Raw genomic sequence first — 136,175 nt, forward strand, 5'->3', positions numbered from 1 at the left:
CTGCAGAGCTGGTGATTTTGGCAGCCCTTGCTCCATACTGCCTTTTCCTGTGCCAGGGATCATGCTAGGAAGTGAGACGTGGCTGTACCTTCCATGTCCTCTGCATTCCTATGTCCAGGGTGTGTAATTATACACAATCCCATAGCACTGATTCCCCAGCTTGTGCCTTTGAGCTGCTGGTCGGGATGTGGGTCTGAGCTTATCTCAGACAAGGCAAGAATCTGCATGCAGGCTGTGTGGTAACAGCCTGGCATCCCTTGTTAGCTCTGATTTGCTCCTGATCATGGAGCAATGGCTCTACCTGGAGACAGGAGCAGAGGAGTCCATGTAAGACTGACAATGGAGGTGCCCAGTCCCAGCTGTTTCCTTCCTCATCCCTATTTCTCTGTGTAACCCCAAATCTGCATGCATGGAGCATGTTTTGTAATAAACCTGCTGAACTGAGGGCAGGCAGAGCAAAACCAGGTGACTATAAAGAGGTGTAAGCCCAAAACCTGCCCGTGTTGTTGCAGCAGTGTGAGGCACAGTCGTTTGTAATGATGATGAGCATGGCCAGAGACCATTCCTCCCACCCTGTTGTGTGTGTCTGATGCTTCCAAAGAGCCACCAGCAGATTTTCAGTACATCTCTTTTGTAGGTGGAGGGTAGGTTCAACTTCCCCTGGATGCTGCAATCCACCTTGCTTCTGTGAAACTCTCTTCATTTGAGGCAGTGCTCTAAGGGTTAAGCCATGGTTGTGGGATAGGGTTTGTAACAGGAACAAAGAGGGCTTTTAAGGTCTGTGCTGGCCTAGGAATAGAGGGAATTGATTGAGCCTTTCCCAGTGTGTTGAATTACAAAGGTCATGGAGACCCTTTTGCTGGGAGGCAGCAGCCTTTGAGGTCCCTGCTGGAAGTGGGGCAGAGAGAAAAGAAATTGTGAAAGTCAGTGAGAGCAACTGAGTGGAGAGCTTTAAGACCAGGTGAAAACTGGAACTGTATCCTGGGGTAAATAATGTCTGACCACAAGGCTGGGTACCTTCTCCCTGGGATTTTTGGGTGGTTTGGTTTTGCTCCACCTCCTTCCGCCCCCCTATTGCATTTACAGCTGCCCCACACATGACACCTGAATAAGCAGCCCCTCTGGTGTACCCAGAACTTGGGCAGGCCTCTCCAGCCTGCTCAGGGCTGGTGAAGGCAGCAGAGGATAAAAGGCAGTGCCTGTAAGGGAGGATCTTTCCAAAATGCAGAAGAGGAGTGTCTTTGGTGCCTACAGGGACATTCTGCGTCGACAGAAGAGAAAGCTTCATACCACCTGAACCTGACCTGGATTTTTCATGTGTAGCTGGGCAGGAAAGCCCAATTCTAGTTGGTTTCCAAGCCCCTCTTCTTAATGTTGTCTGCTCAGGATGTCCCATGGGGCGCAGCAGCAGAGGGTCCAGCAAAAGGAGCTAGGGAAAAGAAGGATGGCAGAAACTTCTGTTTCCCTTCCTGCAGCAAGATGAAGAGTGGACACAGGTAGTTTCCATCTTGAGCTTGCGATGGGATGAGCCATCCAGCCAGTCCATCCAAGACATACAGAAAAATGTGGTTTAGTCCTTAAAACTTGCAGGTTTCAAGTACCAGCTTATCAGGCATCTGGCCATTCAGCTCCATCCACTGGCACAGGTGTGCTCCCCCATCTGATCTTTTATTTAAAGTAATTCCACTTCTGATCTTTATGTTGGATCAGGTGACCTCAGATGTGATTTTTGGAGCAAAGGGCTGTTTGGGCTCTGCCTGGGAGATGAAAGCTGATTCCAGTTAATATCCCATGGGGGTCTCTGCAGCCACCACTTAAGTCAGCAGCCCAGAGGCTTCTCTACTTTTTCAAGACAGGACTGTGGGTGCACAGAGCTGCATGAGAAGGGGGGCTTGTTTTGGTGCTCTCAGAAACCCAAACATCTGCTCATCTTGGTAGCCAGCTTGGGGTCATTCTCTGTGTATCTATCTCATTAACCAGGAACTGTTTCAGCAGAAGCATCAACTTCATGGACTAGTTGCTGCTTATCACTGACTTTGAGAAGGCCTGAATTCCTTCATCTGTTGTTGCTCCAAATCCTCTCTTCTCACTCTGTCCTTTGGCATCACCTGGGCTGCAGAAACTCGCCAAAAACAAACATAAAGGTGGATAAATGGGCTTCTCTCTGCTGGTAGTTCCAGGCTGCTGACCTGGAATGCTCTGTTTGAAGACAGCAGAGTCTACTCACTGCATTTTGGGTGAACACTCTGCCACTCTTTTCAGCCACCTGGACTGCAGAAGGGGAATATGGGGCACTTGCAAGAGTCCCCCTTGGTGTGGGAAAAATGTCAGAATCGAGAACAGCTTGGCTGTCTCTGCTCTGCTCCTTCTCCCATCCCAGCTGGAGAGGGGTGTTGCAGATGGGATGTTACCCCTCTGTTAGTCACAAAGAAGGGTGTGGCAGGAAAGTCTGGCTCAAAAGTCAGTCAGTCTGGCTCAAATTGGATCAGTTCCCAGCTGTTTAACTGGATGTAGGGCAGTCCCTCAGCTTCCTCTGTGCTTGGGGACCATGTTAGGGAGCTGACCATGTCCAAGAGCTCATACAGCTTTGTTGCTGCTCTCTCAGGGGCTCCCAGAGTTTGTAGACAAGCCCATCTTTTCAGTGGTGGTAGGCTGATTTAAGCATGTGCACTTCAATTGCTGGGTCCATCCTGCTGGTGGCTGCTGAGTTTTGTTCAGGAGCTTGCCCAGCTGCTGTGACTTTAGTGACACTGTGGCCATGGTGTTGGCTCTGCTGACACATGCTGAGCACTATGGATCTCCCCCCTGCTTCCCTAGAAGGGACCTGAAGTACTGGAGCATCCTGATGAGAGGAGGGGTGCTGTGCTGTGCAGGGGAAGCTGCAGGAGCCCATAAGGATGCCATGGGACAGAAACTTGTATTTTCTTGTCCTGAGAAAAGAGGCTCTGTGTATACATAGTGAAGATCAAAAATTGAGAAGTCCAGGGAGAAGCAGCAGTTCTGGCATACAATCCTGAGCTTTGGCAGAAAATCATTCTTTGTGCCTATTAATATGTGACATTCCAGCCCAAAGTGTTGTCCCTCGCTCCCTGGCCAAAATACAATTTACTTTGGCCTTAACTCCTGGGTGTCAGGGCTTTCTGTCTAAGCTGGGGCTGCGTGACCCTGCTGAAGACATAATGCTTGATTGACTTGTTCTCTTGCAGTGTACTTGCCCCAAGTATCCTGTGTGTGGCTGCAGGCAAAATGCTGCAGATGGCCAAGTGCTCCTGGGTGGAAGGGACCAGAGTCCCTTGTCAGCATGACTGTGACCCATGTGATGTGGAGAGGAAAGAGTGAGAGAACAGCCTGTGTGATGCCAGTAATTTTCTGTTGTGGCCAATAGGAAATGGATCCTCGAGCTCTGACAGGCAGGGGCGCAGGTCAGTGTGCTGCATGGAGCAGCATCTTGTGCTCACACCACAGCTCTCCTGTGCTCAGACACAGATGGAGGTGCAGAGCCCCTGGGTGTGCCACAGCTCTCGCTGGGCTTGGCACAGCTGCACAGTGCCATCTTCCTCTTGTCACCTCTGTCTGCTGTGGTCCCTCTGAGGAGACTGAGGTTACCTGGACAGCTCTCGGAAGGTGGAGGACAGCCCTTAGCAGATGGAGGCAGTGTGTGTGGCTCGGGAACAGGCCAGGATGTGGAAAAGAAGGGAGGGAAAGGATATGGGGCAAAGCCTGTTTGAGCTTCAGCCCCAAGCATTAGGGAATTGCCAGTCAGAGCAGCAGCCTGCAGAGGATCTGTGTGTACCAGACCATGTGTGTAACTTGCACTGTCCACACTCAGGAACTGGCCAAGCCCATGGGCCTTGCACGCACAGCAGCATTAGCACAGCTGACTGTAGCCATGCTTAGAAGAAATAATTTTATGTCTCCCAGGAATCTGGCCACCTTGGAGAGTAAAACCAGGAAGAGGCACAGCCTGGAGGAGCATGTTTGGCTGTACCCAAAGGCTACTTAGCTGGCAGACATCTTGCCTGTGGATCTGAGCTGTGGCAGTGCTGGGTAACCCTCCCACAGCCAGCAGGGTTGGGCTGATAAAGGGAATGGGTCTGCCTGGAAGGCAGCCTCAGAGCCTGGAGGAAGCCCTCCCCTAGCATTGCTCCTTATCTTGGCAGCACTCCCAGCCTGCATCTGCCCCTTCTCCCCACAATGGGCTTGAGCCAGTGGTGTCACCCCTGCCCCTCTTGGGTGCTGTGGGGGCAAGGGTTCTGGCATGGCCAGGCTCCCTGACCAGTTTGCTGCCTTGCAGACTCTGTGTGTGTGTGTGTCCAAAATTGCCCATTTTGCATACACACACACACACACGCCTTTGTGCATGGGGCTGTGGCAGAAATGGGTTAGTCAGGAGGGGGTGAATCACAGGGGAATGAGTCAGTGGGAAGCAGAAGGCAGGTGCTTGTGCAGGACAGGGCTTTAAGGGAGCCCAAGGGTCTGGCAGCTCATGCTGAGTGCATGGGAGATGGGCTGAGCTTGCCAGAGGAGAGCTGGGAAAGCCAGAGGGCTTAGCAGGCGAAGGCAATGCCTGTGCCTTGGGAACAGGCCAGGATCCTAGCTGCATGCTGAACTCCAGCTGTGGTACGTTGCTCTCCTGGAAAGGCTTGGGGGATCTTTGGTGCTGAGGCTTTCCCAAAGAGGAGCAGTGCAAGGGAGTGCAGGGACCAGGTATGCCTGCCTCCAGTGAATCAGGTGGATCTTCAGCCCCACACAGGCAGTGGGGTGTCCAGCCAGCCCTAGGCAAGCTGCGCAAGTCTCTGTACTGGTCAGATCCTGCCCAATTGTCTGAGAGAGCAGATGCAGTATGGGAAAATGAATGATACTTGTTGGGGCAGAGAATGATAAACAAATAGCTCTGGATTGAGTGAAGACAGTGTGGAGGAAGAGCTGGGATGCAGATAATACACTAGAGATTTGTGGACATGGGTGGTTGTTGCCTCCAAAACCCATTGTGTGACCTGGGCTCTGCTGCAGACCCTTGAGGGTATTGCCAGGGCTGCAGATGGCTGCTTCTCTCATCAGGGGACCTGCTCTGGACTGCTGGGTTTCCATCTAGCACAGCTGGTCTCTGCTGAGTTGGACTCCTAATTGTCCTGCTCATCACTCCTGCACACAGGTCCCTCATGGGCATGGTGGAGGCAGCCTTGGTATCAGAGCTATAGCAGCACAACCAGAGCTCTCTGTGTCTAGGACCAAACTTCTTGGAGCAGGTACTTGGGAATTCTGTCTTAGAATAATGTAGGTGTGTTGCAGCAGGCACTGGTATTGCTACCAACCAGAGCAAGGATCAGGCACTTGAACACAAGCAGCTTCTGCTGATCTCAGGTTGAGATGAGTCTCTTTTTTCAACATCCCCAAGGAGGGCAAGTGCAGGTACCTCCCCCCCTCCCTGGTGGCACCCTTGGCTGGGCAGGATGGAGCCCAGCAGGCTCCTGCACTCTGCAGAAATGAGCTAGAGCTCTGGCTTCTTGTGTGCTGCAGTGGGCAGAGGCTGAGAGTGGTGGGCTTGTGCAGCCTGGGGGAGGGCAGGCAGTGAAGGGGGCTCTTCCTGCTGCTGCAAGCTGTGGGTTTGCAGCTTGGCTTTCTTGGGAAGTGCCCAGGGGCAGCATGAGAAGCAATTTCACACGAGGGAAATTCTAATTAGATATTAGGAAAAACATTTCCCTGCAAGGCAGATGACTCTGGAGTAAGGCCCAGAGAAGGGAGGCAGTTTCTACACTAGGTGACTTTCAGCCCCTAGCATGGGCAAACCCCAGGCAGTTTGCTTGAACTTGGCCCTGCTGTTAACACAATTGGACCCAAACTCTCTGAGGTCCCTCCCCACTGTTGTTTCTCAGTTCTGCAGTTTTCAGGTTGCTTGGCAATGTCATATCTCATGGACTATTGGATTGACCAGCTTGGAGGTACATGGAGGGCTCAGGGTCTTGTTCTGTCTGTCCTCTTGTCACTTGGACTCATCTGTGTGGTATTAGCAGTGGTGGGAGATGGAGGCACTGCCTTAGGAGCATTCCTCAGCTCATTCACTTGTCCCTGCTTCTCTTAGCTGGAGCACCCATCTCTCTGTAAGTCTGCATTATTTCCTTCCCACATGAGCACAAGAAACTAGTGGGCAGTGAAGCACAGGATGTAAAGCATCCTCCTTGCTCTGCTGGAAGCGCAGAGCTGTGATGTGTAGGGGGGTGCTGATGTTTTTGGAAGACTCATGAGGATTCTGGCCTCCAGCCCTCCAGATGGAAAGTTTATCTTCCCCATGGTGCCTGTCCCAGAGATAGTGGTGATTGGAAAGGAAGTCACTTGGTAGCTTTTTTAAAGGTTGCAGCTGCTTGACCATCCTCAGCGCATGGATGCTGAGATGAGCCCAAAGGACTGTCTGGAAAGAATTATTTGCTCCCAGTATTTTCTGTTTCTTTGCCAGCCTTTTATTCTCATGGCTGCTCTTTTCCTGATCCTGTCCTTTTGCAAGGCTGGCTGCTGGCAGTCTTATGAGCCTTGTCTTCAGGAACAACTTTGCTCTGTGATTTATTGTGTCTCTGAGCTTTGACCTGGTGTCTGATGCTGCAGAAGCCCATGTCTGGTGTGTAAGTGTTCAGAGGGTGTTTACAGTGTTTGGCCCATCCTGTCTGCAAGAGTAATGAACCAGAGCAAAGGGGTCTGCCTTAGCCTTGGTGCCTGGGTTAAGCTGACCTGCAGCAGTAGCTACATCTGCTTTCTCATCTGGCAGAGGCTGGGTGGAATTTCAGGCTCCCTTCATGTGAGTTTTCAAGGTCTAGAACATTTTCAAAAACCATGTTAGTCCCCAGATCCCTTCCGAAGTTGCTCCTTTCAGCCTTTCCCTTGGGCTTATTGACACTGGGCTGCCAAAACCTTGTGCACTCTGTTCTCCCTTCCTTGGCAGTCCACACGTAACTCAATACTGCTCTGGGCATGCTGGCTTTATTTGGATATCCCGGTTACAGTTCCCTCCTGCACATGAGGAGCAGCAGGATCTGGTGTTTTGGGCCAAGAGGTCCCTGAGGTCTGCTCCCAGCTGCAGGAGCAAGTGCTGTGTGGCAGGAGATGAGCTGGTCTCTGGTAGGCCATGGAGAGCTCTTAGGTCTCTCAAGGCTTTGTCTCCCTAGGAGGGTCAGGTTTGGAAGGACATCTGTGTCCTCAGGGCATGGATCAACCACCAGGGTGAAGATGTTTTTGACTTGGTTGTCTCTGCTGTGTGTGGGGCCCCAGGGGTGGTTCACTCTTGTGGACCTGGAGGTTTGCAGTTTCATGGGGTGTAATAGGAGCTGGACTGTGTCTCCTGCTGCCCTTCAAATGGATACACCTACAGTCCCTCTTACCCCCCTGTTTCCCTTCTTAGGGCCTTCTGCCCACACTGCCTTCATTATAGGCAACATTGTGAATGTTTAGATGACAGTTGTGTCACCCTTTTCTTAAGTCCAGCAGGGTGTTTCATCTTCAGTCCTACAGGAAAGAGAGGTTTTCCTTTTCTGTGACAAGGTGCAGGACATTCAATTAATGGTGAAAATACTCCTTCGCTGCAGTAACCCTGATTGTGTCAATCTTCTTAAAATCAAACATGGACAAAGCCTCACCCTTGTGGCCCAAATACCTGCCCAGCACATGTCATCACTCTGGCCTGTGCTAGACTTGAGCCTTTCTAAATTGCAGCTGGAAATGAGTGAGTTGGGTGTGTGTGCGCACAGCCGTGTGTGTGTGTGTGTGTGTGGTATCTCCTCCCCCTGTGCCACGTACATGTCTCATACATGGAGTGGAAAAGATGCTGAATGTCCCCACAGCTGCTGCAGCCTTATCTGCAGGCTGCAGCTTGGTAACCAAGCAGGAGGCCCGAGTGCCTGTGCTCAAGCACCTCCCTTGGAGGGCTCTTACAGTAAAGGGAAGTGTATTGCAAGAGGGCTGGGGAGGGGCAGTTCCCACGGGGCAAACGCTGCAGTGCACAATCCTTGCTGCCCTCCCCACTGCAAGCCATTTGCCTACTCCCTCTTCAAACATGTAGCTTTGACACCCGGAGCTGATCAGAGCAATTCAGCATCCCTGGGACTTCCTTCACTGCCCTGAGGTGCCTGGTGACTGTTTGGGGAGGTACAGAAAGGTGATGGTGCTGTGGGTCTGTCGGGTGTCAGGGACTCATCAGGGGAGTGTGTGCAAGGAGCCTTGGGCTGGTGGGGCTGTGGGTGTGTGACAGTCGGGAATGGGAGGGGCCTGGGGTAATCTAAGGTATGAACTGCAGCAATCAGGAGGCAACAAAGCACAGGTGAGAGCTGGGGGCTTGCCTTGGGGGTTCGTGGAAACAGGACGGGGTCTGATGGTGAGGTGGGAATGAGCAGGAGCACATTTTTGGGGGTACAGAGCCCAGCTGCTGTGGGGAAGGAAGGATGAAGGATGTGGGGAAGGGGCAGTGTTGTGCATCTGGGTTTAGGCAGTGTGAATGGCTACAGGGCATCAGGATACAGAAGGAGGTGGCTTGGTGAGGAGGCTTTGGATCCCTGTGTATCACCCTGTATGCAGTGGTGATAAAGGGAGAAGAGAGGAGATGGCAGAGGTCGGATCAACAGGGCTACCATAACCTGCTGATTCTGTGCTATCTTCTCCCAGCTTGCAAAACATTACCTCACCACCAGAGCTCCGTGTCAGAGGCTCCTGTTTCTGTACCCAGCTAATAGTGCTGGAAAAGGGGCTGAGCTGTTCAGGCTGCTCACCTAGGTCAAGCTTCCCATAGTGCACAGCCCAGGACAAGGAGCTGGCTGGAGGCGAGTAACTGTAAGTGATTGTCTTACCAGTGGAGTTGAGTTAAATAGGTTAGTATAAAGTTTGCAGGGCTTCTGATGCAGGCACCGACTTCAGGGTGTTATTCCTCCTCTTGGAAGATCAGATAAAAGGGACTCTTGGTGCTAAAATTTGTAGATCACTTAGAATGGTGAGGGCCTCATCCGGACTGGATCTGGGGAATGTGTCCCTTGGATGGACAATAAGGATGGACAAACATCCTTATTGAAGTTGAGCTGTGTCAGTGCACTGGTGCCTTGGTCATGGCCAGAGACCTCAGGTATCAAGCAGTGCAGACCAGAATTGGTCCCTGTCCTTGGCCAGATCCACTTGCCTTCTCAAAGCCGTTCTATGACTGGCTGCACAGGCATGTGACTTGGTAATCACACGGTGGAAAATTTTCCATTGGTTTCTGTTGGCACCAAGCTCTGGACTGGAACAGCCAGTCTGCAGGGTCATCAGTGGCTGAGGTCCCCTGGGCCTGTTTCTCAGGCTACCACTCCTGAAGAGGGACAGGAGGGCTGGAAGGGAGCTGGCTGACATGTCCCAGTGCCTGGGTGGCCAGGGGCTTGCTTTCACATTCTTTCTTACCACAAGGTGACTGCTGAGGCCACTGTGCTGCCCCAAGTCCAGTGCCATGAGTCTCCCCAGGGCTTGCAAGTGCAGTCCCGTCTGCACCCTCCCCTGTGCAGCTGCTACCCCGAGGTGAAAAGACACGGCTTTTTATGATGTGGAGCCAGCACAGAGAAATTTGCTGCTTGTGGGCAGCTGTTGTCCTGGGCCTGGCTCGTGTCCTCCAACACTTCTCACCCGGGTGCTGCCTCAGGGAGGGGAATAGGGACTTGCCCACCCTCGACTCCCTGTGTCGGGCAAGTAGGTGCCACCTCGGGCTGACGGGAGTGAATAGCTGCGGTGGAGCCTAGCAGCATCCTGCTGCCTCTGCAGGGATCCTCTTGGGCAGCGGAGAGTTTTCCCCACCCCCAGCTCTGCCGCTGCCTCTTTGTTTTCTGGCAGAAGCCTCTGTGCCTTTTCATTGCCGTTGAGGCGCCGAGCAGGAGCCTACATGTGCCGCGTGTGCGTCTCGCCGGGAATGTGATGCGGGCTGGGAATCCTGCCGGGCCAGGCAAATCCCCTGCAGGGCAGCGGAGGCCAAACAGCAGCTTCAGAGGTCTCCATCCCATGGACCGTTCCTCCGGTTGAACAAGGCTTCGAGGCTGCTGGTCTCCCTCACAAAACCCTCTTTTGCATTGACAGCGCTTCTGCACCTTGCCACAAGTCGAGTAAGTTATATGGGAAGGGGCCGGTCCTCAGCTGGGCACTCGGGCTCTCCGCTGTGGTCCTCCCTCGCTCCCGCTGGGAAGGCACCTGAGATTAAAGCAGCGCCAAAGGCTATGGAGCTGGATACAGCGGTGGCTGAGGATTGCCTTGTGCTGCTCCTGCCTCTCCATGTATTTGATCTCTCGACTTCCAGCGGGGACTGAATTCCTGTGCTGGATTCTGGGCTCAGCTCTTGTGAAAGGATCCAATTATTTTAGAGCTTTGAGCATCTCCATTTGCTGCCCATATTTGCGGCGCGCTGGCTGGAATTCCAAGTGATTAACGTGGCTGTGACATCCCTCCTAGGGGTGTTATCTTTGCTCGCTGTCCCCCACCGCCCCCCTCTTCCTCCTCCGGCAGCGAGCGAGCGAGACAGGCAGGCAGAGACAAAGGTCTGTCCTCAACCTGGGCTGTCCTCCCCGTAAGCGGCTGCTGCATGGGATTTCCCTGCCCTGCCTGCTGCAGGTTTCCTGGGCTCCCGGCCGAGCACTGGAGCTGGGCGGCCGTGGGCTGTATCGCAGAGGTTTTGAACCTGCTGGGCTGGGTGGGCAGGGGGTGCTGCCGGCCTTGGAGAGCTGCCCGATTGTCCTGCCGGATTTTAAGCTGCTTTTTATTCTTTGACTGCGCTTTCCTGGGAAGAGGGGCAGCCGTGCGTGGAGGGGAGGTTGGCGGGGAGGGGGTTGGACGTGGGGGAAAGCTTTACACAGGTGGCTGTCGCATAGTGGGATCTGCCTGCAGACCCTGTAAACCACCCTTCCCAGCCGCAGGCTATTGTCAGCATCGCCGTGTGCAAGCCAGGCACCTGGGAAAGGTGTGCGGAGGTGATCTCTGCCAGGACGAGGGCCATCAGAGGGAAGGGGTAAGTCCCTGGGCTGGGAGCTCTGCTCCGGCTCCCCCAGCTCCCTGGAGAGGTTTCATTGTGTTGTCCCGACTTGGCCAAGCGGAAGGGCTCAGTCCCTGCGGCACCTGAGTGTGAGGCTAGGGCTGGGGAGGCACTGCATGTTGCTGGGCAGACCTCAGCCCTTGGGGAGGTTGCTGCAGCTTGGAGCCCCAGCAAGATGCACTGCAGAGAGGGCTGCTCTGTTCCTGGGGGCTTCTGCACACTGTCAGTGCCACCTCCCGAGGGATGGGAGGGAGCAGCAGCACCTCAGGGACACGGTGCTGTGGGCACAGGGAGGTGTCAGGTCTCTGTCTCTGTGAAAGCCGTGCCTGGTGGTTTCTAGGAGCTTGCACTTGTGACATAGGCTATACCTCTTGCCCCATCCTTCCTCTCTGGGATCGGGCTTCCTCTCCATTCCTAGCAGGGGCTAGCACTGAACAAGGCTCTGCAGCTGCATAAATCTGGCACGGCAGGAGGCCTCCTGAGGACCCTCAAGAGCAGCACTTGCCCTTGCAGTGGGGCAAGGAAGCTCCCTCCCTCTGAATCCATTCCCCCTCCCTCTCTTCTTCCTCTCTCTTGTTTTCACCAAGTGTCAGATCCTTCCTCCCCAACCTGAATTCCAGGATAGTGCCAGAGCCATGGCCAGTGGTCATTTTTCCATTCAGGCAGTTTGCTCCTCTAGCATCTTGTTAGCTTCTCCCTGGGGTTGCCGCCTCTGCTACAGTGCTGGAGGTAGTCCCCAGCCTCACATGTCTGTCTCTCTCCTGATGGTGAGATGCCTGGTCTGTCAGACTGTGCAGGAACCCTTCTCTGGTGGCAGCATTGCTGTTAGTGCTGCCATCCTTCAGGGTTGTGATGGAAACTTTCTGCCTGCTGGCACTTCACAAGCTCTACTCTTAGCCTGTGCCAGGGAGTTCCTGGGTTTGTGCTCACACTGCTTAGATTTCCGTCCTTCTCCTTGGGTTCAGATAGGACCAATAGAGTTATGATTTATCCTCCAGACAGTCTGTTTCCAGCAGTTTCTGTTGCCTCTTCTCTTGCCTTGTACTCTGCTTGTTCTGAGGATGATTATTTGCCCTCTTCTAATGGTGGCCCTTCTCCTTCTTGGCTGTTTGGTTCCTGCTTCACCCGCAGTGAGGCCACCAGTGTCTCTCCATAGCACTTCCCACAAGAGGAAGCAGGAGAGAAGGCAGCAAAAGCCACTTAGGCATTGGTTTGGGGTTTTTTGTGGTCTAAATTCTGCAAAGACCCCTCTTGGCCCTGCCAGCCACCAGGCTGGTGCTCTCTCCCAGGCAGCAGTGCCCAGGTCAAAGCTTCTTGTCGACTGGCCATGTGTCCCTTTTGACTGGCTGGCAGTGCTGCTCTGGGAAGCCACTGGATTTCCCCTGGATGAGGGTGGCAACTTTGGGCACACGCCTTGCTCTCTTCCTTGCACTGGTGCTGTGCTACCAGCCCTGCCAGACTCCTGAGGGCTCTGCCTCATGACAGATACCCTCCCTGCCCCACACTCATCCTACTTCCTCTCTGGCTGGCACAGTACAGCTCGAACAGCATCAGATCCTTTTGCAGGCTGCAGCCCGGCATGTGGTATCGCTGCTGCACTGCCCAGCCAGGAACCCGTCCTCACTCACCATCCTGCTCTGTTGCCTCCAGACTGAGACCATGGTCTGTTAATCCTGGTTTCCCCCTGGATGTGCTAATAGGAATGGAACCAGCAGGTAAGCCAGGTCCCTGACCCAACCCACCAGGCCTGGCTGTGTTATTCCATGTCGGGCTCTGGTGGCGCGGTGTCCCCAAGGAACAGAGGGTTTCTGCCCCACTGCCTGGGACACGCTCCCTCTCTGCAGGTCATTTGGCACTGGGTTTTTCTTGGGTGTTGAAGCGTGGTGCCCTTCCCCAGGCAAAGAAATAGAGGAAAGCTGTGCCTGGCATAGCTCCAGATCCAGGTGCTGGGAGATCTTGGCAAAAGCACGGGGTCCAGCCTGTTCTCTGAGCAATGAGGGGGCCTTGGCAGGAGCAGGGCAGAGAGTGGAAGAGTTCTGAGTGGGCTTCCCTTAAGAGCCAAAGCTCTTGGAGTCCTATCATAGGGCACCAGTACAGACTGCAATACTATCAAAAAAAAAACAACCAAAAATCAACATCGTGGGCTTAGGAGGGGCCAGACCCCTGGTATGGGCACATGGAGCTCCATGTGCTGTGTCCACAGGGATGGTACCTGTGCTGCTCAGCTGAGCTGGTGAAGCCCTGGGCCTGGCTCTGTCCCATTCATGTGGCCAGAATGAGGGCTCTGGCAATGCCTGGCTCAAGGACAGGAGAAGACAGAGGTGACCAGGTGCTTTCTCCCTGTGCCTGCTTGGAGTGCAGGGGGCTGTGGTCCCAGGCTCTGTTCTGTGGGGAGGTGGTGGGCTCCCCTGGTGCTGTCAGAGGCTGAGCTCTACTGTGAGCTGGATGGGCACTCAGCAGGGAGGAACTGCCCTGGGAGGCACTTGGCACTGCCAAGAGAACTTCCCTGGGATACAGGCCCTTGCATCTTGAGGAGGGTGAGAAGCAGAGCTATGCCCCAGCTGATGCCCATCCAGGCTGTTGGGCACTCCTCACAGAGGATGTTCAAGAAGATCTTAGGGTGTACTTGGAGACACTTTGGGTGATACTTTCCTGTTTCTGGCGTGGGGCTGACATTTTCTAGCATGATGCTTCAAACAGCAGTATCTGGGCTTGGCAAAAGTTGGTGCAGTCCCTCATTTTAGTGGCTGGTGCTGGCAGCACCTGATGACTGGTGTTGAGAACTCAGCTGGGAGGGGTTTGTGGTGCTAGCAGGTCAGCCTGTCCTTATACATCCATTCTCCTGAAAGGCAGCGGTTGCCAGGGAGAAAATGGCTGTGACTTCAGTGGAACACGGGGAAGAGAATGAAAGGACACAGGTGAAATTGTGTTTGTTCTGGTATGGACACACTCTTTCTTCCCCTGCACCACGCTGATTCTTGCTGTTGGTTGCTGATTTTGCTTCCCATTGGTTGATAGTGCCACACAAGTCATGGTACAAGGCTCCCTCAGGGATGGAGGAGGGACACAGCAACCTTCCAGGCAGGCAGAGTACAGCATGTTACCACTTCAGCATCTGCCCACAACTGAGGGCATTCACTTGCTTTCCTACCTGCTTTGGTGCAGACCTCATGGGGTGCCAGGAGGAGCTGGTCTTTGCGAAAAGCTTTTGTTGAGGTTTTAGAACCGTGGTTTGTCATGCTGCAGCACTGATTTGCCCTGCTGCAAGTGCTCCTTGGGTGCAGTTGTATTGTATCTCAACAGGTCCTGTTCTGGCTGGTTGCTGGCAGTGCCCTTCCCCAGCAGTGGTGGTGGCTTTTGAGCTGTCCAGCTCTCAGAGACTGGTCATGACAGCCTGTAATTACAAATCTTATTTGAAATGTAGTGAAAGAACAGCCTGTTTTCTGGGACAGGTGAGGTCAGGCAGCAAGCACAGCTGATGCTGGCTTCCCATGTGCAAGTTGCAGGGATGCAGAATTTGCCAGACCAGGATGGCAGAAGGGGATTGCACTTGAGTGTCGCTGCTCTCAGCATCCATTTGGGGTTTTTGTTCATCTGCCTAGCCCCTGACCCTGTTGTTTCCAGCCTTCAGAGCAGTACTCACTGCTGGCTCGGGGTGCCCAGACAGTGACTTCCCACTGGATGGGTGCTGCAGTGAGTCCCCATTTGAGGGATGCATAGGAGGGAGGTGGGGAGGGCATGATCCCTAGGGATAGGCACGATTTCCTCCTTTACCTGGAGGTGCCTGGGCTGGTGAAGTCCATGAGCTGTCTGCCACAGAGGTGCTGAGGGTGGAGGTGCCCAAGGGCTCCTGCACACTCTGAAGGTGTTGCACCATGAGCTGCTGCTTCAGCTGACTCTTCTCCACACCCTCTTCCAGGCATCAAAGCCGCAGTTCCCGTGGATTATGACCACAGGGGAGCTGTGTTGCATCTGCAAATCTCCGTTGTGCATCAAGGGCACATCTGAACAGGTGAGTGCTGTGCACATGAAAGGATTGCTGTCTTTGTGCTGGGGAAAACTGGTGGGGAGCCATTATGATTCAGGGCTGTCAGGCTCCTCATTTCTGCCTTCCCTGACAGGCATCTCATATTGGAAGAAAACAATTCCAAGCTCTTCTCCTTATCTGTAGGGCCAGAAAGTGTCCTGTGCTGTGGGTGGAAGGGGGAGGAGGTGAACATGAGACCAGGAGCTAGCTGGAGGCCCAGAGGTTGCTGCAGTGCCTTGGAAAGCAAGGCATGAAATGGTCGCCAGAAAGAAAGAGGAATCTGTTCCTATGCACAGGGTTTCATACAGGAAGGCATGCAAAAGGGATGTAAAATCAAGCCAGGTATGAGAGTTCACAGTTTAGCTTAAAATATTTGTGGTTTAAATGGAAATCAATGTGTTAGCACTGCCTGAGATGTATGTGGCCTTTGATTTGGGAGGCTGGGAAAGGCTGAGCCTAAATGCTGCCTTCCCTGCCTGCGTGACCCTGCAGACAGGAAGCGCCCCCCTGCCCTTCTCCCGGGAAGCATCTGAATCACCCCAGCCCTGCATCTCCCCCTTTCCTTCCCCTCAGAGCCACTGTGGACCCTGAAGAGCTGGAGAGGACGTTGCAGAGGTTCAGAGGCACACCGTGATGGTGGGAGCCATTCCACGGCAGCCACGCCGCTTCTGGGGGGTGCCTGACTGGCAGGCGTCTGCAGCCAGCTGTGCCAAGGACCGCCTGCTGCGGGGCAGGGAGGCTGATCCAGAGACACGCAGGGGTGAGAACTGTGGGGGCAGCCAGGATGGGCGGCACTGTTGGGGGCTACACAGAGGGGTTGAGGTTGGCAGGGACATCTGGACCAGCCCCACCAAGAACCATTGCCCAGGACTTTGTCCTGATCACTTCTGTATATCTCCAAGGATGAAGATTTTGCAACATCCCTAGGTTTATAGTGCTTAGTCATGGTTAAACAAAATGGTGTTTTCTGATATTCAGAGGGAACCTCTTATTTAGATATCTGGATGAGATCTCACCAAGCCTTCTGTTCTCCAGGCTGAGCAGTCCCAGGTCTCATAGGACAGATGCTCCATTTCCTTAATTTTTTAGTGTCCCTGTTTTGCACTCTCTCAGATGTGGCCTCACCAGCACTGAGCAGAGAGGGAGGATCAGTTTGCTCAACCTGCTGTTAATCCTGTGCCTGGTGCACTATTGTTTTTCTTTGCTGCAAAGGAACATTGCTGGCTCATGGTCAATATGGCACCCACCAGGACCCCCAAGGCCTTTTTTATTGTGCTGCTTTCCAGCCAGTCAGTCCCCAGCATATCCTGGTGCATGGTTATACCTTTTATCACTCATTTTAAACAGAATCCCTGGTCTCAAGCACCTTGGCCTGCCATTTTCACATCCACATCCCAGCAGGGTCAAAATAGCATATGCAGGCTTATTCTCCACATAGCCTTGATCCACTTGGAGAACAAATTTCCCTATTGCTCACTTGCCCCTAAGCCCTTACGCCACAAGATCAGGCACAGCTGCAAAGAAAGGCAAAAGGTAGAGCTGCCAGGCATGGGCAGTTTGTCCTCAGTCTGCTGGTGACTTTTCCTGCATCTCCTCAGCTCTTGCAGCCATTTCAGTATTTTTCATGCCCGAAACAAGCCAACATGTGGACAAGATTCTCACAGCTCTCAAACTGGACTGAAAATCAAAAGTGAGGCACCATGCTGCACAGAGAAGGGCAGACCCTTGGAGCTGGCAGGAGTGGGTGGATGGTGACCCTGGTATCTCCCAGCTGCTGATTGAGGTGCTGGAGATGCCTGGTCTAAGCTGGCAGAGGTAACAGGGTTGTTGTACAGGTTCCTGTCCCTGCTGTAGGGCTGGCACCAGCCCTGCCTCATTCAGTGCACATGGCCAGGGCAGGATGTCTTGGCCAGCACTGGGAGATGTTGCTGCTGTTGCCCAAAGGGGTGATTACAGGCCTGAGCCCCTGGGACTGGTCTGACCTGCCTGACTCCTGTGCTCCACAACAGCACAAGCGTGTCCCTGGCAGAGGGCAGGCCTCTTCCTCCCCACCTGTCCAGACTTGTCCACAGGTGTCTCCTGCCTGTCTGGAGACTTCTCTCCTTGCCTGAGCCAGGAAGTGCGTGCTGAACCTGCAGCTGTGATGCCTCAGGGTTTCCCAGAAAGGCACATCAGCCTCGTTCCTCTTCCTGTCCCTGGAGAGGGAGATTCAAATGGGCTGTGTGAGGAGCCATATCCCAGTGGGTCCTTTGCAGCCAGAAACCTGGATGAGGATGGAGATCCGTGGCTGATCCTCGTCCCTCTGCTCTCTTTTTTTTCCAGATGCTGTGCTGCAGAGCACCTCATAGTTGAGGGCTCACACAGAGATCCTGGGTGAGAGGAGGCCCAGCTTCCACCCTCAGTCCTTGCACCCTGACCTGTGGCACTTTACAGTCCCCCTCCTGCTGCTGCATGGGCTCCACTTGGAGTCCCAGCAAGTGAGGCTCCATGCGGCACATCCACACAGAGACGTCTCTGTCCCCGGAGCGCAGCACGGAGCCCAGCCTGTCCCGGCCCAGGGGGGAGACACCCTTGGAGCCTTCCTCGCAGTGCTGCACCCACCGCAGCATCCTTATGGGCTACAATGAGACAGAGATCAAGCGCCAGAAGGTTTACCAGGTGTCCATCTTCTCCCATCTCTCCAGCTCCTCTGAGAGCACGGAGCAGCGGGCAGGCACCCGGCCAGCGGTCAAGAGGGGATACCCTGAGCAGCGAACTCTGGAGGGGGGACGAGATCCCAAACGAACTCATTGGGGTGACAGGGGGGTGGATGGGGGCCCTGGGCAGCCTTCCCTGGATGATGATGATACCTTTGAAGATGGTCTGCTGGTGGAGGAGCTCTCCCTTTGTGGCTCTGCCCAGCACTTCTCCCACAGTGGGCTGCGGGTGGTGGAGCACCGCTGTGAGGGCAGCCCTAGCCACAGCCCCAAGGCCAGCAGAGAGGACAAGTCGCAGGATGTCTCCTTCTCCTCCTCCTCCTCCTCCTCCTCCTGGCCCCGGCACATTGCTTGCAGTACTTTGCACATGAGAGACAGTTGCCCTGTCTCATCAGGGGATCAGCCCATAGACTATGGAGAGAATGGGGAGCCATCAAGTGGCCACAATGTACTTCACCTTGAATTGCACAGTATTGCACAAACAACCCAGTTGGACCCTGGTGGGAAGAGAGAGAAGCCAGGGAGCAGCCCAGCTCACACCAGCAGGGCTAGCGGAGAAGCAGAAGGGCCAGCAGTGGCCAATGGGTGCAGGGAGTCCCCAGTTCCGCAGAGAGCGCTCAGCCCCGAGCCCAGCAACCTGAGTTCCCAGGAGATGACACCCTGTGGGAGCAGCCAGCTCAGCAGCACCTGCCCAGCCAAAAGGAAGTTGCTGCCCGCTGGTGAGGTTATGGCTGACTCCTGCTCTGAGGATGAGAGCCTGTCCCCACCAGCAAGGAAGAAGAGGGTCCTGCCATGCCATCCTGTGCCCACAGCCTGCCGCAGCACTGATGCCAAGGGAGCTCCATTCTGGAATCACCTGCTTCCTGCAGCCAAGGTGAGTGTTGCTCCTGGGGGAAAGCAGGGAATGGCCTGGGGATGCTCAGAGCTCAGGACTGTGCTTGTGGGCAGTGTGGTCCACTGTGGCACCATGCCCTGTCCTGTCCCTGAGTTGCAGTACTGGTGTGAGCAAGGCAGTAGCTGACAGTCAGCCCTGACACACATGGTCTGTTTGAACCAGCTCTTGACATCTTGCAGTCACTGGATCCTCTGCATGCAACTGGCTTTTGCTCCTGGAGAGCCTTGATTGGACAGGAGACAACCTCCCCATGGCAGTGAGAGCTGCACATGTCATGAAGCCACTTTTGGAATCTGATGGCTTCATGTTAAGCCATGATATACCAGCAACCTTGGGAAGAGGGCTGGCCTCTGCCTGCGTGATGAGGAGGAAGGCAGATGTGTGGGATGGCTTGAACTCCTGGCCATGATGCCCATTAGAGCAAGTGACCAGTGGCAGGCAGTGGGACTGGACATGCTTTGACCAAGGAGCCCAGTGCTGTGTGCAGAGATGCCACTGGCTTCTCTGCCATTTTGGGGTCCCTGTGGCATGTCCTCAAGGTGCCACAAGCTCTCAGCAATGGGGCAGACGTGTGAGGTTTGCAACCTTCCCTAGCAGCTCAGGAGCTGCCTCCAATTCCCCCTTTGTTACCCTGCCTCTCTTATCAGCCCCCTGCCCTTGCCCTATCCTGCCAGCTGAGGCTGCAGCAGGCTCAGGCCAGACCTGGCACCTTCTTCTTTTTCTCTGGGGCATCCCATGGTGTGGGGACCCACAGGAACTGATGTCAGAGCTACCCTGGCTTCTTGCTGCCTGGAGCTGGGACACGCCATCCATGGCACACAGCTCCATTGCTGCCTGCCTTTTTCATGACTGTCCCCCAGCCCAGCTGCTCCCAGCACTGTCCTTGCAGAGTGAAGCCCTCCAGCAGCTTCCCTGGGTTTTCCCGCCTGGTCATGCCAGCCAGCTCCATCATCCCTTTGTGTTGTGCTACCCTTTGTGTGGCTTCCAGAAGGGAAAGCCCCTGAAAAAGGGTCATCTTTAAAAGGAGGCTGCAGTGTGACTGTGGCTTTAACCCCCCCACCCCACAGCTGTAGGATCCTAGCTGTGGGTGGGGGTGGCACTGCCTGGTGGCACTGCTGAGGACTTTGCATGAATCACCAGGGGACAGAACTTTTCAGAGGCTGGTCGGCAAGTGTCCTTGTAGGTGTCACCAGTCTCTGGGAGGTGCAAGGGGGTGTCATTGCATGGCTCTGTCTACAGGTGTCTTGTCACTGGGGCTGCTCCTGAGACCTGCTTTCTAAAGAGGGAACAATGTGTTGTACCCTTGGGTACCAACACCCTCATTCCCAGCTGAGCCACTAAAGGTTTTGGGCAGCCCTGTGTTCCCACCAGACACCCCAGTCCTTGTGCTGCCCTGCTGGCCAGTCCTCCAGAGGCGCTGATGGCTGCCTGAGGACAGGAGCCTGTTCCATCTGCTGGGACCCTCCTGGGAATATGGGGCAGGGCAAAGGACGATGGCACCTCCCAGGGGTGCATGGGCCCTGGTTGCTGCCCTAACATGGTTCTCCATTTCGTGTCCTCTCCAGAGCTCTTCAGATTGCACTGCGGTTGGGAGGAGGCTGAAGAGTGGGCTGCGTCTCAAATCGTGAGTGTCCTGGCAGCCCTGTGGGATGGACATGGGGGCTCAGGGTGGGCCTGCCCACCTCAGTGCCCTGCAGCCCCATGGGAGGTTCCCCTTGGGTTGAGTCCTCTGCCCTGCCCTGGCCCATGTATCTCCCCTCCATAAGACTGCAGGACTGGGGCAGGGGGTGGTGTTTCTTCTTTCCCTGGGATGTAGGAAAGGAGGTTCAACCTCTAGCAAAGGTATGGGGGACCTGGAGAGGGATCCACATTCCCAGGAAGATGAAAAACCCAGGGCTGTGTGCTCTTCAGTCCAACACCAGTCTTCTCTCCTCACTCCAAGGCGACATCTCCGGACCAGCCTCCGGAGGGGCACCAGGTCCCCCACAGTGCCCTGGGCCACCACCACTGTCAGCCATGCTCTGCTGGGCAACTTTGAGGTAACGGTGCCTTTCTGCTGGGGGGAGGTGGGTCCCAGGGACTCCACACAGGGCTAGCAATGAGTGTGAGAGGCTGAACCTGATGGGAGCCGTGGTGTGGGGCTGGGCTGATTGTCCCCAAAAGGCCTGGCGTGCAGTCATCACCACGCAGACCCACCAGCAGCCTGGCTCAGCCAGCAGATCCTTGGGTAGCACCTGCTGAGATAGGTGCTGTGAGGCTGAGCTGAGGCACTGTCACTGCTTCTCCCTGTTAGATGGTTGGTGTTACCCCAGCAGTTCAGGGTGGGTCTGTCTCAGAGTGAGGTCTCTGGGCACAGGAGGGCAAGCAGTCAGCTGGGTGCAGTGAAGATGGGGATGACTTCACCTGGAGCATTGAGGCAGGGGGTAGGGCTGGTGTTTGAGATTCCCTAACGTTTCCCTCCCTCTCAGGAGTCCATCCTGAAGGGGCGCTTTGCACCATCGGGGAGGATCGAGGGTTTCACGGCAGAGATCGGTGCCAGTGGCTCCTACTGTCCCCAGCATGTCACCCTGCCCGTCGACGTCACCTACTTCGACATCTCTGAACACAGCGTGCCCTCGCCTTTCCTGGTACATGGATGTGGGGAGCTGGGGGAGCTGTACCCTGACACCCTGGGGCAGCCCCTCTCTGTAAAGGGTGGTCTTTAACCCAAAAAAGGGAAAGAAGAGGGAACATACACAGGCTCTGCTGCTTCATGGTTGCCATTGTCATCACCTCTTTTGTCACCACCTCTCTGTTTCTTCTCCTCATTTGGAGAGGGGCTGAGCTGGGGGTTTTCTTCTTGTCTTGTGCCAAGTGTTCCCAGCAAGAGTCTCAGGCCCATGCTGGTTCCCAGCTGGACTTTCCCTTGGCTTTCTCCCTCTCTCACACACTGTTTTTTTTTCCCCAGGGAGTGATTGACTTGGAGGCCTTGGGAAAGAAGGGTTACAGTGTCCCCAAAGCTGGAACCATCCAAGTGGTGAGTCATTCCCTGGCCTGCACTGTGGGGATGGGGCTGGTTGAGCTCTGGTTGCCCTGTTTGTGGGGGGGGGGGTATGCTCCATGATGTTGTTAGGCAGGGTGACAGCTGGAAGGGATGTCTCCTGCAGAGAGGTTACATGGCCACCCAGGCAGCATAGCATAGGGGAGCACAGGGTACCTAGGGTGCTGTCAAGGAGACAAGGTGATGGGACAATCAGGGAAGGAAGAGGTGGGTGAGGGTTTTGGCAGGAAAGTGCGTATGTGCAGTGGGAATGGGATGTGATGGAAGAGGAGCACAGGTGTGAAGGTGAGTGGAAAGAACTGACCTGTGACACTCAGGTTAAGCACTCTAGGACTTGTGTGAGGCTTTCTGGATCCTTGGTCCATCACCTTCTGCTTCCAGATGCCCCATCTCTGCTCTGCATCCTTCTCAGTCTCACTCCCCACCCCTCTGCCCCCAGACCTTATTTAACCCCAACAAGACTGTTGTGAAGATGTTCTTGGTGACATACGACTTCCAGGACATGCCAGCCAACCACATGACCTTCCTACGCCATCGCATCTTCCTGGTGCCTGTGGGGGAGGAAGAGGGGTCCACAGTGGCCCCCAGTGACCCACTGGGCACCAGCCCACCCCGCAGGGTCCTCTGCTACCTGATGCATCTAAGGTAAAGCATGCCAGGGGGATGGGCACCTGCCCCAGGGTCCTCCCTGGGCTCCTCTCTTGTCTTGTCCCAAGCCTGCAAGACAGGAAGAGGGACTGGGGAGGAGCAGGGACCAGCTGCTCCTTTGGGGAGGTTAGAGCTGCCACCCTGCCCAAGGGCAGCAGTCTCTGTCCCTCTGAAGGCAACCAGAGGGTGCCCACATTGACCAGGGGCCAGAGAAGTCAAGGGGATTGTGCCCTCACTGAGGATGCCCTGCCCTTACCTGGGGAGCCTGAGGTCCCTCTGTCCTGCTCATCTCCACGCAGGTTTCACAGCTCCAAGTCAGGGAAGATCTACCTTCACGACGACATTCGGCTGCTTTTCTCCCGCAAGTCGATCGAGGTGGATTCGGGGATCCCCTATGAACTGAAATCCTTCACAGAGATGCCACGGAACCCCTGCTACTCACCCCGGGCCTGACCTCCTTCACTCCCGCCCCCAGGGCCACTGGGGAGCCTCCAGCCCAACACTTTGGGGAGAGAAGAGTACAGGGCCAGCAAGCACTGCTTTGAGATATCACCCACCCTCCTGACCAGCACGGACACCAGGCTCTGCAGCAGGGCTGGGATCACCCAGGGCGCTTCACCAAGAGGGAGAGGGGCTGAGGAGCAGCCCTGGCACTCCAGGGACATGCCCAAGCCTTCTGCTGGCACTGCTCCCAGCTTGGAGACTTGGCTGTTGGCTGAGGTGGGTGGGTGTGGAGTGAAGAGATGGACTGGAGCTGTGAGTGAGACCACCCACACTAGTCTCAGGTCTGGGAGCAGAAAGTGTGGAAGAGTTTGTATTTATTAGTATTTATTGTTGCTGGGAGCACAGAGGAAGCTCGTGCAGAGGATCAGAGGTGCTGTGCTTGTTCTTCCCCTCAGCCCTGCCTGCACCAGACTGCCTGTGTTCAGGCAGGGCTGTGGGGACTATGAGGGTGACTAGGGACAGGGAAGCTTCAGCCAATGGAAGGGAGAGTGACCCAGTGCTTACACAGGGTGCAGCTCCCAGATCAGAGGTGTATTAAAAGCCCGCTGACAGGCTGAGCCTCACTGGCACCAGCTTTGCAGGGCCAGCCCAACTCCAAGCAGTTTGGGGAGCCCTGTCTGCCTATCTTCTGAGTCTTTTAGGGTAAACCAGACCCAAGAGACCTATGGCTGTCAAGGGAGTGGCCACTGCCAGGTTCCTGAAGGTAAGAGACACAGCTGCCACGTGGATGGGGACCTGGAGGTCTTTGCAGGAATATGGGGATAGCCCTCTGGGCAAGAGCCTCCAGAGCACGTGAGCTGTGAATCTGAGAAGATTGCCAAAAAAAAAAAAAAAAAGGAACTTTGCACTGTCTGTGGGTGTGGGGTGAATCCCATGCAGGAGACAGCTTTGGGCAGGGTCCGCCGGCAGGGTGGTCAGGAGCTGGAGGACGGTCAGGAGCCCCAGCTTAGAAAAATGGGGAAACGGGGAAGCAACAGAGGAAATCAAACTCTGGGCTAGTTCCTCAGGAGCAGGACGGGGAGAATCCAGAGTGGAGCAGTCAGAGGGACAGGGCCAAGGGTAAAACAAGCTTGCACATTCCCTGTCTGTATCACCTCTCTGCCCTCTGAGGGTCTCAGCAAGGCTCCCTTGCCAGCCCAGACTGTGGGGATCTTCAGCCCCTCCGTCAGCGAGAACAAGACGGGGACAGGTCTGACCCCATCAGCTCCCAGCGCTGGTGCTGAGACCCGAGCGCGGGGGCTCAGTGTGGGGATAGGCCGGGACTGGGGCCGTGGGGGCGAGGCCCTGCCCTGCCCGGCTGCACTGCGGTCAGGAAGCCTGAACCTGCCCATATACTCACACTGGGGGCCTGAACCTCCCTCACACTGGAGCCCTGGATGCCCCAAGCTGTGGATCTGAGCCCTCCCTCACACCGGGGGCCTCTCCCCCACTGCCCTGGCCAGCGGCTCTCGGGGACCGCCATGACACCGGAGTCCCCCTCGCCCCCAAGTCACTGGGGCTGCCCCTCTCCACCGTGGCCCTGCGGGCTCGCGAAGGCCGTGCCGGTACTTTTCGTGTTCGTTTCTAATTTAATAAACATCCGTTTGGAGCTCCATAACGATACCGGGGCTGCCGCGGTGCAGGGGGGCGGTGCGGAGTCGCGGACAGCCGGGCGGGCGGAACCGGGGGCCGCGGCCGGAGGAGCCGGAGGGACCGATCCGGGCGGCGCAGCCGGAAGCGGCGCGGCGCAGGGGCCTTCCGGGAGGGCGGGAGCGGCGGCGCCGAGCGGGGCGGGCGGAGGGGGCGATGCTGTCGCGGGCGGGGATCCGGGCCCGGCCCGGCCTCGGGCTGCTGCAGGTGCGGGGAACGAGGGCGGGTGGGGAGGGAACGAAGAGAACTCCTTGTTCGGGGGGTGCCCACGTGGGGGAAGGTCCGGGTAGCGGATGCTGGAGGGGCCGGGAGAAGGGATCGGGACTGGGGGCACCGGGAGGAGGGGAATGGTGTTGGGGGGGAACTGGGCGGGGATGGGGTAAAGCGGTGAGGGGGGACGCAGAGGACGGACGGGCACGGGGGTTCGGAGGTGGGGTTTAGTGGCGTGCTGGTTACGCGGGTGCGAGAAAGAGGTGAGGGGGAGTTGTGCAGGGATTGGGGGTACGGGGTCACAGGGGGCTGTGGGCAAATGCGCATCGAGGGATTGAGGAGATAGCGGCGGTCTGTAGTGTTGGGGCTCCGGGAAGGTGCTGGGGTGGTGGTGAGGAACTGGGCAGGAATAGGGCTGTGTGGGCACGGAGGGGTGAAAAAAACAAACGGGTACGAGGGGCTGAGAGAGAGTCGAGGGGAGCTCTCGGTGTTTGGGGTGAAGGGCTGGCGGTGTGGGGGCTCGGTGGGGGAGAGCTGTGCAGGGGCGGGGGTAGGGGTGCGGTGCGGTGGACAGACGCGTTTGGGATTGAGCAGGGGCAGCGGGGGGACTGGGGAGAGCCGGGCAGGGATAGAGGTGAAAGGCGGGGAGGTGATGGAGAGAACAGTCGGGTACAGAGGGGCTGAAGAGGGTGGTCAGTGGGGGTGTGTTTGGGGCTAGGAAGAGCTGGGCTATGGGCAGGGGGATGCACAGGGATAGGGAGTAAGGAGGGAGAGGAGTGTGGTGCAGAGGACAAATGAGTGAGGAGGTGACTCAGGAGAGGGCGTTCAGTGGGGTGATGGTGTTGGGGGTTTGGGGGACATTGTGCATGATGAGGAGCTGGGCAGAGAAGGAAGTGTGAGGAAGAAGGGTTTAGAAGACAAGTCGGGGTACGAGGGGGACTGAGAGAGAAGGGTCTTTGGGGGGGTGTTGGGAGTCTGCAGAAGGGCTGGGATGGTGGGGGTGAACTGGGCAGGGATTGGGGTACTGTGAGGGCATTGCAGAGGAGGCTGTGGACAAATGGGTATGGGGAGGGCCAGTGAGGGATGGCTGAACATGGGGAGTGGTGAAGTGGGTCTGGGTTGTAGGAGAAGTGTATGTGTGAGGCTGTGGAGGCGTGAGCTGGTTTGGGATGGGGGGAAGTTGAGGGAAGCTGTGTGAGTGAGGGTCCATGGGGAGGAGGGTGAGGGAATGCTCAGACAAAACAGCTCTTTGTGGGAAGCCCTGGAGGCAGCCAGAACTTGGAAGGGACAGCTTGTTGGGAAGGGGTGGCCTGGGACTGAGGTGAGGGAGTGGGCCCGAATGGGTTTTAGGGGCTGAGTGGAGCAGAAGAGACCCACATTTACACACTTTCATTGGCCTTATGGTTGGAGGGAGGCTTTATTCCCCACTCCAGGGTGGATGAGAGAGGAGTGGAGACACGCAGAAAGCTCTGGCATGGGAGTGAGCCCTCCTGCACCAGTGGAGAAGACTGTCCCTGGCACCCAGGCCTCATCCCTGTGGGCTTGTTAGGGGCATTGTTTCCTGCCCTGGTCTCCTGGTCAGAGCCCAGAGGGGCTATCAGGTGTGGAGCTGCGCTCTGGGGTGCCAGCTGCTGGGCTCAGCCCTGCTCCATGTCCTTCCCCCAGCACTCCCAGCAGCTGAAGCGTGCGGCACGGCTGGCCCCAGCTCCGTGCCGCTGGAACTCCGGGCTGCCCATGAACATCGGGGTGCTCTTTGTGCCGCAGCAGGAGGCCTGGGTGGTGGAGAGGATGGGCAAGTTCCACCGAATCCTCGAGCCTGTAAGGAGCAGCTTTTCTCCCCTTCTGGATTCAGCAGGTTCCTAAAGCTGTAGCGAGGCGCGTCCTTTGCACAAGGATCCAAGAGGGGTGGTGGGCTCAGTTTCCCAGGCTGAAATCCTTTTGGCTGCCTGTGGACTAATTTTCCTTGGTGGGGTGTTAAAAGCACTGAGTAACTGAAATTCCTTATGTGTAAAATGTGTTTGCAGTGTGTGGCATGGGCTTTGTTTGCATGACTCTCTAGTGTATCAGCCATCTAATCCCACCCTTTTCCCAGGGCTTGAATTTCCTCATCCCCCTCCTGGATCGGATTCGCTATGTCCAGAGTCTCAAAGAAATCGTCATTAATGTCCCAGAGCAGTCAGCTGTCACACTGGGTGAGGAACAGCTTCTGTGTCCTGCCCCTTTCCTTCTGCTGCATCTGGAGTGAGCAAGGGACAATGTGAGCATGAGTGGAATTGTCCCAAGCTCCTCCGCTCAGCCTTGTCCCTTGGTATCCAGGCTTGGCCATAAAATCACAAGATCACTGAATGATTTGAGTTAGAAAGAGCCTTAAAGTTTGTCTTGTTCCAGCCCCCATACCATGGACAGGGGACGCATTCCACTCGGCTGCGCTGCTCAAAGCCCTGCCCAGCCTGGCCTTGAACACTTCCAGGGATGGGGCATCCACAGCTTCTGTGGGCAGCTTACTTCAGTGCATCACCACCCTCACAATAAAGAACTTTGTCCTAACATCTAATCTAAGCCTGTCCTTCATCGGCTTAAGACCATTCCCCCTTGTCCCATTCCTCCATATCCATTTGAAAAGGCCCTCTCCAGCTTTCTTTAGGTACTGGAAGCCTGTTGCTGTGAGTGGGGCATCCCAGGAGGTTCCATCTACTCTCTCTGGGCTGCAGCTGCCCCTTCTTGCTGAGTTGAATGCACCTCCCCAGAAATAAATTTTTCAGGTGTTTTCCTGTATTGAACCACAAAAGAAAGTTTTGTTTCTGTTAAACGCATTTTAGAACAGATTAATGGATGTGATGTTAATGGACAGCTCTGTTATATTTCCAGTTTTAAGTGGTTTGTTTTGGTTTTTCCTCCTTAAATCTTTATTTACAAGAGCTACAGCATGAAATGCTTCTGTTGGGGAAATCAAGACCTGTTGTGTATTAAAACATCGCAGTGTTGTCCAGGGAACCTAAGGTCCTTTTTACAAAGCCTTTAGATAAGAAGATCTATTTCAGCCACTCCTCTTCTGTGCCATGCAGCTATGTCAGGGTGAAGAAGGATGAGCCTGCCCAGCTGTGCTGTGGAAGAGGGGGTTTCTGTGTTTTGTTTGTGCTGCTTCAGTGAACAGGTTCTGTTGTTCTCTCCTGACAGATAACGTCACCCTGCAGATCGATGGTGTGCTCTACTTGCGGGTTATGGATCCCTACAAGGTACCATCCCTGCCCCTTGGGCACCTTTCTTTTGGCTCTGCCCACTCCCTGCTTCCCAATATGTGTGCTCCAGCCTCTGTGTCCTGCCTGGCAGGTGGGCTGGGCACTCTGACTCTTCCCAAGGCTCCAGACTCCATGTTTTCAGCAGGGGTGTCTGGCAGATTTCTCGATTTAGCGCTGTTTGTCTCTCCTGTCTTGTTCAGGGTCCCTCTTGGCATCCCTATCCACTCTGTTTTCTGCTTCTGCTCTTCAGGCCAGCTATGGGGTGGAAGATCCTGAGTACGCAGTGACCCAGCTGGCCCAGACTACCATGAGATCTGAACTTGGCAAGCTTTCCCTTGACAGAGTCTTCCGGGTGAGCTGGGGAGACAGTCTCCCAAAATCCCAGGACAGCCTGCATGGCCGGGCTGATGTGCTTAACAGCAAGATGCCCTTTGCTTAGAGAGCTTATGGCTTCTGTTTCAGTTGACCTATTGGTGAATCCTTGGAGATGGGTCTTCTTTCAGTTGTTTTTTTAACAGGAGCTATTTTTTGCCCTGCCCTGGGTTATTTGGGGGGGATGATGGGTGGTATGTGTCCAGACCCAGCTGGTCCAGCTGCCTTTCTTGAGTCAGTGCTTCTTTACTCAGCCCCAGTGATGAATATCGCTGACCTGTGTCATGAGGTACTGTAATCCTTGAACTGCATTTGCTGGGAAGAAACTGGAGTTGGTGGCATTCTCTTGTATCCAGATGTACACCAGATGTTGTATCCCAGCAGCTTCAGTGTGGGGCACTGCTTTCCCTAGGGATGTTGACCCCTTCCACAGCTGCAGGAAGCACCTAACCCTTCCCAAAACCTGTGGAGATGTTTTTTTCCTGGCAAACCTTGGTCTCTGAGAGAGGTGTCTGTTTCCCTCCTGACACCTCTCTCATGCTAAGCCCCTCTTCTCTGCTCTCTGCCATTTCTTTTGTGCCATCCAGGAGCGGGAGTCCCTCAATGCCAGCATTGTGGATGCCATCAACCAGGCTTCAGACTGCTGGGGCATCCGGTGTCTGCGCTACGAGATCAAGGACATCCACGTGCCCCCACGTGTGAAGGAATCCATGCAGATGCAGGTGAGGCTGTCTGGGAGGGAGGTCTGGAACAAGAGGGAAGCCTCCTCTTCCATGTTGCATTACAAAATCACAGAATCAGTAATCTTGGAAAAGACTTCAGATCATCAAGTCCAACCTATGACCAAACACTACCTTGTCAACCAGACCATGGCACTTCTCTGGTAGCCCATTCCAATGTCTAATCACCCTTTCTGTGAAGAAATTCTTCCTAATGTCCAACCTAAACCTCCCCTCATGTTGCTTGAGAGTGTGTCCTCTCATCCTGTTGCTGACTATGTGGAAGAAGAGGCCAACCCCTGTGTGACTGCAGCCTCCTTCCAGGTAGTTGTAGAGAGTGATAAGGTCTCCTCTCAGTACCTTGTCTCCTCTTGTCCAGACTCAACAACCCCAGCTCTCTCAATGGCTCCTCATCAGACTTTTGCTCCAAATCTTTCCCAGCTCCACTGCTCTTCTCTGGATGCTCCAGCACCTCAGTGTCCCTCTTGAGGTGCCCAGAACTGGACACAGGACTCAAAGTGTGGCCTCACCAGTGCTGAGCACAAGGGCATAATCACATCTCCAGTCCTGCTGGCCACACTATTGCTGATATGGGCCATGGTTCATTATTGCTACCTGTCCAGAGCTGGCAGCACCCAGCCCTTACGTCAGGAGGGCACTTTGGCTGCAGACATACAGCTACTGAATAACTCCTGTCATAATTTTTGTAGTGGTGGCCCCTGCCTGCAACACACAAGCCCTGCCAGGTTCTTTTAAAATCCCTGCTGGGCTCTGTGGGGAAGCAAATCTCCGAGCTGAAGTTCTCCCCTTGAGAAAAGCTGGACACCAGATATTTGGACTGGAAGAGGAGGAGAGGGAAGCAACTGTCCACTTAGGTGGGAATGGGGCTGGGAAGGGCTGTGTGGCGTGAGGAGCAGAACCAGCCCTCGCCGAGACCACACAGTGTTCTGTAGCTGTATTTTCATGCTTTGCTAAGCCATGCTTCCCCCAGCAGAGCAAAGGAGCATGTCCTTGCCCCAGAGAGGGCATTTCCCCAGCACAGCCATGACAGGCTGGTGTCTGACCTGTGTTCCCAGGTGGAGGCAGAACGACGGAAGCGAGCAACAGTGCTGGAGTCAGAGGGGACAAGGGAGTCAGCTATCAATGTGGCTGAAGGCCAGAAGCAGGCCCAGATCTTGGCATCAGAAGCTGAGAAGGCTGAACAAATCAACAAAGCTGCTGGTACTGCCTGGGGCTAAAACATGGGGTTCTGTAGCACTCTGGACTGAGGGGTGGTGCTACAGGGGAGAGACTGCGTTACTGTGAGCCAGGCTTCCTCAGCCACTCTGATCCTTCCCTGCTGGGGCCTCAAGCTGAGCTCCAGTTGATGTTGCTGCCCTGGCAGCAGGAGGTTTGTCATAGTGTTGCTGTTGAGGAAGACACAACCATGCATGCATTGAAATTGTCTTGATTAACTGCTTGGAATGGTCAGGATTCAGTCCTTGCAAGTGCTTTCTCGTGACTCTGATGTGCACCCTGCTGTGGTTCATTGCAGGAGAAGCCAACGCCATGCTGGTCAAGGCCAGAGCCAAGGCAGAGGCAATTCAGCTCCTAGCAGCTGCTCTGGCACAGCAGGTGAGTGATGGCTACCTGGAGTAGCCACTGCTTTGGTGCTGGCACTGGGGAGGTCAAACTGCGGGCAGGGTGGCACCTGGCTTTCTCCTGGACACTCCCTGGCACCTTCGGCAGCAGCAGGGAGTGAGGGGCTTTGCTGGACTGGGGTGGGCTGGGGACACAGGCAAGGATGAGCTGTTGGTGGCACGTGACTTCTCCCTGTGTCCCCAGCACGGCAATGCTGCTGCCTCCCTGTCTGTGGCGGAGCAGTACGTGAACGCTTTCTCCAAGATTGCCAAAGACTCCAATACTGTTCTGCTGCCTGCCAACACCGGCGATGTCACCAACATGGTCGCACAGGTCAGTGCAGCCCACGTGTCTTGGGCTGCGTCCAGATCCCGAGGGCAGCGGGGGGGGAGGGGATTCTGCCCCTCTGCTCTGCTCTGCTGAGACCCACCTGGAGCACTGCATGCAGCCCTGGGCTCCCAGCACAGGAGGGACAGGGACCTGCTGGGGTCAGCCCAGAGGAGGCACCAAGATGATCAGAGGGATGGAGCACCTCTGCTGTGAGGAAAGGCTGATGGAATTTGGATTGCTCAGCCTGGGGAAGAGAAGGCTCCAGAGAGACTTTGTAGCACTTTCCAGTACCTAGAAGGGGCTTACAAGGAAGATGGAGAGATGCTTTACAAGGGCATGTAATGATTGGATGAGGAGAAATGGCTTTAAGCTGAATTAGTAGGTTGGGCTTAGATTTTAGAAAGAAATTCTTCCCTGTGAGGGTGGTGAGGCCCTGGCGCAGGTTGCCCAGAGAAGCTGTGGATATCTTATTCTCGGAAGTGTTCAAGGTCGGGTAGAATGGGCTCTGAACAACCTGCTCCAGTGTGGGGTGTAGAGGGGTGTGAAAAAGGATCTTTAAGGCCCCTTCCAGCCCAAGCTGTTCTCACGCAAGTGAGTCTTGCTCCAGGGAGGTGAAGAGGGCACCATGCTGAGGCCTGGTCCTCTCTTTTCCTTCCCTCCCTATGACTGTGTCATTCCCTCCAGGCCCTGGGGATCTACACCACACTGACCAAGCCACAAGCTGTGAAGACCCAAGATGAGATGCCTCCAGCCCACGAGGACTCCCACTCTTCTGCCACGGAGGTGCTGAAGGCAGAACAGGGCAGCTCCAGCTAACAGGGCTGGAAGGATCTCATACCCTCTCCCGAGGCCTGCCAGCAGTCCTGTTCTGCTGCAGGCAGTCGCTCTTGTTCCCTTAGTCCCTATTTTGTATTGGATTTAAATCATGTAATAAATGGTAACAGTGCTGCAGCACGTTCCCTTTTGCTTGGGTGTCTGACCCCAGCATTTGATGCCAAAGGGGGATCATCCTTCCTCAGCAGGTTCCTGCTGGGATCTCCCATGGACATGCAGTGACATACAAGAGTGAAAAATTAGATATTACGAAAAGACTCTTCCTGTGAGGGTGCTGAGGCACTGGCACAGGTTGTTCTGGGGAGTTGTGGATGAGGCTCTGAGCAGCCTGGTCATGTTGAGGGTGTCCCTGCTCACAGCAAGGGGTTGGAACTAGATGATCTTCAAGGCACCTTTCCAACCCAAACCACTTCACGCTTCTGTGAATTTGAGGACCTCACTCTTACAAAGGATTCACCTCTCAGTGCATCACCTCTCTGGGAGAGTGAGCTGCTCTCATCATCCCCTCCTCTGTCAGCTCCCAGAAGCTGCCCTACAGTGCGTGACTGTGCGTTCTCCACAGCGAGCTCCTCACAGCGCTCAGCACAGGGCGGGGAGCTCCTCTGTCGATTAATTAATTACTTGATTAATTAAAACAGCACTTTGCCGTTATGAGTGCGCCTCGGGCTGCGGGGAGGCGCGCTGGGACCTCCTGTCCGCCAGGGGGCGCTGCCGCCCTGCGCCTCTCCCCGCCGTGCAGCTCTAGCGCGGTCGGCGCCACACGCGGCGCTTCCGGGAGCGACGGGCGCCGGGAGCCGCAGGTGGGACGGGACGGGAGCGGCGTCCGGGGGCTCGAAAAGGGGCTGTGAGGGGCTGGGGGCCGGGAGGGGAGCCTGGGGAGCGGGGGGACACAAGGATGGCGTGGGTGTGAGGTGGCGGACCGGGAATCAGGGGTGCAGGGGAGGGGCTGGGGGTGTGTGAAGGGGAATGGGGGTGTGTGAAGGGGAATGAGGGGTCGGGAAGGGGATGGGGATACCGGGGAAGGGCAGGGGGTGCCGAGAGGGCGCTGGGCAGTCGGGAGGGAGCAGGACTCGGCTCGCGTTCAGGAGGGGATACAAGGAAGCGCGTGGGGCAGTTCCCGGACACGGAGTGGGACCAAGTAAAGTCAAGGCAGGCTGATGGGAATTACTGCGGGACGGGCGGGTGTGGGAGGTGCTGGGCCAGGGATGGGTGCTGGTAGGGAGGGAGTGGTGGTGCTGGGCCAGGGATGGGTGCTGGTAGGGAGAGGGTGGTGCCTGCCCAGGTAGAGCCGCTGGGGACTGAGCCTGCCTGTCCTTCCCTCTAGGATGCAGCGGTGGCCAGTGGTGCTTTTCCTGGCCTGGGTTTGCTTTCTCTTTTTTGCTGGTATCGGGCTCTTCATGAGCGGCTTCCTGCTCACCCGGATCGAGCTTGCTAGCAGCAGTTCCTGCTCAGACCCACTGGTGCCTCCACTTTGGGAGAGGCAGAGCCTCCCGCCAGGCTCCTGCTGGGCTCCCCAACGCTTTTCCAAGGCCGTGCTCGTCATCATCGACGCCCTCCATTTTGAGTTTGCCCGCTTTGACCCCGCCAAGGCCAGCCCGCTGCCCTACGAGAACAAGCTGGGTGTGCTGCACCAGCTGGCCACCTCCCAGCCCCGCCATGCCCGGCTCTACCGCTTCCGAGCCGACCCCCCCACAGCCACCATGCAGCGCATCAAGGGCCTCACCACCGGCTCCCTGCCCACCTTCATCGACGTGGGCAGCAACTTTGCCTCCTATGCCATCCAGGAGGACAACCTGCTGGCACAGCTGGTGCAGAATGGTGAGTTCCTGGCCTTTAGCTCAGGCAGGGAAGTTTCAGGCTGGATATAAAAGCGTTTTTTTATCACAGGCATAGGAATAGGTTGCCCAGGGAGATTGTGGAGTCACCATCCCTGGAGGTGCTTAAGAGTCTTTCCTATCTTGTTCTGGATGGTGTAGTTTAGGGTTTATAGTGGTGGGTGGATGATTGGATTGGATGGTCTTGAAAGTCTCTTTCAACCTTGATGATACTGTGACTGGGGCTGTTCAGCCTGGAGAAGAGAAGGTTGTATTGCAGCCTCATAGCAGCCTTCCAGTACCTGAAGGGGGCTACAGAGAAGCTGGAAATGAATTCTTTGTCAGGAACTGTAGTGACAGAATGCAGAACAGTGGGTACAAATTGACAGAGAAGTTTAAGTTAGATATTAAGAAGAAATTCTTTACTGTGAGGGTGGTGAGGCACTGGAACAGGATTCCCAGGAAGGTTGTGGATGGCCCATCCCTGGCAGTGTTCAAGGCCACGCTGAATAAAGCCTTGAACAGCCTGATCTAGTGGGAAGTGTCCCTGCCCATGGGAGGGGGCTTGGAATTGGATGATCTTTAAGGCTCCTTCCAACCTCTTAACATTCTATGATTCTGTGACCCTGTGTGGGCAGGCTAGCAGCCCACTGGGACAGGGCACATGCAAACCTCTGCTCGGTTTAACCTGTATTCCAAACCTTGATTAGTTTCTCCCTGGGAAGGGCATTCCTTACAACAGATCCCCCCTGTGAGCTGATTCTTTCTCCCTGCTTCATGAGAGTTACCTAAGGCAGGGTTGTCACGCAGGCAGGGCATCACCAGCCTGCTTTGGGAGTGAGAAGGAGCTGTGACTGTGACTTCATCTTCATCATCTTCAAAGATGACGAGAAAGCAGGTGAAAGTGGCTGCACTGGTGGTTTTTGTCCCAAGGTCACCCCCAGGAATGCCTGTAGGATTGCCAAGGTTGTGTTGTGTGAGGCACGTGACAGGGGAGGAGCCAGGTGTGCCAGGTGGTGCCAGGTGTGCTATGGGGGTGTCCCTCAGGTGGCCAGCCTGCCTGGACAGCTGCCTGCAACTGTGAGGCAGCAACCTCATCCCATTTTCATTGTGGTTTGGTGCTGCTGGGGGTGCTTAGTGCAGCTGTAAAGGGCTTGTTATGGTGGGATAATGGAGTAGAGGGGAGAGGACAGGCCACAGTGGTTTGTTACCCAGAGAGACCTCCTCCCAAGGCTCAGAGTGGGCTAAGGCAGTGTGATTTTGTGTGAGCAGGGTGGGCAAATGCAGTGAATCATCTGAGGCTAAATGATGATCAGAGTATATCCTGTGGCAGAGTAGCAGTCTCAGAGAAAAAGGTTCCTTGCTCCCAGACTCAAGAGGCTCTGTGGAAACACAGCTGGCTGATGGCAGGCAGGGCAAGGAGAGCAGGGGCAGAAGGAAGCATCAGTGCTTTTGCCTTCTCTTTTCCATGTCTGGAACACCATCACCATTGTGTTTAAAAGCCAGAGCTCAGGACTCACATCTTCTACTCCATCACCTGCTGCCTTGCATTTTGCAGTGGGGTCACAGGCCTCGGGGGAGGCTTTGCCTGCTTCAGGCTGCACCGCCTGCACCCACCTGTGTTGTGGTGGCCCAGGAGTCTTCCTGCTGGGGAGATGTGTCAGGTCAGCAATAAGTTCTGAGGTTATGCAGTGGCTTTGGTGTGGGGGGCACTCATGAGCTTACAGATAGTCATGGGCTGGTCCCTCCCTCTCTTCAAAGTAATTTACAGACAGATGGTCTTTTTTTTAGTGAAAATTTTAGTTTTGAGTGTGGGTTGGAGAGGAGCCATTGCTCCAGATGTTGACCTGGGTCTGCTCAGGCTCTTTGTATTGTTGTGGTAACAGCACAACCCAGGAGGACTCCATCTCTCACTGGTTCCTTTCTCTCTGGCTCAGGAAGGAGAGTGGTCTTCATGGGTGATGACACGTGGGAAGGACTCTTCCCAAAGAAGTTCTTCCGTTCCTATTTCTTCCCTTCTTTTAACGTGAAGGATCTTCACACTGTGGATGACGGGATCCTGCAGCATCTCTATCCAACTGGTAAGCTCTTTCACCCAGGACATGGATAAACCTTGTCCTGATGTGTAGTCCTACTGCAAATTCGAGGCAGGGCTGGAGGATGTTTCCTGTTAAAAAGTAGCACTGGGCAGTTACACACTGCTGCCCTAGGATTACAGTGCTCTAGCTGGATTTCCACAGATTAGCCAGTTCTTGGAGCCCACAGACCATTTCTGTAGATACCTTTCCTCTGTCTGGGACAGAATTCAGCTTTTTGGGGTGAGGTTAGACTTCTACATCTGTCTTACAAAATACACTGGCAGGATGGACACAGAGGAGCACCTTAACTTTGACACGTGGCTGCCTAGGCAGGCACACAGTGCTCTGGGGGAAGCACAAGTTTGGAGCCTGAGACACAGCACTGCTCTCAGCAAAGCATTGGTGCTTCCTAGTCATGGGAAGAAGATGAAGCATGAAATAGGTGATTTCCACCTCCCTGAGGTGCTGGGACCAAGGGACATGCTCTTTAATTTTTCTCTGTCTGAATATAAGCAAATCAGGGGTGCAGTGGCCTTTCACAGGTCTTGTGTGAGAGCTACAGGTCATCATTTAACTTCAGATATGTTGGTTTTCATGTGTCAAGGCTCTGAAGCAGAGGGGAGAGGCCAGGATAACTTTCTAACTAGGGACTGTGTTGGTGTGTCATGCCCATGTCCTGAGATGCAGAGGGGCACATTGATGAGTCCAACCTAAAATATCTCCAGGGAAGGATGGGAGTTCTGAGTTCTCCTTTTTCTGAGCATACCTTTGTTTTAGCTCAGTCTGTGGCAATTTGAAGTAAGTTCAAGATTATTTGGGTGATATTATACTGTTCCCCTCCTGAGGGATGGGGAGAAAAAACCAGGGATCCTGGGATGTTTGCAAGGCTTTGAGGTCCTTGTGCCGTTGTACCCAGGAACCTCTGGCCAAGGGTATGCCTGACTTAAAACCTGCAGCCAGTTCCTCAAGAGCTGGCAGTGACAGTGGCAGGAGGGGAAGAAACAGCAATATCCAGAGGCAACCAGGAAATCTTGGCAGGAAGATCCAGGCTCAGAATTCCAGGCTGGTGCATGATAAGTTTGCTTTTGTTCTGCAGTGGACAGCGGTGAATGGGATGTGCTGATTGCTCACTTCCTTGGTGTGGACCACTGTGGGCACAGACACGGACCCGACCACCCTGAGATGGCAAAGAAGCTCACCCAGATGAATGAGATGCTCAGGTGATCAGCGTGGCGCTGAGGGGTTGCTAGCTGGCCTCTTCCTTCAGCCAGGCTCGTGGGATCTTCCCAGGGAATTGACAGATGCAGAGGGCAACAGGGAATGCCTGCTGAGCCTGTTAACATGGAAAACAGCTTCGGCCAGCAGCAGCTGGAACCCCAGCTATGGGCAGTATTGCTTACCTAGATGAGTGTTGAGAGGTTTGGTTTCATACATAAGGCTGCCCTCAGGTCTTGCTTCTCTACCAAACCATGAGATGATAGTGCCTCTGGAGTGTAACTGAGCCTCTCTCTTCCCGTCTTTAACATGGAAATTGTCCCACTGAGGTCTGGCTAATGTATGAGAAGCAGGTGGAGGACCCTGGCTAGGGAATGAGTGCTGCTGCATTTATCATACAGAACCATGAGCTGCACCTTTGAGACAGAGGGCAGGATGGGATACAGAAATTTCAGTCATGCAGATGTGTCTCAGCCCAAAATGCTGCAGGTTTTGATTCTTACGGCTGCTTTTAAGTTTTGCTGCTAGAAAGAGTTGGGAACTTTGCCTGCTGTATCTGAGAGCTCAGCATATACTGTGTCATACCTACTGCATCCTTCAGGGACTAATCCCTGCTTTTTTCCTTTGAAGTGGGAGATGTCACACATAATACGATACATGACCCAAATAGAAGCAGCCTAAAATTTCATTTTTGTCAGGAGCCTTTCTTCTGAATTGCATTTTGTTATGATCCCTGACAGCACTGTTTGCTGGGGATCCAAGCAAGATCAGTCCACTCTGTTTTAGAGCTCTGAATTTTCAGTTTGGCATTAAAAGAATGATTTAAAACACCCTGGACCCTGGCTTGTTACAGTTCTGCGTCAGCATTTAGGTTTTTTTGCTCATATCTCTTTTGCTCATATCATTTTGCTCATACCTCTTTGTGAGTTTTACCTCTGTGGTGAGACAGGCTTGCTGGAGAGATATCCTCTTCACCTAGGCTAGTGGGGCCCTTGCCCAGGGAGGAGTTGACCTTCCTTATCTCGATGGCAGGTCCTTGGTGGATCACCTGGGGAATGACACTCTTCTTCTGGTGGCTGGGGACCACGGCATGACAGAAACTGGAGACCATGGTGGTGACAGCGAGAAGGAAGTCAACGCAGCACTGTTTGTGTACAGCAGGACACCCCTGTTTGGCAGTGGCCCTCCAGAGGTGAGGAGCTGACTTTTAGCTATTCCTGCCCCAGTTGGTGTCTGAAAACTGCATCCTGGGATTACAGAGATTAACAGTTTGACTGGGATTTTTTAGACTGAGAGGGATGAGGAGTCTGTCATAGGATCGTGGGATAAGCTGAGTTGGAAGGGACACATCAGGATCATCAAGTCTAACTCCTGGCCATGCAGAGGACACCCCCAGGGGTCATGCCATCTTCCTAAGAGCATTGTGCAAAGACATCCTGAACTCTGTTGGGCTTGGTGCTGTGACCACTTCCCTAGGGAGCCCTTGTTGCAGTGCCCTCCATCCCCTGGGTGAAAAACCTTTTCTTATTATCCAGCCTAAGCCTCTCCTGACACAACTTCAGGCCATTCCCTCAGATTCTGTCACTAGTTACCACAGATAAGAGATCTGACCCTCTTCTTCTCCTTGTTACGATGTTGAAGACTGCCAGGAGGTCTCCCCCCAGTCTCCTCTTCTCCTGGTTGAACAAACCAAATTACTTCAGCCACTCCTCACATGGCTTCCCCTCCAGACTGTTCATCAGCTCCTGGCTGTCATTTGGATGCTTCCTAATAGCTTAACATCTTTCTTATATTCTGGTGTCTAGAACTGCCCCCAGCACTTGAGGTTGTCCCAGCACAGAGCAGAGCCAGACCATCCCCTCCCTTGCCTAGCTGTTGATTGCCTGATGCCCCACAGGACAGGGTTGGCCCTCCTGGCTGCCAGGGCACTGCTGACTGACATTCATCTTTCCATCGACCAGGACCTCCAGGTCTCTTTCCACGGTGCTGTTTTCCAGCCTTTTCACCTTGATTGAGAGGAGTGGGAGGTCTGTCACCTTGTCTCTAGAGGCCAGTGAATGGGCTGACAGCATACAGAGGACTGAAGTGGTGGAATGCATGTTCAGGTCACTACAGCTCAATGGGGTGCTTGTGTAGGGCCAGATGAGCTGTTGGACAGCCAGTGCCTTCTCCATCAACCTGCAGCTCCCAGCAGGCATGCTTCTCACCAGGGGACCCTTGGGGATAGTAGAGCTGTGCCTCTGCCTGGATTCACCTTTGAACAGGGATGTCTTCCCCACTGTCCTCTCAAATGAGTGAAAAGCTGCATTGCTGTGCTCTCTCTGAATTTCTGATTCCTCCCCTGTCTCCAGGAGCCTGAAACCATTCCCCAAGTGAACCTGGTGCCCACTGTGGCCCTGCTGCTGGGGGTGCCCATCCCCTACAGCAATATTGGGGAGGTGATGGCCGAGCTGTTCGCTGGGGACAGTGACGCTGTGTCTGCAGCCTTGCAACAGCTCTCAGTCTATCACATCAATGCCAAGCAGGTATGGCCTGTGGTAAGCCTCCCATTGAACTGGAGGGGAGAAGGAATGGGTTTTTAAGCACAAACCTCTTCTTTTCAGTGGAGGTGAGATGGTGACATGCTGTTACCTTCATGGGGAGCTTACTTTGAAGCATTACATCCTTGCAGTGTTTGCTCCAATAAAAGACAGCCCCATTTTCCCTAAAGAGAAATGAGAGCCACATGTTTAGTGCTGTGGTATGGAAAATACTGTCTGGGAAGGTGGAGGGTGGCTGGACCCAGATGGTCAGAAGTGGATTAAGTTATAGGGGATGATGATTCCTCAAGTCTGAAGATGACCAGAGGCGAGTGTTGTGATTGGAGATTTGAAAGTAAAAGTGGAGATTTTGATGCTGAAGGAGAACCAGTGTTCTTCAAAAAAAACCTATTCTAGATTAGTGGAAGAAGGAAAATAGTAATGAAAGACCAAATTAAAAAAAAATAACCATGTAACAGGTAATACTGAAGTAGGATACTGAAGGAGCAATTTACACGAAGCGCAACAAAATACAGAACTCCAGGAGTAGATGGACAAAATTTGATTGAGAGTCTCTACATCAGGTATGAAAGAAGCCTAGGCAGTGGGGCAGGCTAAGTGAGAGCCTCTATGGATATTGTGAGGGCCATCTGTTGTGGCTCTGGTCATGCTACAGAGCCAGCTTTGCCACAGGCATTGCAAGGCACGCATCTCAGCTAAGGGCCAGTCTGCCTTTGGGGGACTCTGGATTGCTGGGACTACAGGAATAATTCCTCCAGTGCCCAACCAGCTCCTTGGAGTGCCGTTGGACACCCCTGCAAGCCAGTGAGGAGCTGGAGACAATGATTAGTGATGGGAAGACAGAAATACTCAGCTCTGTAATTGTAGAACAGCAGAGTGCTCTGACGTTTAAAGATCATACTGTATGTTAGCGTCCGTTAATCACTGAGGATATCAATCATCATTTGTTAGGAATTAGCATTATCAAGTTGTGCCTGTTTAAATCTTTGCACTCATTGGTTGAGGAGGTTTCTGGCTCAATAATGGTGGTGTTGAAGAAGCTGTGGTATTCCAGGGAGGCCTGTGAGAGAGCCAGTGCATGTGTGTGCCATCCATGGGCAGGGCGAGACTGATTCTGACTGTGCTCTGAGGCAAATGGAAGGGGTGTGAAGATACAGGTGCAATTCAGGACTGGAGAGATCTAAGCAGATGGATGTGTGTGCAGGTTCTCTGCCCTGCTAATGCCCCTGTAACTCTTCTTTTATGACTTTGGGATCATAGCTGCCTCTGTTCATGTTGTCTTGAAGTAGAAAGCAAAAAGAATGAGTTTTTGTTAAACTATGTTGCAGTGTATTAATGTGCTATTATTGAAGAAAGGAAAGCAGTTTGGTTTCATCCACTATAAGGTTTTTAATGTGATATTTTTCCTCAGATGAAACTGTAAAACTCAACATAGTTTGCAGATTAACAAGTCTTTAATAGCAATGACTTGGCCTGCTGGAGGACATTTGCCTTATTGCTGCCAAAGACTCCATAAAAGCCCTTATGGGGCTCTGCGCAGCATTAGCAGAGGTGTAGTTGCAGGAGTCATCATGGCTGTCACGAAGGATGCATCTCTTGAGAGGGATGTCAGTTTGGCAGAGAGATTGAGTTTCCTGATGGTGACATCCCTGGGTGGCAGGGTTTGGTAAACTGGGGTTGTTTCCATTATGAAGGGGCAACGTGAAGCAGTGAATCCCATTCCCAGTTTGCCCAGTGTTGCTGTCTGATACTGTGTCTTCTCTCCTGTAGGTGGATCGCTTCCTGCAGTCCTACTCGCTGGTGGCTCAGGACCTGCCAGCAGAGCAGCTCCAGCACCTGCAGGAGCTCTTCTCCAGTGCTGTGGAGGAGCACACGCAGCTCCTGACCCAGGTGCAGGGGACGACAGTGCCTCCGGAGCTCAAGCCGAGGCTTGGAAGCCTCATCGGTCGCTTCCAGCGCTACTTGCGGGAGGCACGGGCTGTGTGCACCCAGTCCTGGGCCCGCTTCCACCCCCTGCGTATGGTGGGGGGCTGCATCCTTATTGCTTCCTCTTGCTTGCTCTGCTACATGGCCTCAGAGCTGGCCACATCCTCGCGGTCTCTCTGTCACAGCTGCCTCCTGTACCCGCTCTTCTTGGGCTCTCTGGGGGCTGGTCTGCTATGGCTGGTCCACGTTTTCACCCAGGAGGGGCTGGATCTGCTCCTGGTGTCGTCATGGGCAGCCGCTGCTTCTCAGCTGGGTTTTTTCTGGCACTGGTGGGGCCAGCATCTCAAGAGAGCCCGTTTGACAGGCAGTCAGCCACCCTTGGCCAGTGGTGGCCTCAGGCAGAGGCTGCAAGCATGGCTGGGACTGGCCTTCCCCATGGGCATTCTGGTGTTCCGCTGTGGAGCTATGTTCTCCGACAGCTTTGTTGTGGCCGAGGCACGGGTGGCCCCGTTCCTGCTGGCCTCGCTGGTGATGTTGCTAGTAGGGAAGCTCCACTGGGATGGTCACCTGACTGTGCCAGAAGGGCCCAAGCAGCAGCTCCTTGGCGTTTCTTCTTACCGGAGAGAGATCTGGTACCTGCTGTGCCTCGTGGCCATGCTCCTGGTCTGCGTGCGCCTCTCCAGTTTCTTCCACCAGTGCCGCGAAGAAATCCCTCAGTGCCGGCCCTCTGTTTTCCTCTCCCCACTTGCCAGCCTGAGAAACACACGGGCCAAGAACCTCTTCTACCTCCTGTGCGTGGCCTTGCTGGCTGGGCTGGTGTATGCAGTGCAGAGCTGGCTGAGGCACTATGGCAACCTGAACAGCTCGGACCCCCTCGTGCTCTTTGTGCGCTGGGGTTTCCCACTGGTGGTCCTTTGCATTGCCTGCTACTGGGCCGTTGCCTCCAGCGCTGATGACTCTCTTGGCAAGCTGCAGGAGCTGGTGCAGGTTGCAGTTGTTGTGTTTCCCAGGGCTGTCTATGGACTAGCATCCATGGGACTGCTACTCCTGCTGTGCAATCCCATGACGGTGTTTGCAAAGGACACACGGGAGTCAGCAGGATCCATTGTCACTCCCTACCTGGGGGTCCCTGGCTCTGAAGTCGACTTCCTCCACGTCATCCCTCAGATCTACAAGAGGATGCAGGAGTCTCAGAAGAGCCGGCTGGAGCGGGGTAGCTGCAGGGCCACTGTTGCAGCGTACGGGCTGGGCAGCGTGTACTCAGCAGCCCTGGTCATAGCCCTCACCCTGCTGGGCTTCCTCTTGATGCTTCTGCACAGCGAGCGGCTGAGCTTTGCCTTCCTGCTCCTCTTCATGGAGGCCTTTGTGCTGCTGCACATCCACACGTGTGCCAGAGGCCTTGCTGGAGATGCTGGTGAGTCTGGGCTCAGTAGAGCAACCACTGGATGTCTTCCCTGGGCTAACCTGTGGTGACCTTGCCTTAATTCCAGTGGGAGAAGCAGGATCTAGTTTACAGTCTTGGGAAGGGGTGGTGCACTGATCCTGAGGATACTCTTAGCTTTTTTAGAACTGCTTAAATCCTCTAGTAGAAGAAAGATGCATGCAGCAGGGATGTGAACATGGGAGTGGGAGGAGTGTCTTGGCTCAGGGAAAGGAGCTCTCTTCTTCCCAGGGTGTGAACAGTCACCTAACCCCACTGGTGCTGACAGAGTGCAGTAGCAAAGCTACTGGCACCAGCAGAGGGAATGCTGGCCCCTTGGTGTATCTGTGGGGGAAGCTAGACTGTTTCCTGTCTCTTAAAAGAGCCAGCATGGAAAGGGAACCTGGGGAAAAAAAGGTCACTGGGCTTTTTTTGACCATGGATCTGTCTTGTTCCTTGATGCTGATATCCCCAACCCCTGCCTTTCTTTTTGTTTTTTATTCTCCCAGAGCTGTTTTCAGTGCCGTGGTATGCAGTGATCTCCTGGCTCCTTGCTGCTTCACAGTTCTTCTATTCCACAGGCCACCAGCCTATCTTCCCAGCCATCCACTGGAATGCAGCCTTTGTTGGCTTCCACCTTGACCACAGCACGAACCTTCTGCCTGCTGTCCTGGTGGGAGCCAACACCTTTGCCTCCCATATCCTCTTTGCAGGTAAATAAATTTCTTTCTGGGCTATGGAGCCTGAGCAGACACAGCTCACTGCAGTGCCTTACCTGGGGCTCTGCAGATTGAGCACAAGGCAGTAGAGGCTCCAGCACCAGCTGAGCAACAGCATCCTCACTGTTCCCCTTGTGGGGCCACAGCAGCCTGGCCTGGGGCTGGGGTATGTGCTTCCTGCACATCCAGGGCAGGATGGCCGAGCCTGGACTGCTCCTCACCTCCTGGGCTCTGATAACTTCATGTGCCTTTGTCCTTGAGGTAGTTGGCTGCCCGCTGCTCCTGCTGTGGCCCTTTGTGTGTGAGGTGTCCACCTCACAGAGGAAGAAGCCCAAGAAGGAGTCCCGGGAGGAGGTGGAGGAGCACATGATGGAAATGAGGCTGCGTGAGTCTCCAGAGGAGTTCTCCACTGCTCTGCTGCGGCTGGGATTGAAGTACCTCTTTGTCCTTGGGGCACAGGTATGGGCAGAGGCAGGGTGGCTGTGTCTAGGAGGAAATTGGTGTGCTGTGATAACTGTGGGGCTCTCTGATGAGAGAAGGGGGTCAGCCAGGACACAGACAGGCCCTGGGGTAGAGTGTCTGGTTGCGGGTGGAAGAGCAGGTCCCTTCTCAGCCATGCCATTTGCTCTGTGCTTTGGGAAGGGCTCCAGGATGGAAGCTGCCATATGGATTAGGATGCTTTTCATACCCATATGCCCAGAGTGGTAATGTCTGCTCAGGATCTGCAGGGTTGTAATCCTACTCCCTGTCTTCCTTAGCATTCCTATCTCACAGCTGCTCTGGTTTTCATATGTGCTGTGATGATTTAGGAAGCTAAACACCAGAAATGTTAATCCTGTGAAAGAATTGAATAGTTTCCTGGGTTTTATCTCTTCAAATCATTCTCCTGTGTTGTCAGACCAGAGACAGTGCAAGGGAAGGGGCAAGCCCTGCAGCAGAGAGCAGCAGTGCCCCTCTCAATGAAGTAGTAGGTCAGGTTAGCCACAGTGTGAACCCTCCCCTGTGCTGCCCCAGCCTGGCCCCGCAAGCTCCTTCATGTACCCCAGGCTGCTTGTGTTTCCTGACTTGAGGACATCATGGAAGGGAGTCCTCTTTAGGATGCTCATTCCTGATTTGTGCCGTGCCAGCCTCTCAGGCATGACCACCTTCAGATATGAACAAAGTGCCCAGGAGGACTCTCCAGAATCACCTGTAACTTATTTTTCATTATCTTCCCCACAGCTTCTGGCCTGTGTTTGTGCAGCTATGATCCTCAGGAGACACCTCATGGTTTGGAAGGTCTTTGCCCCAAAGTAAGTCACAGAAGTTGCTCTGATGCTGGATTAAGACTCATGTCCCTGACACCTTGACTAGAGTTCACGGACAGTAATTTTGGAAGAGACCCTGTGATTGATCTTCTGACTCATTGCCTAGTGCTGGTAGGAATATCCCTAACTAACTCCTGCTTGAAATTCAGAAGCTAGACTTGAGCTAGAGCCTAGAAGTTTCTCTTCATCTGAATTTCCAAGGATATACAGAGCCCACCTGGAAGCTGAGAATGTTGTAGTCAGAGAGTCAAAGGTAAGGGGATACCAGACCAGAAGTGATTAACCCAGAAATGCTGAACTAGCAAGCCTTTGAACTAGTTAGTGTGAAGGGTGGCCTCAGCCCCTGGGGGATTCACAATCCCACCTGAGTCAACAGGTCCTGAGTGGCCTCTAAATCAGACGAGTGCTTGGCTTACAAGTTTCAGGCAGCAACTGCTGGGGCATGAATGTGGGATGCTACCAGCCTCTCTCATTGTCAGGAAAATCAATCAGCTGGAGGGTAGCAGCCTGTCTCTGTAGTCATGCTGGCTGTTGTGTCCTTAACTGCATCTCTTGTGCCTGCAGGTTCCTCTTTGAGTCGCTGGGCTTTGTGGTGAGCAGCATCTGCCTCTTGCTGGGGATCTCCCTGGTGATGCGTGTGGACTGTGCCGTCAGCACCTGGTTCAGCCAGCTCCGGCTGAGGTAGCCCTGGAGGCGTGGGGAGCCCAGGCTGTGCTTGTCTCCTTGCCTCCCTCGGGCTGGCAGGGGTACACGAGCCGCCAGCAAACGAGTGCCTGCCCACAGCAGCCAGGGATTCTGCCCAGCTCCCTGCTGCTGTGCTGAACAAAAGGACTGGAGCCAACTGCTCCTGGCTCATGGGGATGGTGTTTCTCAGCAGGGGAGGTCAGAGCTCTCGCTCTGGGCTTTGCTGGCAGCAGGAGGACTCTGCTGCAGGAACCCAAGAAGCAAGGAGTCCTGAAGTGCTCCTCTGGAGAAACACCAACGGGGGTCTTGCTGGTACTTCCCTGACACCTGCCACGATGTGCAGCTGGTAGGCTTCAGTGGCCAGCAAGGTGTCACCTCGACTGTGCAAAGACTCACGGGATGGAGCCAGCTGAGGAGGGGAGAGGAGGTTGGAAGGGGAGGGAATGTCCCACAACCCCCACTTGTTTTCACGTGCTCAGTTTTCACGCTAGAATCACACTGCATATGGTTCCATGCAGATGGTTCCAGGAGCCTTGGTGGCAGCTACTTCTCTGTAAAGTCAGTCAGTTGCTCTGTAGTGAGGCCTCTCTTGCCCTACACTCAGACCCACTTTCCTGGTTCCCTTCAGCCCTGTGAAGTGCAGTGGGGAGCACTCTGGGCTGCCTTCTACAGCAGGCTTAGCTTGGGCCAGTGGTAGCAGGGACAGCTGTGTGCATGACCAAGAAATTCTCCCCTTCTGTTCTCAACCTGTCAGAGTCCCTGTGGGCTGGGTAGTAGCAGCCAAGGCTCTTGATCTCTTCCTGCCTGTGTGCTCCTGGATGCTGGCTGTTTGCTGTGAACAGTTAAGATGCAGGAGGATGTAGTGACAGAATATGGGCTCACACCCATGCTGGGCCTGGCCAGCAGGAAATAGGAAGTAGCTGTAAATAGGAAATAGGAAGTAGCTGGAGTAGCTGTCCCAGCTGCAGGAGTAGCCTCTCTTGGAGGAGAGCTACAGAGCCTGATACTTGAAAGCCTGGAGCAGGCACCAGTTCTTTTGGGAAGTGGTTTAACTTTCTGATGTCTGTGTGTGTGTGCTGCGTGCTGTGGACCAGATGCAGTCAATCACATCCATCATCCCATGTTTGGGGCTTGTCTCCCTCTTGGCCTTGGCATTCTCTGTGAGACTTCATGTCACAAATAAGCTATGCCAAACATGTCCTTGACTGCTCACAGTCAGGAGGCATGATGTTTCTTTCTTTATGGGCACAGGTAGAGGGTGGTGACCATGGTGCCTGGCCACATCCCAACTCAATTCCTCCTGCAGTTTCCATTGGAACTGGGATTCCTTACTGCCCTGAACCACTGTGTGGCATTACTTGGTGCTATGAAACCTTTTGTCTCTCTCCTCTCTGGAAAGAGACAAGGACTGCTTGCCTGGGATTTCTGCAATGATATTTGCCCAATCCCATTAATTTTTAACTCATGCACCATGACTGCCCCTGTTTGAGTTCCTTGCTGCAGACTGTTAGCATAACTCCAGGCTTTTCTTCTCCTCTGCCCTGCAGAGTCCCAGGGAAAATCTCTCTCATGATTTCATTTCTTGCCATTTTTCCCAAGTGCCCAGTTGCTGTGGCTCTTGAGGGCAGGTGGAATTTTGTATTTTACCCCTGCGAAATGCCTGCTCAGTTGTTCAGATGCAATTCCAGGAAAGCTTAAACTGTTCTTGTATTAGGTTTCCATTGCCTGGCCTGCTCCTGATCTGCTGGCTGTGCTTTGCTACCTCAGCCTCTCGTGTCCTCTGCTCTGTGGTCCTGCTCAATTTCACCTGTCACAAGCAGGGGCTGGTTTGTAGCTGGCATGACACCCTGGCCTGCCTCACTGCCTGGATGCACAACACCAGTGCAAGGAAGGGGTAGTGGCAAACAGTGAGAGAAGCTGAAAGCTACAGGAATGTATCAGCCCACAATTAAAATGGGCTTAGGCACCCTTAAAAACAGGTTATTTGCTGAAATCTGACCGCCTGGTGGCCATCTGCTTCTGAAGGAACAAGGGGTGCATCCATATGGGGAGGAGGAAGGGGGTGGAGGTAGCAGTTATCCAGTAAATTTTCATTTAATGTGAGGTTAATCTGGATAACACACATTGCTAAACCTCAAGGCTGGAGCTCAAACTGGTCTTGTTGTAACCTCATAACCTGGTCAGGAGCTTTCTGCCTGCCTGTATTTGTGCTGGCAGAAGTCCTTGTGGCCACTGATTGTGTAGGATTGGCCCCTGATGTCCCCACAGCTGCCACCCAGGCCCCTTGGCTTCCATCTCTGGGACTTGTTTCTCTTTTCACCGGTCACTCCAGTGCAGCTGAGCCTTCCCATGCCCACTGTTCATGGCTGGAGCACTCACACAGGGCTTGGGAATCCTCTCCTCACCCCTCCATGCCACCCCTCTGCCATGTGTGGGCTTGTGGTCCCTGGAGGCCAGGGAGAGCAGAGGGAACAGCAGAGCTGTAGCCTCATCGAAGGACACATCTCACCAGAGACTAAACAAAACTGGCAGTGGAAGAGCTACAAGTACATCCTTGTCACTGCAGAGATGCCATGGAGTGCTGGCTGCTCGGACACGGCAGACTGGCTACTACACCAAAGATTTCAGATTCACGAAGATGAGTTTTTCAAGGGCTGGAGATGCTCTTGCTTCGTTTCATTGACTGTTTCAGTCTCAGTCTCTGTCAGCCTTCCTCAGCTGCCCTCAAGCTGATTGTTTGGCTGCCATTCTTCTGAGCATGCTGGGGATTACAGAGTTAATGCCAGTCTAGGGCCTGGCGACCTTGGAAGCAGATCATGCTGCTGATGCTAGAGCAGACAGGGCTGTGTTTGCTGATTTAAAGCCCCAGGAGGGGGTTGCCTCCTAGTCCAAACCAAGGCTCTTTGGGAAATCTGGAGTGCTGGGGAGGAGGTTTTGCCCCACATACCTCCAAAGAGGTTGTTGTAGGGCCCCACTTAGCTCTCCTAGATGAGTTATTTCAAGCAGTTTATTTCTGGTCCCTGTGTCCCTGGGCTGAGTGTGACAGGGGACAGGGTGCTCAGCTGAGCAGTTTTCATCCTGCACTCCACAATCTTTCTGCACTTTGGGCTTTGCAAGTGCTGTGCATGCGTTTCTTGGCAGGGGAGAACCATTGGGAAACTTCCCTGGCTCAGGCCCATGGTGTGTCCCATGGCCCTGGCATAGAACAAAAATTCAATTGTGTCTCTTTTTTGCTGCCTAGAAAATAGTGACCAAAAGCTGCGGCCACTGTGAAGAGTTGTGAGTGTTGGGAGCACCTGCAGCTCTGGTCCGTGGGGCTAACACGGATCCCAAGGGATGGCACTGTTTTGGGGAGCCCAGGGCTCGTTCCAGCTCTGTTCCCACAGCCATTCCTCTGTCCCATCTCTCTCTGGTTTTCCCTCAACTTTTCAGGCTGCTTTTTTATGCCAAGGCCCAGTCCCAGTCTCGGTGTGCATGTCCCCCCTTCCCCTCAGGAAGCAGCAGTGCCAGTGTGTGGGAGCAGGGCTGGGGAGCCCTGCTCTCTCCTCTGAACCCTGACTCAGTGCACCACGTGGCTTAGAGCAAGATTGTTGTTTTATTTTTTATTAACCTCTTTGTACCTCAGTCCCTCATTTGGGAGAAAAAAAAAAAAAAGGGGATGGACCCAGTTGTGGAAAGCAACCTGGGAGCTCTGCATGCAGCATGGTGCTACACTTTCCTGGGTATCTACATATCTGGCTGTCAATGCTTTCATTCACATCCAGCAGCTACACCTGGAAGGTGGAAGCCATGCTCAAGTCTCTGCTGGGAAGCAGAGCCTTTTTCTTTACAAAAAACCCTCCAAAACAGGCGAGTTGGCTGTGCTTGTTCACCTGGCGCCCTGGGCACGGCACGACCGACCCCATGAGGCAGGCAGGAAGGGGTTCCTCCGGAGTTAAATTGCATAATTAATTAATCGGGAGTAGGGGGGAGGTGTGATTTGCTGTCCGAGGGTGGCACGGGGCTCCGGGCAGCTGTGAAAATGATGTCTGCAAATAAAACGGTGAGAGCCAAGGAGAGCTGTGTCACCTCATTGTTCCGTCCCTCTCCCCAACCCATCTGGGGTCTCCTTCAGAGGGACCTTCATCTATAATTTCCTTCTGAGGGGAAATAGAGGGTCAGGCACCGATCTCTTCTCTGCAGGAACCAACATCAGGACCCGAGGGAACGGCCTGCCCCTGTGTCAGGGGAGGCGTAGGTTGAGCTGGGGTCCAAGACTCGAGTGGTCGGGCCCTGGAACAGGCTCCCCAGGGTAGGGGTCTCGGCTACAGGCTGATGGAATTCAGTAAATCTTTGGGCAGTGCCCATGTGTGGTTCGTGTGGGGTCCTGCACGGAGCCAGGGGTTGCATCGCTCACCTGACGGGACCCTTCCAGCTCGGGGGCACGGAAAATGGCCTCCGTTTGCGGCCACTCGCCCTGGCCGACAGGGCGGTGCCAAGCTAGAAATTGGCAAACTTTGCTGGATTTCTCCAAATCTAAAGCTGCCAGCAACTAGGACCCCGCAAGTCCTTACAGCCCCAAATGCCACCTTTCATCTGACACCCAGACCCTCGGACTGCTGGCTTCGCCTTGCGACGAGGTTTGTCCCTCCGCGGCCTCCCCCATCCCGGCGCGCGCCCTCTCGGCCCCGCGCTTCCCTGTTGCCTTGGTGACGGTCGTTCCCGCCAATCGGCGGCGAGGGCGGGAAAGGCGGCGGCGGGCGATGGCGGCGGCCATGAAGCGGCGGCGCGAGAGGGACCCGGGCCTGGGCCCGGAGCCAGAGCCAGAGCCAGAGCCAAAGCCAGAGCAGGGCTGCCTCCGGGCCTGGGCCGCCCAGAGCCGGGCGCTGGTCGGGCGATGGACGGTGCGGAACGTCCTCTTCCTTCCCTCCCCGCCCCCCTTCCCCGAGGCGCCGCCGGTGCCGCTCCGCAGCCGGGCCGGCGGTAAGTGCGTCCCTTGCAGGCGGCGCGGTGCGGCGGAGAGACGCGGCGGGCGTGCCGGCAGCTGCGAGACGAGCTCCGGGAGCTGCTCCGGAGAATCCGCGGTGAGTGGCGGCCGCCCTGCCCCGCCTTCACCTCCCGGTGCTGTCCCGGGCCGGAAGCGTGTGGGCGTGGAGGCAGCGGCTCCCTGCCGCCTCTCTTTACCGGGTTGCAGCTCCGGTGCTGGAAACAAACGCTGAAGGCGGAGGGGCGAAAGGGTTCTCGCTGCCCGGTGCTGAACGGGGCCTGCAAAGGCGTTAATCCCAGAATCATCAGGGCTGGAACGGACCCCCGGAGATCACCCGGTCCAACCCCTCTGCCAAGGCAGGGCCACCTGGAGCAGGTGACGCAGGAACACATCCAGGTGGGGTTTGGATGTCTCCAGAGAGGGAAACTCTACCAACCTCTCTGCACAGCTGTTCCAGTGCTCTAACACCCTCGTAAAGAAGTTCTTCGTCAGGCTGAGGTGGAAGTTCTTGTGTTTTAGTTTATGGACACTGCTCCTCCGGTTTCAGCTACAGTATCCCAGTGCTGGAAACAAGCCGAGGTGAAATGATCTCTGTTGCCCTACGCTGACCTGGGCCGGAAAAAGAGTTACTGTCCAGCCCCAGACTCCACCTTAATTGGGCAGAGCTTTGGGGTTTCTGTAAAACAACAGTGAGACAGCCTTTTCTGTGGGAAGTCAGGGAAGAGGCTCTCTGACACAGGTGTGGTGCAGAGAAAGCCCCACATGAGGCAGCTTTACTTTCAGTTTTCTCAGTTCCTCAATGCAAGAGAGACACAGAACTCTTGGAGAGGGTCCAGCAGAGGGAAATGAGGATAACTAGGGGACTGGAACATCTTTCCTACAAGGAAAGCCGGAGCAATCTGGGCATGTTCAGTCTGGAGCAGAGGTGACTGAGAGGGGATCTCATTAATGCCTGTCAGTGTCTGCAGGGAGGGGTCAGAGCATGGACCAGGCTCTCCTCCGTGGTGCCAAGCAGTAGGCATGAGGAATGGGCAGAAACTGATGCACAGGAAGTTCCACCTGGACATAAGGAATAACTTTACCCTGGTGACTGCACATAGGAACAAATTTCCGCGAGAGGTTGTGGTGTCTCCCTCACTGGAGATACTCAAAAACCATCTGGATGCAGTCCTGTGCTCTAAGATGGGGCTGCTTGAGCAGGGAGATTGGACCAATGAGCCACTCTGGTCCCTTCCAGTCCTACCCATTCTGTGATTCCATGATAAGGAGAGAGACACAGTGTGTGAAGGAGGGCATGTGTACTGGAACAGAGTAGGCTGTTGATGCTCCTCTGGGAGAGCTGAAAGTCCTGGAGGACTGCAGCGTTTTGGTAGCTGGGGAATGGATGTCTAAAGCAGTGTTGGCACCTGGAGTGCTGACACATGCTGTCTGTCTGGCACTGCAGTTCCCAGGTGGCTAAATCACACCACAATCACTAAAATCTTGCCAAGCCACTTCTCTTGTCACCAAGCCAGGTGTTGAGCATGGACAGCTGTTTATTCTTAGCCAGCTAAATTTCTTGTTGGGTTGGCTGTGCCCACAGGGCTGCCAGCTGCCCTCCCTGCCCTGCCTCTGGAACTCACTGTCCTCTACAACTCCTTGCTTTTCACTGTGGGAGCATCTGACTCTGCCATCAAAGGAGAAGCAGAAGGAATACGCCAGGGTCTTCTCAGAGGTAAGGATGTGGTTGTTTGTTTGGGGAGTTCTTGGGGTGAGGAAAGCATTCTCTGTGCTCTGGAGATACTTGGTGACTGGCTGGAGGTGCAGGAACTGTGAGCAGACACTCTTGGCTCTGCCAGGGAAGGCCAGAGATGGGGGAAACTGTGAGCAGACATGCCTGGCTCCACCTGGAAACTGTGGGCAGGCACCCCTGGCTGTGCTTGGAGAGGCTGGAGATGGGGGAAACTGTGAGCAGACATCCAGGCTCTGCCTGTAAGGGATGGAGGTAGAGTGGCATGTGGCCAGGGACAATGTGCAGCTGCCTGCCTGCTGCTGCCTTGCAGGGATGGGCTGGAGGTTTCAAGGGAAACGAGTTTTTAATGTATAAGGTGCTAAGTCTCTAGCAAAGTTTTAGCGACAGTAGAAAATTAGTGTTTTCTTTAGTTATGGTGTGCTGGCTTCAAAGAAAGCTCACTGAAACAGGCTGCAGTTCAGAGGTGGATCTGCAGTGTTGGCACATACTTACCTGAGGGCAAATGACTTCAAGAGGGCTCAGCAGAGCTGGAGTCTAGCTCTGAGTTGTGCTGTGTGTTGTCTCCTGAATGTGCTGCTGTCATCTCCTCTCTCTTAGAGCTTGTTTTCCATTCTGCTGAGGCCAGGCCAGCCCTGCAACCCCATTCCTTCCATCGCTACGAGGAGCCTGTGCTTGCTTGAGGCTCTCTCTCCCTCTTGCACCCAGGGTGTCTGTTACAGGGCACCAACACATTGTCTCACAGCTCTAGGTCTTTTTGCTTTTTTTTTTTTCAGTTCTGGAGGCTTGTGGGGCCTGTGGACAGGATCTTGGCACGGAGGAGCTGTGGGAAAAGGTGCTGCAGGAGGTAACCGTGGAGGAGCTGCAGGCACCTCTGCACCGCCTGGGGGCCCTGCAAGCAGCCTGGTGGCTGGCAGCCAGCCAGCTGGGAAGTGTTGCTGGCCTCTTCCAGCTCCTGAGCACTGCTGAGGTAACTGAGCACAGGCAGATGCCGGCAGAGCTGGCATAAATACCGTGTTTGTCTAAAACACTCTGCAAAATGTTGTTGTGGCACTTGGACAGCTGAACCCATCAGTGCTGCCCAGTCAGCATGACTAATCCACCCCGTGGCATCCCAACATAGCCTAATGGCCCTGAGAGTGTTAATGGATCCCAGAATATTCTGCCTGTGTGGGCCCTGAGCCTCTGTGTGTCAGACAGGAGACTTGGGCAGGCTGGAAGAGGGCTGCAGATGGACTTGCAGACTCTGTAAGGAATAGCAATGGCATGCAGAACCTTCCCTGCTGATGGGTCCTGTCTTTCTGAATGAGCTCCGACAGCTGCCTGTTGCATGCCAGGAGGCCCTGGAGGTGCACCCCACGCTGAGGTGGGGAGATGCTGCCCCAGCCCAGGCAGGTATCACTGCAGTAAGGGGGTTGTAGCTGAAGGGAACAGATGGTAGGACATTTGTCCCACCGCAGGGAGCAGTGTTGAGTGGTTTGGTGGGACCTGTTGCTCTGTGCACTTGGACCAGTGTTTCCTGCTTCCCTTCAGCATTCCCTGCTCTCTCTCTTCTGTGCCTTCACAGGACCTGGGAAGAGCTCACTGCAATGCGGGGCAGAACAAGCTCCTCTCCCTGATCAAGGCGTGGCGGGTCCCTCCTGAGGGGGCCTCCCTGCCCCTTGTACAAAGCGCCAAGGACTTGAAAGAAATCCTCTGCACTGCAGCAGCCTTCCTGCAAGGTTTGTGGGGGGCAGGAAGTCAGGCCAGCACAGTCTCCTGCTGCTCTGTCCCAGGAACACTTTCCCTGCCCTTATCCTGGTTTCTCTTCCCAGGCAAACTGGCCCGTGGGGTTTTTCAGGCTGTTCATTTGGAAGTGGGTCTGGGCTGAGCCTCTGAGTCTCAGCCTTCACATTCCATATTCAAAAAGCTTCCCTCCTTTTCCCCAGCTCATCCTTTCTCTGCACTATCACAGCGTTCCTCTGCCTGTCTGTGGCTGTAGGGGAAGTGTCTGGGCCCTGCAGTGACCTTAAAGCAGAATGCTGGCAGGGAATTTATGAAGATTTTCCTTTCTTCTGGAACTTACCTTGTTGCAAGCACCTTGTTCCTGTCAGACCATGGTGCTGCAAGAGCCACACAAAGCTGTTGTGAGGCTTTGTAGCCTGGTGTCACAGCAAGCAATGGATCTCCTCTAGCTGCTGTGTTCTGTCCTGCCTGTTTTCTCTCCTTTACTGTTTTGACAGCCCCAGCAGCTCTGGGGACAGCCAGCACTGCCTCACTGTGCTTGGGCTCCTACAGGGCCTCCCTGCCCTGTAGGAGATGTGAGTGTGGTGCTGCTATGTGAGAGCAGCCTCAGAGGGAAGCCTGAAAAGAAGACTGAAGAAAAGGCAAAGAAGGAGTTGTAATAAATATTAATTATATGATATCCTAAAGCATCCTGCTGGGAAATGACCCAGATGTGCTGAAAAAATTCTGAAGTTCTGTGTGTGTTTCCCTATCTGCACTGCTGTCATTGTGCATGAATGTGGAGGTGAACCTGCCCAGCACATACCGCTGTCCTTGTTCTGGGCCAAAGGAAGCATCCTGGCCTTGGCACCTGCTGTTATTTCTGCTGGACATTTCCATTGATGTCTTGTTCTCTTGCAAAACCACTCAAGCAAAGATGGCAGCCTGGCAGTATCGGGCTGTGCATCGCTGGGTTTGGAGGGGATCAGGCAAGTCCCTATGGCTCAGGGCAGAAAAGGGCACCACACTTGTTTGGGGCCAGGTGGGACACAAAAGTGAGCCACAGAGCCAATGTGTTGGGTCTGTCCTAGGGCTGCAGGAGCTGGAGGCTGGGAACTTCCCCACCGCCCTTTCCCTCCTTCAGGAAGCTGCAGGAGGATTCTGTTCCAAGAATATCCTGGCCCAGATCCACACGTGCCTTGGCTGCTGTGCTCAGCGAATGGTAATGACAGCAAAGAGGGGAAAGGCAGCTGTGGGGAGGGGAGGCTCAGGCTGATGTCCACGATGCCTCTGGTCCAAGGCCTCTCACAGAGGGAAAGCCTTGAGCAGAATTTGCCCTTGTGGCCCCAGCCTCCTTGGACAGGCTAAAAAATCTATGCCAAGATTTTGGCTGATTGCAAAGTGTTGCTGCAGACAGAGAAGCTCGAAAACCAACCTGAGGAGGGCTGCCTTTGGCTAAATGGCTGCCCTGCTTAGTGGGGATCTCTTGGGGAAGCAGAGCAGGGATCTAGACCCTACCAGCTGTAAAGACTTCAGCAGGATGTGCTTTTAACATGCATGTCTTCCCATCCACCTAGGGCAAGCCTCAGACAGCCCTTCAGCACCTGAAACGGGCCCTCCAGGTAGATTTCCAGTGCCTTCCTGCCCTGTCCCACGTGGCAGCAGTGTACCATGACCTGGGAGAGACCAATGCAGAGCTGCAGGCCCTGACCCTGCTCTACGAGGTTTGTCTGGTTCCTGTCATTCTGGGATGAGTTCTGCCCAGCAGAGCCTGCATGGAGCTTCCAAAGCAGGCTTCTTCCTTCTCCTGGACTCCTTCCAGGCTCTTTGACCCTGGAAGGAGTCCCTAAAATAGCATGGTGCTGCCTTCAGCAAATGGGCAGGAAGGAGTCCAGCGAGATCTGAAATTCCTGCTCAGCACCACATTGGATGTAGCAAGACTTTGGGTCCTAGTTCATGTTCGTGGTGGCTTGGGAGGTTATAGTCACAGGTCAGAAAGTTTCAATCTCTTAGTGAAGTGTATAATAGTAAAGAGACTTTTAAGGGCAGATTTTGGCTGCAATGGGTCAGAGTGCATTAGCTGTGTGAACCTGCCTGGGAGAGGTCACAGCAGTAGACCTTGAATTATCTCCTCAGCTGTTTGGAAACTGTCAGATACATACAGAGAGGAGAGGTAGCTCTCTCCTTACAAATGGTCTAACTAGGTTTGTGGCTGCAATGGGAGATGGTGTTCCAGGCAGCTCAAAGTACCTTGAACTAAAAACCTGAGGTGGTCTGGGTGATCTTGCAAATCTCCTGGTGCCATGTGGAGATCAGAAGACTGCCTGCCCCTGTGTGATCCTCTTGGCTCTTGCTGGAAGCCATTGTGAGAACAATGTAGTTGTGCTTGTGAAGTGCAGCACTGCTGCTTGCCTGGGTGCATCTCCAGATGTCAGAAGTGACAAAAGATTGCAGCTGCCTGAGACTTGACCACTCTAATGTTGATAATATTTTCTGTTCCTGTTTCACAGGCTCTGGGAAAAAGCCCTCCAGCAGCTGCTTCCTCTAGTCCCTGTTTCCTAGTACGAGCAGAGCTGCTTGTCCACACACCAGTACTCATTTCCCTCCTTCGCCGTCACCACCCCTCTGAAGTGAAGTACCTTCTGGCACAGCGGTGTCTCCAGGATGGGAGGTAACACTGCCTCTGCTCTGCATGCAACATGCTGTTTGTTTGGGCTCTGCAGTTTTCCTTGTGCTCCTGGAAATGGTCCAGTTCAGTGCTGCTGTCGTAGGCCTGCTCAAAGCATGGAGATTGTGAACAGGGCAGTGTGGTGCAGGGGGAGGGACTGCGGGCTGGCAATCCAGGTTTCACCTGGCTGATGGCACTTCTCCTTCCACCACATGTCCTGTTCCTGTTGCAGGGTGGCTGATGCAGTGGAACATTACCTGGATTTTCTGTCTCTCCTTCAGGAGGGGCTGCAGCAGCAGGTGGGTGTCCTGGTAAAGAGCTCCCTTGGTGACTTGGAGGATGAGGATGGGAGACATCCAAACCCAGTCCCAAGGACTGGGCCCAGGCATCAGCCCTGGACTCCAGGCTTCAGAGGCTAGTTTGGGATGTGAAGGAAATGAGGTAGGGGCTGATGTAAAGGAAATGAAGTGGGGGCTGGCACCCCTGACCTGTGGCATGTCTGCCTTTGGATTCACACCAGAGAGCACTCACCATTGCTGTTTGGAGAGACAGCTTCCCCTTCCCTCTGGGGAGCAGCTGTCAGCCTGATTTTGGATGTCCTTCACTTCCAGAGTAGGGACTTGACTCTGCCGACCTGTGAGTGCCTCTCATCTTCTGCCTGCTCCACCAGGCTCCAGGGACTGTGGGAGAGGGCTTGAGCTTTGCTGGGCAGCAGCTCCACATTCCCAGTATGAACAGAGTCATGCTGCTTGGCAAAGAACTCTGCAGTGCTGCAGCACTGATGTCACTTTTGCTCCCCAGGTGCCCCTGGATGGCAGCTCAGCTCTGCCCAGGATCCCAGAGGTGTTCCTGGAAGCAGCGTCTGCCTTGGAGCAGGCTGGGAGGCACCAGGATGCCATAACTGTGTGTGAGGAGGTCATCAGCCGGACAACTGACCTCATTCCACGGGTGTTACGAGTGGAGGAGAGGCTGGAGTCCTCGTTGCCAGGGGCAGAACTGGCAGGTGGACTCCTGTCCCAGAAGAAGGAGAGCCTGTGCTGCCTTGCCTGGAGAGCAGCTGGATACCTGCACCAGGGCTGGGCATGGGCCAAGCTGGGCGAGAGCAAGGAGGCTGTGACACAGTTCAGCAGGTGATAAAGCCTTGCTGGGAGAAGGGGCCTCCCCAGCAGGCAGCCATGGGTGGTGGGGCCAGGGCAGGACACAGCATGGCACTGGGGCTGCCCTGACAACCTGGCACTCCTGAGAGCCCAGGAGTGGCTCCAAAGCTCCTCTGGCCTCCCACCCACAGGTGCATCAGTGATGTCCTGCGTGTCCAGCTTCATGGGTCTGGCATCAAACAGACAGGTAGGACACCACACACACAAGTGGGACCTGTGTGGGGCCCTGACTGGGTTAGGATCTGTGTGCTTGGCAGCAGCAGGTACAAGGGCAAGGTGGTGGGCACAGCACCACTCTGGCAAGAGGCAGTTGTCCCAGGGTGCAAAGCTCTGGGCCGTGCTGAAGCCTCTGAAGAAACTGGCTGGTTTTTTTTGGAGCAGTTTGGCCTTGGCTCTGCCTCCTTCACTGCCTAGGTAGCAGTTAAAGGGGCTGTGAACTGGAAAGTTCTCCAATCCAGTTTTTTGGGAAAAGATACATGCCTGTGGTGCAGAGGGACAGCCAAAGGCCAGGCTGCTTCTGAGGTCACTGTTCATCACAGCCATGTAACATTCTGGGCTCTTGACATTCTTCACTCTCCCCCTCTGCTGCCTCCCGACCTCTTCCAGCCTGGCAGAGAGGCTGAGCTTTGCCATCTGTCTCCAGAGCTGAAGGATGAGCAGGCCAAGGAAATGCTTGGCCTGTCCTGACTGCTAACCTGGCTCAGCCTGCTGGGAACAGGGGAGTTTAGAACGTCTGGAGGATGCTGTCTTGAGGTGTGTGTGTCTTCCTGTGCCAGAGAATCTCCAGCCAGAAGTGGAGGTGCTCCAGAAGATCAGGTTGCTCTCTCTCATCGGGCGTGGTACGCAGTTCCTGGAGCTGGGGAGGAACAAAGAAGCCCTGTTGGATTTCCAGCACAGTTTGCAGATCTCACCAGGTAACAGGCTCATTTTGGTGAGGAACAGAAGGGATTTCCACAAATTTGTCCTGGGCTGCTTTGCTGTATTCAGCAGGAAGTTTTTACACTTTATACCAGATTTATTCAGGTGTCAAGGACAACAGTAGGGCCACTAGCAATGTTACATACTAGAGATACTTCTGTGAGGCCTGGTCAGCTCACTGGCATGGAGAAACAGACCAAAACTATTGTCAGAGGAGTATATCAGAATCCTGACAACAGCCTGTGCCCTCAGCTAGCTTGGAAATTTCCTGCCTCGACCCCAGCTTGGCAGCAGCAGGTACAGGGGCAAGGTGGTGGGCATGGCATCACTCTAGCAAGAGGCAGTTGTCCTGGGGTACAGCCAGCTTTCTCCCAGACAGGTCTGCTTTCCCAGAACAGAGGAGTGGAGCTGTGCTTCGCCTGAGGAAGCAGCATGTCCGTGCCTGGCAGTACAGAGGCCTGCAAAAGGAACATTCCTGTCTTGAGCTCAGCCAAGGCATGGCTAGTGCTGCTGACAGGGCTGCTTCCTCCTGCTGAGTGCTCTGACATGCTTAAGAGGTGTGAGCTCCACCAGGATCTGTCAGACCTGCTGGTCCCAGTCCTGCCCTGGCTGCTCTCTCTGGGGGTGTGGACGTGCCGGCAAGGAGAACCCCAGTCTGTGTCCAAGGAGGTGTGGCAGGCTGTGCCCCAGGGCTGATGCCATCTGCCAGCCCTGGGGTTAATTAGAGCCTGTGACACAGCCAGGACAGCCTCCTCCCCGTTACACCACCTCCCCTTACACTCATTGACCTCGTCTGGCTTCTGAGCTGCTTTTGTAATGCCCTGCAACCCACAGCAGTGCTGGGGACATGCTCCTCCTCTGCTAAGGGCTGATCCTTCTTTCTGTCTTGCAGGTGACCCAGCTGCTGCCTCCTACCTGGTGCAGGCCTTGTGGGAGCTGAACCGGAAGCAGGAAGCGGCTGCTCAGTGGCAGAAGTTCTCCCAGAGCTGCCCTGCAGAGGATGGGCAGCAGCAAGGGCAGGGAAGGTGTGTAGAGGGGTGGGTGAGGTCTCAGCAGTGCAAACTGTCAGGCCATGAGGCAGTTTAGGTGTCCAAGGAGCTTCCCCTGGTGACTGCTGTGAGGGGCCACAGGCTGTGGCTCTGCTGGGACTCCCTGGGGCACAGAAGAGCTGACATGGAGAAAATGGGGAGGGCAGAGCTGCAGGTAGAGCAAGGGGACCTGCAGAACAAATGTCTTAGGGCATGGCAAAGGAATGCTGCAGCCCTCACTACTGCCACGTTCCCCTCTCTTTCAGGCCCCTCCCTTTGTACCTGGTTTCATGTCAGGAGCAGGCAATGTTCCCTCACAGTGAAGCTCTTGCCAGGAGCATACAGGATTACCTTGGGACAGCAGCCCAGGACATGCCAAGCTGACCTGGTCATGCCACCCACACCTATCTGCTGAGGTCTCCCTGCACCTGGCTGGCACAAGGCCTTTAAGAACTCCTTCAAGACTCAGAATTACTCTGTGATGAAGCTAGATTCCCAAAGGACTGAAACAGAATAGATCTCATTTTCTAATAAACATCTCAGCTCTGTTTAGCTTTGGGTTTTTCCATGCTCTTTTTCCAGAGATATGTTGCAGTCATGGCCTTGACACTGCCTCCAGCTACTGTGAGGCCATGGGCTGTGTGCCCTGGATGTGTGAGAGATCAAGGGCAGAGATACCTTCATCCTCTGTGCCCTGTGCACGGTGGGGCTGGCTCTGCACTCAGCTCCAGGGAGCTGATGGTCTGTCCTGTCTGTGCTTTGTGTACCAGCTTTTTGCTTGGATGCTGTGGTTTGAGCCCAGAGAGGTGGTTCTGTCTGAGGTGTGCAGCTCAGAGGTCTGAATTTCACAGTGCTGCACTAGTCCAGACCCACACCTCTGCGTCCCCTGTGGCCCTGAGGGTCTGTGCCAATGCCACAGCTCCAGGCCCCTCACCCTCGGGGGGGAAGGAGCACATGTCCCTGCCCTGTGTCTAGTGGAGCTTTTTTGGATGAGGAAGGTCCCCTGATCCTGTTACCCAAGCCTTTGGCAAGCCTTGCCTCCCACAAGAGGGAAGGGGTGCTTGGGATCTGCAAGGCCAAGGAGTGAGGGGAAAAAGGGCATGACAGAACTCTGCAAGCTGCTGCAGCCTCCTGTGAATGCTGGAGGGACAGAGAGGGACTTTGGGTGGGCCCAAACCTGCAATTCCTTCAGAAAAAACACCTTGGCATATCCTGGGCTGCATCCAGAGCCCCATGGGCAGCAGGGCAGGGAGGGGATTCTGCCCCTCTGCTCTGCTCTGCTGAGACCCACCTGGAGCACTGCATCCAGCCCTGGGCTCCCAGCACAGGAGGGACAGGGACCTGCTGGGGTCAGCCCAGAGGAGGCACCAAGGTGATCAGAGGGATGGAGCACCTGTGCTGTGAGGAGAATTGGGATTGTTCAGCCTGGAAAAGGCCCCAGGCTTCCCATGCCTTCAAGGGGCCCCAGCAGCAGTGGAGAGGGACTTTTGACAATAACATAAAGTGACTGGAAGAGGGATGATGTTTCAAACTAACAGAGGACACGGTTAGATGCGGTATTAGGAAGAAAAATTTCCCTGTGAGGGTGGTGAGGCCCTGCACAGATTGCCCAGAGCAGCTGTGGCTGCCCCTGGCTCGCTCTGAGCATTCGAGAGTGGGCTGGGTGGGGCTCTGGGCAGCGTGGCCTGGCGGTCGGGGCCGGTGCCGGGTCAGGGCGGGCCCGGCCCCCCGATGAAGCCGCGGCCATTCCCCAGCCACGAGCAGGAACCAGGCTGCCCTGAGTGGCGGGAACAGGCGCGCGTGCGCACGACGCCCCTTCCGATTGGCCCTGCCCTCGGGAGCTGCCCAATCAGCGGCGGCTTTGGAGGCGGGACTTCCCTCCCGCATGTTCCCGTCGGTGGCTCTACGCCATTGGCCTCGCGGCAGCTGTCGCTCGAAGGGTGAGCCGCGCTGCGATTGGCTGCGCATAGCGGCGCCTGGCTGGTGACGATTGGCCAGGGCACGCAGAGGGGCGTGGCTCAGGCGGAGCCCTCGGTCTTTCTTTTTCGCTGTCTCCCATTGGTCGAGACAGCGGCCGGCCGGAATTTCCGATTGGTCGGCGCACGCTGTTGCTAGGCAGGCGAGGCGGCGTGGGCGGGGCTCCCCTCGCCGATGAGTCGGCGCTGAGGCTCAACCAGTGCGGACGCCCCGAACCCTCCGCCCGCCGCCCGCGACCCCCGCGACCCTCCGGACTCCCCTCCCGCCCCGAGGAGCCGCTCGTCCGCCGCCCCTCTCCCCCTCCCCGCAGCGCCATGGCCTCGGGATCCGAGTAAGTGCGGGCCCCCCGCCTCCCTGCGGCCTAGGCCCCGCCGCGGCCTGGGCCCGCTCCGGCCTGCCCGCTTCACCCGGGGCGGCCCGCGGGCCCCAGGCGAGTGAAAGCGGCGCCGGAACGGGGATGAGCCGCTTCCCGCCGCCCGCCCCGCCACGGCCGGGCCTGGCCGGGAAGTGTCGAGTCATGGCGGGGGGGCGAGGCCGGGCCGGGCCTCCCGCCGTGCCTCCGCCGGGCCTAGGGCCGCCCGCCCGCCGGGCCTTGAACTACGGAGGGCTTTGTTTTCCAGCCCCGTCCCGGGCTCCTTCTGCTCGCAGCGGCCCGGGAGCCGGGGCTGGCGAGTGACTCGGCGCTAGCCGAGGCAGACATGTTGCGCCGGGCAGGGCCGAGGCGGTCGGCCGTGTTTCCGTCTCGGGTGTCTTGCCTCACTCTTGTTGGCTGTGCTCAGTTACAGGCTGAGGATCGTCTTCCGTGCTCCCCAGCAGTGAGTAACAGTCTCCGCACGCAGCCCACGTGCATTTTGAGTGCAGTAAAATAGAACCCAAAAATAAATTTTGCCGATCTAGAAATACTCAAAATGACTTTTTGACTTCGCTAGAGGCACTTTTGGTCCCATATAGTGTATTTTGGTGTTCTTTGAGTAGGTTTTCCCTTTTTTTAACAACTCCTGGAATCCAAAACTACTTGGCCCTGTGGGGTCAGTTCAAGTGAGATGTGCCAGGCGCTCCATGTCTGCAGTGGAAGTGACATTCCCAGACCCCTGTTATGCACCTGGGTGAGGTTAACAGTGTTTTTAAAAAGGGATTTCTACTTTAGCAAAGTTTTTCTCACCCACTCAGGGACCAGAAAAAGTTAGTTTGCAGCTGGAACACGATTACTTTTTAGATGCCATTTTTTGTCACAGCTGCTGGCAGCCATCTTGCTGAACCAAGCCTCAGCATGGCAAGTAGCATTCCCAAAGCTAAGGGAGAGTGATTTCTGAAGGGATCCCTGTTTTTGTCTCCCAGCCTGTCTGAAACAGTGTTGAAAACTTGCGGCTCCTCCACAATGTGTCTAAACTCTGCCCTTGGTTGTCTTACTTCAGTGTCTGTAGTCACCACATACCTCAGATACTTCACTTGGGGATAAAAATGCTTTATGACTTTTTTTCTTTACTCCCTACCTAGGAAAAGCAGTTCGGTCTGTAAATCAGATGTTCAGATTGGTAAGAAATTGCTTTCGGGTTTTATCTGGGAAGTGGTTTCACAATGATGGTGGTAAAAAGTCACAGCAGTGTGCAGAAGACATAGCTGATTTCACTTTCGTTACTGCAGCTGGAATCATTCTGGGAAGTGCCTTTTCCCTTATTTTTAGCATGGTCTTGAAGGAAAGGAAACAGCTTGTTTCCTTACTTCTGGCAGGGCTTTGGAGGTTCATTATCATTTTCAGAAGGATCACTAATTGGTAACGACTTTCTGCTCTTGTTCTTCTTACCCTGCCCTGTGATGCCTCTGGGTTTTATCAGTTGTTGAACAAGGGGAGCTCTGACATGGAGAGAAACCACCGACTGGTGTAATTAAGTCCATGAAGCTGTGTCAGGGGAGGCTGAGGTTTGATACCAGGAAAAGGTTTATCCTGAAGGTGGTCAGTCACTGGAACAGGCTCCCCAGGGAAGTGGTCACGGCACCAAGCCTGGCAGAGGTCAGGAAGCATTTGGACAATGATCTCAGGTACATGGTGTGATTGTTGGGGCTGTCCTATGCAGGGTCAGGAGCTGGGCTTGACAGTCCTGGTGGGTCCCTTCCAGCTCAGGTTATTCTGTGGGTCTGTAGGAAGTCCCCCTGGTCCTGCCATGTGTGAAATGAGGCTGTTGAACTGCATTACTGAGAGAGAAAAGGAGGCCGAGGGAGCCTGTTCATGGTTGGCCTTTAGGGCTAATACATCTTTGCTTCAGTTTTATAGACTGAAGCAAAGACTTTATAGACTTTATGTGCAAGCTTGGCCATTTGCTATGCTGGTGATTGTGTCCTTACTTCTGGCTTCTGTCTAGGGGCAGCTTAATACAGAATTGAATTACCTTTTAATTCCAAAACAGCTCTAAAGCTACGTTTTGTGTTCAGTTTGTGGCTTTGTTAAGTCATGGAAAGAAAGGGGTAAGAGGGAAAGCGTGTGAGGGAGCTGACAAACTGGGCAGGTCAGGGAAGTGATTTGGAGGGTTTCCACCAGGCTGTCTCTGACCAGAAGCTCATCAAGGAGCTTTAAAAATTACCTGGGTTAGCTTTCTGTCCCTGTTGTTTCCCAAAGTTTCCTGGCAGGAGAGAGTCCCAACCCACGCCTTAGGCTTTCCTGCTTGGTATTTGCTGTTTGTGCTCTCCTTCCTACAGTTGTTGGGGTTTGTCTGAGCGTCGTTGAGGTGCACAGATCTCTTTTGCCCTGTTATTTCAGCTGCAGCATGAGGAACCCCTGGAGAGATGCAGTGAGGGCAAATGGTGATGATATCATATTTTAGATTGCTGCTGAAAGATGGGTAGTGCTTATCTGTCTAAACCGTACCCTTGTCTGCAGGAGAAATGACATCACTTCCATGCCTAGCTGACATGTAATTTTGTAGCACCTTTGTTTTTTCCTCTGCAGACCTGTCGGGTCAGAGCGCTGAAGCTGACCTTGCACATTTAGCTCCCTGGATGCTCTTTCTTGTACACTTTTATTCCATTTTTAATGCCTCCAATCCTTTTTGATCACTCTGAGTGCATCTGATATTGATCCAGCCCTCAGTTCTTAGGGAACTGTAGGTTCAGTTCTTCCATACTAAAACTTTTTTCTCTTATTTAGCAGAACCAAGCGGATTCTTGCTGTGTTCTTCTGCACTGCTGCATGTCAGGTGCTATCCAAACTTTCTCTCCAGCCTTTTGCAGCTTTTGTTTTGTGTAGAGTGTTGCTTGAAAAGTCTCCAGTTGTTACCCAGTTTCTCTACTGTTTGTTTTTGATCTGGTGTTCCAGGCTGTTTTTTTGGCTGTAATAGCAGTCCCTGCATCCCAAGGGACAGACACTTAGTTTCAGCAACATTTCACATAGCCAAAGTCTGGCAGTGGTTTATCAAAAGGCCTTGGGATTCACATCTTGTATGCAGAGGGAGGAGTTACAGTCACACTCTGGATAACCCAAATGATGAGTGTTGTGTCTCCCTGGTGTTCCTTAACTGAAATCTTGAAATCTGTTTGCTGGATTAATTACCAGTGGCCATGAGCTAAAGAGGAGGCGAAGTCCTTACAAGTAGGTTGTTGGTTTTTGTGCACTGTTTAACCATAATCTGCCCTGATAATGTATTTGTTCAGTTTGCTTACTGCTCCCTCAGTTTTCCTGGAAATTGCAGGCTTTTTAGGACTCACATTTTTAGATTCATTGTGGAATTCATGAGCCCTTTCTAGGATGCATCCAGCAGCTTTTATTGTGTCCTTTTTACCTCTTGCAGTCTTTAATAAAGAGAGGAAAAAGGTAAATTTCAATAGTGCTGGCAGTCGAGGAAAAAAATCTTCTACAACTTTTGTTCACTTAAAATAATCTTGCCTGTGGTTTGCAACATGTTTCCTGTGATACCAGTGTTTAGGGGAAGCTTGAAAACTTTTTGAAAGCAAGCTGGCTGCTCTCACAGGCTTGCTTGGTATTGTTTCCCCTTTTACGTGGCAGAGAAGGAAGCCAACACTGCATAGCCTGTCTTGGAAAAGCCTCTGCCTTGAGGTGGGGAGGGACCTGGGTAAAATCACACCATAGGTATGTTACCCCTCTCTGATGGACTCTTAAAAATGCAGTGAACATGCCAAGTGCTCCCATTTCCACTCAAGGATTGGTTTTTTTCTCATCATTCTGTCTCTAAAAGGGGGAGATGGAGCTGAAGTTATGGCTGCTGCCATTGTCCACAAAGCTCCCTACTTTTTGCCAGTGCTTGCTGCTTGCTTAGGTCAGGGGAAGACTGTTTTCATTTATTTTCTTTCAGAATCAAGTCAGACTATGCAAGGTTTTCTCTTCTGACCTTGGCACAGCTACACACTTGGAGAAAGTAGTCAGCCTACTGGGGGAAGCTACAGCACTCCACCCCTGTTGTGTGTGGCTAATGTACAGCTTTAAAGAGCTCCTCTAGAATAAGTTGGTTCCAATTCATATTCTATCACAGAGTGAATTATTTGCTGTATTAGATTTTGAAGGAGAACAGTTAATCTGCCCTTCTTCCATTTCCTTGATCTTTTACTTACTCCATTTTGTCAAGGGAAGTGAATTATCTCTTGTATTTCTTGGTGGTATTATAGGCCAGAGCTGCAGTGACTTTTGTGATGTTATGGAAAACAGCTAAAACCCCCCAACACAAAATCATTTTCTGTGAGCACTTGAATATTTCTACAGCTTGCTAGGTTTAACAAACAGGCATCAACCGGCTAAACTCTTACAGCTCTTCCTGTCAGGGTTGCCCCAGCATTGTCCTTTAATGCTGCTATTTATCTGGGATTTGACACCAAATAGACTTGAACTTGTTTTGTTGGCAGCAGTTACATGTGATTACAGATGACTCTGACTAATTCATTGAGGTGAAACATCTTACAGTCAGCAAGATCTCACTGACCACTTCTTTTCATAGATAGCTTCATAGCTGTATCCATTGGAAGCTCGTAGTTACATTTACTGGCAGAAAATATCTTCCCTTGAACTCTTGGAACTGGTCCCTGAGAAGTAATGTTCTCCTTTGTGCTACAAACATGTAGAGTTTATAAAAGACAAGACAACAAAGAAACTCTTAGAAAGTGGAGATGGAAACAAGGGGTGGCTGGGCAGGGCCAGTATCTTGCAGGCTCATAAGCTGTGTTTTCTCTCCCAGCTCTAAAGCCGATGACTTATCAACTGCTATTCTGAAGCAGAAGAACAGGCCCAATCGGTTAATTGTTGACGAAGCCATCAATGAAGACAACAGTGTTGTGTCACTGTCCCAGGTGCGTCATCTGTGGAGGCAAAGCATTTAATCTGCTAATTTGCAAGCTGTTGCTGTCTATTAACTTGAAATGTAACTTTGCAACATGAGTACAAGTGTTTATGTCAGAAGCTACAGCTGTTACCACTGAGGGAGGGTTGTCTTGTTTCCTGACGCTCCTCCTTGACAAAATGCTTTTTGAGCCTCATTTTGTAGGATTCAGTTGAGCTTGTGCCCTTCCTCTGGTTTCAGGATTAGCTCTATACTACTGCAGTAGGGAGTCTCTGTCCTCTGGATTTAGTATATCACTTTGAAGATGTAATTTCCGAAGTCGAATAACTCTCCTTCAAGTACTTGAATTCCTGTTTTTTCAGAAGCTTGTTCTAACGCTTTGCTGTTTACAGGCAAAGATGGATGAACTGCAGCTGTTCAGAGGAGACACTGTCCTCCTCAAAGGAAAGAAGAGGAGAGAAGCAGTGTGCATTGTTCTGTCAGATGATACCTGCTCAGATGAGAAGATTCGCATGAATAGGGTTGTTCGCAACAACCTGAGAGTGCGCCTGGGTGATGTGATCAGGTGAGGACACAGTGTTACCTGTGGAAAACATTAGCAGCATCACACATTATCTCATAGTATCTGAGCTGCCCTCTTGCAAAAACAGGTTAAAACCTATTAGAAATGAATGCCAGAAAACAAGTGGAACAGACAAATAACAAGATAAAAATGTCCCAAGGATATTTATATTCCAATTTTTGTTGTAAAAATCATTGTTAAATTAGGAATGCTTAAAAAATGTTCCAGGGATTTTGTTGTGCACCACTTGTGGGAAGTAGACTCATAAAATGATTTGAATAGAAAGGACCTTAAAAGTAGTAGTAAAACTTGGAAATACGTATCTCTACTTACAGGAGACAGGTTCCATTCTGTGATGGGAGCAGGTAGAACGGTAGCACATGAGCATTTCCTGGACATAAAAATGGTAGTTTGCAGGTTTAAATAAGGGAGGGCTAACAGCCTCTTGTCCTCCTGAGCATTGTCTCTGAGAAAATGAGAGCCAGGTTCTGACACCAGACTTTTTGAAGTAATATCTGTATTAATTTTTAAATGCAAAATGTGTTTCATGCAAACTTAGTAGATGAGAGAAATGAGGCTGTTCCACCCATCCCTCTACCTCTAAAAATGTGAATTTTAAACAGCGCTGTAATTGGTTCAGAATGGTGCTTTGTGTCTTTGGATTTAAAGTAGAGGTGAATTCTTACTTTAGGCTGATGCGAGATTCCTGTTGGAGTCTCTTCTAGTGTGACAACCCATGCTCTCGTCTTCTCTGTTAGCACTGTGTCTGTAGTGCTTCTCAGCTTCCCAAATGTGTCACCAGTTGTCTTGATTCATTGCAAGGTCAGGGAATTTTTACTCACTTGCCCTCAAAGTTTTTCTTGCCAATCTTTAACTGCTTATAGTGTTACTGTGTCCTGGTTTCTCCCAAAATCCAGATAATTATGCTAACACTTTCTGATTGTGGTGTGTCAAATATTTTCCTTCTGGGACAGTCTCTCTTTTACCCTTTTGCTATGTCCTCTCTGTAATGCACATGGTAAAAGAATCCATTAGGAGTCTCTAATAAAAGTCACATATCACATATGAAAAGCTGTGTGCTCAGCTGCAGTTCCTTGGCTTTTCTTAGCTGGTGAAGCCAGTTTCTGCCACAGCTAGATACTTTGGGCTGTTGCTACAGTAGGCTGTTGTGCTACATTACAAAATAATAACTGTAGCATGTATTTAAAAGAGGAAAGGGCTTTCAGCCTTTAACCTACTCATTAGCCGTCAGGAAGTGGGACTGACCTACTCATGGCTGCTAAGGTGTTTACCCCTGGTTGGTACTGTGAGAGCCTTTGCTTGGAATCAGGTTTGTCAGCAATAGGGACTCTGGGCACTGCAGTGAGAGAGAAGAGGGAAGAAAGTGTTTTCCCCAACTCACTTTTCCTTGCATCTGGTTCTCCAGTAACTTGTTGATATAAAAACTGCCTCATGACTCTTACAGGTCTTTAAGGCTATATTAGAGATGTGTGAATGTGGAGAGGGGGTCTGCAGAAGAGCAGAAGGGTAGGAGGAAGCTATTAAACTCTCCAGTGGTCTTGGACAGGGCTGAAAGGAGTGAAGGCAAGTGTTGTGCTGTGAAGACTAGCTCTTGGTATGATTTTTGCCTTGTCAGCACTGAAATATTTCTATGTGGGTTGGAAGTCTCACTGAGGCTTTTGATGGTCTTTGGATGTTCTTTCCTGGGAAGGGGCATGTCTTTTCTTGTCCAGGTGTAACACTGAGGTGTAAGTCCAGCACTAACTGGAGTTTTCTTCTTCTGCAGCATCCAACCTTGCCCAGATGTGAAATATGGCAAACGTATCCACGTGCTGCCTATTGATGACACAGTAGAAGGGATCACAGGGAATCTATTTGAGGTCTACCTCAAGCCCTACTTCTTGGAAGCTTACAGACCTATCAGGAAAGGTAACAATGCCTGTCATTCAAGTCCTCATGGCCGCAAGTGTGACCTAGTCCTGAGACTAAATACAGACAATTTCTAGAAGCTTGCACAGATCTCCATGAGGCATTAGATCAGCATCTGTAGGGGGAGATTTTGCTAGTGATGATACAAATTTTCCATAGTCATCAGAAGGAGTGATTGCTGCTGCTGGCTGGCAGAGCAGTTTGGTCGTTCTCCTACATTTTTTTTAGCTATATGAGATAGGAGAACATCAGAAAGGCTCAGGTGGAACTTGGGAGAAAATCTCATTAAACTAAGTTGCTACCATGTGATGTAATTGGTGAATTGCCTGCATATTAATCAATTGGTTTGGTTTACATTGTGGTTATCCAGTTTCATCAGAGTCCATCCTTCATTAATGTGGTAATTGAAGGGGACTCAGGTTCAGATCACCACATGTGGAGTGGCGGAGTCATCTGCTGTGAGGTGCTGAATGTGGTGATGTGCATATAGCTGCCATAGAAGTGATCATATGAACTCATGTAACAATTACTGTCATGTAATTTAGTTAATTTCCTACTCTCACCTAAAATCAAATCACCTTGACCCATACACTGGGCTTTTCCATCCTCTCACATCACCCACAAAGTCCACCCAGGTCCTTGAGAAAAAGCAGAACAATGTGTAGAAAAGCAGAACCATGTGTGGGCTTGCCTTTGCCTGAGGCAGCAGTGACCCATACTGTTTATCCCAGCATATTTTTTATGTGCACTGCAGGAACTTTGCCTCCTTCTACAGCATGTGAAAGTGTTGGTTGGGGAGGGGCAGTCCAGACAGCTTTTGCTAAATGTGTGTCCCAAAGTTTGCTGGTCCCACCAGCCTTTGCTCTCAATGGTCTCTTGTCGTGAGCAGACCATTGCATCATTTGGTTTTCAAGAGGCTGTTGCACAATAAGGAATGCAATACTCCCTCTGAAAATCACGCTTTGCCTGTCCCTGGGATGGAGTAGCCTCAGTGCCTGATATTTTGTCATCAGATCCAAAGACCTTTTTTTCCTCTTAGAGTATGTAATAATATGGAACAGGCTTCCAATGTGCTGGGCCAGGTGCCAGCACATTGCAGTGATTTGTGTCTCTCTGGAACTGCCAGCCTGACAGCACACCTTTTTCCACATATTTACTAGTTTTTCAGGATTTCACCCTTGTTCAGGAGTTCAGAATGTTTTAGATAATCACTGGCCTGGACACTTTCCCCTCTGGATGATGTTCTTATATATATTAACTGTAAACAAGACCTGAATCACATTCAGTGATGTACTGTTTCACAGCACCAAGCTTGCCAGAATTCCAGAAGCATTTGGACAATACCCTCAGGCACATGGTGTGATCCTTGGGCCTGTCCTGTGCAGGACCAGGAGTTGGACTCAGTGATCCCCATGGGTCCTTTCCAACTCGGGAAATTCTGTGATAAGAACCAGCCTGGCTTCAGGTGTTTTGAAAGGATGTTAAAAATCTTTAAAATGCTCAAATGCTACTGTAATCGGCCTGGCATTGGAAGACATCGGGAGATGTAGGAGAGGTGCAGTTACCAGTGGTTCCCAGTGGATGGCTTCCGAAATACAGAGCCGATGGCAGTGCTCAGTTCACTCCTCAGATTCGTCTCAGGACCAGCGGCTCCATCTCATCATAAGCCACTACTGCAAAGAACAACAGAAAGATCATGTTAGCCCAGGCAGCAAGGGCAATAAACCTCACCACAGGGGACACCTACACTGAGGTGTTAAAAACACACCCTGAGAACAAGCACAAATAAACACCGTTACCAGCTACTATTATATACTGAATGCTTATACCAAATTTGGGTTAACATGTTCTGCTCAGATCTGTTGTTATGCCAACTCTTTTTCCCTTTGCTGGCTGCCAAGAAGGACTGTTGTCCTTTAATCCCAGCATGTGACTAAATACCAGATAGCTACTCGTTCACCACCCAGCCATGGGATGGGGAGCAGATCAGGAAAAAGGAAAAACCTGTGAGTTAAGAAGATTTTTGTAATTGAAACAAAGTAAAATATAATAATAATAATAATAATAGTAGTAGTTAGTAGTACTGGAATGGATGGGGGATGAAACATGGGGGATAAAAAAGACTGGTGTTGCATGACACCTGAGATAGTTGCTCACCACCTGATGAATGATGCCCAGCCGGTCCCTCATCAGTATGTGATGTCTCTCAGTGAAATCCCCACAGTTCATGCACCGGGCATGGTGTTTTACAGCATGGGATATCCCTCTGGGCAGTTTGGGTCAGCTCTCCTGGCCGTGCCCCCTCCTGCTTTCTTGTGCACCTGCTCCCTGGCAGAGCGTGGGAAACTGAGCAGTCCTTGAGTTAGGGTAAACACTGCTGAGCAGCAGCTGAAACATCAGTGTGTTATCAGCATTATTCTCAGCAGAATCCAAATCACAGCACCCAAGCAGCTGCTGGGGAGAAAATTAACTCTATCCCAGATGAAACCAAGACATGTATACCAGCTGGCACCCTGAGTAAATTCATTATTTGGAGTAATTTAAGGAATAATTGGGAGGTGAGTAGAAAACCAAGCAGACTTTTGGGGTTGTGTTCATAACACTTCTGATGTACCATAGATGGAAGTACACTATAGACACAAGTCGAAGTTATCCAGCGTCTGTCAGCCAGGAGTCACAGTACAGTGTTACATATTATTCTGCTTCTGGAGACAAACAGTTATAACTAGTATCAACTAGTTACAATAAATTCAAAATGAATTTTATTGGGTTGGGGTTTTTTTCCCTGTTCTGAAAATGCTAAATTGAAACTGAATGGGGAAAAAGTGACTTTTTGCCTTTGTGGTTTGTATTTGGGCAGCATATTCTTTTCCATTGTTTGCTGTTTTTTACTGGATGAAATTTGAGAACTGAAACAGTGCTCAGGCTGTTGCAGTGGATGCAGCTCTTGAGTTTAACATGCAAAGCAGTGTTATAAATGCCACAGTCCCTGCCTGTGTGACTAAATTCCTTAATCTCTGGGGCTTCTGGTTGTACAGGGGTTGCCATTTTGCAGATGTGGGTTGCAGCAGGCCACTGACGTGTGGGGTTTTACAGGTGACATCTTCTTGGTGCGTGGAGGGATGCGTGCAGTGGAGTTCAAAGTGGTGGAGACAGATCCAAGCCCGTACTGCATAGTAGCTCCAGACACAGTGATCCATTGTGAGGGAGAGCCCATCAAAAGAGAGGTGAGCAGAACCCTGCCATGTGGTGCTCCTGCTGGATCTCCTCTGTCCAAAGCTTGTTTCTGGGACAGTGCTTGAGGGCCACAGGTTTGCAGTTCCTATTTTGACATTTTATCTACTGAATGTAATGGTCAGAAACTCTGGTTTCAGGAGATGTGTTGCTGCTGAAGGTAGTCAGACAAAGGTACTCCCAGTGTCTTCCTCATATGCTGAAAGCACCAGGGGGTAGGTTTGCTGATGAGATGCCATGCATTGGCAGCAGCTGTTCTGCATCTGCTTCCAGATATTTCACACTGTGCTTGGATGCATCTTTTGATTCCAGTGTTCCCTTGATCCGTAGCAGAGAGAGCTTACAATGGTGCTAAATTTCATGCCATGTGAAAAGAAAGTGATGGGCACTTTTTCCGAGAGAAATTTGAAATCTTCAAATGGTTTACATTAAAAAAATAAAAATTCCCCAGTCCGTTAAGGTGTCTAGCCTTGAATGTTGCAACCTTGTGGCTGCCTGAGGGGCTTGTCTGACAGGTTTTGGCAACCTTACTGTACAGAGTAGGATATCTGAGGGAAATTAGGTGAGGTGGGTGTGTACTTCATAGAATAAGTACCTTTTTCTGCCTGCAAATAGTGTGAGTGCTGGTTTGTTGTAAGCTGCCTTCTGAAAAACACCTCTGTGACCCTTGGGAGACTTCTCTTGGGCGCTCCATGCATCCCACTTGGCCTCTTCAGGCCACAGCAGAGATAGATAGGAATAAGTTCAGCCTAGGCCACAAAAACTATGAGGAGCTGGTGGTCAAGAATGAAGGAGGAGGGACTGGGATCATTGCATGATGCAGCCTGGAGAAGTGAAGGCAAAGGCCTACTGGCAACTGCCTGATGGGAAGGGATAGATGACCAGGCTTCTTCTGAGAGCTGTGCCCAGGGACATGACTGGACACACATAAGCTCGATTAAAGGAAATTCCGAGTAGATACTTGGAAAAATGTTTCCCCCATTCTTGGAGCAGAGCCCAGAGAGGGCAGAAATCTCCAAAACTGAGACCTTCAGTGCTTGTTAGGTCCAGCCCCTGCTTGAAACAGGTGGGACTTGAACTGAGCCTCTCTGAGGTTCTAGGCTATGTTATTATTTTAGTGTAGCCTATATAACTGAGGCCAGTAAAGGTTTGGACAGGTGAATGGATGGATACTGTGAGGGAAGAGTTGGTATGATCTTTTCCGTATGTCTGGACCTTAACATTCTCTGCTAATTGGAGTCAGTCTCAAAAGGTAACATTGCACCTCAGTAGCTGGCAGCTAGAATGTGCCATATAGGTAGATAGCATTTACTCTAAGGAGTAAGTATATTTTATACTGACATTGTCTCTTGTTACTTCCATTAGCCCCATCAAAGAGTCACAGAGCTTGTTTTGTGTTAGAATCTGTAGGGAACCTGGCAGCAGAGGCTGTCATTCCAGAGGGTGGGCTTCAGTGAAGTCTGAGTACATGCAGGTAATTCTCTTTATATGTCTGGGAAGACAGAGCTAAGAAACAGTTATAGAAGACTTCAGGAAGACTCGAAAGGGAGAATCTCAAGACAGGCAAGAAATGTCTAAAAAGCCATATTCCTGGCTTCTGTAGACTGGGAGGGGTTGTTGAGCTATTGTTTTCACTCAGATGTTTGATGTGTTTCCTCCCGGGCAGGATGAAGAGGAGTCACTGAATGAGGTGGGCTATGATGACATTGGTGGCTGCCGGAAGCAGCTGGCTCAAATCAAGGAGATGGTGGAGCTTCCCCTCCGACACCCTGCTCTCTTCAAGGCCATAGGGGTGAAGGTATGTCCCCACATGCGGGTGGATAATTGGGCTTGCCCTGGGACATGTCTCTCCACGACAGAGATTTAGGAGGTATTGGAGAGGGGAATAAATAATTTGTGGTGTGGGTTTTTGGTTTTTTTTTAAATGCTAGTCTTTGGAAGGTATTTGTGTACGTGTTCTGGACACAGACTGAAACACTGGCAGCTTGTAAAGCAGAGTGATGCTTTGAATCAGCACTGCCAGTTACTGGCAAGGTTTTTGTTGTGTGTTGTGTGAAGTAGTAAAGGGTGTTGATAGCAGTGGTGACATGGCAGCTGTTCCATGAGTTTGCATCACAATTTCAGACTGGCATTATCAAATGCTTACAGATTCACTGTGAAGCTGCTTAAGCAGTCAGATACTCACAGCCTAACTCCCTTGCCTTTGTCCTCAGCCTCCACGTGGGATCCTGCTGTATGGTCCTCCTGGCACTGGTAAAACACTGATTGCCCGAGCGGTGGCCAACGAAACAGGGGCTTTCTTCTTCCTGATCAATGGTAAGTTTTGTGGCTCCTTTGGCTTCAGGTCTGCTGTGTGCTCACTTGTCCATCTTATGGTAAGGAATGGTGTAAACAGGGCTTGTAGGGCCACACTGTCCTCCTGACATCCTTCCTTACCTCTTTCAAGCGTGCCTCTGGGGTCACTTGGAAGCCCTTTGTGTGAAACTATGTGTAGTCGCACTTCCCTGAAGCTTGATTGTGTTGTAGCAGAGTGCTTGGAAGATTGTGCTGAGACACAGGGATTTGGTGTCTGTCAGTCCATTTGTGTTAGTGAAGGCAGAACTGGCAGGGCTTCTGGCTTTGCTCCCACCATGTTCTGTTCAGAAAAGAAGCTGCTGCTCTGGATTCCTCTTTCCCCTCAAGTAAAGCACAAAAACCTCTTGTTTCTCAGTACATTATTTGGAAGGAACTTCCCTGAAAACTATAATGAGATCCTTTGAATTTAGCTACAAGTGACAGAACTCCTATTGATAAGTCTCACCTGTAGCACTTGAGGTGGCTACTAGTTGATACCTAGTAAGGACTAGATTCTGAATTTTCCACACTGCTTTTCTGTCCCATTTTAGTCAGTGCTGGAATAAGAGAACATTTTTACTGAAGGAATGCAGCTTTTCTTCTCTGATTTCAATCATGTGACAGCATAACACAGCACAGCAATGACCAGCAGTAAGATTAGGGACTTGCTTTTATCTCAAGAGAGTGGATGTAAATGGGCTAATTTTAGCCACATGTCACCCTGTCATATATTTCCTCAAGTGTGTGGAAGCTGTCACTGAATGCTAATGCACCAGCCATTTCTTTAGATGCTTGTACATCTATTGCATAATGAAAATGACGCTGTCAGAGTTAGCCATGCATTTACTGCCTGCTGGCCCCGATCTGGAGCTGCAGGCAGTGCTGCAGACAGAACTGATAAGAGCTGGTGAGTTACCTGTAATGAAATACTCAGAGCACCTGCCCACACCTGTGTCTCTGCAGCTGGCAGCTTGTCTGTGCCTGAGGGTCAGGTTTATTTTTCTTGGATCCTTCAGAAGCATATTTTCTCTTCATTACCACTGCCATCAGCATGATAGCAAAATTTGTAAAAACAGGATAAATCTCTAAACCTGCACTAGTGTTCAGCAGTTGTAGATGTCAGGGGAATGCTGTCCATCTGTTTGGGATCAATGTGGTTACACACTTTAATTTTATATTTAACCTTTGAAAGGAGATGGGGCTTGTGTGTTTGTTCATTTATGGTTGGTTGTTTTGACTTTTTAAGCTAGTTTATAGGATCATACAGAGGTAAATGTATACGTGTGTAATGTAAGCTAAAGATGGCTTCATAGAGCTTTTTCCTTCCCTATCCGGGTAATTCATCACCTTATAATTTGATTGCTTCTCTTGCAAGCTAGGACTGGCATTAACTGTGTGTGGTGGCACATTACAGAGAAGCTCACCAAGTGTGAAATAGGGTAAGGAAAGAGGCAGCTAAAGGTAGCTCATTGTCTAGTGCTGCATTCTCTTAGAGTAAACTGGAAACACCAAAATAATGATAGAAACTAATTCTGCATGCTGGTCTTGTCTTTCAGCTGCAGATTTAGTGAATTTGATTGATAGTATTTGCTTTGGCTTGAAATATAGCTTGTCCCATGTGGATGTTGTACTAAAAATATTCAGCTGCGTGTTTTTGGGGCTAGCTGCCTCTCTTCTGAGTGGCACAGCATTGCTGTCTTTTAGGTCCTGAGATCATGAGCAAGCTGGCTGGTGAGTCTGAGAGCAACCTGAGGAAAGCCTTTGAAGAAGCAGAGAAGAATGCTCCTGCCATCATCTTCATTGATGAATTGGATGCCATTGCTCCTAAGAGAGAGAAGGTAAAGAGAGCCTGTAGGAGGTAAATTAGCATGTCCCTTTTTTTGATAGCAGCTGGCATGAGTCTCTGCATTTTACTACAGAGTAAAGCAGCATTTCTTTAACACCTGAATTCAGTTGGACGCCAGGAGCATTAGATACAGTTCAGGACGTTTGTTACCATGCTGTGGCTGCTGTATCTGCCAGCTCCCATGCAATGCTGGCTGCCGTGCTCCTTGTAGAGCTGTTGGTGCCAGCACTGCTCTCTGTCCCCACAGACACATGGGGAGGTGGAACGTCGCATCGTGTCTCAGCTGCTGACCCTCATGGACGGGCTGAAGCAGAGGGCACACGTGATCGTGATGGCAGCCACCAACAGACCCAACAGCATCGACCCAGCGCTCCGGCGATTCGGTAACCACCCCTGCCCCCTCTTCCCCATGTGTCACACACTTTGTGACAGGCCCCCTTCAGGGGCCCCCTAAGGACTGAGCAGAAAGTCGTGCTGAACATGTGTTACATAAACTATTGACTTGTCTCCAGCTCCTTGCTAGAAAGTATTTTCCGGGCGTGAAGCCTTTGATGTCGTTTTCTGTGCCATGTTAGGTGAGAATGTGTAGAAATAATATTTTGAAGTGGGAAAAGTGTGCTAGCCTGTATTAGGTGAAGCTATTTCAGGACACACTTAAGGAGGAAATGCCTAAGGGGATGTTCATGCATTACATGGCAGAAGGCTGTGAATTATCTGATTTGGGTTTCTTTTATTAATGAACAGTACAGTAGTTTCTGAGACTCAGGTCTTCAGAACATGAATATCTGGTGTGTGACCAGTTGGTAGAATCTGTAATAGCAAACCTATCAACTGTGCAGGGGGAACTGGCCTCTTAAATGTGTAGTGAGCCATTTGAAAGCACAGCTGTGGCTGGAGGAAAAATAGAGGTGTACACATCTTAGTGAATATTTCAGTGATGCCCTGTTTTCCTCATGTGTTTCACTACTTGGGTAATGCTGTGAAAGTTCTAAAAAATTAAATCTCTCAGTATTTTTGGACTCTTGTAAAAAGAACACAAAGGTAGAAATAAAAATGTCTCATGGTATGTTGGTTCAGTGAAGTCTATATCCCAAAAATGCAGCTCAGAAGAAGTTACTAAATGTGCAGTCCTCTGTGCTGTATAATCCCAAGGTCTTACTGTTAGTCTCACAGTAGTCTCACTTGCCCTAAATGCCTCATACCTTTCCTCTGTCTCTGATCTTTCTCTTCTACTGTGCTGATAGATGTTGCAGGCAAACCCAAAACTCTGTCATTTTCTGATATTTTGTGGAAAACATCACCTTGCTCAGTCAGAGGAAGGCAGCAGCTCCTGTGATGTGCAGAATCAGCAGCTCAATGTGTGCTTGTGCTCCCCAGGTCGTTTTGACAGAGAGGTAGATATTGGTATCCCTGATGCCACTGGGCGCCTGGAGATCCTGCAGATCCACACAAAAAATATGAAACTGGCTGATGATGTGGATCTGGAGCAGGTGAGTAGTGTGCCATTAGGAAAGCTTGTCTCGTTTCCAGTGTTCTGTTTCATAATGGAAGTATTGTTACGGCTTGATTGTACAAGTGGAGTGGCTCAATTAGGACAGCCTGGAACTGCATGGATGGGTGATCCCTGAGATTTCGTCTGACCAGTTTACCAGTGACCAAAAGTCCTCACTCACTAGTTAGGAATGGCATGGCTAAGTGTATCATTCCAATCTGGAAGTGCCTTGCCACTGTCATCCTGGGATTGTTTGCTATGTCATTGCCTTTAAAGGTACAGCAGCCCTGAAGAAGCTCACACACAGCTGGGTGAGCATTGTGGTGTCACTGCACCACCTGTAAGCTGGATGGTTCCTGTCATCTCTGTCCTGAATGAAGAACTTCAGTTCTCAGGGTTACCTTTTTAAATTCCAGATGCAGATTGGATCTCTAGTAGGCAGTAGAAGGCACAGTGTCTTTGCCTGACTGTTAGCACTTGTCTTGAATGTGCAGCAAAGCCCTGATGTTGCTCTCCTCCCTTCCCAGTGAGGGACCAGTGCATGTGTTGCCCTTGCTTGTATCCCTGTGAGTCATGGTCAGTGCTCTGCTTCCAGGTGGCAAATGAGACCCATGGCCATGTTGGTGCTGACTTGGCTGCTCTTTGCTCAGAAGCTGCTCTTCAGGCAATCAGAAAGAAGATGGATCTCATAGACCTAGAAGATGAAACCATTGATGCTGAAGTGATGAACTCTCTGGCAGTGACCATGGATGACTTCAGGGTAATGCAGGAGTGCCCCATATTCTTATGGGTGCAATTAATTGCCTCTCTGAAGCAAAAGGGTGTAACATGTTAGAATTCATATAATACCCTTTCTTCTAACAACAGTGGGCTCTAAGCCAGAGCAATCCTTCTGCTCTTCGGGAGACTGTGGTGGAGGTGCCACAAGTTACCTGGGAAGATATTGGTGGCCTAGAAGATGTAAAGAGGGAACTCCAGGAGCTTGTACAGGTAAGGCTTTACAACAGATTATTTGCTTAGCCAGCTTAAAAATACAATAATAATATCTAGAATATCTTTAGTTTCTTGTTTGGACTGCAAACAGAGTAAATGTACAGGCTTTATGGCATTTATTCTAATGGACTGTAAATACCATGCTGTTCCATCTTAGTGAACTTGGGGAGGAAGGCGCTGGGAAGCAGCATTATGTTTTCCTGAGCTGAGTCTGCAGTGGCATTTTATGTGGGTGTTGTGCAACATGCATAAACAGCCACAGTTGTGCCTCTTAAGTGGAGACCAGCAGTGGGACCACTGCTGAGAATCATCCTACATGGTAGCTGTTTCTGCCAGGCAGTGGATGAGGGTGCTCATACAGAGAGCTTCTGAAGGGCTCCCCATCAGCCTTAGCACGGGGACAGGTGAGAAGTAATTGTGAAGCCCTCTAGAAAAGGAAAGAACAGTTGAACAAAATGTTGCAAATTACCTATGGAAACTCCAGGTGTCTAGGTGTCTGCGCTGGCAGTTTGAATTGGATACATTCCTGCTTTCAGCTGGCACTGTAGAAACATCCTGTCTGTGAATAAAAGAATCTAAATTTTCAGTCTAACTTTCTGATGTTAAAATCATCACCTGTCTTGTATATGACCTCGTTGCTGAGGATAAAGGCTCACATCAGACACCTTGCTGTCTCTGGAGAGCAGAGCAAATAGGTTAGGTAATGAGCTGTTCCCTTTTGCTTCTGCAGGGCAGAGTGAAGCTGAGGTTAAGTGTGCTGGAAAGTACTGAACTGGTACTTGGGAAAGTACTGAACTGTACTTAGTTCCTAGAGATAAATAGGTTGTTTTAGGCACCTTTCCAAGGCAGTGTCCACTTGAAAACTGCAGTGGCACCTGGCAGGATCTTGTGTTTAATCCACCAGAAATCTCAGATAGTGCTTCTGGTAGAACCAAAACTGAGAAATGTATTCCTTCCTGTGGCAGAGGACTTGGGTTTGGATGGTCTTTTGAAGGTCCCTTGATGTGCAAACCATTCTGTACTTCCAAGGTAGCCTGTTGTGGCTCATCATGGGAGGTTTTGTTTTGTTCTCTTTCAGTATCCTGTGGAGCACCCAGACAAGTTCCTCAAATTTGGCATGACCCCATCAAAAGGGGTTCTGTTCTATGGGCCACCTGGCTGTGGTAAGACACTGCTGGCCAAAGCCATTGCCAACGAGTGCCAGGCAAACTTCATTTCCATCAAGGGGCCGGAACTGCTCACCATGTGGTTTGGTGAGTCTGAAGCCAACGTGCGCGAGATCTTTGACAAGGTAAGTGTTTCTCCTACTCTCTGTGCTGTCTTTGTGCTGAGGTATCCCCAGAACTTTCTCTCTACTGAATCCGTCTTACTGGTTCTTCTTTGTGTCTTCTGTGTGTTTTCCCACTTGCACTGAGAGCAGGAGCTCTTTCCTGCTGTTGGAATTAATCCTCTTCAGCAACATAGCTCTTGAAACTCTTTTCTCTGACTGCAGTCGGCATCTGTCAGTAGAGGGTGATAAGTTCCCCAGTGCCTGTGGCAGAGGCTATGGTTAGGAGGGCACATGTATGCTCCACACCCCTGGAAACTTCGATTAGCACCTCATTAACTGTCATCATCTACAGATTTTCAGAATATCCTATGGGTTCTTGTCCTGCAATATACACAGTTTAGAAAGGAGCTCACTGCTGTTTAGTTGTCCCATAGAGTCATCTCCTGTCCCAGAAGGTGTCTGCATGGATTATCATGTGAATCCTTGCTCCTGTGGTGTATTAGAAAAAAGTTGGCAGGAGAGTGGAGAAAAATCGAGGTGGAAGGGAACCTCAGAGACTGTTTAGTTCAACTGTTTGTCCAGAGCAGGGACATAACTTTGAAATTTCATTAGCTCAGTGCATTGAGTTCTGGACATGTGTGAAGGGTGGAGAATCCCTGACCTCTCTGGGCCTGTGTGCTGGTGTTGGAGCACTCTTATTGTGACCAATTTCTTCCTTATTTCTTACTGGGATTTTCTCAGCTGCTCACAGCTGTGTCTCCAGGTCAGGAGACTCCCAACACCCTCCAGGCTAGGGGCTGGAGAGCTGTGCAGGGGTGAGGGCTGCAGCAGCCACCTCCTTGTGCCTGTGGTCTTTCCTCCTTTCACTGCACACTGTGAAGAAAGATCCAGCTCCCCATAACTACGCATTAGGTAGCTGAAGACAGCAATTGGATTTCTCCTTTCCATTTGGATATATCTCATCTGCTTCAGTGCCTGAAGAACCAGTTGACATCTTCTGGTCTTGCAGGGAGAGTTCTAGTCCAGCAAAACGACTCAATTTTTCACTCTAGGCGTTGGAATTACTGCTTTTCTGCCTGGTTCGCAATGTTCCCACTTCAGGGAAATCCAAATTGTTCTTCAGGAGAATTTAGTGAGGGGTTGTGTGGCAAGAGACTGCTCTGGAGCAGCTCTTCCAAGCTCTCCTTGTGAAGAGCTTCTGTTTCTCTTGAGCTGTGTTAATGGTGAGGAAGGCTTAGTGTGGAGTCAGCATGCTCCTTGTTGGACAGTATTAGCATGGGATAATGGTGCCTACTGCTTTTTGCAGGCTCGCCAGGCAGCCCCATGTGTGCTCTTCTTTGATGAGCTGGACTCCATCGCCAAGGCCCGAGGTGGGAATATCGGTGACGGCGGTGGTGCTGCAGATCGTGTCATCAACCAGATCCTGACCGAGATGGACGGCATGTCCACCAAGAAAAACGTCTTCATCATCGGTGCCACCAACAGGCCAGACATCATTGACCCAGCCATCCTGCGCCCCGGCCGCCTGGATCAGCTCATCTACATCCCCCTGCCTGACGAGAAGTCCAGGGTTGCAATCCTTAAAGCCAATCTGAGGAAATCACCAGTTGCAAAGGTAGAATCTGCACCCTCACTGCTTCTGGCTTGGGTTTGCTGTGTGCTGCTGTATGTTCCTCACAAGCTGTGGATAGCACAGAGGTCTGGAGGCTCATTCATGTAGTAGAATGGGAGAGGAAGCTGGAGCTCTGAGTTTAGGTGTCAGCAAAGCCATAAATTGGTTTGTAGGCATAGCAGCTCCTTGTCACAAAATAGGGTTCTGCTCGTGGTGCAGGATCAGAAAACCCTATTTTGGTGAGGTGGGAAAGATTCTTGCACTCTGGGAAAGAAGAAAAAAAGTGTAAAACATACAGGTGTGAAATATGAATTGAAGAGGAGCAGTTGCAGTGAGTTGTTGCTGAGCACTGTCATAGGCAAGAGCTGTGTCCCTTACCTGGATAGAGGCAATAATGCAGCTAAGAGTTAATCAAAGAAAAACATACATGAAGTGGGAGCCCAAGCTTTTCTATGCCAAGCTTACCTACTTAGTTTCAAAGAAGGTTGCGGTAGTACCCTCTCAACTGAGGGGGAGGAGAGGAGGAGGTCGGCTGTCTTGGTCTGCTTGTACCCCATCTCTATTTCCAGTCTGATGGTGTTTTGCTTGACTCCTCATGCTGAGACCTGAGCAAGTCATACCCTAAATCTGTAAGTGCAGAGGCATTTACAGCCACTTTGTGGATTCTTGGTGGGTGTGAGGAGTGTAGCCTGCTTTCATATGTGGTTAACTTTTCTTGAAAACGAGAATCTCAACAGCTGATCTTTCCAAAATTGGCCATAGTTAAGACAGCACCTTGATACCCGGGGATCTAAAGATACCTCTCTGTCACTTGGGTATATGAGGTGTAAAGGAATGGCCTCTCTTTTTTATTATTCTCTAGGATGTTGACCTGGATTTCCTGGCGAAGATGACCAATGGCTTCTCAGGGGCTGACCTGACAGAAATTTGCCAGCGTGCCTGCAAACTGGCCATCCGCGAATCCATTGAGAGTGAGATCAGGCGAGAGCGTGAGAGGCAAACCAACCCTTCTGCCATGGTGAGTGGTACACCGAGCTCTCCCATCCCACATGCCTGAGGTGTGAAGTGTTCCTCTGTCATCCTTGGGGATGAGTGGGCTCTTGTGCAGAGCGTGGAGCTGGAGCACTTTGTTCTCTTCTTGTGGGAGGTTGAGGACCCTCCTGGGATGCCTCATGGTCAGCATTGCTCAGGAGGTGCATTCTGCAGCCCTGACTCATGCACACCTCTCCAGCCCCCGCCGTGGAGGGTGTTGGGAGCCTCCTAACCTGGAGGGAAGCTGTGAGCAGCTCTTGGGCCCGTGGAGCTTGGCACACAGCTCACCTGGTCCCTCTGTCCTGCTGCAGGAGGTGGAGGAGGACGATCCTGTTCCCGAGATCCGCAGGGATCACTTTGAGGAGGCCATGCGCTTTGCCCGCCGCTCTGTCAGTGACAACGACATCAGGAAATATGAGATGTTTGCACAGACCCTACAGCAGAGCCGTGGCTTTGGCAGTTTCAGGTACCTGTGGGGTGTGAGGGCTGCGCAGTGTGGCTCAGCCAGCCCCCGAGCACAGCCCTGGGGCAGCTTTCTGATGGGTTCTGGGCAGGAAACCTCTTTTGCACTGTGCATTCCCATTCAGCCTTGAGTATAGAGCACCAAGACACAGCGTGGTGGCTGTAGGCTGTGCTGCACGTTGGTTGTAGCTGCTCTGTTGGTGCACCCAAAGTCCCTCTTTTCCTTTACCTCAAGCAAGGTTTTACAGCCAGCAGCCATGAGCCCTCTGACCTTCCCTAAGGCGTCATCCCATTCCTTCTTAGTTGTCACTGGGGTTTGGCACAGAGGGAGGGTATGGCACTGAGCTGCAAGGAGGCTTTTGAACAGCTTCTCTTCTCTCCTGTCCTGTGCTGCTGCATGCAGGTTCCCCTCAGGCAACCAGGGCGGCGCTGGCCCGAGCCAAGGCACAGGAGGTGGCAGTGGGGGCAACGTGTACAGCGAAGACAATGACGACGATCTCTACGGTTAACTCGCTGCCTGCCCTCAGTGGACCAAACTCCACACCAGGCCACGTTGTACAGGGAAAAATCCAATGTTCAGTGGACTCTTGGCTTCTTCATTCCTCAGTCAGAACAGTGTAGCTGCACGTGAGACTTTGTACAGGGAATGTTTTCTGCAAACACAAATCCAGAGCGGTGTTCAGTTGGGAGGCAGACAGTGAATTAACAAGGAGGGGAACTGACTTAATTTCTGAGAAATTTCTGTTCTAGTTTATGTGGCAGAATCAGCAGCTTTAGCAAGGGTACAACGCTAGCCTGTATTAAAAAAAAATAAAACCCCACAAAAAATAATAAAAAAAATTAATAAAAATCCCACAAAACTCTAGCAAGGTCCTGGCAGTTCCTTTGTGTGTTGCTGGTGCTGTGTGTCTGGTGCTGTGTGAGCTCTCTGTGCTCCAGTGGAGCCCATCTGTGTGAATGTTCCCCTGCTGTGGACAGGGCTGCTCTTCATGCTTAACACCTCTTAGCTCTGTTAATGGAAGAAATGGGTTTGGCAGTGTCTCTGCCCTGCCCTGGCTTGCAGGGGGAGCCTGGCAGCAGGTACCTGCTGTTGCTCTTCCAAGGCTGGCCTGGAGCTGTCAGATCTCTTGCTGCTGTGGCTCTGCAGCAAAGGATCTCTCCAAGAATCCCTGTCTCATCCAGGCATGAGGGGCACTTGGGGTGTCTCAGGTTGTGGCTCAGTGTGACACCACTGTGGCTGGGGAGAGAGGACCTTAAACACATTCCATGTATCCCAGTTTCTGATGCTTGTCCCAGATCTCTGTTGGAAAGCTGGTCTTGTGTCACACTCAGTAGTTGAGTTCTGATCATGGTTTTTCTTCCTTTTCACCTGTTCTGCCTCCCTGCCTTGCTGCTTTCTTTATTTTCCCTTCTGTGAACTGAAAAATGTGCTACTGCTGTACTTGGTTGTTTTATGTCAGGGAAGCCCTGGGTCGTAGGGAGCAGGAGCAGGTCAAGAGGCTGGGTATGGCTGAGCCCTCCTCCTGAGGGGGCAGTGGCTGTAGAATGCACAGAGCTGCTCGCAGGGAATGCCGGAACTGAGGGTTTCTGCAAGGAGGGTAAAACGCAGTTTGTGTGGCAGAATGTTTCCCTGTGCCTCTGGGGCTGAGCCGCGAGGGAGAGGGCAGGAGCTGTGGGGTGGGTTGTGGAGTTCTGTCCCAGAGCCTGGTGCATCTTGAAGGACTCCCTCAAGCCGTCTGTATTTAAGAGGAGAGGATTTAATGGCAGAGGGACAGGACTGGGCGTGGTGAGAAGGAGCTTGTGCGATGAGCGCAGTGAGATAAGGGAGCGCTGCGTTTAAATAGCACAGCCCCTGCGGGGAGGAGGCGGTGCCGGCCCCGGGGGCCGGGCTGCGGCTCACCTGCGCTGCCCTATTTGGGAGCTGTCTGCCGGCACCGCCGTCCCTGTCCAAACACCACCTCTGCTGGGGAAATCGCTCCTGCTGGCGCCGGGGGGGACACCTGTGGCAGCAGGGTTGAGGCTGGGAGGACTGGTGCTTCCCCTGCCTCACTCCATCCCGTTTTTGGGTTAAACATCACCTTTCTGCTCTAGGGTTGATTCTCCTCCCTGAGCTCTGCAGGGACAGATACCAGCTTTGCTTTGGCCACAGGGAACCAGAGCCAGGTGCTTTCTGCCACCTGGGAAAGGAGCTCTCCTGGTCTCCCCAGAGCATTCCACAGCTTGGATAGCAGCTTCTTCCTCTCTCCCGGTAGGAGAACATCACCACCCAACAAATCGAAGGGCAGATCCATCCTGGCGTCTTTGTCTGCTGTGGAGACTGGGGCAAGGAGGGCATGGGGTTGTGGGGTGTGTGCCCCAGCTCCTGGCAGCCCAAATCTTCCTCACTGCCTCTCCAAGTTGCAAATGCTAATTGAATCCAGCAGAGGGACTGGAAAACCTCCTCCTTTCTTCTCTGCCATCTGTGGTACAGAGCTCCCAGTGAGGGGACAGCACCCACAGGAATTCGAAGAACATCTACCCTTGCTCTGAAGCTGTGTGGACCTGGTGGGAGGGCTGAGGGTGTGCCCCAGATCAGCACTCACACCCCCCTCGCTGTGAACCTCAGCAGCCCCAGGTGAGCAGTTGGTATCAAGGACTGGGTTTGGCCCCAGCCATTCCCCTTTCAGGACTCCCCGTGATCAGTCACTGCCGGGGCAAGAGCCTTTCTGCAGCACCCTCCTCCCCTGCCCAGATCCTTGCTGGGGAGACTGGGCAGCTCACAAAGGTGCTGGAGAGATGCTGTTGGCTCAGGCGTGCCCTGCACGGTGTGGGATTAATGAGGGGAAAGCTGAGGGCATCCTCTTCCTTTGCTGACATGATCAGCACCTCCCCGTGCCCCCCTGGGTTCCACCTGTGGCCCCAGAACCCCTACAGCCAGGCCCCATCAGGACCACTGGACTTGATGGGAGCCACAGTCCAGCCATGCTTGATGCAGGGTGGAAGACCTCTCTCAGGCCATGGTGTTGGTCCCTGATCCAAGAGACTGGGATCCTCCTGCACCATCCCAAAACCCTCTGGGCCCAGCAGGTGCTCTAATCACCAGGGACCCACAAGTGACTGCTCTCAGCAGGTCCCCATCCTGCTCCAGACAGGCATGGATGTGCTGTGGGCATCCCTGCTCTACTAGCAGCACTGATCCCCGGGACATCCCTTCCCCTTGAGCTCCCAGGCCATGTGTGCCCTCTCCCCATGGCTATCCTGTCCCCTCTTCCATGGACATCCCCTGCACTATGGATATGCCCTCCCCACTGACATTTCCTGCCCTACATATATCACTTCCCTATGGATGTTCCTGCTCCAAGGACTTCCCACCTGTGGAGGTTTGAACCCAGCTGGCAGATCAGTCCCACTCAGCTGCTCATTCACACCCCACCTGCCACAGCCCCCTGGCTGGTACACTGGGCATGGTGTTCTGTGGCATGGAATATCCCTTTGGCCAGGCTGGGTCAGCTGTCCTGGCCATGCCCCCACCCAGCTTCTTGTGTACCTGCTCCGTGCCAGAGCACAGGACACCAAAAATCTCCTTTGTCCCTCCAGAAATATGGATGTTTTCTGCCCTGTGTAGCTCCATGACTGTAGGGTGCACAGTATGGGACAGAGGATAGAGGCAGGGCCCTTCTAGTCCTGGTCATTGGATTTGCCACTCACTTCTTGTAGAAATGGAATCACAGAACACCCTCTGTTGGAATGGACCCATGGTGAGCATCGAGTCCAGCTCCTGGCGCTGCACAGGACACCCCTAGGGACACACCATGGGCCTGGAGCATTGTCCAAACACTTCTTGAACTCTGTCAGGCTTGGTGCTGTAACTATTTCCCTAGGGCTGTTCCAGAACCCATCAACCCCTCTGGGTGAAAAAGCTTTTCAACCTAAATCTCCCCTGACACAGCTTCATGCTTGCCAGAGGATCAGGAATACTATACCCTCCGACTCTGCCTGGGAAACTACCCACTGGAGACTGGGCAGCAAACACTCTGGAAGAACCCTAATTTGTGATTGTTTTCCTTTGCAATTCCCATCCCTGTCTCTATATGGTCAAGGTAGGTTTTCCTTCCCACATTCTTGAGTCTTCACATTCTCGCAGGTAAAATGACCAGGTACCCCTATCTCCTCCCTGTTCCTTAAATGGATGCCTACTGTTACCAGCCCAGGGGAATGGAGGGCTTCCAAAGATGGAAGACAGGAAGGAATTACAGCTCAGATGTGGATGCCTCATCCCTAGGAATGTTCAAGGCCAGGCTGAATGGGACTTAGAGCAAAGTGGAAGATGTCCAAGTCCACGGCAGGGGACTTGGAATGAGATGAGCTTTAACATCCTTCCAACCCAAACCTTTTTATGACTGATTCTGTGGAAGAAGGCAGATGTAGGAAAATGTTTCTGCCATAGTTTGGCTCTCCAAGGAAAAAGGCCAAAGGTGCAGTTATGAACAGTTCCCAACAGATGGCTCCCAAAATTCAGAGGGAATGGCAGTGCTGAGTGCTTGTATCAGATTTGTCTCACAAATGGGGATTCTGTTGTACCAATGGATCCATGGGCTGGGGCCAATTGTGTGAGGTTCAACCAGGCCAAGTGCTGGGTCCTGTCCCTGGGCCACAGCAACCCCTGCAGCTCCAGGCTGGGACAGCGTGGCTGGAAAGCTGCTGAGTGGGAAAGGGCCTGGGGGTGCTGGTTTCCAGTGGCTGGACACGAGCTGGGGGTGCCCAGGGGGCCAAGAAGGCCAAGCAATGGTGTGGCCCAGCAATGGTGTGGCCCAGGACAAGGCTGTGACCATCCCCTTGCTGGACACTGGTGAGGCCACACTCCAAGTGCTGTGTCCAGTTCTGGGGTCCTCAGTGAAAGAAGGACACTGAGGTGCTGGAGTGAGTCCAGAGAAGAGCAAGGAGCTGGGGAAAGGTCTGGAGCACAAGTCCTGTGAGGAGCAGCTGAGGGAGCTGGGGTTTTTTATCCTGGAGAAAAACAGGCTCAGAGGGGACCTGATCACTCTCTACAGTGACCTGAAAGGATGGTGTAGTCAGTCTCTTCTCCCAAACAGCAAGTGACGGGACAAGAGAAATGGCCTCAAGTCGTGCCAGAGGAGGTTTAAGTTAGGTATTAGGATAAATTTCTTCATGGAAGGTGTTGTCAAACATTGAAGCAGGCTGCCATGGCATGGTGCATTCCCGGGGGTATTTAAAAGATGTGTGTCATCAAATCACAGAATGTTTAGGTTGGAAAAGACCTCTAAGGTCATTGAGTCCAAAAATTTAATCAGCACTCTGAAGTTCACCACTAAACCATGTTCCTAAGCACCAGATCTGTGGATCTTCTTGGAAACTTTCAGGAATGGTGTATATGTGGCACTTGGAGACACTTATAAACCACTACAGCAAAGAGCAGCTCACCCAGGCCCCACGGAGGATCAGTGTCACCAGAGGGGACACACTCCAAGCAAGGTGCTCCTTCAAGAACACACACACGAACTTGAGTGCAGGCAGAACAACTTTCTGACCAGAAACTATTAAATTAATGCTTATAACAAACTTGGTCTAACAAGGTCTGCTCAGATCTATTGTTACTTCATCCTCTGGGCCCACGCTGGGCACTGAAATGGGCTGTTGAGGTTTCACTAAGTGCCATGCAGCCACTCACTCATTCTCCCCACAGTTTGTGCACTGGGCATGGTGTTCCATGGCATGGGATATCCCTCTGGGCAGTTTGGGTCAGCTCTCCTGGCCGTGCCCCCTCCTGCTTTCTTATGCACCTGCTCCCTGGCAGAGCGTGGGAAACTGAGCAGTCCTTGAGTTAGGGTAAACACTGCTGAGCAGCAGCTGAAACATCAGTGTGTTATCAGCATTATTCTCAGCAGAATCCAAATCACAGCACCCAAGCAGCTGCTGGGGAGAAAATTAACTCTACCCCAGATCAAACTACCACTTATTCCATACCTTTCACCATGCCAGGTCCCCTGCTTCCCAATACCCCATCACCCTTCCTGTCTCTGGATATCAGTCTTTTGAACCATTCCACTGCCTAAAGAGAGCCTATAGGAAGGATGGGGAGAGGTTTTTGATGAGAACATGTAGTGACAGGACAAAGAGTAATGGCTTTAAAGTGAAAGAGGGGGGTTTTAGATTGGACATCAGGAAGAAATTCTTTACTGTCAGGGTGTGAAGCACTGGCAGAGGTTGCTCAGAAAATCTGTGGATGCCCCATCACTGGAAGTGCTCCAGGCCAGGTTTGATGGGGCTTTCAGCAACCTGGTCAAGGGGAAGGTGTCCCTGCCCATGCCATGGGGCTGGAATGAGGTGAGCTTTAAGGTCCCTTCCAGCCCAAATCATCCTTTGATTCTACAACGACATTATTGTCTCTGTCTATGGACTATCCCTATAAAAGTCCCTTGAAGTTGTTTAGTTCATGACCTTGAGCTTTATCTGTCCTAAAAGTCTTTCAGGGCAGGAAGGATGGTGTGTGGTGGTGTCACATGTAGAAACCAGTTCTGATTCTATCAGTGCAGGGCTTGGCTGGTTTCACCAAAGCTCATCCTTCATTAACATGGCAATCAAAGGAGAGCTGGGTTCACACCCCCAGATTCAGAGAGGCAAGGTGCCCGGTGATGGTGATGGGCATATTAGTGGCCATGGAAATTACATGCAGTGCTACGTAGCAATTAACATCATCCAGTTTAATTTATTGACTGTTCCCACCCAAAATCAAACCCTCTTGAGCCACACACTGAACTTGAGAGATGGGCACAAGGCCCATGGGTTTTGCTGTCATCTCCTGTCCCTGTGCACAGCTCCTGATGGGAGCACTGTGCAAACATTCCTCGGCATCAGCAGGACTTTCCATGGGTGCCAGTAATGCCTCTGGTTCCCACTCTGCCCCAAGGCCCTTCTTAGAAGAGATGGGCACTGCTCTCTCCAGCCCTTCACTGACTGATCCACTGGCCATGTCAGCCCCCTCCCAGAGCCCTGAGGGGACAGAGCCCCTCACCAGCACTGCTCCCAATCCTTGGCAATGTGGTCAGCACAACTAAGGCCATGCAGGTGGGGAGCAGCCATTCTTGTGACCCAACAAGTCATGTATTCATTCCCTGCCCCTTGTTATCAGGCACTGAAGGTCCTGTGCACCGAGTACCAAAACAAACAGACTTCTTCTTCCTCTCCCTGCCAGCCTCAGGGCACCTGGCCAAGGTGGTGGTGGTGGCAATGACCCTGGCACAGAGCCCTCTCCCTGCTGTCTGCAGGAGCCCAGCCCGGCACCTCCCATCACAACACACACCGAGGAAGTGTATTTTTCAAAATACTTCTTTATTTCTCTCAATACTGACATTACAAAAAAAAAAAAAAAAAATTACAAAAAAACCCACTATAAAACATTCAGGTCTCATTGAAACCGAGAAAAACAAATCAGCTTGCATCTGCATGCTGGCCTGTCTTCTCGTTCACCTTGTCCACCACATTTCTCCACACTGAACTCCACAAGGACCAGTGGAGGGAGCCAGTGGCCACTCCTGGCTGGCCAAAGTGGGTGATTGATTCAGCAGTGCCTCACAAGTCTCCTCGCCCCACAGGTAACACTGTACAGCTGCACCCCAGCCCCACGGACACCCCACGCACAGCCCCCCCACCCCAAGGGACCCCCTGCTTCAAGTCAGTCAATTTTTTTTTTTAGGAATTAAAAAAAAAAGATTCCCAGGGTGGGGGGGGGAATATTTTGGCAGAGGTTTTCTTGGCAGTGCTGCAGTGAAAGAGGAGCTGTACAAAGCCAGGTCAAATGTGCCTCCAGCTCCACACCAGCCCTTTCCTGGGAAAAAAAATGGCATGAGGCAGAGTGGGCTGAGAAAGGTAAGAAATATAAAAATTCTCCTGATGGAAATCCAAAGGTTTTAAAAAAATACAGTATTTGAAAATGGAGCCACTAAACAGACTGCCTCATGCACCTCCCAGATCCGCCCTGATGTCCAGAGACACCTCCTGAATGAATTGTCCCTGTAGAAAAATATATACACACGCCTCTCTCTTCTTATTAGAATCCCTAATTTGACCTGAAACACTAGTGAAACCCACAGCTCTGCTCACGCTTGGCTCTGCTTTTGCACCCAGATTAGTGCTACACGCACACACAACCCCACTCCGGGGGTTTGCTGTTCGTGTGGCTGAATCATCCCCCTTTCAAAAAAAGCCTGGGTGCGTCAGGCCAGTATCCCCAATACAGGCAGAGAAAAACCCTTACGAAGTTTATCTAATGAGCTCTATATATATGTATTTAAAAAATAAAAGCAGCAATGCAAACTCAACACATCTGAAAAAAGAAAGCTCCACCCTGGGCTTTCCCCCCTCCTCCTGCTGGCTGGGCCCTGTGGGCAGCAGGTGCAGGCAAGTGCTGCCCACGGGCACTGGGGACATCCCTGGGCAGGGGCAGGAGGCTGGATGGACCATCCCCACGTGCTCCGTTGTTTGGCACAGCCGAGGCTCGGTGTAGGCTTGGCACAGGAGAGCGGACCACGGCTGGACTTGGTACCGTGGCCCCAAGGTGAGAAACTGTCCAGCTACTGGGGGGGCCACCACAGGCAGGAGTGATCAGCACTGAGGTACAGCCGGGACCCCAAACAGCAGCAAGTATCAAAGAGGGGAAGAGAAAAACCAGCAGCGGGGATGCCAGATCCTGCGGAGTCCTATTTACACAGCGCCGGACCCCGGCAAGTCCAGCTTCTTGTGGGAAGAGTGGCCTGAAAAGCAGGTGACATAAAAAACCCACGACACGACGCACCTCCCTGGGCAAAGGGCCCACGGCTCTCGCTCTTGTGAGGCAAAAAAAATGGACCTCTGGGGAGAAAGAAAAGGTTTGGCAGTTGGGAGAGCTGCGGCAGACAGGAGTCTCCCCGTTGTTGGAGTAAAAAACCGGCCAAGAAGGATGGATAGGGGGTGGGTCGGATGGGTTTTTTGGGGGAGAAAAGTAGTGTGAGGGGTTGTTTTTTTCTCTTTTTTTGCATTTAAAAGTGCTGTGACACCTTGGCTCTGTGCAGGCCAGGTGCTGTGGCACATGCATTTGGAGTATTGCTGCTTTGGAGGAGAGTCCCTGGGCTCTAGGAGCATGGGAGGTGCTGCTTGAGGATCTGTCTCGTCTGCGGAGCTATTCTGTCAGGGAAGCGGATTTTGAACTCCACAATCAAGTCTCCTCGCTGGCTGGGGGCCTTGGGGAAGGGCAGCCCCTCCCCACGTAGTCTCTTCACTGTCCCTGGCTTGATGATGTCGTTGCAGGGAAGCGGGATCACCCGTCCATCGATGGTGGGAATGTTCACAGTGCAGCCGCACAAGGCCTGAGGAAGGAAGAGGGAACAGGCCATCAGATGGGGCTGATTCCCCAAAGCATCCTGACAGGCACACCCTGTACCCCCACTGCCTGCTCCCCCGGTTAAACTGCCCAGCTCCCTCTGGATGCTGCCCAAGAGCACTGGATGATGCAAGCACAGCTCTCTGCTGGCACCAGCCTGGTCCAACCACCATGAACTGGGCTGCAGGAGCCATGCAGGAGAGGGGTGCCCCAGCTCTCATGGGGGGAAGGACTCCCCTCCCCACCTGCTGGGCTGCCCAGAAGGCACCACCAGCACCCAGCCACCCACAGCAACAACGCAGGCTAAATTTAGCTCCTTTCCAGCCCTGTCGGCCAGCCTCAGGCAGCTGAAAATCCAGCTGAGATCATGGGATGCTGCCACAGCCCATCAGCTGTCACCCTCCAGAGCACGGCAGCTTTGCCCGGTGCTTGGGGTTATCTATAGCACAGCCCATGTCCCATGTCCCCTGTCCCATCCCTGTCACCGACAGCCCCCACAGGGCTACGCCAGCATGGCACAATGGTGCGGCTGTGGCCCTGAGCTTCCCTGGGAGCTGGGGAGCTGGAGGGGCTGGTTCCCATCTCCTATCCCTTTGCACAGCCAGGAGCCGGTGTGGGGCTGCCACCCCTCTGCACCCCAGCCCCCAGCAGCAGCCGCACACCGGCCTGCATTGGCAAGCCACGTGATGCAGGAATGCAGCAAGAAAATCCTTGTGTCCTTAAATAACTCAGACAGCTCTGTCGTACATGTGGGCAGGATCGTCTCCAGGCTTTCAGCAAGGGCTGAGCGAGAGGACTGCGGAACGATGCTTCTGGAAGGGGGTGGGGGCTGGGGGGTTGCTGAGCTACAGCCTCGAGCTTCCATGTGGGGGCTGGCACAGGTCTGTCCCTCTGAACTGGGTCCTGGGGGTCCCAGCCCTCCCAAAACACCCTGCAAGGGGAGTGGAGAAAGATGCAATTGCTGTTTCTGGGCAAGGTGGGGGAATGTTCTGCATTCCCCCCCTCTGCCAGGAAAAGCCTCCAAAAGCAGAGCAGCAACAGGCATCAGGAGAAACACCTCATGCTGGTCACTGGCTCTGAGATGATGGACAGGGCTTCTGCAGCAGAACCAAGGCTTTGAACCAGAGGGTTTGCAGTTTGTGCCAGAGCTGGTTCAGGGTCTTTGTTGAGTGGAGAACAGGGGAGAAGGTCTTATCTCCTTTGCATGGCTCATCTGCACAGGCCTCCTCCTGGAGAGGGTGTCCTCCATGGATGAAGTCTTCAGCCTGCAGGAGGATGCCATCACCAGCTCTGTGTAAGCAGCAGGTGCTTGGCTCATCTCCAGCAGGTTGAGGGGAAAACAAAGCGCAATCTCCCCACATCAAGGAGTTTGTGCAGTGCATTCAGGCATGGATGCCAAAGCCCTCCTGCTTGCTGGTGCCCAGTGCAGTGTGCCATGGCTGCAAGTGCCCATGTGTGCCAAGAAAGGACACCTCCAGCCACAAAACAGAAAGGAGAACAAGAAGTCCCTGTGGGAACACGTGGATGGGGAAAGCAGGCAGAGATGTGAGCAGAAGCGGGCGGTAACAGCGAAGGCAGACAGGATCTTAATGTTTCCTTCCCAGAGCCAAGACGCAAGAATCCGAGGCGATCGCTCCTCCGCCGTATGTCCCTGTTTTTCATTCTTCTTGCTCAACTTTGCTGGCATTTGGGAAAACAGTTGCTGAAGTAACACCAGTAACCGCGAGAGCTACCCCGCATCCTAGAAAGAGGCTTGGTTTATCCCTGGGGATGAAATCACCCTGGGTTTGAGCACTGTGCTGTGCGAGCAGAGCTTTATCTAGGTCACCACTGGGTCCTCCTCTGCTCGCAGTGAAGCCGCCGGGGCGGGCGTCGCCACCGGCCGCGTCCCAGCCGGGATGGAGGCGCGGAGGCTTCGAGGAAGGTGACGCCAGGTAAAGGATGCAAAGCGGGATGGTGCCCAGGGCAGGCATTAGGCAGCAGCCAGGAGGGCAGGATGCATGCCGGCAGTGCTGCCTCCAGCAGAGGCAGCTGCTGGTGGAGCTGTGCGTCTCCGCCCTCCCGCAGCTCCCCGCTGCAGCGCGCGCCTCTGATTTTAGGAAGGAAGACAACGAGTCCCCGGAAAAGCACTCCTACATCTGTGATTCTGCAGCAGACAAGTGGCAAAACGCCCTGCACTGCCCCAGCCAGGCACCTACCAGGGCCAGGACTCAAGGGCTGGGAAGGCCCTCCAGTACCCATCACCTGCCAGCTTTCTTGATGGCATAATGTTCTCTCATGGCAGTGGCAGAGACTAAAAGTCAGGCCAGAAGAGGCAGCCTTGCAAGGCAGAAGGTGCAAGAAGACACCTAAGGCTGCAGCCAGAGGCTGGGGAGATGTAGAAGTTGTGCTCTGTCACATACTGAGGTGATAGCATACAGAATTGGAGAGCTCCCAGCATCTGCTTGTGCTCCAGAGCACTTAAGGAACTTTTCCTGGAAGACAAACGCAGCAGAGTATCACACTGTCCTGGCAAGCAGCAGGCTGGGGATGACAGTCAGCCAGACCAGCAGCCCCATGAGGATGCCCAGCATGTTGGGTTTATGCTGGGGGAGGTCAGAGACCAGAAATTCCAGCTGAAAGAGATAAGGAATTGCCTGGACCATCAATTTTCTGCTTTATGTCTGTGTTGTGCAAATCCACTGCCAGCATGCAGGCCTTGCTCATGGAGCTCACAGGTGTCCAACACTTCTGGTGCACTTCTTGAGCCTGTTTCTCCAGTTACTGCTCAAAAGTCAACTCCAGGCAGGAGTCCCTCCACCCTGGTCAGTGCACAGACTTGGGCTAACATGGTCTGGGCATCAGCACAGCCAGGTCAGATAAAAGGAATGAACAGAAGGAAATATCTGAGATACGGCATGCACTGCTCCATAAATAAGGCAGTCTCTCCCGAGTATTTCTGGATTGGAGATCCAGGAGAACCAGCTACTGCAGGAATAACCTCTGTACTTTGCACTGTGAGGGAAACTCCTGAGTCTGCAATATAAGTGGAGCTGAGCTTGCTTCAGGAATTCCTAGCTCTGCCCGGCCCATGTGCTTTTTGCCCCCAGCACACCCGGTCACAGCCTGAGCTGGGATGCAGAGCCATCACTGAGCCCTCCTGACTTCCCGGCACACTTCACAAGATCACGTTTTCCTGCCTCAGGTCTGGCCCATTGAGCTTATTTCTATTCAATGCACTTGAGAATATAAATCTGCCTTCAGGAAGGAAAAAAAAATCAGCTCATTAAGAAGACAGACAGCGTCTACCGTCTGAAAGGAACAGCAAATGGCAGCTGCCAAAAATGTCAACGTTAAATGCAGCTGCCAGCTGGGATTTATTAAAAGGTAGTTTTACAGCAGCAGTGGCGAACAGCACATCTTGTACTGAGGTAATCTTCCCTTTCCTCTCCCACCTTCGTGCAGATTGCTGGATGATCTGTTGCATCCATCTACCCCTGCCGTGACCTCCAGCAGTGGCAGCCTGGCAGTGCTGAGTTTTAGTCATTACCTGGGTATTTAATTTGTTTGGTTGCTTATCTAGGAAAGCCAGAATCCAGGAAAACAGCTAAAGCACTGCTCAGGGAGGGCAAGGGATCACTTTCTTCCACATGATTCTGCTCTCTGCCCATGAGAAGAGGCACCTGGTGCAACCCTAGGCAGTAACTAAGCCACAGCAGGCTCAGCTACAGGAAAAGCAGGAATGAGACTGATGCCACCCAATCTGGGTTTTCCCTTGCTCCTACAAAGGATGTGCCCTTTATTCCACATGTGAATACCCTACACTAAAATAGAAGAACAATACATATGGAGAAGGAGAAAATGGATAAAATGAGCCACCTGAATTGGCTCAAGAAGTGAAGTGTGTTCAGCAGGGACCACAGCATCAGTGTCCCACACCTGGCATGGAAGTCAAGCACCTCCAAAGCCAAGACCATGGTGGCCTCTGCAGCTCCTGTCTTGCAACCTACCTGGTCTTTCCTATCCAGAGCAGGAGAGGGCCTGCCTCTCATCTTGGCCCCAAAGGCCATGAACCAGTGCCACCCCACATCCCATGGGATTAACCACCTGTACCCACCTCTTTAAGACTGATGTTTGCTGTGTAGATCACGTTTGTCCCGTCCCTCTTGAAGTGCGAGTGAGGCTTGTCCTTGAGGATGAAGACAATGTCTGCAGGGATGTTGTCTGGAGTGGCATCCCCTTCTTTGGGGAATGTGATTTTGGTTCCCTCCTTCCAACCTCGTTTGATGACAATGTTTAGGATCTTGTCCTCAGTCCGCATGGTCCGGCCATCAGCGTTGAGCCTTCTGCGAGTGATCTTCATCCTCTTGGTGGATCCATGGTAGATCTCTTCCAGGGACACCTTGAGCTCGTGGATGACAGGTGGGTCCTGGACCTTCCTCCGCGTGTGCAGGGACTCCTGGTGTCGCCGGTGAACCCCATTAATGCCGTTGAAGCCGAACCGGCCAAAGGCACTGAAAGGGTCGTCGTCATCATCCATATCCATGTCTTCCTGGTCAAAGCCATTGAACATCCGGGAGCGGCTGCTAGCGAAGAAGATATCGAAAGGGTTGGAGCCTCCGAAGAAGGATGCGAAGGTGGCATGGGGGTCTCCATGGAAGGTGTAGTGGAAGGTGTTCCCTGAGCCACCTGAAGAGCCACCTCCAGTTTTGAGACCTGGAAGACAAGGGGGAAGAGGAGACATGAATGCTCCTGTGGGGGAGTGCTCTGCAGAGACTGCACTGCCCGAGTGGGAGAATGGCCTCTGCCACCTCCTTCCACCCTCTCCTGAGTGTGCAGACCACCTCCAGCCCAACCACTGTGAAGACACGATCTCACACAGTCCCACTCCTACACCCTGCAAGCTCAGAATCCATTCAGGTTTTGTTCCCTCTATCCCTACTGAAGGACCTCTTTCCTTCTCTCTACCCTATTCACCTAATTTTAATTTAAAACACACCCTGATCAGCCCATCTCCATTTTCCCCCATGAGCATGCTCCTTCCTGCCCCAACAGCCTTGTCTCTGAGACTGAATATTACGAAAAATTTCTTCACAGAAAAGTTGGTCAGGAACAGGCTGCCTAGGGAAGTCATAGAGCCACAATTCCTGGAAGTGTTCAAAAGGTGTGTGGATGCGGCACTTAGGGACATGGCTTAGTGATGAACACGGCAGTGCTTCATTAAATGATCTTAAGAGATCTTCTCCCCCCTCAATGACTCTACAGGCAGGTGGAGGTGAGCAGACCTCCAGGTTGGCATGCAGCTCTCTGCACACTGGCTGTATAAAATGCCAGGTAAGCTGCAGGTCTGAATCATTTAGCAACCTTTCCCATGGGAAACTCCCCTGCCAGGTCCCAGGCTGAGCCTGACGTCACTGCAACTCACCCCATGTCCCAAGGAGTCAAGGCACATGACAAATGCCCCCCAAAGAGGTCACACATGCTCTGCAAGGCTATTTTTGTTCAGCAGGGTTGGGAAGGGTTAAGCCAAGCCTAGCTCAGGGACTATTTTCAGGGCACACCAGTGACAGTGAAGGACTATTTCTGACAGGCTGTCCTTTGTCCCAACCCCCCATGCTCTTGCCACAGCAGGACAAGTTTGGGGGTCTCTTCTGAGTGCTGAAGTCAGTATTCTGGGTGGGCTGAAGGGGCTTTCCCACTTCACCTTGCCTACACAGCATGTGTGACCCTCAAGCTCCTCAAAATGCTGACCTTCATTGCCCAAAAAAATGGGAAACAAAACATGTGGGGAAGGTCATGGAACATGAGAGGTTCAACAAAGATGGGACATGGGGGAAGATGGTCTTTAACTTGATGGGGCACTGAGGGAGCTCTTACCCTCTTCCTTAATTCACTCTTATTTTAGATTCCTGCAGGTGACAGGGATTTTGCCAAATCCCCAGTGAGCCCCACTCCTAATAGACTGTACAGCCAGGAGGTTTCACCTTTAATCCCATGACGCCAGCCTGAGCAGGGTCCGATTTCATTGAGGCCTCCCGGGAAAAGCTGGTTTCCCACTTGAGAGAGTCTCTTCTCATTTTACAGGGCAGCAAATCACTGTGCCCTGTGTGTCCATCACAGCCCTGACATAACTAACGGGTCAACAATTAACCCACTGCTGCTTAATCCCGCCGGTGGCTTGTGAGGGGATGCACCTGCCCGAGAGAGGAGCTGCCTCTTCCACCCAGCAGCCTGCTCCTGCCAGACCTCCTGCTCTTTTAAGCACCCAGGCCCTGGGCTGATTAATGCAGATGCTATTCAGCACTCTCCTCGAATGGGGCTGCACTCTTCCATCATCGACTAATAAGGCCGCCTGCCTTGGAGTGGCTCTCCTCCTCCTCCTCCTCCTCCATGCCAACCACCAGACAACAGCAGCCGCTTGGTTTCAAAACAAGGGCCTATTACTTAAATTGGGAAAAGCTTTGAATCCTGTAGGTCAGCCTGTACCAGGGCGGACAGTGGGACCAGTGCCCAAGTGCAGGGGGAGTGTGGGCAGAAGCAGTACGTCTCTGCTGTGTTATTTAGGTCATTTAAAGAGCTGCTAACAAATTACCTTAGGTACTACCCAGGAGGTGAGCTCCTTCAATTTCTCAGCTGGCGCCCAATGTTCTGGGGCAGAGGGCAGGAGGAGCCCAGCCACCCCAGGAAGCAAGCTGACAAATTGCTGTAAAAGTGAAGCAGCCTGGGGAGGAATGGGATGAGAGGTGATTTCTGCCACCTGTGGAGCCTTCACTCTCTCTGATTCTTTGGCAACCAGTCCCATTTCAGAAGTAGGCATGAAACACTGAAACATCTCTCTGTGAAAACCCTCCCTCACCTCTAAAACAGATTTGGACCCCCACTCCCAGCGGGCAGTGCCTATCCCCTTACCTTCCTCCCCATACTGGTCGTACACAGCTCGTTTCTTGGGGTCACTCAGGACGTCATAAGCCTCCGCAATCTCCTTGAACTTCTCCTCAGCACTGGGGTCTTTATTCTTATCGGGGTGATATTTCAGGGCCATTTTCCGATACGCCTTCTTGATTTCATCTTCGTTAGCACCGCTCTGGATGCCCAAAATCTTGTAATAGTCCTTCCCCATGATGGCGACACTGCTGGGAGCCGAGTACTTATTCCTGAAAGGAGAAAGACAGCTCTTCGTGAGGTGAAAATCACACAGGGGCAGCTGGGGACAGGACTGGCACACACTTATCGCGGAGACGATGCTCCCTGTGTACCACGGGCCAGCAGCACCAGAGCCAGCTCAAGTCCACGCTTCCCAACAGAGGTCAGAGCCCCGGTGCCAGAATGTATCCCAGCTCTGGTTTTATCCCGCTGAGCCCCTTGGCTGGGATGGACAGACTCATCTCTGAGGCTGACAGGGAGAGAGAGCTCAAGTTGGGGCACGGTGCTATTATAGTGGCCACGCCACTGCTAACGTCAGGCCAGGACCACGTCCCTGTCCGTCCCCCCCAGGCTGAGTCAGGAGGGCTGAGCTATGTCCAAATGTAGCTGCCGGCCTGTGTCCACCCCCTTGCCTGGTTCTCTCCCAGCTGGGGACCTGAGACCCAAGTCAGGGTGATGACAGCAGGTTTTGGAGGCTGAAAGCAGTGGCAGGGACCATGTTGTGCCTTCACCTTAAAGGAACTTCAAACATTTTGTTCCTGAAAGCAATTGGCATTCAGCTGGAGATAAGCGCCTCCGGCTGTCAGAGCCATAATTTGTATTTAGCGGAGAGGGAATGGAGCCGTTAGACAGAAACATCTTGTGATGGTGGGAGGGCTTTTTTCTTTTTCTGTTTTAAAAAAAACCCAACACTTTCTAGCCTGACTTGCACTCCCCAACTGGATCTTGCAGTAAGGCAGGAGCTCAGGGCTCACTCACTGCATCGCGCGGGGGCTGAGGCCGTGCCCATGCCTATACTAAGGCATGGAAAACCCGGTGGCTGTAATTCATCCCCCAGTCACCGCTGGAGTCACAGCCACCCACGGAGCAGCCAGGGGGGATTGGCAGGGCTGCTCCTCCAGGCAAAAGCTAACAGGTCCCATGCCTCTCCATAGATGCTTCCCACTGCTCCTTGACTTTTGGTTATCTGACAGCAAACATTTGACACCCTGGACCTCAGGGTCTGACCTGGCCCGTCTCGCACTCAGTGCTGACCCTGCTTCTCCCAGGTGCTGCCTTCGCACACCCTGCTCCCTGCTACAGTCCAGGTTTCATCCTATACTTGCTCCAAACACACTTGAGCCACCTCAACCCACTGTGCCTCTCCAGCAGAGGGATTATGGCATGGGGTGTGAGTTTTGGCCCTTTTCTTCACCATCATACAAGCTACCAGATGTTCTCCCCACCCTTACTCTCTATCCATGAGCTCCCATTGGAGGTCACAGAGGGATCTCCCAACCACCACAGATCAATCAAGGGTGGCTATGCTCCCCAAGGATCCATGCTTGGGTGCTGCTCTAAGCATCTGGCAGCCACACCAAGCATCCAACACTTGCCTTGGGCCATGCCCTGGGCAATGACCCCCTACAAGAGCTTGGAAATTGGTCCCACATTTGGCCACCTCCATCCAAACCACCAACTTCTGCTCTTTTTTGCTCCAGCTGTGGAGGAGAAGCTTTGCTGTAGATGGGGAGGGGGGCTATGGCACCTCTGAAGGACACAGTGAAGGGAGATGGGGGCATCTGCAAACACTGTACAACAGCTCAGGCGGCACAGAAGAGGTGGTAGGAGGTCCCTGGGGGCATAAAGAGCATCTGACAGCGTCTCCTGTGGCAGCTCCCGGATGCCAGCACATTTCTCAGCTCCTGCATGCAGAGATGCCAGCAGCACCCAGCCCACGCAGGTGCTGGGGGATGCTCTGCCCCCAGCCCACATCCACCTCCCCGCTTACCCTCCCTAAGTGCCGGGGAAGCTGCAGGAGACCCCGGGGTGAGCAATCAGCAGGAGGACTAAGAGGTATCATGTCCATTCTCCACACCAAAGGTCACTCCAACACCCCACTTCCCCACAGCAACCTCCAGTGGAGGGCATGGGCTCCCTGAGACTAGTACTGAGACGATGACTTGGCCCTGTCTGGCCCTGTTGCTGACCCTCCCACAGTGAGAGCAAACCAAGCAGTGCTAAAGATAACCCCATCACACCCTAGCTCCAGCAACACAGAGCTGACAAACCTTCAACTCTCACTGTCCAGGGACCACAGTGTCTGGCTCTGACCCGCAGCCCACCTTGACAGCACCACTGGGACACCCTCCTCTGGCTAAAACCCCACAGCGTTTCCCATGAAAACACGTCCCAAAAATGCAAAATGCTGTCACCACCCACAAGATCTCTGGTCTTGCCCACCGAGAGGTCTTTGGCCAGGGTGGGGATGCCTGATGAGGATCTCTGACCTGACCAAGGACCCCTTCATCTGGCTGGGCAGGGGGAAGGGAATTTCTGTACCGAAATGCATCCCGGTGCCGCGTTTACCGTGCCAGAGAGGACCAGGTACTGGAGGGTGACCCGGTGGCTTAAGGCACGCTCCCGAGGCTCAGCTCACATGCACAATGGTGGTAAAACACGACTCTGTCCCCGCAGAGCCTCCCTCCTTCCCTCCCACCTCTCTGGGATCAGCTGCGCCTTGCCACCGATCCTCTCCCCCTTCTGCTCAGTCATCCTCTCCTGACTTCCCATTTAACCCCCTCGGGAGTGGTGGGGGGGTTTCAGGCTGGCAAAGGCATTCCTGTATCACCCTTGCAAATCAGATGCGCCCAGATAAGCCACAGCACCCTGCCTTGGTGAAAGCCACAGGCATTCCCCTGCCCTGCCGAGCCAGCCCAACCTCCATCCTCCTCTTGCAACCACACAAAAAGAAAAAAAAATTAAATAAAGAATAAATCTTTGTTCCGGCCCCGCACATGACATCAGCCCGAGCAACCGCTGGGCTAGCTCGCCAGCTGAATAGCGATCGTTTGACATAATCCCTCTGCTCGGCAGTCATCTAAGGGAACAAACCCACCCTGGCAACGGCACAAGATTTTTTTTGTTCCATCTCGGGGTGCAAGGTCACCGCGGGATGCCAGGGACAGGCACTGATGGTTTAACGAGGACACAAGGTCGAGAGGCGGAACCCACTTACCGAAACTTTACGAACACATTCATAGTCCAAGCTGTCATTTTTAAAGGCTCTAGTTTTATTTTAAACATCGCGGCTGTCCGCAGGCGGCGGCAGGTGCTGTGTGCCCGGCCGGGAGGCACTGGAGGGCGGGAGGAGGGTGGCGGGGCAAAAGGTGCTGGCTCGTGCCGGGGATGCCGCCGCCGCCAAGGGATGCTCTGCTGGCGAGTCCCCCCCACCTCCTCCTCCGGCACACCCAAAGGGCAGCTCTTCGCCAGCCCGGCAGCCGTGGTTGGCTCTGACCTCGTTCCCAGGATGGCTCCAAAAGGGCTCCTCCGGTCGACGCGGTGCCGCCGGGGAGCTGCCGTCCTTTGTGAGCTTCCCAGCCGCGCACGGAGAGACCCTTCAATGGAGTCACTCGCCGCGCCGTAATTTTCCTTTTAATTGGTTTCTCGATGCTTTCTCGCTAAACCGACAGATAAGACACTTCTGCTTAATCTGTCAGTTCCAGCATTCCTCTTCTCCGCTGCCACAAGGCACCCAGCCGCCTGGTACCGTCACGTCCCCCACACAGCCCCCTCCAAGGAGCGCAGGGAGCGCAGCCAGGAGCCCCCCGGTGTCCCCAGAAACGACTCTGCTGACGCCCAGGGCTGAGCACCCGCCAGGCGAATCGGGTAGGGAGAAAAGTAGGGCGGCGTTGATACGGAAAAAAGTCACGTTAACCAATGTGCACCTCCCCAGTTTTTCCCGTTCGGATGCATGGGGGTCCCTGTGTCCCCCCTCACCGGCCGCCGGCACCGGTCCCCCGGCAGAAAGGGATCTGAGTGCCGCATTCCCGCCCGGCGTCCGGGGCTCCCCGTGGCGGCAGGGCAGCGGGACGGGGACGGTGCGTCCCCCGAGCCCACGGCGCAAAACCTACTTCTGAGAAGTCACCTTCAGGCACGCCAAAGAAAGCTAATGCCACCGCGTCCCCTCGTCTGTCACCGTCACTCGCAGGCCACGGAGAGCATCCTCTCCAGAAGCTCTACACTGAAACTAGGCAGCCGTACTGGGGGTACCACCAGGGTAGCTCCTGCATCCCACCCGCGGCAAGCGAAACAGCCGGGCGGGCGACAGCCCCATCCCGCCGTGTCCCCAGGGGCTGGAGTCCCGCCGGGCTCCGAGCCGGCTGGGTCCGGCGGGGCGCGGGTGCCGAGGCAGCGCATACCTCTCGGCGCGGCTCCAGAAGAGCAGGATTGCCGGCATGGTAGCGTATCCCGGGCTCAGTCAAGGAGCTGGTGGGGATCTTGTCGCGCCGGGGCAGGCAGAGCCACCCGTGCCCGTGCTGGATGGCAGTCTCAGGCAACCAGGCAGCAATGTCATGACTACCCGCAATGAATCATCCCCTCCCCGAGCCCCCACACGCACCGCCCGCCTCCCCCTCCCCACCGACAGCCCCACTGGGGTGCTGGCACCTGCGTGGGGACGGGGTTAACCCTCCCCTCGCTGCCTCTGCCAGCACAGCCCCCGCTGCCAGCCCCGCCGGCGGCCGCCTCCTGCGTGGGCACGGAGCAGGACCCCCGCTCAGAATGTCCCCAGAGAGGGTCCCAGATCTCCACAGCCACGAAGTGCTGTCTCCTGCGTGGGGATGGTGTCTAGTTCCACTTGCGATCACCCCCGACAGGGTCCCCCATTTTTCACACCTAACTGCTGCTGGCTCTTGGGTGGACATGGGGTCAAGCCTCTCACAGTGTCTCCCCAAGTAGATTCCCCTCTTTCCAGCCACACTCGGCTGCTCACAGTTGTGTGGAGATAGGGTCAAGCCCCCCTTGCTGCCTCCCCGTGTAGGGTACCCCAATTCCAGAGTCACCAGCATGCTCACAATGGCATGGGGATGGGATTGAACCCCCCACTGCACAGATCGCCACCCCCTAACCCCCATCCAGCCCCACTGTAGGGCTAAGAACTTCATGGGGATGGGGTTTGTCCCCCTCCCAAGCCCAGAGGCACTACCCTTTTTAGGGGCTGTCACATACACAGGGGTTCACTCATGCCTTGTGCCCCAGTGCACAGACCCACAGGGTCCAGGGGTGGCCCCCTGCCATGATCAAGCCCCACTGGGACCCACTGCCTGCTTCAAGAGGAAAGCAGGTTAACCCTTTCCTCCTGGTCGGCTCTCCCAGGAGACACTGTCACCTCGACTGGGGACAGGGGTTAACCCCTTCCATGCTGGTCCCTCTAACCGTGTTACTGTCACCTGGGTAGGAGGTTACCAATTCTCTCACCAGCCAGTTCAGCCCCACTGGAATACACAGGTACCCCCAGGGCAGTGGTGGAGGGGTGCTGACCCCTTCCAGGCCACTCCACATAGCTCAAACAGGGCACATTATTCCCTCCAAAGTGAAACAGGAGAGAGGGATTAACCCTAACCTCACCACCCTCTCCAGCTCCACAGGGCTGTACTGCAGCCCCATGGCAGGAGGTGTCACCCTCTCTCTCCCTGCCCCACTTGGATGCACTATCTCTGTTATAGGGCACGGGGATCAACCCCTTCCTGACACACTCTTCAGACCCACAGGGACACACAGTCACCAGGCAGGGCAGCCCAGTTAACCCTGACCCACAGCACCACCAAGAAACCCTGACAGCCCACAGGAGCCAGAGATGCCAACTCCTTCCTCCCCCACCTTCAGCCCCATAGAGACTCTATGTCACCCCATGGCGACAGTCCAGGCTGGCTACCCTCTGCCCCCCACCCACCAAGGGGCAAAGGGGCTAAGCTCCCAGACCCACTGCCAAACCCTGTCACCCCTTGGGGCAGAGAGGCCGATCCTGCCAGCCCCTGGGGACACCCTGCCACTTCATAAAGCAGAGGTTTAGCTCCCAGAGCAGGACAGACTGTCACCCCATGGGCGGAGTGGGACAAGCACCCCTTCCCAGCCCTATAGGGACATGTTGTCACCCTATGGGCAGAGGGGCCAATCAGCCCCGCAGTGACACCCTGTCACTCGTCGGGGCGGAGGGACTGACCCTCCCCAGCCCCACTGCGACATTCTACCACCCCATAGGGCAGGGGGGACTGACGACCCCCCAATTTCATGGCAACAACTTGTCACGCACGGCGCAAGGAACTGACGGCTCAGTCCCACAGCAACCCCTGTCACCCCCTGGGCAGGGGGCTGACCCCACAGCGACACGCTGCTAACCCCAGACAGAGGCATTGCCCCCCACCCCAGGATGACCCTTTGTCACCCCCCGCCGGTCCCACAGGGGCACCCTGTCACCCGGCCTGGGGGGGACTGACCCCGCCCAGCCCCACGGCAACACCCTGTCACCCCACGGCCCCACCCCACAGTGACACCGGGGTGACATGACCGCCGCACCCACAGCGAGCCGCTTCGCTCTGTGGGGCACGGGGGCTGACTCCTCCCTGCCCCACGGCAACAACTTGTCACCCCGCGGCAGTCCCGCAGTGACGCCCTGCCACCCCGCAGGGCAGGCGGGCTGGCCCCCCGGGCCGGGCCGGGCTGCGGGGGTCGGTGTGGGGGTGCGGGGGCGGTCGGGGGGGCCCCCCGGCACTCACCGCTCCCGCTGTCCCGGGGCGCCGCGCGCTCGCTGAACCGCCCCCGCCCCCGCCCCCCGGCCGCCACGTCAGGGGAGTCCCGCCCGCGCGCGCTACGCCCCCGTTGGCCCGGGGGGCTGTCCATCGCCTCGCCGCGCCGCGCTGATTGGCTCTTTCTGAAAGGAAGGCGGGGCGAAGGCGGGCCCCCGCCGCTCACCTGCCCGCCTCTCCCCCCCTCGCCTCGCAGTCGCCTCCTTCCATTGGCCAGTTCAAGCCAGCACCGCCCTTTCGGCGCTCTCTGATTGGCCGGGCGCTCGCTCGCAGCGGCGGGATCCCCGGGGGGAATCTTCTGGAAAGGCGTTACGTCACCAAGGAGCCGCGCCTCAGGCGGTCCGTGGGCGCGCCCCCTCCCCCGCCCGCGGCTGCGGGGGCTCGGGGAGCGGGGGCGGTGACCCGGCCCGCGGCGGCGCGGCGTCCGTGGGTAGTTCTGAGGGCAGCGGGGCACCCCGCACGCTGTTGGGGGCTGGGGCTGCGCAGGGCCCATGCCCCATCCCCCAAGCCTGACAGCCCCCCGGACCCCGGCGCAGGTAGGGCTGTTGTGGTGCAGAATCCCTGAGGGAAAGAGGTTGGAAAAGACCCCTGAGCTCACGTCCAGCCTGTGAGCGGACACCACGCCATCAACCACACCATGGCAGAGTGCCAAGTCCTGTCTTTTCAGAAACACCTTCAGGGATGGTCACTCCACACCTCCCTGGGCAGCCATTCCAAAGCCCGGTCAGTCTTTCTGTGACAAAAATCTTCCTAATGTCTAACGAAAACCTTTCCTGGCACAGGTTGAGGCTTTATCCTCTTGTCCAGTCACTTTTTTCCAGGGAGGAGAGACTGACCCCCACCTGGCTACACCCTCCTGTCCCAGAGAGTGATAAGGCTCCCCTTTGAGTGTCCTCCAGGCTGAACACCCTGACCTCCCTCAGCTGCTCCCTCCTCATCCCCAGCTCCATCGCCTTTCTCTGCTGAAGGAGGTTCAAGGTCCTGGAAGCACTTGGCAGGGCTGGGAGGGCTGGATGGATCCAGGGTGGGAATTGTGAGGAGAAGGTGTCCAGAAGGTACTGGAGCAGTGAGGCCATGCCATGGGAATGCAGGGCAGTTCAGGCATCTCAAGAGCCCTGCCTGCATAAAGGTGTGCCCTGCTCCGTGTGGGACTGGTGGGGGCGGGAGGGACAGCAAGTCCCTGAGGAGCTTAAAAAGGACATTGCAGTACTGGAGTGAGCCCAGAGAAGGGCAGTGGAGCAGGTAAAGGGTCTGGAGCAGAAGTCCTGTGAGGGACTGTGGGAGCTGGGGTGTTTGGAGAAGAGGAGGCTCAGGGGGCACCTTATCACTCTCTGCAACTCCCAGGAGGTATAGCCAGATGGGGGTTGGTCTCTTCTCCCAGGCAACCAGGGACTGGAGAGGAGGACAAAGCCTCAAGCTGTGCCAGAGGAGGGTTAGGTTGGACATTAAGAAGCATTTCTTCGCAGAAGAGGTGATTAGACATTGGAATGGCCTCTCCATTCATGGCCTCCAGATGGTGGAGTCAACTGCCGTGGAGGTGTTTAAGGAGAGATTGGATGTGGCGGTTGGTCCATAATCTGCTTTACAGGGTGATGTTTGGTCATAGGCTGGACTCAATGAGCTCAAAAGTCTTTCCCTAATTGGTTCTTTGGTTCTGTGATTCTGTGGGGTGCTCTGAGGTGTCTGACGGGGTGATGGGTGAGCATCCACTCCCCAGGAACAATGCCATACCAGATCAAACACCCAATGTGATGGGGCCAGGGTCCTTATGCAACAGAGAGTGGCTGAGACTCTTTAGACTGTGAGGGCTGACATTGTGCTATGCCTTTGCATCATGGAAAAGCCACTGGGCTCCAAAGCCCTGGCCCAGTGGGAGGCTCAGTGTCTGTGTTTAAAACAGCTTCTGCTCTGACATCGGTGCATCCCAGCTCCGCAGCATCTGTGGCCAGCTAGCCAGGAAACTGGGTAGCTGAGCCACACATGCTGCCAGCACTGTCCTTCTGCAAACCCTGTCACGTCTCCTTCCAAACTGGGGGTGTGTTTGGGCCTTTGCCATGTGAGTCTCCCCCTTGATCATTCCAGCATCCCTGCTTGGGTTAGACTGGTAACAAGGTGGCTCCTGGTTGGAGGAGCTGTCTGGACCCAGTGACCTGGATTTTGTCCTGGGAAATCTGCCCATCTTGAGAAGAAAACCCACGTCCTGATGCTGTCGAGTTAGTGCAGAACATGGGGACAGCATCCTGCCTGCACACCTGTCCGTAGACTGAGGGGGAAGCATCTGGTCGTGCAGGTGCTGCAGCTCGTGGGTGGAGCTGAGCGCTGCTGTGAACGGCTGAGGCTGTTTGTCCTTTTGTAACCTCTTTGTGCTTCCTTACTGATGGAGCGTTTGGAAAGGGAGCTTTCACTTCACAGGCGCTCAGTTAATCTCGTCCTTGTGGTTTGATCACAGCATTGGTCTCTCTGTCCTGCCTGGGCTCCTTGGCTCTCCGGAGTCCCCTGGCAGGGTGTGTGCAGCCACCTGGGCTCCTGTTTTCCACCATGGCATGTCCGTGGAGCCCCTCAGAGCTGGGAGAGCCAGAGTTGGCTCCACTCTGCCCGTGGAGCGGCTGAGTCATCGCGGTACTGACCCAGCACTTACTGCGGCCCATCTGTTTTGCTCTGTGCTGTTCGGTGGCCCCGTCCCCGTGTCGGGGGGGCTGCGTGTCCCGCGCCGTGCCCATGCCCTGGCCTTGCAAATGCTTTTTGTTTTGGCTTTTCATCGCCGGCAGCGCTGGAGGCCCCGGGCTGGGGGAGCTGGTGCTGGCCGTCCCCGTGTTCACAAATGATCTGCTTGGTGTGCAGCCTGCCCGGGGACAAACAAGGGCTCTGGGCCAGGGGCTGGCTGCGGCCCCGCTGGGCAGGAGCGGGGTCAGGGCAGAGCACAGCCTCCCCTCCTGGGGGCAGAGGGTGTTTTGAGCAAAACCGCGCCTCCTTCACAGCCCGTCTCCCTTGCTGGCACATCCGCACCCTTTTAAAGACACGCCGGGAAAGTGCAGGGAGGGGTGGCAAGAATAATTAAAGGTACGAAGCCGTTTCCATAGATGGAACAATTACATAAACTGGCTCTCTTCCGTCTGGGGGAAGAGATGACTGAGGGAGGCATGATGGGGAATAATAAAATCTTGTGTGGTGGGGGGAAGGAAGGTGAGCAGGGAAGGGTTGCTTGAGTTCCTGTAATTGGGCATTTTGTGTAAGAATATGCAGTGACATTTCAGGACATGAAGACATTTCCTCAAGCAGTTTGAGATTAACCTGTGGAAATGGTGGCCTTAGGTGAAGTGGTGGAGGGAAGATGTAGGAAAATTGTTTGGGATGAAAAGGCAATTGAGCAAATTCCTGGAAAGAGAAATCCACGAGGGCTGATGAGCCCACTGATGTTGGTTCTGGTGCAGGAAATCCCCAGACTACAGGCGTAAGCAGCATGCTGTGTTCACCTGGAGCTTCAGCTCTCCCTGGTACTTTGTACCTCACCTCCAGAGGTGATGGGGAGGTGGGAAGCCACTCTCTGGGCTGTTTTCCTGTTAAAACATCATTACCTGGTGTCTGGTTGGAGCAGAGGAGAAGGCCACTTACCTCTGCAACCACCTACTCAAGTGCCATGCCACTGCAAGAAAGACCTTTCCCACGTTGCTTCCACCTCCTTCTGGATCTGGATCTCCCCATGGCTGAGCAGATGGGGCAGGAGCAAGGCACTGGCTCCTTGCTGCACTGCTCCCTTGTCCTGCTCAGAATCCCCTGGTCAGTGCAGCGCAGGGAAGTCTCCAGTGTCTGTGGCTGGGTGAGCTGGGGAGATGCATCTGAGGACACTGGGCTTGGCAGCAGCAGGGTTTGCGCTCTGTTCTCCTCGGCAAGAGCAGCACCCACGCATTTGGTGCTGTCTCTCCTTCTTGCCTGTTCCCATCCTCAGAGGTGTCGCCCGCCTTTTCCAGCACCCTGAGCTGCAGCAGGAGGAAAAGGCTGCAAGGAAAAAAATCCATGCTCAGTTTTTTTGGGTTTTTTTAATTGTGGGATTAATGCTCCATTCCCTGCCTGCTGCTGTCCTGGCTGTGGTCTGAGCTTGGTGCATCTCTAAGGAGATGATGGTGGGTCACCCTCTAGGACAGCCTGGTCTCTAATGTCCTACAGAAGCTGCTGTCCATACAGGGGAACCCTGTCCAGGAGACCTGGTAACTGGCAGCCTTGGGATTCATCCAACCTCTGGCTTGTCCTCTGAGGAAACCACCAGCTCTCACCAGCTCCCAGTCACCCTTGTTGTCTTGGTAGCCTCAGCATGCAGTGGGCTTGTGTCTGCCCAGCTCTGAGCATAGGGTAAAACAGGTGGGAATGGTCCCCAGCAGTCTCGTGCTGCAAGCAGGATCAGCCACAAGGTCAGCATGTGCTGCTTGGGGCTTTATCCAGGCTGACATTGCAAACCACCAAGGACAGTCATTGCAGCGCTAGAAGAGCTTGTTCCTGCAGCACCTTCCGTGTCCTTGTGCTGCTGTGTGTCAGAGCATGACTGGCCTCTCAGGGCGTGCAGAGGAAGGGGGTGGAAGCTACTCTCAGCCATAATGATGGTGTTCTGTTCGTCCTCCCCGGCTGGGGCTGAGGATGAGGATGGTGGCCGCTGTCTCTCCACTGCCAGCGCCGCCGGCGGCATCCGAGCCGGCCGCTCCGCTCGGCACTCCGCACCTGCGGGGGCGGCATAATGAGCCATGTCCTTGTCTCAACCTGCCGCTTCCTCTCCCGGCAGCGTCTGTGCTGCCAGCTGAGTTATTTTTTCCTTTTCATATTTTTTTTTCTTCTTCTTCTTTTTTTCTCCTTTTTTTTTTGCCTTCCTGCCGCTATTCTTGAGTGGTTCCCAGCCGGTGGTTGGCAGGCAGCCCTTGCTGGAGACCATCTCCCGGGCCGACCTTTGCCAGCCCCCTCGGATGAGCTCAGCGGGGCTCTCCCTGCCACCCCCGTCAGGTGCGCGGGTGAGATGCGAGCGGCTCTGAGTGGCAGTGTGTGGGAGGACTGGGTCTTCTCCAGTCCCTTGCTGTCCCCACCTGTGCTCATGCTCTGCTGGAGGGGCCAGCTCCTGAAGGCAGGAGTGAGTGGGAGGAAAGGTCAGCATGGGGGATGCTGCAGTGCTTTTTCTGTGGTAGAGCCTGGGGAAAAGGAAGGTTCCACTCAGCAGATCCTGCCTTTGGACGCCTTGGTTTGTCCTGACCTAGCCTGCTGTCCCCCTTACTGAACCACCAACGCAGAGGTCTAAACTGGGCATGAAGATTGTGTGGGCAGGGAAAGCCCCCCTGGAGCTGTTTCTGCCAGCCCTGTATCTAAGCAGTTGGAAGAAGGAAGGCAGTGTCACCACCCTAGCTTGGCATGCTGGAATGTGGCAATTTGTCCCAAGTTGCTGTGGGAATCAGCAGCCAGCGTGGGACTAGACTCTGGAGTGTCCTGACTCTGGTTGTGATGCTACCCAGCAAGGCAGGATGATAATAAATGAGAGCCAGCAGCAGCCCCACAGCCCCGTCATCATTCTTGTCACTCACCCCTGACCTCCACATCTCCCTGGGAGGAAGGCCAGCTGTGCCAGGGAACCCAAATAGCGTCAGTCACCCTTGGGGACCCATCTGCACGTGGATGACGCCTGCTGAAGTTTGGGTTGGCTCTGTTTCAGCTTCCAGCCTTTGCCCTGCTTTCGTCAGCAAAGTTGTCCTGTAGCACTTGGCTCCTCCTGGGCATGTCTCTCCCAAGTTACATTTCGGCCAAGCTATTTACTTGGTTTCTCCTGGGAATGTCGTTCTCTCTCCAAGTTAAATTTTGACCAAGTTGTTTCTGCTCTGTGTTTGGGTGTCAAGCACACTGAGCTGCTCTAGTCCATCCAGCCAGTCTATCAATTGGAAATTTTGTCCCTGAAACATTCTTTCCAGGACAGGGGTGTCCCTAGGTGCTTCCAGCAGAGGTGCTGTCCCTGAAAGTCACAGCTGGAGGTGGGTAGCTTCTCCAAGCTGAAGCACAGGTTGGAGACAAACCCTGCTGCATCTACTGGAAGTGTGTCCATCTGATGCCTTTCCATTGCAGATCTGCCTGGCATCTAATTCTTGGCATGCCAGATGAGCTGTGAGGAGTTCACTGGGACAGCAAGTGGTGCCCAGCTGACTGCTGTAGAAATCTTCATATCTCTGTGGGGCTATCAAATATGTGACCTTCTAGAATAAAAATAAAAATATCACAGGGATTGTCTGCAAGGAGAGTTTCCTCAAAGAACAAGCTAGGTTACCTTTATTTTGGTCTTGGCTGTTCTCCATTGCCTACCAAACCTCCTTCCTTTTGTCTGCCCTGGCCCCATGGCAGGTGGTGCTCAGAGGGATGCAGGTAATGTTTTTTGAGGGCAGAAGATTCTGCTGGTGCTGCAGTGGTAGTGGTTTGGTTCCCTGTCTACCCATAGCCCATAACTACAATCTCTCTGATTTTGCTGCTTCCTTAGTATCCCATCTTATGGATAGTGGGCAGGTAAAGATCTAACCCTGTGCAGAGGAGAAAGGACAGGGTTAAAATTCCCAAACACTCCCTCAGGAATGCTAGAGGATGCTGATGTGGCCCTGTCTTGTCTTCAAAAGTAAAAGCAGACATGTGGAGCTGCCTGACTCTGGGCATCTTGACATGGTCTCATGGGATTTTCTGCCTCTCAGCCCTTGGACTTGCTGTATGGCATTGTGCTGGTCGTGTGATGGCTCTGCAGATCTCCAGGCCACTGTCTGCTCCTAGCAGGGAACAGCCTTGCCTGGAGCTTTGCATCAGGAACCCAATATACCAGCCAGTCTTGATGCTGAAATGGGAGGGGATGCAGTAGTGAGTGAGCTGAGGATGCTGGCAGGGGCTGGCTGAGCATCTAATGGTCTGGCCGGAGGCTGTAGCAAGGAGGCTTTTCCTCTCTGCCTGTTTCTTTCTTGGAGACAGAGGATGGGCAGATGGGGCAGGGTGTGGAGGCAGTATGAAATGGGGAGTGATTAACAGTGTGTTATAGGCCACCATCTGCAAGTCAAGTAGCTTTCTCATGTCTCTCTGATTCAGAGGGTAGTCCTTTGGGGTTTCAACTGGATCTGGTCTCCCTGGGTGCCTGTCATGAGGTATCTGAGCACAGTCATCCTCTCCTGCCTGGCAGACATGTCTGTAGTTGCTGCTGTCTGCAGGTGTTTTTTCTGGATGCATTGCTCTGCTCCTTGGGGAAAAGAGATTGGTCTTGTCCAGATGGCCTTGAAGCTGTCCACTAACTTCCACACTTTCTCCAGCTGGGAATGGGGCTCCTGCTCATCACCTCCATCACTCAGGTTTGGTGGCAGAGCCTGGAGCTGTGCTTGTCCCCCTTTGGAACAGAGACATGAGAGGACACCCCGAGAACAGAGCAAGCCCTGCATTCTGCTCTCAGCCCAGGCCAAAGGACAGGACAGGGGTTTGGCCCTTCCCCAACACCCACCAGTGCTTCCCAGCAGCCCTCCGAAGTGGGACTCCAGAGAGTCCAGAGAGGCCGAATCCCTGGGGATGCAAAGGTGTCTGGAAGCTCTGCACAACTGACCAGGTGTGCGGCCCATGTGTGAAGCACTGGGGCTCTCATTCCCAAAGCTATGTCCTATTTCCCGTGGTGAGAACTGCAGAGAAGATTCAGCCTGGCACATGGTGCCAGACCCCAAGATAAAGCCAATGCATCCAAGAATCAAGTACATACAGAGAAAATACATCCAGGCCTGGCCAGGGATGGTGGTGAGTGAAAGGGAGACTTTGCAACCCCTCACTTCTGATTTGCTGGGAGAGAAATAATGGAGAGGGAAAAGTTACAGTGCTGTGTAATTATGGAGTAAATGAGGAGAGCAGCAGCGTCTCCACATGAGAACAGGATAGAAGAATTAATGCTTCACAAAATCAGTCCCAAACTGATTGCCTGCTTTGTTTCAACTTTCAGTAAGGGCAGTGGTACTGCAAGTACAGCCCAGAGGATGGGGAGTGGGAGGGAGGTGGAGAGGAGAAATTGCTGCTGCTGGAAAGGAACAAAACCACAGAAGGTTCAATGTACTGGGCCTGGGGAGAGGGGCCGAGCTGCACCAAGGGGAGCTGGGATTGCTGCCACACAGTGATGGTGGCAGGGTTCTTCTTTGGCAAACTACCTTCTTATAAAGTGTCACTCAAGCTGGCATGGCACCAAATGACCTGTTTGTGCAGGAGGAGGGTTCAGCAAGGGACAAAGCAGGCTAGGTCAGGACAAACCAGCAGTCTGAGTACATACAAGTCCCTGTGTCTAGTCTCAAATTCTAGATAAGGTTGAGGAAAAATATGAATACTCAAAGTCAAATGGGAAGAGCAGTCATTGAGGGAGTGGGCAGGGACAGAGCATGCAGTAGGTGCTGGTGCTTTTGCTTCCTTGGGGCATGCAGGGTCTGAATCCCTGTGCTCTCTGAGGTGGACAGCAGTAACCACTGCAGGAAATGTTCCCTGTCCAGGACAGATGTTGGCGCATGTCTGTGCAATTAGAGGGGGGAACTGAGCTGGGTACCTGTCCTGTAGGGCCTGGGGAACCTGTGGGTGCATCAGTATCCATCACTCCTGTATGAGGGAAGGCAGAATAGGACTGGGGATGTGTCATGACAACTGAGCATCATGGATGTCAGGATCTGTGACCTGGCTCTGGGTGGGGAAAGGGTCTCATGCCAGGGTACAGTGACGTGTTTATGGATGCCACACACACTGTGGTGGCTGCCACCGCTGCACTGCAGGTTGGTGCTGCTGAGCGAGTGCGAGGGAGGTGGAGATGGGATGTTTTCTTGGGCAGCTCAGGGGACTCGAAGTTATTCTAGGAAAAGTAATGAGCTGAATCTGCTCCAACTCCCAGCTTGGTGCGGTGGCTTGTCCCACACTCAGCTGGAGTTATGTGAGGACATGCCAGCAGAGTGGGGTTGTGCTGAGGCACAGGCAGGCATGACTGTGCCCCACTGCTGCCTGACCTGTGTGTGCCCCATGTGTGGTGGGTCAGCAGAGCATCATGGAGTGTGTCAGGTGTGTGCACACTCATGTGGGCGCAGACTGCATGTGCCAGGGCTTGCACACTGGTGTGTGCTGTGACTTCTGTGGCACCTGTGAGCCTATGCATCCTGGGGAGTGTCTGCTGCGTTGCACCCCCAGGCCTGACCTTTCAGCTCAGTAATGGAGGTTTCTGTCCATGCTCATCCCACGTGAATGTGTCAGTGGGCATTCACACACCTGCCATGCACATATATAACACCCGTGTCATGCATGTGCCAGGCCCTGCACAGCTTCTGCCAGGTCCAGCTCAGCCTTTTTGGGATAGAGTGACCTGTGTGGCCATGGTGAGGGTTTTTGCTGCAGTAGCATCCCTGTCTCCACTGAACTGTGGGGACAAGTGTGTCTGGGAATGCTTTTATGTGTGCTAAAGAGGTATGTACTGTGTGAGAGTTTCTTTGGGACCAAAATTGATGATATTGATACAGTCTCATATTCCCTGGGGCATTTTCCCCCCCCAGGGAATATGAGACCCCCCCCCCCCCCCCATGAATCTGCCCCCAATCAGAGTTGCCCTCCTATAGAGCTGGGGTTCTGGCAGGACATGCACAGGTGCAGAATATGCTTCAGTTTGGAGAGGGGGGTGAAGAAGTTGGCTGGGGGAGGGGATGGGGGTGGGGGGCCGCCGGAATTCCTGGAGGGCTTAGGGATGGTCGCACGTGTCTGCCACACATGTCTGCCTGCGCGTATGTTTGCATGTACGGGCAAAGCTTCCGGAGAGGGTGAATGAATGAGGCAATTCACTATTTCAGCTCTGGCTCTGGCGAGGCTTTTCCTTTAGAGGCAGGCGTGTGCCGGCGTGTGGGCTCCTGCCTGCGTATGTGCGTGGGTTCCTGCCTGCGTGTGCAGGTGGGCATGGAGGGGGCTTCGGGAGATGTTTGCCACGTCAGGGAATTCACGGCGGGGGCTGCCGTGCGCCCCCGCAGCTCTCGCTGCCTTGTCTGCATAGCGCAGGGTTGTGTAACTTCCGATGCCCCACCGGATCTCCTTACCCGGCAGAGTGGGATGCTTGGGCTGCCCTCCCTCCCTGCCGCCGCGGAGACTTCCCCTCATCCAAATGGGATGAGGAGGGCAGTCCTAATGTCCCATGTGCCTCTCCTCCCCACCGCAGGGTTATCCCTGAACAACAAGAGGGACTGGCTGCAGGGGAAGTGCCAAAAAAGCAGGGAACCCTCTTCTCTGGTTTTACGGATTTGTGCCCCTCAAACTAGGTGTTTGCTCTGGAAGTGAGAAGGGGGGGCATGGTTCTACCCCCGCAGAGACCCGCGATGGCATCTGCCTGCTGCCGTGGCTCCCTGTGTGCCGGGACTGTGAGACCTCGGCTGAGACCCAGCAACTCATCTCATACAGTGCTGGGCAATGGAGAGGGGACATGGGCAAGGGAGATGAGGCTGGCAGGGTTCATCACGTCTGGTGTCCAGAGCCCTTTCGAGGTATCCAAGGGAAACGAGGCAGCTTTATTGCTCTGGGAAGCAGAAAAGGGGATCTGCCTGACATTTTTATCTCTCTACCACAGCGTTGCCATGCCAGTACTACCATTTTCATGCCAGTACAGCTGTTTCTATGCTGGTACTGCTGTTGCCAGGCTACAGCGAGGGTGTTGGAAGAGGACATCAGGTTGCTTTGAAGATGAGAAGACAGGAGATGAAAACAGGGTGATGCTGTGGCTTCTGAATCCCACCTTGCTGCCCACCTAGGGACATAGACCATCTCAGAGGGTGCTGGGCAATGACAGAGTTGTTGCTGCCTGTAGGAGTTGGAGTGATGGATGGAGGTCCCTAGGGCTGGGTCCTGGCAGGTCACTGGCCTTGTGATTCTCACCTGACGTTGCCTGGTTCTCCCCTGGCATTGCTCTCTGCTCACCTGGCATTGCTCTCTACTCCCCTGATATTTTCTGCTTCTCCCCTGGTATTACCTGGTGCTCCCACAACATTGCCCAGTGCTCCCCTGGCATGACAGCATGACCTGACAGCAGCCTGGTATGTCCATGATGGTATTTTAGCCGCTGAATTTATAAAGTCATCAAATAAAGAAGCTAGGATTATTTGACAAGCCCTGTTGAATATATGGACATGAAGTCATGCTGGGTTATAGCCCCTTCCTTAATTTCATTTCCTGCACCATCCTGGGGTGTGGTCCTGCTCTTGTAGCCTATTATGGTCAACGGATGGAACTCCTGGTGCCAAGTGTCGGGGACTTTCTGACCTAAAAATAATGTTCTTTGGCAAACATCCTCCTGGGCTGGATGGTCTGGAGGGCACAAATGTCACTTGGGGGTGCTCCCCCATACATGGAGCAGCCTGCAGGCTCCCACAGCTTCACGTGCCAGCTGGGTTGGGATGTTGGTACCACAGTTACGCTGCAAAAATCTTTTCAAAGTGGGTAGCAGGGTGGCAACCCTCAGGTGAATGAGGCAGGGTGGTCCAATCAAAGTAGCAGCTTGAGTTGTGGCTCTGAGTACTTCACTTGCTCTTGACCCTGATGCCAGCTCCTCAAGCACTAGATGACCCCACAAAATAGATTTGGTACCTTTTGGCTTTGGGAATAGCTTATTTGATGAGGTCCCTTCCTTCCTGGGAGAAGAGATTGGTCCCAGAGGATGATGAGCCCCTTTTTCTTTGCATCCCCTTCTCATTCCTTTGATTTTTGTTGTGTGCCAGGTGGTTACATGAGAGCACAGCTGTGGCTGGGGCTCAGAACAGATGCCATGTAGTGGGACCATGTCTCCACCCTCTGGGACCCACCCTGTGCAGGCAGCTGCTGCATGTTATCCCATGCGTGGGAGATGCTGTCTGTCCTGCAGTGCTGATGGTTGGTCTCCAAGCCTGGCTGCGGGGCTGGAGCCAGGGCAGGACACTCCCTTGGCTGAAAGTATTTTCACCACAAAAGTGAGCCAGCAGCTTCCAGTTCCCCAGCTCTTGTGCTGTTTCTCACCAGTACTTGGTGTCCCTCAGGCAGGGAGGGGGAGCACTGCCAGAGCATCCCACCTAGCTTCCACCTTCCCTCCACCCATCTCCCAGCCCCCATCCCTCCACCCCCATGCTCCAGCCTAAATAATTCCTCCTCTGCCTGGCGGTGTGCAGACTGCTCTCCTGTCCTTCCCTTAGTCATCACTCAGCCAAGAAAGACAGATATAGTTTTGTGCGGCTCCTTGTGGATCAGTCACTCCAGCCCCCGGATCATTTTCCTGCTGGGTCACGGGGTTCTCCATGGTGAACACGAGGTGCCTCCCCCCTTTATTACTCCCATCCTTGCTGCCAGAGCCCCGGGCCCCACTCCTGGAGAGTGAATGGCCCAACTGATGCTGCGTCGGTTGGCAGATACCCCAGATGGAACTCTGTGTCCCCAGCCGTCTGAGGGCTGGGTGCCTCTGCCAGTGCCAAGCACAGTGCTCATTTTCTGGAGTGGCTCAGATCCAAGTCCCTGCTTTCCAGGTACTCTGGCTGACTTCCTCTTTCTCTGGCCAGCAGGGTACATCTTGGCCCCATTGAGCTCCCACATTAGATGCTTTCGTATAGTGTCCCATGACTTGAGGGTAAGCTGAGAGAACTATATGTGCTGTCTTATGGGTCCAGGGTCACATCCTACATGAAGAGGGGATAGTGGGGTGCACAGCACACATATGGCATGAGGAGGAGTGCTGGGGCACACAGGGACAGGCATGGCACTGCTCGCTGTGCTATCCAGAGGGGCCATCAGCAGCTGCTCCAGTGTCAACTGCAGCACTGTGGGAAGGCAGGTCATGCCCTTCACTGTACCCCAAATAATTTCACTCTCTGCTTCATTTGGCACCCAATGGTCCCTACCACACCAGCCCTGGTGTTTGGTAGCAGCTGCTTAGAGGACTATAGGGTGCAGAAAGGAACATGGAAGCCCAGGGCTGGGGGGCCAGCTCCCAGTCCCACTGCAATGCCAGGGCGGTAGGATCAGGGAGATGAGGAGGCAGGCAACCAGTGCTGTTAGTGCATTGCTCCGGCATGGCCTTGCTCCGAGGCAGGAGAAGACCTGGACACCCTGCCTGAGCACTGTGTGGGTTGCCAGGATGAGTCACAGCAACGCTGCTGTGGGAACAAGATACTTGCCATGCCCGGCTCTGCGCTGTGCCCCCCCATCCCAGGGCCTCCTCTGCACCCTTTGCACCATGCAGACCCCCGTGTCCCCCCCGCGCAGCCGCGCTGTGCAGGAGGAAGTGGGAGAGAGTGTGCTGGGAACAGGAGGGAGTGTCTGGCAGCCCTGCACTCTGCCAGGGCCACCAAGCCAGCAGTGTAGGGGTGGTGGGAACTGATGGCACAGTGTGCAGCTTGGAAACCATGCATAGACCCTGTGTGGGCTCCTGTGGGTGGGATAGGTCATGTGCATTTCCTCGGAGAGGAGCACACCTCCCCATCTTGGAGTGCCTGTGGGGTTGTGTCTTGTTGGGGCAGCTCATCCAACAGCTGGCAGTGGGCTGGATACATGCTGGGTAGGTGCTGGGGAGGGGATGTAATTTCCCCACTCAGGCGCCCTACGGCTCCCTCCAGACTGCCCTGTGGATCTGAGCAGGATGTGACTGCTCCCAGCAGGGGCTGGTGGGCGTTGCTGTCCTCAGCCGTGCCACCACGCCTAGTGCTAGGCTCCATTTCCATCACTTGAACAGCCTTCCCAGCCAGGTTGCAGTGCCGGATGTGGTCAGACCCTGCGGCTATTTGACTATTTGGGGGGTGCAGCGGCTATTTGGGGGGTGCAGTGGCTATTTGGGGGCTGCTATTTGGCTATTTGGGGGGTGCAGTGGCTCTGTGCAGAGGAGGTGGTGTCCAGGGCTCCTGCCAGGGGACCAGGAGAGGAGGGGGCTCTACCTGCCCGTGCAACTCATGGGGAAGGCTTGTTAGACCCGAGGGAGCCCTGAGTCAATCCCTCTTCTCCAAGGCCCAGGGTCTCCCACCTCCAGGGGGCTGCGGAGAATGGAGACCATCCCTGCGGGCGCCTGGGGCTGCCCGGGCTCAGTCCCATCTCCCCGGGCAGCAGGTGTGGTCCTCCATTCACCAGCACGGGCGCATAACCAGGGAGGAGGAAGGTCCTATGAGGCAGAGGTAGGAGTCAGAGCTGGCTTTGGCGCAGGAGGGGAAGGGGGTCACAAACCAGCCTACGCAATTATTTCGGGCTATTGAAACGAGTCTTTGCGCTCCCCCTCCCTCCATCCCCGCATCCCTGCTCCCTGTGCGCTTCCTGCGGGTTCCCAAGTGGCACCGCCGGCTCCCGGCGCGGAGCAGGGGCGACACCCCGTGGTCACCACTCTGTGGCGGGGGACACGCACGCTTCTTACGGCCTCTTGTACCTCTCCGCAGCCCACCCACCCCCAGCCCTCCGTCAACTGTCCCCAGAGGACCCTGGTGTCCCTAGCGACCCTGATTTGGGGTAGGGGGATCACTTACGGGTAATCTAATCTCCTCATCGCAATTCTGTTCTCCCAAATCCTCTCATATTCCCCACCTCGTTTTCCTGCTCACATCTTCAGTGATGTTGCTAAATGGGGACATCATTTATCCCTGTTCTGCATGATCACTCCTGCTCTGGCTTGGGAGGGAAAGGATATGTGGGGCCACCACGATGTCACTGCCTCCACGGGCTGTGGCTTTGCTGTCACTGTCATATGCTGCCCAGAGAATCCTCTTTTCTTGCCAGTGGTCTCTGACTGGTCCAGTGATGGGATGGGGCTCTGATGTCTTGCCCTGGTGATAGTCAGTGCCAGGGCTCATAGTGACACTGTCCAGTGAGTCCCTCTGGTCATCTTTCTCCCCTCTATGCCAGCACAGCTCTCCTGAGGATTGTCTGACCTGGGCTCATCATGGTCACTTCCCCTCTGGGACACACCAGACCTGGGGGCATCTGGCCAAGTCCAGGGGAGCTGCAGGGATGTGCAGAGGTGTCCAGGCTCAGAGAAGGGTGCTACCCTGCCCCCTGGGGTGCAAAACCAAGTCCTCCCCACAAAGAGAGTTTTTTTGAGGGGGTGGCAGCCCTGTCCAATAGCCCTGCAGCCTGGCAGAGGGGGCAACCTCAATACAGAGTGAGGCACTACTATCCCCCACATCCTGGGTCTCCTGTGGGGCAGTACCCCCTCACCTGTGGGCTGCTCCTGAGCCGGGCAGCATCTGCTAGTCCCCTCCCAGACAGCAGGACCACTGGGGTAAAGGGTGGACAATACATTGACCACTCCCTGCTGTGAAACACAGGAGCCAGAGCTGCCCCCCAGGACCCTGGGACTCTGTTCCTTGCTCCAGGCAGAGAGATGCTGGACTGGAGCCCTGAGGCTGGGAACCCCCAGTGGGGAGCACAGCATCCACTGCATGGCACTTGGTGGTGGGTGACAGATGTGGGACCACAGGCATGTGAGCTGCACACTAACTTCAGCAGGGCTTGGGAGGGTTGGGCTGGACAGCTGGTTCTTGCCCCAGCCTTAAATCCCACATGAACATCCTGATCCTTTGGTTTAGGGCCTGGGATCACCATGGGGATGTTTGCACTACTGTTAAGGGAAAGGTTTGCAACAGCACTCAGTTTGTACCAGCATGCAGAGAGATCTGGAGAGAGGTTTTCACCAGTGTGAGGCGAGCAGATTGCACAAGTGTCCAGACAGAGCTTTTTGCCATTTTTCGGGTGTTTGGTACCAAATACAGCAGAAGGTATCCTCCAGTATTTGCAGACAGGCTTGCCCCAGCATTATGGAGGATGGTCTGTAGGCAACAGATTCTTTCTTGGGACAGTGTCTCAGAGGTCAGAAATCTTGAAGGACCAGGTGACATCAAAGAGGAGCCACAGCAACACCTTGCCTGTTCCCCCACCACATCCCCCCGCTTCTGCCCAGACCTCAATGCTGCCTCTGTGGAGACGTGGCTGGGGCACACTGTGCTGCGTGGTGGTCACTCACTGGGGATCTGCAGCTGTGACAGAGCTGTGAAGCTGGTGCTGCAGTGGTGACAGCACAGCCCTGCAGGACACAGGCCCCCACAGCCCCCGGTGGCCCTTGTTATCCAGCTTCCTGGGGACACCAGCCAGCTGTGTGTCTTGGCAGGGGTGCCAGCCTGCAGCAGGGCACGACAGGGTAGGCTGGGCCTGGGAGAGCTGTTGTGTCTTGTTCCCTGGGTGAAGAGCTTTGTAGTGCTGGCAGTGGGTACCCCACTCCCAGGGTTATCAAGCCTGTGCTCTGTGCTTGGTTGTTCTTAATCTCCAGCAGACGGAGCAATAACACAGTGATTTAACACCCTCTCGCCATGCGAGGGCTTCCCTGGGCTTTCCTCCACTGGCAGAGCCCGCATCATCACCAATCCATGACATCCCACCACCAGTCACAAAACCTCCCTCCCCCTTCCTGCAGATGTCCATCCTCTTCACCAAGGTGATGAGTGTGTCTCCCAGGTGACACAGATAATTTTAAGGCTTCTCTGGCTCTCAGAGCCTGAAATGCTTGCTGGATTTTCTCTGTGGGTGAGCTGGACACCCCTGCTGTGGTTTGTACGCAATGGTATCCCACTGTGACCGTGGGAGTGAGCTCAAATATCCAAGTCAAGCTTTTAGCAGCAAGCTTTGTGACCCCACAGACTGAGCTGATGCTGTCAGGGCAGCATCCCCCCTCCTAATTCCCTCCCAGATCCTCTTCTCAAATCCCATTCCCCTCCCAGCTGCAGCATGGGCACTGCAAGAAAAGTCCCCCACAGGCTGGAGGGTCCCCTTTACTGGCAGCCTGGTTCCCACAGGCCATGTGCTGCCAGCAATACCTGCAGCTTTTCCTGGGAGCTCTGTGGATGTGATCAGCTGGAGCATTCCAGCCATGGGGACCACTCTCCTGGGAAATCTTGGTGTCTCTGCGGGGTTATTTTGCTGCAGTCAGCCTGTTCCCAGCATCCAGCTGTCTCCAGTGCTCTATTCTCATCATCCAGTGCCTCTAAGGGGGGAGAGCACACTCATCCCAGTGGAGGGTTGTCCCTTTCACTGCAGTGTTTGGGGTGGTTCCACAATCAGCCAGGCACTCTCCTTACTGTCTGCTTTTCTAGGGAGACATGCAGCACCCCAAATTTGCTGGGTCCTGGGTGCACATGCAGTGCCCCCTGTCATTGCTGTGGGACACTCTGGGGACAGGAGGCCCACTTGCCTGATGGGACAGTGACCTGAGTCTGGGGTGGGATTTTAAACAATAGGAAGCTGTGGGTGCCCAGAAATGCCTGCAGAGAAGCCAGAAGCCTTGTAAGCACACCAGACAGAGGCTAGCTGGACACAGCTGTTTAATGAATGTATCTCAGTACAGATAGGGAGTTGCAACCCACGCATCCACGGCCGCCTCCTCGCCATGGCTCTGGCCACATCTCGGACCTGGCATCCGAAATATCCCCATTGGCGCTCTGGCCACATCTCGGACCTGGCATCCAAAATATCCCCATTGGCCTGGCATGCCAGGGTGGTAGAGGAAGATGTCGTGGCACTGGTGCGCCTCCTGGTCTTGCAGTGGGGGAGAACCTGGAGAGGGGAACTGTGCCCTGGCTGGGGGAAGGGGCTGACTGGGATGATGCCCACAGGGCATCAGGGATGGAGGTGAGGGAGTGACCAGGCTGCTGCAAGTGCACCCCTGGCCTGTGTACACCCTGGGGCCTCCTGGCTGAGCCACAGAACACCAGGCAGGGAGAGGCTGAGGGCACTGCGGGAAAGGGATTAGAGAGGCAGGAGCAGCTGCTGGGACTGCCATGGGACCTGGACATCCCAACCCCTGGCATGTCTGGGGCAAGGCTTCTGGGCTTCCTGCTCCTTCATCTGTGGGCTGAGTGCATCTATCACTGTGGGCTGCCAACGGGCCCAGTAAATGCCGCATCCCTGCAGCTGGCACCTGGGGGGCTCTGGGCTCTGCCTCCTCCTCCTCCCTGCCACTAGCGCTAATGCTCCCAGCAAGGCAAGGCTGCCCACTTGATGCGGGGGGTAGAGAGTGAGACCGAACAGGGTTGGGGTGGGACTGGAATGGCAAGCAAATGAAGAGCATCCCTTGGAACCAGGGGGACAGGAGGGGATGAGGGATGCAGGGGAGTGCTGCTGGCAAGATCAGAGGCATAGGGGTGTCCCCCTACATCTGACCTTGCCTTCCTATCCTCTGATGCTTTCTGTTACCAGTGCTCCTTCCTACACCATTGCTGTTGGCTTTAAATAGTTGGTTGCCAGCAGGGAAGGGTTGAGCCATGCCAGGAAACCGTCTCTTCCAGCCATGAGCTGTGCATGCAAAAATGGACCTACTGGGCTCCAACCCCTGCTGGAGTAGGGCAGGGATGTGAAAGACCCCAAAGGGAGTCAGCCACACCCCCTGAGGATCCACCACGCTGATGAGCTGAGACACTGCTTGCCGCAGACCCGTGGGTGCTGCCTGTGGCACGCAGAGGCTCAGCTGTGCTGCCCCCTGACGCTGTGGGAGGCTGGGGAGACACGGGTGCTCTGGGAATGCTGTCACCCCACAAGTACCCAGGGCAGCCCCTGCTCTGTCTGCGGGTCCCTGGGTGCTGTGGGGACAGGGATCATGGGGGCAGCATGTTCCCTGCCCCTTCTGCCCCATGGTGACCCCGGGCACAGGACCCTAGCCCACCGCGGTCCCTGCAGAGCACAGGGAACAGTGGGGACACGCCCTGCCCCGCCCTGCTTCCCCCCTCCAATCAGAGACCCGAGAGCCGCTCCCGCTCCCCCAGCCAATCAGAGCCCGGCGCCCATCCTCTTCACAGCCAATCCAAGGGGGAGGCGGGGCATAGGGCAGCACGGCCTCTTCCCCGCCAGCCAATGGGCGCCTGGCTGTGCCCGCGGGGGGGGCGGGGCAGGTCCCCATGGCGGGCGTGGCACCGCGCCCTCGAGGCGCGGCCGGCTCTAGGCGAGGGGCTGCAGGTGCAGGGCGGCGCTGTTGGGGCGCGCGGCCAGGATGTAGGCGACGTTCTCCCGCAGGAATCCGGGCCAGTCGATGCTCCTGCGGGCACATGTGGGCTCACTGGACACCCTGGCAACACTGCTCCGCCAGGGTCTCCCCCCACAATGGGGGTGTCCGCCATCCCCCTAACCATCCCTGCCTCACCTGGTCTCCTCCTGCTTTGTGGCTGGCAGGATCTTCTCCGGGCTCTTGCCGTTCCTGCTGCTGGCGGGGCTGCCCTCTGATATGGGCCCCACATGGCTGATGCTGTGGCAGGGAGGAAGATTTCTTCATCCCCGCTCCTTGCACCCCAAATAATGGTGGGGGAAAAGGGTGCACAGGGCTGAGGGGCCATGGAGGGGGAGGTGGCAGGAAGCAAGGCAACCATTCATGTGCTGAGCCCCTTTGGTAGGTGTTGGGACTGTGTTGGGAGTCCTGGCTGGGATATCACCCCTACAACAGGTGGGCATCCCCTCACCTGACATTGCAGGACAGCATCTCCTTCTGGTGCTTGCGGAACCAGCTGTGCCGGGCCTGGCGGCACTCAGCCTCCCCGATAAAGCCATCGTTGTCCTGGTCCAGGGCCAGGAAGGCTGTCCGTGCCCGTTCCCGCTCCTTGGGTGTCAGCAGCCGCAGAAGGGCATTCTAGGGGGGGTCAGAGAAGCGAAGGTGCAGCACTTATCCTGTGAGAACCTCCCTCCTTATATTCCCAAAGCTGTAGGGGTCTCCACCCTGAGTGCCATGGCCATGGGAGTCAGCCCCAGGTGCCACAGGCAGGGGTGTCAGCTGTAGGAGCCAGCTTTGGGTGCCATGACCATGGGTGCTGTGGCTGTGGATGCTGGACCCAGGTGCCACTGCCACAGCTGCTGTCCATGGTAGCCAGCCCTGGGTGCTGTGACCATGTGTGACAGCCATGGGAGCAAGCCCTGGGTGCCACAACCGTACCTGCGGCCGTATTTTCTGCAGCAGCTGGATGGACTCGTGGGAGAGGAAGTCCTGCCACTCAATGTGCCCCTTCTTGTCAGGGTCCAGGGCGTTGAACTGCAGGGCTGCCTGCTCCTCCTGTGCCTCGGGCATGGTCCGCTCAAACTGCTGCTTGTGCACTTGGTGTTTGTAGTGCAGGAAGTCATCCAGGGTCAGGCAGCTCTCTGCAGGGGACAGATTGTCTGTGCTGTGCCCAGGAAGGAGGGGGGACCCACCTCCCCAGCTGCTTCCCACAGCCATCTGGGACCCACCGCATGGACGTACACACCTGGAATGATCTTGCAGTTCTTTAGGGTCTCCATCAGGCTGTACATCTCCTCCTCTGTCAGCAACAGATTGAGGTTGTCCTGGGGTGGGGGGCAGAGAGGAGCCATGAGGAAAAGACATAGGGTGAAGGAGCACAGCTTGGTATGGCAGCACCAGGATCCCTTGAAGGTGACACCCAGAGAGATGTACTCTGTCACCCAAGGGAGCTGAAGTGGGATGGCTCCACGCCCCTGGGCTTTGGCCATTCCAGCTCTGCTACAGCATCTCACAGTGCCCACAGTGTCACATCCTGCACCAAAGTTCTGAGGAGCTGGCTGCAGAGGTGGAGAGGTGGCAAAGGGCCACCGTCCCCTTCATCTGGTGACCCCATCAGGGCCAAGGTGGGTGGTGGGAACTGGAGAGCAGCACGTCCCCCATTGCCCCAGAGCAGGCTGTGAGGTGGGACCCTGGTTGTGTCCATGTGGGGCACAGTTCCCTGGGGAGCACCCACCACCAGCAGCAGCCTGGGGTCCCCCAGTCCAGACACTCACGCAGTAGTAGCAGCTCCAGCCGGTCTCGGTGTGCGCGGTCTCTGTCACCTCCACGGCGCTGTCCTTCTGCAGGTACCCCATGCGGCGCAGGCAGCCGTCGTGGTACACCCGGTGGCAGATGCGGCAGGGGAAGAGGCTCTCGGCTGTCCACACCTCGCAGATCTCACACATCTCGTCATTCAGGATCTGGGGAGGGATGGGCACAAGCTCAGCAGAGCAGTGTGGGCAGGGGCTTGGCTTCTCCATCTGGGCGGTGCTTTGCAGGTGGAGGTGGATGCTGAGGGGGGAAGATGGGAATGTGTGGGGCTGGCATAGGGAAGAGGTCATTGTAACAACCTCTGGCTGCTCAAGTTAGAGAAGGGTGGGTGTGTTTGTGGGGAAGAATGGTGGGTGGATGGGTCTGGCTATAGGGTTGGTGGGGCTGTGGAGTCGTAGGCTCTCTGCAGCGTGTTACATGTGGGTGGCTGGACTGTAGGGTTGTACATTAGCTGGTCTTTAGGGTTGTAATTATTGATGGATAAGCTGTAAGGTTTTCCACACATTTCCATTTCCACTTCCAAACAGATATTAACCTGTGTAATTATTATCTAGATCTAGGTACCCTGTGTAATTTAGGCTCAGGGTGTGGTTGGACACTGGAATAGGGCAGTGGTCACAGCACCAATCCTGGACCATACTCTCAGGCACATGGTGTGATTTATGGGGTGTCCTGTGCATGACCAGGAGTTGACTTCATGATCCTTGTGGGTCCCTTTCAGCTCAGGATATTCAATGTGTTTATGGTGCTGTATAACGGGGTAGGTGGGCTGGGGTATAGGCATGTTGTGTGGGTGGCTGTATGTGTAGGATGGGTGGGTTGTAGGATTGGGTGGACAAGCTGTTGGGCTGTAGTTAGGCAGGGATGTAGGGGCTGCAGGTATGGAGGGATGGCTTCAGTTGCAAGCTGGTTGACTGTAGGTGGACAAACATGTAGATCAAATTGTTTTCTCTTCCCCAGACCTAGAACTGCCTGTGGCCAGCAGTGGCTTCTCCTTTTCAAGACACCCCAGGGTGCCTCCAGGGCACATCTGAACAGTTGCACCCCCCTCCCAGTGTGGCACCTCCACCTGCCCAGCCTGGCTACTGGCACTCTACCCCTCTGAGCCGCCCCGCAGGGCTTTGTGAGATTGTCACTGCCTGGCAGACACTCAGATGCTTGTCCACCTCCAGCCCTGTCCCCATCCCTCCCACACTGACTCTGTGGTTCCATCAGCTCACCTGCTCCCTCTGCTCCAGGCTGATGTCCGGGGGCTCATCATCGTGGAGCTCCCTCTTGGGCCGGATGAAGGCCGGTGGCGTGAACCTGTTGGCCCGGTCGAACTCCTCTGGCTCCACGCCCCGGCCATCTCGCAGCCGCTCCCAGGCCGCCTTGGCGGCGCTGCTCTCCTCCGGCTGGGAAGGCCCGGCCACCGCTTCCTCCTCTCCCTCTTGCACCTCCTGCTCCAGCGTCCCCTGGCGTGCAGTCCCCGCCTCCGTCCGACGCCGTGTCGATGGCTGCTCCCGCAGCCCGTCCTTGAAGGCTGACACGGCCAAGCTGACCTTCTGCACCCTCTCCACCGTCTGCCTCCTGGACATCAGCACCCCCATGGCTCTGCGGTGGGAAGGAAGGTGCTATGTCCCTGACCCCCATAAGGGTGTCTGGTGGTTTTCCCCCAGATGCATGAGGAGCAGCTCAGGGCAGGGAGAAGTGGGGTCTTTGTGACAAATTGACACTGGGATCATGGTGGTGGCCGTGGGGAGATGGATTCCTGGTCATGGAGGGTCTGAGTGGGTGGGAGAGTGGGACAGAAGGCAGTGAGATGGTTTGGGGGTGCCTCCCCACCTTGCTCTATAGACTCCAGCTTGACAAGAAACACATCCAGGCCTTTTCCATGCCAGCTCAGTAAAACCCAGAGGGACTAGGATCAGCTGTAACCCTTCTCCTAGCATGCATCTCCTTTCTGCCTTAAAGACAATATCTGTGGCCAGTCAAGGGTGAAAGACATCCTCCTTGCAGCTCTGCCCAAGACTAGGTCATGGCAGCTCTGGTGCTGACCCCTCACCTTCCTTAAATTCCTCTTCACTCAGCTGCCTTTTCTTGCACTCACATGTTTGTGTGTGCGCTGCTGCTGTGATCACTGGACATCCTGCATCCTGCAAGGAGGCATTTGGGGAGGCTGGGCAAGCCGTAGGAGGACTGTGAGGGTGCAAGAGGGAAGGGGAGCAATGTATGGGACAGGGGCACAAGGGACCCAAGAAGGATGTTTGGCTTCAGTGCCAGGGGAAGATCACCTTAGGATAAAGTGGGGAGGCCAACAGCAGCAGCAATAACAAGTTGGACACTGTCTCAGTGGGTGTGAGCTGAAGCTGAGGAGAAGCAGAATTTGGCTTCCGGCATTGTGAGGCGCAGCATCACCTCACATGGGTCCAAGGGCTTCCCTCGTGCCATGCTGGGGTTGCACCATGGAAGATGCTGCCCTGGGAGCAGTGGTGGAATCACCATCTCTGGAAGCGTTTATAAACCATGTAGGCACTTAGGGATGTGGTTTAGTGGTGGCCTTGGCAGTGTTGGGTTAATGGTTGGAGCCGATGATCTTAGAGGTCTTTTCCAGCCTTAATTATTCTCTAATTCTATGCTGCAGCAAAGAGGCACTTCCAGCTGGTGCCCAGGGACCGGGAGGCAGAGCAGGGAGATTGGAGCAGCAATCTCCCTCCCCGCCAGCCTCGGCAGGGAAGTCCCCAGGTAGCGGGATAATTAGCAGCACGCGTGCACACCGCCGGGATCTCGCTGCCTGCGGGAGGACTCGACACCGCGGGCACTGCTGTGGCAGGGAGCCTGGTCAGGGTAATTACAGGTACCCCGCAGCAGCAGGGCCGAGCGGAGCGGAGCAGAGCATGCTGGCAGGCGGCAAACACCACTGCGTGCACACGCATGTGATTCCCCAGCCTCTCCCCACCGCCGCGGGACCATCTGCCTGCAGATTCCCACGCGCTGAGCCGGGGATGCAACACGTGTGGTGTGGGCCCCGTCCTGCGCGTGGGGGTCCCAGCAGCGGGCGCGGGTGCGGGCTGGGGTATTTGCACCTGTTGGCCGCAGTGCCTGGCTTGGAGCTGGTGCCTGGCCTTCTTCAGCTCCCGGGGCTTTGCAAGGGTGGGAGCGGGGCAGAGCTGGAGGCACGTGTCCGAGCCACAGCAACATCTCTGCGGCTGTGCCAGTGGGAAGGAAAACACCTGGGTGTTTCTACCTCCTCGCTGCGCCACCACCCTCTGCCTGGCTGGCTCAGGATCACGTCTGCCGTGGTCAGGATCAGCTCTGCTGCTGGGCAGCATTGCAGCTCTGCCTGCGAGCGAGAGAGTCGGAGAAGTCACAGGGAAATCCCCCCAAGATCTGCCTTTGTAGGTCCCTGCAGCACCGAATGTTGAGCAGATCCAGGCCTATTCCTGCCCAAGGTTTGGGTAGAAGTGGGGAGGAGAGGGTCCAGAGGGGCTAGGCTCACAGAGAAGAGTGAAAAGAGGTCTGTGGCCCACAGCAGACCAGTCTCCCTGGTACCCACACCGATGTTCCTCATCTCAGCATGCTGGCAGCTTCTCCCCATGATGCTGCTGAGCCCTGGGTGCCCGAACCCCAGCCACCCTGCAGTGCAATAGAAGGGTGGCTGGTGTGTGGACTTGCTGTATTTCCCCCCAAATCTGGCTATCATGTGTGTTCACAGTCACCCACCTGCACTGCGCTGCTGCTGCTGCAAGATCCCAGTCCACCTCCCTGTTTCCTGTCGTCTCCCAAGCCTACCCTGAGTGCCTTCTGCCACTGCCTACTGTGTGCCTGGAGCCTGGACAGTGTCACTTCTGTCACGACTTGTGTCAATTCTCAGCTCTGCTTGCCTCCCTGTCCCTGCTAGTGCTGCACAGCTGGACCCTGCCTGCACGTCCAGGGCTGAATGGCTTCACCCTGAACTCAGTCTCCAGACTCCACTGCCTTTCCACAGGCCCCATTGCTCCCCAGATACCCCAAACTTGCTCTGCACTGTCCTGACCCCTTTTTGCCCGTGCCCCATGCCCTGCCTGACCTGGCTTTGTGGGGTGGGACTTCACCTTCACATAGAACCTGGGATGACGTGGGGCCCTGCCAGACTTTGGGAGTCCCCCTTCTCCTGGGGAGGGAGGACCAGGGGCAGTCTTGCCTCATAGCAGCCCAGAAACCTGAGCAGCCCCTGCGTCCCCACATGTCCTTGGGGGTAGATGTCTCCAATGCTATTTGTGTCCATCCCCCGAGGCAAACAGAACCACCACCTGTCTCATGGTGACCTAAGAGGTACAGGGGCCTCGACCTTGCTGCCAGGCTGCACCGTGGGGCTATTTTTAGGTCGCCCCCACAGAGGAGCTAAATCTGGGCACAGGCGGGAGCTGCCTGCAAACACCCGGCTCCACCGAGCCCTGCCAGCACCGGGGGCTGTCACAGTGGGTGGTGGGAAACTTCCCAACGCCTTCTCTTCCCTTGCCCCCAGACCCCTGCACCCCTGCCCTGATCCTTGGGTGACACCCATTCCCCTCAGTCTTCTCTTTTGGATCTGCTCCTTACTGCTTCATTCCTGCAGCAAAACACTGAGCCAGAAAGCACTTCATCCTCTTAGTGCCCATGGACACATCTTTCCCAGCTTCATGCTCCTCTCTGCATGGGGGAAACTGAGGCATGGAAGCAAGGCTGGTGCAGCTGGAGTGAGAATTAAGCCTGTGTTAGGTGCGAATGGGGAGAGAGCTGGTGGCTAGCACGGAGGCACCCCGGGAGAAGGAAACAGGGCAGAGCGTCCAGATGCAAACAGAGCCAGCGGTGCCTGCATGGCTGCAAAATCTCCGTCCCATGGCAGAGCACACGTGGCTTGTGCTGGGGTTAGGGGGTGCCAGGTTAGTGGTGGGTGGTGGCGGCGGGTGACACACGGGTGGGGGTGACACACGGGTGGGGGTGACACACGGGTGGGCGTGCGCGGCGCAGCTGGGGCGGTGTGGCGGCTGGGAGCGCAGCAGGGATGCAGCACAGGGGGGCTGTGTTTGTTAGGGCTGGATGTGTCACAGGGGGGATGAGGTGCGAGGGGTGGATGTGCTGCTTCGGGGTGAACGTGCCACGGCATGGCTGGCAGTGCGGGGCGGGTGTTACGGCCCACGGAGGGTGTTGCTGTGGGCATGGGGTGGGGGGTGGCTTTGGGTGCAGGGGTGTTGCAGCAGCTGTGGGAGTGGGGTGGTGTCTGTGGCAGCTGGGGGGTGTGGGATGGGTGCTTCTCGGGGGCTGTGCGTGCAGGGTGAGCTGTTGTGGTGTGCAGTGGTGGCCTGGGGAGATGGGGGTGTGGGGCCACAGGTCTGTAGCCACAGGTCTGACTGTTACCTGCCCCACAGTGTGTCCTCAGTGAAAGGCCCTCCCAGCAAATGAAGGGTCAGTGGGTGCTTGGGCTGGTGCACCCTTAAACAGGCACCCACTCCCAGGGGGATGCATCAGGAGTGTGCGTGGACCAGAACCCCCTCATGTGCCAGGAGCTGGCTCCCCGATCTGGGGGAAAGGATGTGCCTGGTCCCCACAGGCTGCCAGGGGGCCAGGCCTCCTCCCTGCCCTCCCCAGGCTGCTGGGTCTTTTGCCCTGCAGTGCTGTGCCTTACTTAGAGCAGCATTAGAGAACCTGGGGGCATTGGGGTGGGGTATCAACACGGAGGAGAACCCTGGGACCTCAGAGCCCCTGGCAGCCTGGTCCCAGGTCTCGGTCCAAAGGGCATGAAGCAGGGCTGGGAGGAGCTGTCACAGCTCTACCATGGCTCTTGCACATCTCTGCACACCCTGCCAATTGCTGCCTGCCTGGGGTGAGGGGGACGAGGCTGCGAAGGCAGCAGGCTCTGCTTAGGGGACATCGCATTCCACCTCCTTGAGCTGGCTGCAGATGGCCACGGAGGTCTGGCAGCATCCTCTTGTCCCCTCTCCCGGACAGACAGCACATGCCAGAACTGTGGCACTGCTGGGACTGCTGCTGCGAGATGATCTATTTGCCATGGGGCAGAGAGGTCTGTGGCTGATGGTCCCTCCCACCCTCTGCAGGGCTGTGGGAGTCCAGTGGGGATGACGGGTGGGGGGTGGGTGCTGTGTCCCAGTCCTGGGGACACCAAGCCAGTGGCTGTTCTCCCTGCCGGATCAGGTTGCCCATCCTGCCGCGCTATGACAGATTTTATAGGTGTGTCGCACTCTTTCATCTCCCAGAGGGGGATGAAAATGCCGTGACAGCAGAGTCCCTTCCTCTGCAGCAGACACAGCTCCTGCCCAGCTCTACACTTCTCCTTCTCTTCTCCCTCCCCAGTACCCACATGAGGACCCTGATGCCTGGGCAGGACCCTCTCACCCCATCCTCATCCCCACTCCCAGGCATCCCATCCCAGGAGCTCTAGTCTCAGGATCCCGGGGGCAGTGGGGGAACCCACTGAAGGGCGACACAATGCGTGGACAGCCTGTGCTACGCACCCAGCAATGCACCTATAATGCAAAAATAAAAAACCCCACTTACCAAGATCGGGGTCGCTCTGGGAACAGGAGCCCTAGACAGCAGTCCACACGATGTCCATCGCCGCTGCCTCTGGCCACGAGCCCCTCTGCGCCCGCGGGTGCTCACCGCATGCCGTGCCCCGCGTGCAAATCCCTGTCAGGGGATGGATGGATGGATGGATGGAGGGATGGAGGGATGGAGCGGCAAGGGTGGTACCCGGGAAGCCAGAGCCCTGCACTTGCTGCCGGAGGATGCAGGAGGCAGCGCGATGCTGGGAGCGGATGCCTGTGTCTATCTCTCACACACACACACACACACACACACACACACACACACACACACAGTCAGAGGAAGCAGGGAGCTTGTGACTGGGGCTGAGCAGATGCAGCCTGGTTTGCTGTCCCTGTACCAATTGCTGCCCGAGCTGTGTTAAAAAGCTCTCCGAGAAACGGAGATTTTTTTTAACCGGGCTGACGTGTGCTGGAAGATACCAATAAAAGCTTTCCCTGCATCTCCTTTGGCCCCCTGGGTTGAACCGCCTTTCTCAGAAAAAACCTCAAGGATTACAGAGGTGGGACTGCCTCCAAGGATGAGCAAAGGTCTCATCTGCCCCCGCTGCGGGGTCTTCCCCAGACCAGTGCCTCAGTCACAGGCTACCTGCACCTGCTTTAACCCAATGTCTGCTGGTCAGTGCTGCAGGCAGGCTGTCCTTCTCACACTATGGTGCAGTAAGGGCACAGTGGCTGCTGGCTATGTGCAGCCCTGTGTGCCCAGTTCAATGCAAAACTCGGGATTTTTGTTTTTCTGGTCCCCAGGACTTGTTATATCACCTGGGTGGACACCACAGAGCTGCAGCAGGGCTGGGAGCTCACAGGGGGTTGGAAGGGGGTGGTGGGGCAGGGGAGAGGATGCTGATGGGGAGAAAAAGGCACAGCTCTAGTGCAGCACCTCTGAAGGCAGAGTATCCAGTCCACATGCATCCCCAGCTGCCCCACATCAGCTTGGTGGGGATGGTCACTCAGCCCCCTTACACCTTACTGGAAGGGGGTGCCACTGGTAAGGGGCTGCACTTTCCCCTTCAGGAACAGGCAGGTCTAAATGGGGATGATTTAGGGTGAAACAGACTCGGAGTCCTCCTAGGAGCAGCTTCCATCCAGGCTTGAGATGCATGCTGAAGGTGAGAGCAGAGGGGTCTGGGCAGTGGGGATGCTGCAGGGCTGCCCTGCTCCTTGGCCAGGCTGGGCACAGCAGGTGCTGTTCTGACTGGGACATGGGGAAGCTCTGCTCAGCCCCACTGCACTGTTTGTTTCCCAGGGTACTGCCTGGGGGGAACCCCTCATCCCTCCCTGGCATCCCAGCCCTGCCAGCCCCTGTGCCCTCCACTGGGCAGGTCCTGTCAGGCTCCAGATCTGCCAGCCCCACAGAACAGTGGATGTGTGAACAGCAGCGAGGAGCAGGGGAGAGGTAGGGATGTCACCTTTCCCATACAGAGCATGGGGACCATGGACTGGGAGACCTGGCATTAAGAACCATTTGATGACTGAAGCTTCCTGGCTTCCAGAAGATGGGAAGCACCATCCCTGGGGTCTTCTACACCCCAAAAAATACTGTGGTGGATGCAGTATGCAACACCCCTGGAGTGCTCTGCATGCCCAGGTGCAGGTCACTGGGACAGGGCAGCCCTGGGGGGACCAGGTTCCACATGCTTGTGCCACACGCTGGTGCCAGAATGGTTCTTGACCCTTGGCTGCTATTACACGCCCTGTGCCAGCCCTCTACAGACTTATGGGCACTGACACTGACCCCACAATACCCATAATGTCATTATGGACCCTTCCCATGGCTCACCTGGGAGTCAGCTGAGACCATTTGCAGCTCATGTCACCTGCAAACAGACCCAGAGGCTGGGAAAGGCAGCATCTGTGTGCTGTGCTGCGATCTGAGCCAGTCCATGGCTCTCTTTCCCATGGCTGGGGATGCACAGAGCCCGGCTGGAGACAGGATTTATCTGTTTTCTGCTTGTGGCTGTCAGGTCCTGTCTTGCTTCACTCCATAAGCTGCAGGAGCCTTAATGCAGCCTCTGGGTGCCTTGCCCTGGCCCAAGGTTTCTCTCTGTGCTTCATCCTTCCTCAGGAATGCTTTCCTTTATGGTGAATCACATTTTT

General features: G+C 54.1%; 7 protein-coding genes across 14 annotated transcripts; 5 read left to right on the top strand and 2 right to left on the bottom strand.

Annotated features, from left to right (window-relative positions):
- Window positions 1–7,985: 7,985 nt before the first annotated feature.
- Window positions 7,986–24,403, top strand: FAM214B (family with sequence similarity 214 member B). 4 transcript variants are annotated; one of them, XM_030968671.1, is made up of 10 exons: window positions 7,986–8,110; window positions 14,937–15,029; window positions 15,618–15,804; window positions 17,367–18,614; window positions 20,201–20,259; window positions 20,578–20,674; window positions 21,104–21,262; window positions 21,583–21,651; window positions 22,115–22,320; window positions 22,623–24,403. In XM_030968671.1, exons 4-10 carry the CDS (start codon window positions 17,532–17,534, stop codon window positions 22,774–22,776), a joined length of 1,827 nt encoding a protein of 608 aa, XP_030824531.1. In that variant the 5' UTR covers window positions 7,986–8,110; window positions 14,937–15,029; window positions 15,618–15,804; window positions 17,367–17,531; the 3' UTR covers window positions 22,777–24,403. The 4 variants fall into 4 exon arrangements, with proteins under 4 accessions (XP_030824531.1, XP_030824530.1, XP_030824532.1 ...); XM_030968670.1 differs by lacking the exon at window positions 7,986–8,110 and adding an exon at window positions 9,881–10,097; XM_030968672.1 differs by lacking the exon at window positions 7,986–8,110 and adding an exon at window positions 10,887–10,993.
- Window positions 24,404–24,602: 199 nt separating this feature from the next.
- Window positions 24,603–31,900, top strand: STOML2 (stomatin like 2). Its single transcript, XM_030968574.1, has 10 exons — window positions 24,603–24,663; window positions 26,332–26,484; window positions 26,759–26,858; window positions 27,844–27,902; window positions 28,156–28,257; window positions 28,865–28,999; window positions 30,073–30,217; window positions 30,531–30,610; window positions 30,821–30,949; window positions 31,631–31,900. Exons 1-10 carry the CDS (start codon window positions 24,613–24,615, stop codon window positions 31,760–31,762), a joined length of 1,086 nt encoding a protein of 361 aa, XP_030824434.1. The 5' UTR covers window positions 24,603–24,612; the 3' UTR covers window positions 31,763–31,900.
- A 638-nt stretch (window positions 31,901–32,538) lies between these two features.
- Window positions 32,539–45,822, top strand: PIGO (phosphatidylinositol glycan anchor biosynthesis class O). The gene is made up of 11 exons (XM_030968828.1): window positions 32,539–32,580; window positions 33,105–33,598; window positions 35,532–35,675; window positions 36,769–36,892; window positions 37,920–38,079; window positions 39,239–39,412; window positions 41,198–42,767; window positions 43,283–43,486; window positions 43,758–43,951; window positions 44,714–44,784; window positions 45,364–45,822. The coding sequence occupies exons 2-11, from the start codon at window positions 33,106–33,108 to the stop codon at window positions 45,482–45,484; spliced, it is 3,255 nt and encodes a 1,084-aa protein (XP_030824688.1). The 5' UTR covers window positions 32,539–32,580; window position 33,105; the 3' UTR covers window positions 45,485–45,822.
- A 4,312-nt stretch (window positions 45,823–50,134) lies between these two features.
- On the top strand, window positions 50,135–60,191 carry FANCG (FA complementation group G). 3 transcript variants are annotated; one of them, XM_030968829.1, is made up of 14 exons: window positions 50,135–50,366; window positions 50,465–50,546; window positions 52,032–52,163; window positions 52,955–53,148; window positions 53,746–53,899; window positions 54,974–55,104; window positions 55,460–55,606; window positions 56,393–56,553; window positions 56,783–56,849; window positions 57,352–57,680; window positions 57,839–57,894; window positions 58,484–58,621; window positions 59,518–59,650; window positions 59,920–60,191. In XM_030968829.1, the coding sequence occupies exons 1-14, from the start codon at window positions 50,226–50,228 to the stop codon at window positions 60,035–60,037; spliced, it is 1,983 nt and encodes a 660-aa protein (XP_030824689.1). In that variant the 5' UTR covers window positions 50,135–50,225; the 3' UTR covers window positions 60,038–60,191. The 3 variants fall into 3 exon arrangements, with proteins under 3 accessions (XP_030824689.1, XP_030824690.1, XP_030824693.1); XM_030968830.1 differs by having other exon boundaries at window positions 52,955–53,025; XM_030968833.1 differs by lacking the exon at window positions 59,920–60,191 and having other exon boundaries at window positions 58,486–58,621; window positions 59,518–59,647.
- Window positions 60,192–61,791: 1,600 nt separating this feature from the next.
- VCP (valosin containing protein) lies at window positions 61,792–84,540 on the top strand. The gene is made up of 17 exons (XM_030968306.1): window positions 61,792–61,961; window positions 66,808–66,919; window positions 67,302–67,474; window positions 69,258–69,400; window positions 72,497–72,627; window positions 74,301–74,432; window positions 74,848–74,950; window positions 76,673–76,806; window positions 77,062–77,197; window positions 78,192–78,304; window positions 78,902–79,066; window positions 79,174–79,296; window positions 80,378–80,590; window positions 81,876–82,184; window positions 83,044–83,199; window positions 83,525–83,679; window positions 84,079–84,540. The coding sequence occupies exons 1-17, from the start codon at window positions 61,945–61,947 to the stop codon at window positions 84,182–84,184; spliced, it is 2,421 nt and encodes an 806-aa protein (XP_030824166.1). The 5' UTR covers window positions 61,792–61,944; the 3' UTR covers window positions 84,185–84,540.
- A 6,523-nt stretch (window positions 84,541–91,063) lies between these two features.
- Window positions 91,064–106,726, bottom strand: DNAJB5 (DnaJ heat shock protein family (Hsp40) member B5). Of its 3 annotated transcripts, none has more exons than XM_030968485.1 (4): window positions 104,334–104,416; window positions 99,919–100,163; window positions 97,127–97,725; window positions 91,064–93,016 (listed from the first exon to the last, which is right to left on the bottom strand). In XM_030968485.1, the coding sequence occupies exons 1-4, from the start codon at window positions 104,369–104,371 to the stop codon at window positions 92,783–92,785; spliced, it is 1,116 nt and encodes a 371-aa protein (XP_030824345.1). In that variant the 5' UTR covers window positions 104,372–104,416; the 3' UTR covers window positions 91,064–92,782. The 3 variants fall into 3 exon arrangements, with proteins under 3 accessions (XP_030824345.1, XP_030824346.1, XP_030824347.1); XM_030968486.1 differs by lacking the exon at window positions 104,334–104,416 and adding an exon at window positions 106,689–106,726 and having other exon boundaries at window positions 92,669–93,016; XM_030968487.1 differs by lacking the exon at window positions 104,334–104,416 and adding an exon at window positions 100,237–100,486 and having other exon boundaries at window positions 92,669–93,016.
- Window positions 106,727–125,654: 18,928 nt separating this feature from the next.
- Window positions 125,655–134,373, bottom strand: PHF24 (PHD finger protein 24). Its single transcript, XM_030968861.1, has 8 exons — window positions 134,032–134,373; window positions 128,736–129,108; window positions 127,479–127,664; window positions 126,950–127,028; window positions 126,643–126,845; window positions 126,176–126,342; window positions 125,863–125,964; window positions 125,655–125,757 (listed from the first exon to the last, which is right to left on the bottom strand). The coding sequence occupies exons 2-8, from the start codon at window positions 129,102–129,104 to the stop codon at window positions 125,661–125,663; spliced, it is 1,203 nt and encodes a 400-aa protein (XP_030824721.1). The 5' UTR covers window positions 129,105–129,108; window positions 134,032–134,373; the 3' UTR covers window positions 125,655–125,660.
- Window positions 134,374–136,175: the final 1,802 nt, after the last annotated feature.

The sequence above is a fragment of the Camarhynchus parvulus genome, chromosome Z (genome assembly GCF_901933205.1).
Source record: "Camarhynchus parvulus chromosome Z, STF_HiC, whole genome shotgun sequence".
Taxonomy (NCBI): domain Eukaryota; kingdom Metazoa; phylum Chordata; class Aves; order Passeriformes; family Thraupidae; genus Camarhynchus; species Camarhynchus parvulus.

Coding starts and splice junctions, on each gene's coding strand:
- FANCG (XM_030968829.1), top strand. CDS start 50,226: ATGGCGGCGGCCATGAAGCGGCGGCGCGAGAGGGACCCGGGCCTGGGC. Junction 55,105..55,459: donor GCTGCTGTGCTCAGCGAATG/GTAATGACAGCA, acceptor CCATCCACCTAG/GGCAAGCCTCAGACAGCCCT. Junction 56,554..56,782: donor CGGTGTCTCCAGGATGGGAG/GTAACACTGCCT, acceptor TTCCTGTTGCAG/GGTGGCTGATGCAGTGGAAC.
- FAM214B (XM_030968671.1), top strand. CDS start 17,532: ATGCGGCACATCCACACAGAGACGTCTCTGTCCCCGGAGCGCAGCACG. Junction 20,260..20,577: donor AGTGGGCTGCGTCTCAAATC/GTGAGTGTCCTG, acceptor CCTCACTCCAAG/GCGACATCTCCGGACCAGCC. Junction 20,675..21,103: donor CTCTGCTGGGCAACTTTGAG/GTAACGGTGCCT, acceptor CCTCCCTCTCAG/GAGTCCATCCTGAAGGGGCG.
- STOML2 (XM_030968574.1), top strand. CDS start 24,613: ATGCTGTCGCGGGCGGGGATCCGGGCCCGGCCCGGCCTCGGGCTGCTG. Junction 26,859..27,843: donor GCAGTCAGCTGTCACACTGG/GTGAGGAACAGC, acceptor CTCTCCTGACAG/ATAACGTCACCCTGCAGATC. Junction 29,000..30,072: donor AGGAATCCATGCAGATGCAG/GTGAGGCTGTCT, acceptor CTGTGTTCCCAG/GTGGAGGCAGAACGACGGAA.
- PHF24 (XM_030968861.1), bottom strand. CDS start 129,104: ATGGGGGTGCTGATGTCCAGGAGGCAGACGGTGGAGAGGGTGCAGAAG. Junction 127,029..127,478: donor GCTGGAGCTGCTACTACTGC/GTGAGTGTCTGG, acceptor CCCCCACCCCAG/GACAACCTCAATCTGTTGCT. Junction 125,965..126,175: donor ATGCTGTCCTGCAATGTCAG/GTGAGGGGATGC, acceptor TCCCTGCCACAG/CATCAGCCATGTGGGGCCCA.
- VCP (XM_030968306.1), top strand. Junction 69,401..72,496: donor TTACAGACCTATCAGGAAAG/GTAACAATGCCT, acceptor GGGGTTTTACAG/GTGACATCTTCTTGGTGCGT. Junction 79,297..80,377: donor AACTCCAGGAGCTTGTACAG/GTAAGGCTTTAC, acceptor GTTCTCTTTCAG/TATCCTGTGGAGCACCCAGA.
- DNAJB5 (XM_030968485.1), bottom strand. CDS start 104,371: ATGCCGGCAATCCTGCTCTTCTGGAGCCGCGCCGAGAG. Junction 100,164..104,333: donor TTCTGGAGCCGCGCCGAGAG/GTATGCGCTGCC, acceptor TTCTCCTTTCAG/GAATAAGTACTCGGCTCCCA. Junction 97,726..99,918: donor CGACCAGTATGGGGAGGAAG/GTAAGGGGATAG, acceptor CTTGTCTTCCAG/GTCTCAAAACTGGAGGTGGC.
- PIGO (XM_030968828.1), top strand. CDS start 33,106: ATGCAGCGGTGGCCAGTGGTGCTTTTCCTGGCCTGGGTTTGCTTTCTC. Junction 35,676..36,768: donor GCAGCATCTCTATCCAACTG/GTAAGCTCTTTC, acceptor TTTGTTCTGCAG/TGGACAGCGGTGAATGGGAT. Junction 42,768..43,282: donor AGGCCTTGCTGGAGATGCTG/GTGAGTCTGGGC, acceptor TTATTCTCCCAG/AGCTGTTTTCAGTGCCGTGG.